This window comes from Sander lucioperca, chromosome 14, assembly GCF_008315115.2.
Source record: "Sander lucioperca isolate FBNREF2018 chromosome 14, SLUC_FBN_1.2, whole genome shotgun sequence".
NCBI classification, from domain to species: Eukaryota; Metazoa; Chordata; class Actinopteri; order Perciformes; family Percidae; genus Sander; species Sander lucioperca.
Genome location: NC_050186.1, coordinates 19,312,708 through 19,456,886, shown reverse-complemented (window position 1 = coordinate 19,456,886; position 144,179 = coordinate 19,312,708). Strand labels below are relative to the sequence as shown.

The 144,179-nt window shown below is 39.9% G+C and overlaps 2 protein-coding genes and 2 long non-coding RNA genes across 9 annotated transcripts; 1 reads left to right on the top strand and 3 right to left on the bottom strand.

Annotated features, from left to right (window-relative positions):
- Positions 1 to 10,644: 10,644 nt before the first annotated feature.
- Positions 10,645 to 26,276, top strand: LOC118493096. The gene is made up of 4 exons (XR_004895048.1): positions 10,645 to 10,656; positions 19,350 to 19,354; positions 26,030 to 26,056; positions 26,094 to 26,276. It is a non-coding gene; the product is annotated as an uncharacterized LOC118493096 (long non-coding RNA).
- Positions 14,260 to 20,605, bottom strand: LOC116047194. Its single transcript, XR_004104351.1, has 3 exons — positions 20,592 to 20,605; positions 16,727 to 16,731; positions 14,260 to 14,336 (listed from the first exon to the last, which is right to left on the bottom strand). It is a non-coding gene; the product is annotated as an uncharacterized LOC116047194 (long non-coding RNA).
- Positions 26,277 to 36,882: 10,606 nt separating the features above from the next.
- edn1 (endothelin 1) lies at positions 36,883 to 40,209 on the bottom strand. Its single transcript, XM_031295802.2, has 5 exons — positions 39,803 to 40,209; positions 39,360 to 39,507; positions 38,810 to 38,959; positions 38,461 to 38,565; positions 36,883 to 37,897 (listed from the first exon to the last, which is right to left on the bottom strand). The coding sequence occupies exons 1-5, from the start codon at positions 39,861 to 39,863 to the stop codon at positions 37,759 to 37,761; spliced, it is 603 nt and encodes a 200-aa protein (XP_031151662.1). The 5' UTR covers positions 39,864 to 40,209; the 3' UTR covers positions 36,883 to 37,758.
- A 16,944-nt stretch (positions 40,210 to 57,153) lies between these two features.
- hivep1 (HIVEP zinc finger 1) lies at positions 57,154 to 117,810 on the bottom strand. Of its 6 annotated transcripts, XM_035991294.1 has the most exons (10): positions 117,685 to 117,810; positions 114,960 to 115,089; positions 71,054 to 71,107; positions 63,236 to 68,113; positions 62,304 to 63,184; positions 62,078 to 62,211; positions 61,785 to 61,960; positions 60,964 to 61,065; positions 59,817 to 60,349; positions 57,154 to 58,862 (listed from the first exon to the last, which is right to left on the bottom strand). In XM_035991294.1, exons 2-10 carry the CDS (start codon positions 114,997 to 114,999, stop codon positions 57,744 to 57,746), a joined length of 7,917 nt encoding a protein of 2,638 aa, XP_035847187.1. In that variant the 5' UTR covers positions 115,000 to 115,089; positions 117,685 to 117,810; the 3' UTR covers positions 57,154 to 57,743. The 6 variants fall into 6 exon arrangements, with proteins under 6 accessions (XP_035847187.1, XP_031151663.1, XP_031151664.1 ...); XM_031295803.2 differs by having other exon boundaries at positions 62,304 to 68,113; XM_031295804.2 differs by having other exon boundaries at positions 62,304 to 68,113; positions 117,706 to 117,788.
- Positions 117,811 to 144,179: the final 26,369 nt, after the last annotated feature.

Genomic DNA, 144,179 nt, shown 5'->3' with positions numbered 1-144,179 from the left:
TGTAATGCTGCCCAGATTGTTTTTTTTGTGAACTAGTGAAGAAGCTTTTTTTACCTAAATGTTTATTATGAACATATTTGCAAAATGCTCACTGGTGACATTTCATTGGTTTTCATTATAATAATAATAATAATAATTATTAGTAACAGGTAAAGCATGATTTACATTTTTTATGGTTAGGTTATAAGAATTATTTGACATTTGGGATCAGATGCGAAGATCGATACTAGGGCTGGGCGATAGGGAGAAAATCAGATATCACGATATTCTTGACCAAATACCTTGATATCGATATTGTGACGATATTCTAGGGTTGACAATTGGTGCTTAAACAAAATATCTTCCCACTTAGAGTTTAGATAAATAATCATCTGTAATGTGGACATAACGTCTAAGTGGGGAAAAGGTAAATAATAGAACAGCGAGAACAGTCTGGTAAGTTCAGAAAAGTACATCACTTTGCTGTAATGCAGCATTTAAAACCAGTAAAAGACAACCCTTATGTCATATCACGATATTATGATATCCAAAATCTAAGACAAAATCTAGTCTCATATCACGATATCGATATAATATTGATATATTGCCCAGCCCTAATGGAGTGTGGATTGCCAGGTCATTTCATAGACATCTCACAGGTTTTATTTTGGTCTAATCCACAAAATTACTGGATTTTCTTTGTAAAAAGGCAAATAACTTCTGTTGCATTAACATATAGACTGGGACCATGGCTCTATTGATAAATGCACATAGTTTACTAACTTAAAAAAGGGAATTCAACCACACACAGGACAACAGGAAGACTGGGAAAAAAGTTGCCAGTAAACCTAATCCAGGGAGCAATTACATATCCTTCAAAATGTATTTTGCAAAACCGTTTGGTAGTGTATAATTGTAATTTCTATGAGAAAGGGTTGTTTAGTCCATCCCCACAATTTTAGCATTTGGGCCACAAATCTCAAATGCAGCTGTAATGATATGTTAATTGATGTTTACATTTCTAGATATACCTGCTGTATCCTCCTTTTTCCGTCATGTTATTTTTGTGCATTGCAATGAGGCTTTTATGCAAGAGCCGGTATCTATATTTAAAATGACTAATCTTTAGCGTGTGATGATTACGAGGCCTTGAAACGCAAGTCGGTGCAACCACATGCTTGTTTATGACAAGTATATTCTTCAAAGGAACATATTCATTTTGCTTCTCATAATCATAGAGTGTGGTGTCTACATTCAACTCTGCAGTTTGTGAGCAGGAGCACGCCCAGAACATACCAACTTGTATTGTGTTGTAAACAAGATATTAAATAAATGCCTGACTTTGTTTTACTGCAAAAAATAGTCTTTATTAATATTACATAACACAATGGAAAGCCCTTTCCTCAGGCTGATGATAAAAGATGATAAGAGTGTTTGTTTTTGAAATACTGGTTCGTATTTTCATAATATTTTTACTTGGAGAAACCAACAGACAGGACATCTGACATTAATTGGAAGTCGTGCTGTTTTCCCGTCCAAAACGGTGGACGCAGCCAAATCAGCGTGGTGTATTTGATCTTTCACCTTTTTACATTCATAACGACTTCCTGTTGAGTTTATGGATTGCGAAGGCGTAGAGGCAAGAGAAGGATTTAAAGTGAAAAGCATTCCAGAAGTCACTTTACGTTTTCCATTGCAGCTGAGCTGTCTGAACATAAAGGGAAAGAAATTGCTGTCATTTAGTGAGACAGATGTGTGTCATTGTAATCATCAGCCCTGGCATTGTCTTTGAAAGAATAAGTAGTAGTTCCATGATGCACACAGGATGGTGGTAGAGGCTGCGTGTTGATGTGTCATGTACTTAACATTTTGGCTTTGTCCTATCAGATGCCAGACAGTACTGTATATTGTCTCAAATAGCTGAATATAATTGGCTTTATTCATTACTGGAACTTTTTTAAGCGGCAGCTTGAACAGCCTGGGGTCCTCATTCAGCGTGGCTCTTATCTGCAGCGCTGCAGGAGCTACTCTGTGGTTCCTGTTATTGCGATCCTGCGGTGTGCAGGCAGATACTTGCACCCACTTTTGGCTGCGGCCAGAGCTCTCGCCTTTTCCACTGCTTGACAATTCAGATTGTATAAACCTCGATGGCAGAAAATAAGGATAGTTTGTTATTACAATGCCAGTCTACAGTGGCTTGAGCGTGCGTTGTTTTGACTCTGAGAACAATCAACTGTTGCAATAAAAGAGCCTCCCTCTCTTGCACAGCTCACCTCCTCCCCTCTAACCCCTCCACACCCCACCCCCGTCCCTTCCCTGTTTATTTACAACAAGGATTCCTCTAAAAATGTTACTTTTACTGGGACAGGGAAAAAAACACCTCCACTCTTAAAATTCTTTGGAATAAAACAAAGAAGGAATTTCCTTTTGACTTGACAGCTGTCAACAGTAGGTCTCAATTAACTTGACTTGAGTTAAAGCCGTGTTAGACTGGAATGAAGGCATAATAAAACCGCAATGCAAGTGTGTTGAATATGAATGTCATGGAACTTTGTTCATTGAGAACTGTGCAGACTGGTTTCTCAACATGATCATATTTTTGCCCACTTTTTAAATCTTCACCACAGGAAACCTCCCGTAGTTGTCCGTTGACTAAGCCCAACGCCTGTCAAGCTTTGTATTTTGCCACAGCACGTATGCAGTTTACAATGAAAATTCATAGTACAGAACCTGATTCAGTGTTGGCTGTATTTGGGGTACTGGGAGAGGACAGTCCACTTGACTCACTTCCACTGTGGCAAGGTTCATAACCCTTTTAGCACGCAGATTAATTCTACTGAACTGGAAACAGGCACAACCTCCAACTATGTTGATCAAAGATGTTATGCAACAATTTGAACTGAAAAATGTCAATTAGGATCCATTGGGATGTTCCATAAGACACACTTCATTGATTATGTAGAGGCTAGGCAATAAATATCCTCTTAACTCTTTGCTCCAATAACTAGGTTACACCTTCTGTGAAATGTCAGTAATCACCATGTAAAGACCTTTTGCACCTTGGTTACGTTACGTTAGAGCTGCAAAGAATAATCGGTGAATCGATTAGTTGTCCACTATTAAATTAATCGGCAACTATTTTGAGAATAAAAATGTCTCTGATTATTAAAGTTTCTTCACTCTAAACTGAATATCTTTGAGTGTTGGCCAAAACAAGACATTTCAGGATGTCGTCTTGGGCTTTGGGAGGCACTGATCGTCATTTTTCACCATTTTCAACATTTTATAGACCAAATAACTAATCCAGTCATCCAGAAAATAAGAGAGCGAGAGCCCCTCGCCGGTAGCAGCAACTCCTCTACCGGCCAGGAGCAAAGCTTTGCCTCTCTTCTCCGCCGGTCTCCACTGATGACGAACTGCCTGGGAGCCGACACCAAGCTGCTTCAGTTTGACGAGTGTGTAATCTTAGATGATTTACATTTCACTCACTGAGAGGCTGGCTGACTAGTTGGCTAACAATAGCTTGCCAATTCCACCAAGCTTCCATGCTAGGCTAGTGCTTAATGAATCAGACGAAGTTGTCCCTCATCTGACGATAGCAACCCTCTCTCCCCCCTCCCCCTGCTCTGCTCTATCAGAGATTCACAGCTCCAAATTTGTTTTGTAACACATTTATCGCAAGAAGTGTTGCAAAAGTCAAGGCGTGGAGATTTGCCACTTTGTGATGCGAGAGAGCACAATTGTAAAGTTGCAGTGACCGATTCGTTAGGTGTAAGCTGCAAAGATTAAACAATTAGTTGTCAACTATTTAATTAATTGCCAACTATTTTGAAAATCGATTAATCGGTTTGTCATTTTTTTTATAAAAAAAAGGTAAAAATTCTGACTACAAATTCTTAAATGTCAATATTTTCTAGTTTCTTCTCTCCTCTGTGACAATAAACTAAATATCTTTGAGTTGTGGACAAAAAAAAAAAACTTAAGGACACCATCTTGGGCTTTGGAAAACACTGATCGACATTTTTACAATATTTTTAACATTTCATCGACTATGAAAATAATCGTTTGTTGCAGCCCTAGTTGTAGTCACTGAGTTATGGTTGTTCTGGAAAATAGACGCAAGTAAAAAAAAAAAAAGTTAATGTGAGTGGATGTTACATTACAAATTTGCAGTTGTCATTGTATTTATGTAAATATCAATGTACACATTGGTCAATATTCTTTCTGTGACTTCGCATTCAGAACACGGTTGTGTGAATATTTTCTTTGAGTGAAAATTTTAACATACAAGTTCAGACTTTTTCTTACGAGCTCTCACATTGTATTATCACGTCAAGTCTACAAGCTCTTGCATTTTGCACCATATTTACCTTCATAGATTTATTGCAGGACTGTATTAGACGGCATCAGTTTTCGCTAGGTGTACCTAATAAACTGGCAAATGAGTGCTTCAACAATCTAAAGTGAATATAGTTTCTTTAACATTTCTAGATAGATGTGGAAGCTCTAAAAATAGATAAAACTGGTTAATGTAACTGCTGGGGTGCACGGTAAGTAAAGATTGATACCATCACCTCACAATGTACTGTACCTTTAAAAACTAGCTGTTTCATTGTTGTTAGTACCACTTGATCTTAGGAAAGTCTGGAGTGAACAACAGGAAGCTGAGCTGCATGTTTATGGAGCAGGTAGCTTACAAATGGTTACACGACACAAAAGCTGTGAATGAAATCGCTCCGCAGAGAAACCGTCTGAAATGGAAAACTACTTACTGATGGAGACTTTGAAAGCTTTTCAGCTTTCTTTTCCTGTGTGTGTGTGTGTGTGTGTGTGTGTGTGTGTGTGTGTGTGATGGAGGGGGGTTGAAGATGGGTGGTGGAAAGGTGGGAGTCTCCCCTTTCAAAAGGACCGAGAACAAAACAGGAAACCATCCCCTTGTTGTGGCTCGTGGTCGCTACAAGTGTTTGGAATTTCGTGGAGGTGAATTCACATGTTATGCTCATGTCTGTGCTCAGGTCAGAGCATGCACACACGCACAAACAAACACATCCACGCATACATGATCACACACAGTGGAGGGAATGTCTGGCATGCCTCAATAAGCAGAGACACGAAGACATTCCCCGTTCCCTTCTCCCGTGGATGTTATGAAGAGCGATCGCTGAACAGACTAAATACTCGCTGAGATGTTAACGCTGACCTTGGTACGAATCTGGACTCATGTTCTTTGCGGGTCAAAATGCTGCTTGCGTCTTTAATGATTTTGGCTAACAAGTTTCAAAATCAGCATTATGACCTCTTTCATGTACTGTAAACTTTACACAGGTCCTGGAGTTTTATCTTTCCCTTTTTCTTTAGGAAATGACACGGAGGACGGCTCCTCGGAAATTATCTTATCAATGCAAAAGTCTTGATCTATGGGAATGAGCTCTGTTTTTGAAAGAAATCATACTGTTGTTGATATTGTTTTGACTTTGAGGAGGCTTTCCTGCACCTCCTCGGGCATCATATTGTTTGGAGTTGGCATCCTGGTGCAGTTTGTGTGCTAATCAGGGACTTTCTACTGCTGAGGTTAGCTGGCGTTCTCCGAACCTTGACAACAGAGCTACTAAACAAAGTGACACCTATTCTTCTCTGCTTATGCGAAGGAACCTCCCTGCAGATGCCTTCCTGTAGCTGTCAGTTTTTATACTCCTACCCTCATGATAAACAATGTCTGAAGAGATGCCTCTCCTGATATTAAAGCTTTTTAATGTTTCCTTTTATTGTGTGGAACAATTCGGTTACATCAAGGTCAAAGCTACAGAGAGAATAAAGAAGGTTGGCCTGTAATTGATATGTTGATTGTTTCAATTCAAGTAAAAAACCCTCAATCAAACTTATTTTCTCTGTCCCAATATTCAAACTGCAAGGCTCTCCTAATGGCAAGTTTCCTGGTTATTTTAAAGGTACCAGACAATTTATTTTATAGTATTATACCTGGCTACTATTATCAATTAATCTGCCTACTCATTGATTGATTAATCAATTACTCACTTTAGTCTATATAGTGTTCAAGAAAACTGACTGTCTGAAACTGAGTGTCTGATCATTTCCCAGAGTCCAAAGTAAGTCTCCTAAGTTTTTTCTTTGTCCAAACAAGACAAAGAAACCAGCAAATATTCACATTTAGGAAGCTGAAACAAGTCATTTGTTTTGCCTGTTTGCTTTAAAAACGCCTTAAGCAATTATTAAATCATAAAAATACTTGCAGATTCGTTTTTTGTTCATTGACAAATCAGTTCATCGGTAACTGATTAATGCTGTATCACTATGCTGCTGTAATTATTACTTTCTTTGTCTTTTTAAAAAATGTCGTTTTAATGCTGTGTGCCGTGTGGTTTGGATATTAACGCTGAAGAGTGATCATCAAACTAAGTAGTTTTCCAAAACTTAATACAAATCAAATCAGAATCACCTTTTGATTATAGAAAATGTTGATACATGAACAGGCATTGGGTAGTAAAACTTAATTAAAAACAACCTCCTCGATATCTGTCATTTATTGTGAATGTATAGAATGAATCAACGTTGTAAAAGACACCGCTTTGTGTTTTAATTTAATTAAAAGTATCTTGGAAAAAACCCAGCAGTCTTAAAGAGTAATTTGGCAAAGAAAGACTACATTTTCCTTTTTCGTTCCTGTGAACCCAACATTTCTCTCATTACACTGTGTTTTTGTTTACGTATAGATGTTGTCACTCAGGTTCGATAGCATTGACCTTTGACCCCGCAGAAGTACTTCCAGGTGGGGCCTCTCTGGTCTCGGCCCGACACCAAGCACAGACCTCCTGCAGCTACACACAGATATTTCAACCCTAAACAAACAGTGATCTGACCGCTCAGAAATGTCACCTGATCTCTGTGAACATGCCAACTCTGTCATGCAAAGACTGACATTCCTGAAAAATAAAAAGAACCCTCTGTAAATGAGGCTTATCATACAAGATTTAATATACTTTTTTTTTTTTTTTTTTTTTTTTTTTTTTATCACCTTAGAAGTCACGACTGATAGGGTTGGTATCGTTTTTTTTTTTTCCGATACCCATGCTAAAACGATACTTTTAAAATGGTGGAGGTGCCTAAACAGTGCCTGAGCCGATACAAATTTTTTTTTTTTTTTTGTAAAGGAGCACAAAACGACTTATTTCACCAGTAAATTGCTGGTAAATGACAAAAACAACCACCAGATGGGAATGGGTATTTTGCAATAACTTTGAATGCACCACGAGGCTGGCGAGGCGAGTTTCAATTGAGTGGTGTTGTTGTTGTTGTTGTTGTTGTTGTATTGTTTTTCCAGTAACGGCAGCAGTAGACTACGTCCCTGTGTTGGAATCCTTTTACAGTGAAATACAGTCACACTTTACACCATTTAACGTTAGCTGTCAGCATTTTAACCGTGTTTAATCCAGCTACTAGCTAACTGTAGGCTAATGTTACCTGCTGCCAAGTGTAATGTTAACTAGCATCACATGCAGCGATGCTTCTGTTGCCTCTAACGTCCGTTTCGGAGCATCAAAGAGCAGCTCAGTCATTTAAATGGGCAACCAAACGAGGCACCGAAATCCGCGGTGCTATTTGGTCCCTTAGATACCGGTCGTTAAGGCACCAGTGCCATAATAGCACCGTTTCTCGGTACCCAAACCTAACAACAAATGACCTACCACCCATTGAGTGTGTATTTTCAACACTCTTCCTGTAATGAAATGTATGAGTATCTGATCATTTATATGGCCAAGATCTGTGATCAGAAAGTAGAGGCAGGGTACAACCTGTAGCTAAAAAACCGACAGACATGGGAGGAAACATCACATGTAACACTGCAACATCCAGGCTTCGATTTTTGGCTGTAGAAGGTTTATTTTCCCGACATTTCCTATTTGTCTTCACTTTCAAATAAGGCAAAAATCACCTCTATAGAAAAAACACAGACATTCACATCTCTGGGCAATATAGATTTTCTTTGTCACCTAACCTGTATGTCTTTGGACTGTTGGATGAAACCCTGTACTTTTTCCATGTCGAAGATCTGCAGTCAGCCAGCTCAGGTTCAAACTCAGGACCTTTTTTGTTGTGACGTAACCGCACCGCCTGGCAGCTCATTTGTCTCTTACATTACAAAGGAGCTGATCAAAGTGAGTCCTGCATGATGATTCAGTTGATTGAATCTCTTTCCATCACAAACTGCGCTGCCTGTGGCTGCAAAATGTTGACAGTGTATCAGCCTCTTCACATGCAACGCTCGCCAGTGCCTCCAAACATCATCAGCTAAAGATCAGCTGTCAGGCCATCGTTCAGCCAAATCTGCTCCATGTGTCAGAGGAATGTGTGCAGGACAAAGGCTGTGGCTTGTTGCATTAGTGAAGCTGGAAAGAAATTATCATTCCTTCCTCCAGTTCCTCAGGAATGCTGGTGTGTGAACTGAGGGGTCACTGTGGAGCACACAGAACATGAATGTGAGGAATTTATTTTTCCAAAATCCTTAGCAGGTGCCTGCAAGCATACTTGCTGTACATGTAATCTTCCCTAAGGGGACCGTGGCGCCCCTGATATCACGCAAGTCTCTGTGCGACTTCTTAGTCATATCATTCTTGGTCTGCTTTACCTGCCTGCTAACCACAGTTGGCAATCAGAATGACTTGTAAAACTCTCTTATAGTCAACTCTCAAGTTGCCCCAACAGCATGGCCATTACGTCCACCTGCTATGTGGAAAATGTTCCAGAGGCGCTTTTGGGACTAAAGTTGAAGCATAAAATGTTCACAATGCTTGTAGTGACTCTTTAAAAGAGTTATGCAAGCGAATCCATCCACGTTTTTCAGCTGATTTCTCTCAACCTGAACGCAGCAGTTCATGGGAAGTTTGCAGAACTGCAGGGAGGTCTGTCGGCTGTAACAGACCAGTGAACAAACAAACTCGGCTGCATTAAGGTGATGCTGAGAGAGGCGGCAGTGCTGAGGAAGGGGATGCTGTTCAGTGTGGTGGTGAATGAATGATGCCAGGTGCCACCTGCACTGGACGGACCCCACAAGTTTCCCCCTCGTTTCTGTCCTCACATTCGGCTTGTTTATGTGACTGAGTTCTAGTCAGTTGGCCAGGCATTACCGCCACGTTTCCTGTTGTTTAATGGCATCTTTGTCATCCTCCTGTTTCTCTTCCTCTTGTTCTTTTGGCTCAGTAATGGGAGGTAGATTTTGTGAAGGTAGACTGTAGTCCTGCTTCTATCAAAATACGTTTCAACTTTTGACCAGGATTGAATGCTGACCATTACGATTTATTTCTGAAGCTGTGTTAATAGTGTTTTCCACAGTAGATTGCTGAGTGCTTGCAGCTGTCATTCTTCTTTTTCTTTTTCAAGGCTTTTACCAGGCCAAAAAGTCCAGTCTCAGAGCAACCAAGTCTAATGGTTCCTCTCCACAGTGCAATAAAAATAATCTTGCAAGTTTATTGCATGCCACACTGTGGGAGATGGGTCAAGCAAAAGTCATTTTGTGTCAGATTATATGACTATGATATCAGACCACATCCAGGACCACCATTTCTACTGTTTTTTACGACTAAAAGATTTCACTAAATGACAGCTGTCAACTTTCATCTAGATGAAAATAGAGAAAAGTAGAAAAGTCACAAAAATGATGACTTGAGACTTGACTAAGTCTCAAGTCCACAGTTGTTGCATAGACACATCCAGCACAGTTGAATATATTAGGGCTTTGTTTTCTTTGTTTGCACAGTGATCATCTTTGTGTTTTAATCACTTTTTCTACAGGTATCACTTTAAAACCCTGCTTTATAAATTAAGACTATGATTATATAAATATTAAAGAAGTCATGTAAAAGGGTAAAACTTGTCAGGAGCTTGGTGGATCCCTGATCCCTCTGGGCATATCTGGTGCCTTTTAACTTCTTTCACCCTAAACCTCCCCCACACGCCCCTCTGCTCATTAACTCCCTCATCTCCCCAAACCCACTGGATTACCCCAGTAAGAAGCTGCCTGTCAACGCCTAGGGCATGTGGCGGCGAGGTAATGGGGCAGTTAAGAGTGATTTTGAGGTGTGTATCTGTCAGACGGCCCGGGGTGCTGCAGGCTCATAGCTCTGGGATTAGCGTGACAGAGGAGAGAAGGGGCTGCGTCCTCATATTTGATTTGACTGGGTGACCTCATTGTCTGCATAAGACTCACTGCATACCGTTAGCCTTTGTAATTGCCTTAGACAGCAACCAAAGACATTATTTCCATGGTATGGCCAGAGAGCAAGAAACTGTAAAGTTTATTGCATTTGTTTGTGTAGCCATTGTTTCTGCTGCATCTTTGACGGCTTTAATTAGCCCACCAGGGGCCTGAACTCTGTGACCTCTGTGTCCAGCTTTGATCTATGGTGTTGCCCGGGATCTCTGAGGGACGGGTCAGGAATTAGGAAAGAGTTAGGCTCCTTCTACAAACAGGCGGTGTCACCAGCACTTTGCCAACATATTTCATGCTTAGCCAGGCTTTCCCTGAAGCTCATTACCTAAGTCAAGTGGGGGGGGGGGGGGGGGAGAGAGTGCTGCCGGTGACACCAGCATCAGGCCAAGATAAAGAATGTGGATAACGCTGTTTGTAAGGATCTGCCTGCATAGAAATTTAAAATAACAACTGTCCAAATGGAGTCGCCTGGAGTTATAAACTCTTTCAGCAGGTGTTAACAGGGACTTGCTGATTTCTTCTGTCATCCAACAATAACAACACACAGACATATCGACGCTGTCAGGTGAAAACATTGTATCTCCAAGCATCAATATTTAATAGACCTGCATGTATTTCTGTTTTTTTTAATTGTTGAAATAACAGAGAATTATGAGGAAACATGGACAAGGATCCTATTTGTTTTAACCATTTCAACTCGAGGTCCATTTAGTAGCTGTTCTGAAGCTTTTATTCGTATCACACAGATTCTGCAGAAGCAGTTTCTGCCCAAATCTCTGTGTGTGTGTGTGTGTGTGTGTGTGTGTGTGTGTGTGTGTGTGTGTGTGTGTGTGTGTGTGTAGGTGTGTGTGTAGGTGTATATGGTTAATTGAAAATGTTCAATGATTATGTATGATACCATGATATTGCACATAAAGAAAAGGGTGTTTATAAAAGGATGCATTAAAAAAAAATCCCAAATTTCACAGCTTTCATATCTGGCTCTGCAGACTCTGCTAAATGCCTGGCAACCTTACGGCGATGACGAGACTCCTTACTGCTCCTTTGCCAAGAAAGAGTCTGGCACAAAACCCCCCATAAACTCCAATGTGTTGTTTTTACACTTTCATTTTTGTACAGATTAAACAAACTAGATACAACATTGTTAACTATTGAACTTTAGGGCTGCTCGACAGACAGATTATGTCACCTTTGGACAGAGCTAGGCTTGCTGTTTCCCCCCGTTTTCAGTCTTTGTGCTAAGCTAATCAACTGCTCGCTGTAGCTTTATGTTTACCAAACAGACTTGAAAGTGGTATCTATCTTGTCCTTTAACTCTCAGCAAGAAAGTGAATAAACATATTTCCCAAAATGCTGAACTATTCCTCTAAATCAGGGCAGAATGTTAAGAATGTTAATGGATGTCTGTTAAGTTAAAACATCCCTGCTATCTAATAAACAAAACATGTCAACAGTGATGTTAGCAACAGAATTGCTCTGAGCATCTACAGGTGAACTGGATTGAACAAACACTGCATTAGCTTCTATTCACTAAATCAAATGAGCTGAAAGAAGTGAAGCTCAGTGAATCAAATATGTGTTGGATTAGTTCTGATTTTATAGTGTTTTTTGAGCGTGTGGCACGCATGGAATGACTGTTGCGTTACTCATCATGTTTATTTTAAATGTGTTTCCCGTAGGTGTGTTTGGATAAAAACAGAATTCAGGATAACGGCTTCATCTGATACTATCGGTATCTTCTCTTCTCTGTCGCCTCTATTTGTCTATTCCTATGATAACGGAAGTATGTTAGTATCTCAAGATCAGGTGAGACCTCACTCTGGTTTTATCGTAAGGAAGCGATAACATCAACATTGTGAAATTATATTATATTTTTTATATATTATATATTTTTTTAACATGTTCAAAATAAACAAACTAACTAAAATGTGTTGAAATCACAACAGGACACTGGTGTGATCTTACCACAGCCAGGGAGAAAGCAGTCCAGGCAATTAGAAAGTGAAGCATGCTGGGGTGTTAACATCGCTCCACAGCACGCTCAATCATTAGTAGCAATATGTAGGTGTTAAGAAGAACGCTGTTCTACTTTGAGCCCATTTGATTCTACATTACCCCATACCTTGCAGTGCACTGCACTGGACAAGTGTTTTTCTTCTTCTCTTCATTCAGCTCTTCCTTTCAGCCTTTTGGCCCAGATACCTTTTGTCTTCCTCTGGCCATTCAGAGGAGCGTGCTCGTTTCAGGTTCAGTGACGAACAAGCATTTAACACAATAGTTTTGAGTCTGAGAAATCGGGTTCAACTTTCCAGTTTGTAAATGACAGAAAATGGAGACATTGTTTTCTTAACAGGGTTAAATGCCATGGTGGCAATCCCTTTGTCTGGTGTGATCCTGCATTGTTTTCATTTTCAACAAATCCCATGAAAATACCACAGGGTTCATATGTTTTGAAAAAACCTGGAAAAGTTATGGAATTTGAAAAATGCAAATTCCAGGCCTGGAAAGGTTTTGGCAACATAAAAAGACCCAGAAAGTTTTGGAAAAGTCATGGAATTTTTTTTTAACACAGCATAATAATATGTGATTAATAAATGTATTTCACGTCGTCCTAACCTCACCGTTCTATTCGGGGCGCGATATTACGAATCCCACTATGAACCACATAAATTGTCATTCATTTTATTGTTAAACCTCTGAGGGTAAACTTTAACACAGATTTGTATTCTTATTGTATAATGTCGACTGACATTTTCAGGAATACATAGTCATTGAAAATCGCCGAAAAGTCATGAAAAAGTCATGGAAAAGTATTGGTTAAAATGCGTATGAACCCTGATACCAAAACAATGGATTGATTCAACCATCTGTATCATCTTATTCCTCTGTGTCAAAGAACTCCATTGTTGTCCAGAAACTATTAAAACATTTACCTTCCACGGCAGCTAGGTTCTCGCAATATCACAAGAGATCACGCTAGAATTGCAAGATCACTTGTCACAGTAAAATCCATCTTGTCAAGTGCCAAGTGGTGTGTTATCTGTACGCTTTTTGAGCTGTCTACGTGTATGTCTACACTGTATACAGCAGACGTAAACATACACGGCACTTTCTAAAGCCAAGTGGCGTGTTATCTGTACACATTTTGAGCATCGTATACAGCGGACAGGTTGGGTTTAATAATAATAATACATTTAATTTATAATGCACTTTTCATCAAAGATCTCAAAGCGCTACAGGTTAGAAACACAACAAACAAAAAATAAATAAATAAATAAGCAGTTTAAAATACAACAAAGAAAAGAAACAAAAAAGAAAAAATTCTAAAGGGGACCAAAAGCTTTGCTAAAAAGAAATGTTTAAGGTTTAGGAAAAGAAGAACCGGTTGGGTTTAGTAAAAGAAGAAAGCAACGGTTGAGTTTAGGAAACGTCACACGTGGGTTGGGCTTAGTAAAAGAACGGGGTTGGGTTTAGTAAAAGAAGAAAGCGACGGTTGAGTGAGTTCCTGGGTGAAAGTCCTGTGTTTGACCCATCCACCACCCTGACCAACCTCCCTACGTGGATTTTCGCCCTTTCATGCTACTCACTACAGCGTAAATTCACACGCAATTGCAAGGTAATGTAAGTCAATGGAGGCCAAACGCCGTTGATAAACACGCTAAAAAGCGAGTATGCGTCTTGATAACACACCAAATTGGCATATTGGCGTGTCATACGTATGCCATTTCATCAGATCAGTCTGGAACAGCAGCGAACCAATCAGCATCCTGCGAGGAGCTACTAGCAGCTACGGCCGTGGTTTTTAGTTGTGTGTGACAGCCACAACTGTTCGTTCAAAACAACAATTGTGGATGTGATAGACAGATGGTTCATTTAATCACCTGCCAGGTATTTATTTATATTTTTTTTGAAAGGGTTCAGATGGTTGTGTGTCAACAAACCATGTGGCGCGTCAGGTTATTGAAACACATCAGTGAGCCATCGCCGCACTGGGTGACGTGTTCCTTCATTAGTTTATTTTGAATCAATCACACATACACTATCTTGCTGCCACCTAATCTGCATCTGAAAATGGTCCCCAACAGACGCACTATTTCTTCTGTTTGAGAAATGTTTGCCAAGAACTACAGTGCTGTTTTAGGAAATGACTGAGCTTTTTTTTTTTTTTTTCAATTGGTTTAAAGGTGCCGTAGGTAGGGTTGGGAAGATCCAGGACTTAGCCAAAAATTTTTAACATCAACAACTTCTCAGTCCCTCCCCCCTTTCTGCTAAAGTCCAAAACGGTCTCCTAAGCCCCTCCCCCCACAAGGGAGAATGAATGCGTGTGCATTAGCCTGATTGACACGCAGTTAGATACCCCCCCTGGCCCTGATTGGTGCATCTGAACAGGGAGCAAATCACACTACAGGCTGTAGGTGATGCCAGAGGAGCCGGATATTTTTTAATTACCTGCTTCATGTAGTTCTACTTGAACATAGGGTCAGTTTCAGCAAATATGACAGAAAGTTAGTTTTATAAGTCTTACCTATTGCACCTTTTTAAAGTATATATTTGTGACCCTCTTTTAAAGATTCAGTCTTCAGTAAGAACACATGGGACTATAAAGTATTGAAAGACAGACTAACTTATTTTTTTATCGACCTGTATAGACCTGCCTGGTTCCAGATTTCTGCGCCCTATTCCAATGATTTGTATGAGATTTGTATGAGATTTAATTAAGTCTGGTGTTGTGCTCCCTGATTGCAGTTTCTTCTGTTAAAATAACAATCGTATAGGGACGTCATCTTCCTTACATCCAGAAAAAAATGGTGACTTACAAACGACAGCAAATGTGGATGAGATCAATGCAGCTGTACTAACAACTATCATATCTGCAGGTTTTTTTTGTGAAAGAAGACAACTGCATGACAACGGGTACCTTCTCGACTAAAATGACGGTGGCACAAATATGTGGCTGGCTACCGATTTGTTTAGGGCAAAACATTACAGAATAATCTCCTTTTGCTACAAGCAATCTTGTAACAAAAAATAGGTCTGGCTGAATGAATTCATTGAAACAAAATATCAGTTTTGCCTGACCATCAGGCTAATATAGACCATGTTTTGAACAGTTCCTCTCTGGGAAGCAGCCACAAGGCAGACAGATATAAAGAGGTTCAGTGACATTAAGGGGCTCAAGCTCTTCCACTTAACCACCAGTCCTCCTTTGCGCCCCAAACTGTCACACCATCAGTCTTCTTTCACTTCCCGCCTTTCCAAAAACAACACAAGTCACTCAGGTGAGGCGAGACGCTGGCGTGCAGCAGCAAATCTACCAGCAGTCACTTTTGAAAAGTGGCTGTTTGGAATCTGGCGGTGAAATGGCTCCTATCTATTTTATTTTTTACTCCATTGTCCCTAAATGCCTTGTTAAGAATAACAAACAAGCTGCCAAGATAAATCATGCCATGTTTTTCACATTCAGTTCTAAAAGCTGCCATTTCATCATGCTGCTGTCATCCTCGCAGTGCCGTTCTGAGGCAGATAAAGGGTCAAAAGACTAAGAGGGTGCAGAAAACACACACACACACACACACATACACACATAGTTTGCATCCTCCTGTCTGTGGCTTTTGGCATGTGTGCATGAAAGGGAAATTTACATTGATTTGTCCGGATGTCTGCATTGCACTGGCCAGAACGTTGATATGAGGTGTTTTTACTAAGGAGATAAAAGAGCCGGACCAGCAGCCACACGGCAGAACACAACAACTGAAGGGGCAGCATCAGACAGGATACACTCAGCTAAACAAATATGACCTGTGCATTGATAGATGTGTCACAATGCTATTATCACTTCCATTCATTCCGACAGACAACACAGCATTTCCCCTTTTTACAATCTTGGAGTGCCAAACTATCTTAAAGGACCATACACAGTGCTATGGTATATACTTTCTATGTCATTATTGAAGCACACCCATTTAAAATTCACTTCAGAAAAATGCCAGTTTTAACAAGTCCTCCAAACTATATAAATGACAAAGAACAACACGTATGAGAGTTTTTGTGATCCGACATCCGGCAGGCAAGACGACCATCGTTTGTCAGAGCATTCCAAAAAAAAAGAAATCCATTTTATGATCTGACAAAGCTGTGGTTAACATTTGGTTGGGTTTAGGCACAAAAACTGTCTTGGTTAAGGTTAGGGAATGACGGTGGTCATGGTTAAAAGAAACTGACTGATTGTCGGTAAGACATGAAAAGCGAACAGCGGTCTTGGGTGTCAAACAAAAATGTTTTGTTGATGATCAAACCAACCCAACCTCCTCCCTCTGTCTCTGATGTAATGTAAACAGAACTAAAACAACTGGTTACATTTAGGTAAATATCGAGGTTACGGTTAATATGTGAACTCCAGCACCTTTTCATGTTTTTGTGCCACAAGTCGTATCATTTATAACTTGTGTGTCACCTGAAACAAACTCATGTCCTTTCACATCCACAAGAGTCTTTTCCTTGACTGGTACAGTAAGCAGTCACCCCACCTCAAAACTTTCTCACACATTCACACCTAGGCTATTGTGTAATGCATAAGGAAGGCTGGAACTGAGTTACAAGTCAGCCTTTGATTAGTGCAAACAAAGGAAAAACATTTTGTCTTTTTTTTTGTCAGGAAACGTAGTGTAAACATCTAGTTTCCACCACATGCAACCAGTAGTCACCAGTGGTGTATCTACATGAGGAGATGCTCCTAGTGTACAAAGGTTTGCATGACTGAATTCTTCAAAAAAGTGGAAATAAGTGTGTGGTTGCTTTGTTTTCTTTACATCAGAATAATAATTATTAGATTTGGATTGTATTATTTTCATTCACGATTACGGTACAGCATGTACCTGCACCTCTTCAAAGCTGGTCAACGGGCTGGGTGTGGCAACTTTAGAATACAACAGCACAATGTTGTGATCGACCCTATTAGTTTTCTATATCACCCACTTCGTTTGGGGAAAAAAACTAATGTGATTGTAGGAAAACAACTACTCTGCCTCAGTTGTTTTCTCACTCCCTCGTTGCTGGTGGTGGTCTTGTGTTACTGGTGATGACCTGTGTGTTCTGAAAAGTAGATGTCGGGGTCAGAGGAAACCATAAAGTCTAAAGGATTTATACAGCCCAGTTAGGAGCCCAGGAGAAACACTCATAGAAGTCAAGCAAAGAGAGAGAAATAGACTGAGAAGGGGACTCAGTGGGTCTCATTGGGAGAAAACAAGTCAGAGTCACTTGTTGAACAACGCAATACAGTTAAATGTGTGATTTGTGGAGCGTGTCTTAATTAAATGATTTGCAGAGCCAAGCAGAGAGAGTAGATGACATTTAGCAAATCATTTAAAACCAGCTAAACAAGTTGGGTAACTTATTTTCTTAAGAAGTGTGTGGACATTGTGCCTAAAGCACATTTTATGTTGGGTGGGGCAAAAGCATCCTCCTCTTAGACTCATTATTTTTCTTATATGTACATGTGCACTACAGAACACAGTTTTAAATGTTTTTCAGTGTCTCACTGAGAGGTGAATATCAGTGTTGATCACCTCTCAACTTATCTGTTGGTGTCACTCACCAAAGTACAGAGGCTGAAAGGAAGATGGAGAGCAGTGCCAGTTGTCTGGGCTGTTATCACTAAATAAACTCTGTCTGACTCGGAGCCAGAAAATCTGCTCAGTGTTCTGCTACACGAACTTGACCGAATTAAATTTGTACCATTTTGCGTCACTTGTTTCTACGGTAGTTATATCTCGTTTTCAAGACAAGAAAAATCCCTCTACTTATGATTGATTATTGGTAGTTTAGGATTTTTTTCTTTTGACCCACCATTGGCGAGTAAGTCCATCTAAGACTTTGGTCCAGAGCAAGATATTGTGACTCATACTGTCACAGTCCCCAGAGGATGATGGTTTTGGTGACCTCTGACCTTTTTGTTTAGTGTCTTAATCAGGTCACAACCCCCCCCACCCACCTTATTTAAAAACACTTTTGTCCATGACATGGCATTATTGACGTAATTTCTGAATGATCATTAAAATTGCCGTGAATAATAATGAATTAAGACTAAGATGAATACTTTTTTCTTTCTCTCTTTTGTCGGGCCAGATTTCGTTCAAGCTCCCCCGGTTTATGGTCTCCTGTATCCTTTACCTTAAATTCAAATGATCTATCTCAGAATCCAGCAACTAGATATCTATGACATTTTATGAGCTCTTGCACGTACCAAAGAAAGTGACAAAGAAATGACAGATGTTTGTGAGACAGCCAAGCAACAACAAAAAAGACATTAAATCCTTGGTAAAACACTTTTCTGGCTCTTTGTGGAGTTCAATGGGCAGCTGCGTTTTCAAAGTTGCAGTTTAACATTCGTTCCACATGTTATGTATCGTTTCCTGTTTGTACAAAATAAAAACATACATTGATTTATTGTATTTTGCATCTTAAAGCGTAACTCTCGCCAAAATGCAATCTAGGTTTTTTTTGTGAATATACATGAGTGAAACTTTCGTTTAAAAGCATAATTAAGACGGAAAGGCCACTTTAAGATTTACCGTATTCTCGTTTTTCGGTCAAATGGCCTTTTGAATGGGAGTGCTAGGGGCACTACTATGATCGCATCAAAATTGCTATTTTTAAAACACTAATAAGGCTCGACACAACATGAAACTTTGCTCGAAGTATCACCAGGGTCTCTACACATGAACTCGAGCTTTGAGAACATTGTTTGTGTACACAGAGTTTACTAAAAAGAAAGGTTTTACCAACTCACTGTAGCTGTTGTTTTTCCGGGCGCCGCCATCTTGCCAGTCAAAAAGTGTCGCTCTCCGAATGCGAATGAACGGACTCCATAGGAGGAAATGTCATTCTTACATGAGGCTCCTTTTTCAACTACAAGGTCAATATTGTTTTTCACTTACGACAAAACAATAAATTATCCGTGCATTATATGGAACTAAGCTTTAGGAGCTTTCCATCTTTACTCTCCTCCGTTATGTTGCATTCGGAGATCGACTCTTTTAGCAACAGCTAAAGTGAGGTGTTCAAAACCTTTCTTTTTAGTAAACTCTGTGTACACAAACAAGTTACGCTTTAAACAACCTGCTTAAACAGCATACTGTTAAATGAGTAATAGTATTTACTGTGTACCACCATGTAGTATTGAATTGGGACAAAGGTTTGTGTTGTGGATTAGAAATAACACTGTGACCTCATGGGGCTGCTATTGGAGCTTTAGACTTTTTCAGTTTTTTTGTCTAGACTTTTACAACTGTAACTGTAAACTTGGTTTGCAATCGATATTGAAGTAGACTGTCTCCATGTGCTTTGTATTATACTGAACACCCATAAGAACCGGTTAAATATTATGGAACATGCTGCTCAGTGTTTACAAGCTGACAAAGAGTGAGTTTAATTTCAAATCTTCATCAAAAAGCGCTGTTTTGGTACAGTGTGTGATATCCAATTGATTACTACAAAGCAGTGTGCGTTTTCCAATATTCATTTTTTAATACAACACCCAAACAAGAGTAAAGTACATCTTCTTTTTTATTCCAGACCAAAACATAAACATCCAGAGTGATAACCAGCTCTAGTTTTCTTATCTGTTTCATGTCACAGAGTCACAGATGTGGCGTTGGGGGTCACACCTGCTAACTTCTACTATTACTGTACCACCTGTGGATGTGCAGGTGGTACAGTAACAGTTTCTATGTGTTGCAGCTGTCTGATACTGTCCCACCTGCAAGATGCTAAGCAGTTTGTATTCAACCTACAATAAGACTTCTAGTGAGAAGTCTAGTTCACCCTGTTAGTTACCATCAGAAGTTGCTTTTGTCTTTTTATATATATATATATATATATATATATATATATATATATAATTATTATTATTATTTTTTTTTTAATTACAGTCATGGGCTGTGATTAATCGCAAGTTTAAAATACTAGGATTTACTTGGCAATAGGGTTGGGTACCGAAACCCGGTGCTAATATAGCACCGGTGCCTTAACAACCGGTATCTACCGGACCGAATAGTAACACAGATTTCGGTGCCTCATTTCGGTGCTACTGAAATGCCAAGGCTGCCCTCTGATGCTCCGAAACGGACGTTAGAGCCAACAGAAGTATTACACTTGGCAGCAGGTAACGTTAGCTTACCAGCTACCAGCTAAAATACCCTTTTTCCATCTAGTGGTTGTTTTTGTCGTTTACCAGCAATTTACTGGTGAAATAAGTTATTGTTATGTTATTATTACATTTTTAATAAATCATTTAATTTTGACCATATGACCTTAGCAATAAACAAGCCGTTCTTAAATGTCGCCAACTGTCGTTTTCTGCTCCTTTTTTTCTTTTTTAAATATATACATATTTTTTTTAAATGTTTTTAAAAGTTTCAGTTCAGGCACCGTTTAGGCACTGGCACCGTTTTTAAAAGCATCGTTTTAACATCGGTATCGGAAAAAACCCAAACGATACCCAACCCTACTTGTAAATGTGCAGTGTTGAAATAAATAAATGCATGAAAAACTGGTTTAAACAACAGATTCTTCAGTTTTATTATCTCAACCATTAACATTCATTAAACAAGTGTACAATCTTGATTTGTTGAGGCATCCGAACTGCAAACATATTTAGAACCAACAAGTTAAGTAATGTCTGCTACAAAGTCACAAATGGCTTACCTGTAATTCTTTTGGATAGTAACATCAACTCAAATGAATGCAACAACAAGTAGGCCTATTAGAATGCCACAATGTATGTCTAACTACGGAAACGGAACAGTCTCTACATTCTTGGTTAAAGATTATAACTTCAGTGTGCATCTGTGCTACATGCCTCCTTTCAACCAATCCAACAGTCTTCTATCAACCAGTTGCTCAGGCAGACTAGCTTGTTCAGATTTTCAGATGATAGAGCTGATCTCTTCTTCTGCAGAATGTTGCCTGCCAAAGAGAACAGTCTCTCACATGGCACTGTTATGGCGATGTGTGCCAAGTACCTTTTTGCAATATGGGCCAGCTTACCATATGCACCTGCTTTTGACGGCCATGTCCAGTGTAGAGGATGGATACCTGACCCAAGCCCGACGGTAGAAATGATGTGTGTGTGTGTGTGTGTGTGTATATATATATATATATATAAAACCAAGAAGCCAGATATGTGGCCTCTAACCCTCTTCTTGCATGGGTCCCTCATGTGTCCGTTCACACTGGGTGGCCAATATATATTTTCTGCAGCCTGTGAAGGTTGGTCAAATGCAGGCCATTCTGAGCTGGAGAGGATTATGTTGACCCTGTTGTTCTCCTGCCACTCCCTCTCTGCCCCCCGAGGCCATGTCCCCTTGGGAAGGTCATCACGGCGTGAATGGCATCCCCAAATAGCCCTCATAAATGCATAGAGGGTGCAAGACATTTGTGGGGATCAGGTAGTGCATCTGGGGTCCCAAAGAAGAAGTAGTGCTCAACACATGAATGGTTGGCAGGAGAGGAGGGTGAGATCTGACCCTCCCAACAGTCACACCCAGTAGGAAACATGATGTCAAGTCAAAACAAATGTGATTGTAGAGAAAAGATGGCTTTTGCTGGCGGGTGAGATAGGATTTCTTCAGATGATTTCTTCCTGTGGAGCCGTCATTAAAAATAGTTTAATTTAGTTAACTTCTGTTGTCTGTCTGTCAGTCACTCAGTCAGCCTGCCTGGCAGACACCTTTAACGGAAAACGGATTCAGTATGGATTGGATGATCACATCAAATAAATTAGACATATCGAAAAATGTATACATATAATTTAAAAGGCCTGGCAATCAACCTTTATCAAGGCTAAGCTGTTACAGTTTCCAGGTGATTTGCCAAACTTGTAGTAGATTTGTGGTGTGCGAGTTTGGCATATCTGGCCCTCTACTTTTTGGGGGTCATCATCGTAGATTTTTAAATGATTCCACATGCTTGACTTTTTTGACATCTTGCATGCTGATAGTTACAACCGAGCTGCTAGCCAGTTCAGTTTCGGGACTGGTAATATTAGATTACCAGCCCCCCCCCCCTGCACACACATACACACACACACACACACACACCAAACAGCGTTGCGTCTGACAATACCTAATTATAATTAATCTTGATTCATAAATGAATAATGTGGGATTACTATTCCTTATTTCGTGGGCTATTCAGGATTTTTCGGGGTAATAATATTGACATAATATTACTGACCAAAACATTCAAATACTGATTTTGATGTTTATTACCATGGTATATGGAAAAAAAACAGTACAGAGCAAAAGATTTAGAGGAGAAGTTACTTTCTGAGGTTAAAACTGTATAACTGGATATAGTCTCGCATTGCCAGACCTTCCTCCACAGTGTTGCGGAGGAGGGTCTGGCTAGTCCACACAGCATTCCGGGATGGGAGAGGAACGTGCTCTGGTTTATTGGCATTTCACAATCGTCAAGCGCCGCACAGAGCCCTGTTGCTGCTGCAGAATAGCCTTGGAAAAGGAACTTGTTTTGGTGGAACGTGTACGTTCAAAAGTTGTTTTTAGTCGTGCAACAGAAAACTTAGATTGGATAGATAGTCTAGCTAGCTGTCTGGATTTACCCTGCAGAGATCTGAGGAGCAGTTAACCATAGTCTTCATAAATCGACACATCAACACAAAGGAAGCGTAAGGTAACGGACATCCGGCCGAAAAGGACATACAGCGAAATTTCCAACGGCAACGGAGCAATCCCGGAAGTGGAAGGTCGTGGATATAGACTGGATGCTACTCAACGGACCATGGTACCAACTCTACTACATGTCTGGAGAATGGTCCTTGTGACCGAAACGTTGACGACCAATAAACCAATGCAGAGGTGGCAAGCCTTTCTTTTTTCTTTGGAAATATCATGGTTTATTACCGTGATATATCGCTTAGATTGCTACCAAGCTTCGAAGCATACGGGTCAGCCCTAGTTGCAATAACAATTATTTCCCAATATGTCAAACTGTTCCTGTAAAGTTGAAGACAAAAGATGTATACATTATCATCCCAGTCACTAATATTCCTCCCTACTATTACTACAAATGTCACATTCATCAGTTTCAGCGGAGGTTTACTCTTGTTTGTGGTAATCTTCCATGTTATTTGGGTTAGCATTGTCTGAGGATGTTGGGTGTCAGCTAGCTCACCCACTGTTGACGGAGTTGGAGTTTTGTTTGGGAACGGCTGCCTCAACATGCTGCAGGTACACACAATCTTGTTTAGCTTCAGGGAGATGGCACCAGCAGTGAGGGAGAGGGTACATTATTTAACTACGGGGCAAAGCGACATGATAAGAGCTGCACATGGACTGTAATAGCTCGGTTATAGAGGAGAGTATGGGGTGATGGAGTGATAGCAGGATGTGTAAACACTTTCCTTTTATGCCTGTGTGAGTTTTTCTGGAATTTGGTTGCTGTTGCTCGGGATGGTAGCTCACCCTGAGATACACACATGAACTAGTATATGCACTGTGAAGAAGTAGATATTTTACAGGAAATGTGCTGTAGAGTGAAGTTGTGGTGCTAAAACAGTCTCATAAGTATTTGCAACTCGTGAAACACAATGCACAAGTGAATGCAGAGTGATTTGTATCTGTAAAGTTGTATCTGTGTCCGTGCCTCTAATTTGTAACTCGTATTTCATCATTTGTAAACGAACGTAGTAGTTTTCAATGTAAATATATTTGTAAATCTCCTTCTATTTGTGTGGATACTTTTGAGACTGTTTTTCCGCGCCGTTGTGGTCACAAACAACTTGTGTTTCAAGTGACGATCCTAGCGCTATCCAGTAGATGGCAGTAATGCAACATTAATGGATGCCAACCGCTGTTAAACTACATGAAGACTATGAAAATGCCTTGTCAAATGTTTCACAGACGGTTGGCCTAGAATCTACTTGACGTTCCTCCGGGTAAGTTGATATTATTAGTACTTTGTCATCATGTACATTTCATTTATGTTTTCAGCATCATTGTTGCAGTGCATTTGCAATTTGCTTTGTGTTGTTATGGCGGCAGTTGAGTTTGTTAGTTTTTGGAGTTTGCTAACCTTACGTTCACGTTCTTGTACAGCTTGAACAGTGATGCTAACTTAGCTCGTTAAAGTCAGCCCTGTAACATAGGCTTTGTCTGGTCTTTGTATGGAATTGGCAGTCTGAAATTGTATTAAGCGCTGCTTTAACCCGTCGGTGATCTTGGCCGATATTACTGTCTTTTAGTGAGCCCACTTGTAAAGCTAGTGGATATATTTGGTATCATATGAAACTAGATGATCTAAGCAATCCATTGATAATGTTGCAAGTTAAACTATAAAGAATTTAAATTTAACATTTGCTCGACATATTGTAACCATGTTTGTTAGAACAGTAATTGCCACACACCGGGTTAAATACATGCTTCTCTTTTATTCAAGACCAAATGTATGTACAGTTGTACACTGTGATTAAAAAAATGATAGTTTAATCTAACACTGAATCTGCCATGTTTTACAGATCTGACTGACCACTGATGAGGTGTACTTGGACCTACTAGACCAGTTTCATATGATACCAAATATATTCACTGGCTTTACAACATTGAAAAATACTAAGTTCATGTACAAATGATGAAATACGAGTTACAAATTAAACGCACGGACACAGATACAACTTTACATGTACAAATCGCTCTGCATTCATTTGTGTATTGTGTTTCATGAGTTGCAAATTAGAAGCACAGATACAACACAGATTTATGGATACGAATCACTCTGCATTAATTTGTGCATTGTGTTTCACGAGTTGCAAATACTTATGAGACTGTAGCGCCATAGAAGGCTACACTACACAGGAAACATGGGCCAGTGCAGACAGACAGCTACATAGTCAAAGTAGTGGACTGTGACTGGGATGTTTACACAAATTAAGGCGAGAAGAACAGCTCGGACCACAAAACTGAAAAAGGTGCAGTGTTTTGCACAACAGCACAAAATTAACACTTTTAATAGTGTTTATGTTTTGTCCGGTGGTTAAGCCCACATCCCAGTGCAACAAGATAGTTTAGCATCTAAGCAGAAAGTACTAACGACAGCAAAGTGTATATAGATCAATTATGAAGATGAATGAATTAATGTAAATGAACAATAAAAACTAGTATGGAGTAGGTTCTGTAGAATGAATTAATGTAATCGTGTAGCATATAAACATTAAGCTACTCTGTACAGTGAACATGAAGCTTTTATGCCCTGTTAAATACATGAAAGTAAAGTTGGTAAGATTATACAAAATAGATTTAATTATATGAGTGCAAATACAGTTAACATTTTAGCATGCCGAAAATTACTTTTAACATTTTTTTTTAACAATTTAATTAGGGCTGCACGATTAATCTAATCGCAATTGTGATGTCACTTACTGTGCGATTACATAACCGCAAAAATTGTGCGATATGATTAAACAAAAAGGTGTGCTGTGTGCTCTGGGGAGCTTATTCCCCGGAGCCCTTATGTTTTCTCGCCCCACAGTTTTCCCTGGATTAGGGTGGCACCTAAAACATGGTTGCAGCTGTCACCGTGGTCCTGCTAGGCGCCCTGCTACACCCTGCTATGCCCTGCAGTGCCCTGCTACGCTGTGCAGTGTCCTGCTATGCCCTGCTACGTTCTGCTGTGCCCTGCTACGCTCTGCAGTGCCCTGCTACGCCATGAACTACTACAACTACTACTATTTCTAGTCATAGTTCCATTATCTTTATTGTAACTACAATTGCCACTATTTATCATACCCCAAACCAGCACCGGCAGACACAGACTACCAAGAGCCTGGATCTGTCCGAGGTTTCTCCCTAAAAGGAAGTTTTCCTCACCACTCAAGGTTTCTGCCTAAAAGGGAGTTTTTCCTTCGCCACTGTCGCACTAAATGCTTGTTCTTGGGGGAATTACTGAAATTGTTAGGTCTTTGTAAGTTATAGAGTGTCGTCTAGACCTACTCTATCTGTGAAGTGTCTTGAGATAACTCTTGTTATGATTTGATACTATAAATAAAATTGAATTGAATTGAATTGAATTGTGTGTGACACTTTGTGTGCACTCCACGTTGTAAAACCCTTCACTTTACCGACGGTATTAACAACAGATGAAGTGCATAGGTAGGCAATTTGAATCTAGTGTGGGAATGGTGGACCCCGACACTAAAAGTAAAAACTACTATATAGAGAGGTAATTACAACATGCATATATATATATATATATATATATATATATATATATATATATATATATATATATATATATATATATAGATATATATATATATATATATATATATATATATGTATATATATATATATATATATATATATGTATATATATATATATATATATATGTATGTGTGTGTGTATATATATATATATATATATATATATATATATTAAATGGCAGACAATAAATTGTATAAAATATGGAAATCTTAATGATTATAACTCTAATTTTAAAAAAAAAAAGGCTGAAAGCACTGTTGCAGCTATGACAGTTCTTACATTTTAGAATATTCTTAAGACTGTGACCAGGGGAAATTCTTGTGCCGTGGATTTCCAACTCCAGAGTCCTTCCATGAAATGTTGATAGTGTGAGTAACCAGACTGAAATGTCTTTTGCATTTATTGAATTGCATTCATTTTGAGATCTTCCCTGTTTCCCTTTAAGTGTTGGCAGCTAGAAATAGACCTGTATGTGTCTGTCTTTGCTGTAATTGGTCCACACTGTACCCTACACACTGTGATTCACTATCTCTCACATGATGGGGCCACAGGGCCTGTCAGATGGCGGTCCTCCAGTGCAGCTGCACTGTCTGCACCAGTGCTGTGAGTGTGGTGTTCAGTGCTGAGTGGGGACATGTGGGGCCTCGGTGCAGACTGACAGACTTTGGGAAAAGGGACAAAGTCTTGCAAAAGATATGTCAGGAATGTGTTACAGAAACAAAGAGGGAAAAAAGAGAAACTTCATAACCAGACATAATGAAGGTTACGGTAACAGTACAGTAATGCCCTGGTTTATCAGTGATGTACAGTAAGTGTTTAACCCCTCGGCCTTGTAGATAATTTTCAAGGCTATTGACCAAGCTGTGGAAACCATTTACTGTACATCAGCATGTGCAGTAATTTAGTTTAGTAATTTACTAAAGGTAACTGATCAAGGTTGGGTCATGTCTTCTACATAATGTAGTTCATTCTCTGGTTTGTGCTACTTTACCTCCTCATATGTGGTAGTTGAGAATTGCAGCATGTGAGCTCAATTACAAAATTGAGTTTTTTTTAAGGAATAAATTGAAGGGCCTGTTTGAAAGTAATTACCATACACCAACAGCTATTTTTGCTTGAGTTGTATTTTGGAAGGTAAAGAGGCTAAGAAGTACTATATTTTGTGTTAATAGTGATTGCAGATGTAGAATTGTGATTTCCAACCTGAATTATCTAACACAATTGTTTATTATTTAGATTATTGTCTAAACTTAATGCTTTTTTCTCATCAAATACTAAAGTATGTTTACCTAATCATGCCTTTTAAAATCATGCATATTAAAGGAATAGTTTGACATTTTGAGAAAAATGTTGATGCCACTTTCATGTCTGTATGGTAAATCTAAAGCTACGGCTAAGAGACAGTTAGCTTAGCTTAGCACAAAGACCGGAAATGCAGAAACAGCGAGCCTGGCTCAGTCTGAAGATACACTTAAGAAGTGTGTCTACCAGCACTTCTAAAGCTAACTAATTAATACATAATATCCTGTTTGTAATTCATACAAAAACAACGTGTTTTTAGCGGTGTTTATGTGTAGGACTATGTCTTGGCCAAGTGCAGTGACTTCCTGTAGTCTTGTCATCCCCATGAGGTGTCCAGAAAGTCACTGCGCCTGGCAAAGAAATAGTTCCCCACACAACCCCCAGGAAAACCACAAATTGTTGTTTTTTCACTTTGTTTCTTGTACGGATTAAACAAATTAAATATAACGTGTTAATTAGTCAAATTTAGTGCTGCTGGAAAAATGTTTTGGCAACTTTGGACAGAGCCAGGCTAGCTGTTTCCCCCTGTTTCCAGTCTTTATGCTAAGCTAAGCTAACTGGTGGCTGACTGTTGCCTTATATTTAACAGAAAGATGTGAGAAGGGTCTCAATTTTTTCATCTAACACTCTCTATGATTTCGTTGCATTAAGGGGGTCACAAGCTAAAAAGGTTTGGAAACCATGGGTGTAGGAGACTTTATGATAACATGACCTTTATCATTTCTAGGAATACTCTTCAACTAGGCCCGGAAACCCACTGTATACAGCCTTGGAAACAACCCAAATTTAAACAAGTTGAGTGTCAGCCATGGCACTTTGCACAGACCTGTTGGCCTCCACTGCTCTGCACTTCAAAGATTTAGGTTTACATCACAGTTAACATCTACGTTGTCTTTGTGCACACATGTCAACAATCTCCTCATTCCTGTGAGCTCCCGTATTTATGGACCACATTCTGCAGCTCGTCCCGTATTGTTGTTCGTCCCTTATTCTCCGACTCAGGATGGGATGAAATCTCTGATCTTCCACTGAACTACATCAATCCAATTTAACACATAAAAAAGTGATACATGTTGAAGGGTGCAGCCAGCAACCAGCTAATTCATTCTGTTAATTCTGATTAAAACATTACAACAAACCTGTGATGGTATAACTAAGTGACTACCTGTTGCAAAAAAGGCTTGGAGAAACGTCAGACTCTTTTAAACATTAATTAAAAGCAAAAATGTCAGCATGTGATTTAATCTGATTGGCCTAGTCACTCCTTCAAAATTAATGATTATTTTAATTTGAAATGATTTTCATGAGACTGTATAAACAAACATTTGAAAAAAATGCAGCTGAATTTATTGAGGCTGTACAAATATCTCCAGAGATATTAGTAATATGAGTGCAGAGTTGAATCACAGTGAGCAGCAGCTTGCGTTATTGTTTTGGCTGAGACTGCTGTCTGATCAAACTACTTTTTTTTTCTTCTGGTTGACAATGGAGGGGAATGCAAAATTCCAGGCACCGACATGAACAATCATCTTGGCACGACCGTATACAATGAAAGGCTGAGCTGAAGAGGACGACGATGGAGCATATAAAAAGACTTGACACAATGAGTCGAACCCAGAAGTTTATCACTTGGCAGCCATCCTGTCAAAACAACAACCCGGACTATTGGAGCTGGTGTCGAGGCCCAGGTTGGCTTTTGCTGGCAGCTGGATGGCAGAGAGGCTCTGAACTCTCGCTCAGGTCACTCATCTCTGGGTGTTCAGGGGGTTGTGGCTAGAAGGGATACACACAGCTACGGCGCTTAGCCGAGAAAAAGTGGCAAAGTTTAGGCACCAAAACTAGTTAAGTTTACGAAAACACTTCCGAAGAACGAACATGCATTTCCTTGGGGAAAGTATTAAACTTATAACATTAGATTAGATGTTGCGAGATGTTTTTGAGCATAATTTACGGCCGTAGCTGAATCCCTTCTAGCTACAACCTGTTTAGGGTCAGTGCGAGCCATATTGGCAGTGCAAGCTGTTGTTAAACAAATAGTTCCAACTCAATCTCATGTCTGTGCCCTACATGTAGAGGTGTAATCAGGATGTGTTTAGTCTAACCTTGCATTAGACTGAATGCAGGAGGAAACAGCCCGGTATATATACAGTTATATTTTATGCGTTGGTTTGAAACTATTGCATAATGATTAATGAGCCATCAAGCAAAAAATGTTGGAAACTAAAGCTATTTACTGCATAGTAACCTATACATTTTTTTAAGAATGTAAGTTTTGGCTGTATGGATGTGTTATAAAACTGTTTGAGTAAGAATGGATAAGTGGCTCCAGAAAAAAAGAAAAACGCTTGAATAACACGCACAAACGTTGTTGTTCTTTAAAACTCACATTCTAAAGACTTATGTATGGCTTTGATCTTTTACATGCATTAACAAATGAAAACTGAGATAATGGCAATGATCCCTGATGAAATGTCTATTTTTGAAATGATTTACACACAAAGGAAAAGGCTTCACCACTTCGTACACACCATCAATGTCTATCAACGTTTACCTTGTGCATCCTTCAGAAGGGATTTTCATCATGTGTTGAGAGCGACTGAGCAAGAAAAAAAGAGTGACAGAATAAAAGCTTCATCTCCTAGCAATGTAAACAAACAGTGATAAAGGAGAGCAAAACAAACGAACACTCTTCACAACATGTGTTACCTTGCTTGCTGATGTAAGTGAGTGTACCCATTTCTTTGTGTTTTTCTTTGAAATTATCTTTGGAAGACCAAAGTAAATTGATATCTGTCTGATGGCTCAGTACAGCATTTTCTCAGATAGTGTAATGTTTATTCTCGGTCTAATATATCAGCACTTACTGTTGACAATTTTAGCGGTAGGAAAATTATGGGTCAAAAACCGAAAGGTGCATTCCTATTTGTGGTGCATTATCTTTGGGCCATAATAACAGTGCAACAGTTTTATTCCATATAAAATCAAGCCTCAGGCTCTGCAACGCTGTACTTAGACACAGTGGTGCTCTGAGCTAAATACTAATGTCAGCATGCTGAAATGCTCACAATAACAATGCCAACACGTTGATGTTTAGCAGGTGTAATGTTTACCATCTTCAACATCTTAGTTTATCGTGTTAGCATGCTAACATTAGCTTATCAGCACTAAACACAAAGTAAGAGGTTCAACAACATCATTATGGTTCATCCTCTGGGGACCTTTAATATCTATAGCAAATCAAATGTCCATCTCATGGTGGTGCTGAAAGAGATGTCTGGATCACCAAAGTTATTCTCTGGGAACCATGAATGTCTGCACAAGATTTTTTGGCAATCTATCCCGTCGTTAAGATTAGACCTACATTGCCATCCCTAGAGCAACGCTGCTAGCATGACTAAAAATATCTGGAACTGTGACTCTTTGAAGTTAATGATGCTGCTTTATAGCTTCGACTGAGGTTAAACTATAATTCTACATAGCACACCCGCAGGCCTTTTCTCGTCAGACATTGATAAATGTCCGACAGGGTGAATTACTCCATCTGGAATGCTCTAAGTCTAACAGCTGTTAGCCACTTCAACAAAAATGCAAATAATTACTTAAAGTGCCAAATAAATGTGTATTCCACTATGCATTTATTATCTGCGTACATCAAGTGTATATATTTGTTGTCTAATGTGTATATATTTGGAATCTGTGGTATATAAGTTTCCCATTATCCCTGACTTTGAGTTAATTTTGGACTACAGAGTTTAAACTTGGTGTATAATTCTTTGCATTCTGAACATTCATATTCACATTCGTATGTGCATATGAGCAATGGGTGACAGGGCCCCCCACTCTGTTTGATTTAAAACTACAGTAAAGTTGAATAAAGCCAGGGAAGAGCAAAAACATTTAACTGCAGACACGACTTATCCAGACGTTAATGTCTACCAGCAAAGCATTTTTTTGAATATCCAAGGGATATATCCTGTAATGCTTTTCAGTATTTATTGTGCTCCTGGCAGGCAGGGAAGGAGTAACTGGGTTGGGTTGGACTGCAATCAGGATTACAGGCAGACAAAGTGCTGATAGATACCTACAGTTTCCTATAATCAGCCTTTCGAGAAGTGTGTCATCCCCTCTTGTCCAGATGTGATGACAAATGAAATTCAACCACAAGGGAGAGTCACTCACGTTGCCAGTCTTGACTTTCTCTTGCAAAGCTAGACACTGAACATCTTCCCCACCCTCCACACTCCTCAAGTAAACCTCCCTGACAGATTTCTTGCGGTGCTCAGCTGACTCCTGGTGACTTCCTGGTGATTTTTTACTTCTCAGCCAAATCCTAAATTTGACTCAGTCTGTCACAGTAATTAATCCCCTCTGGTCATGCTGCGAAAAGGTTTCGTGAGATGCTTTGGCTCAGCTAGGAGTGTTAGTTGAAAAACAGGGCGTGTGGAGGTAGAGTCAGGCGTTGAGCAGACGTCAGAAGTTGAGGCCAGTCTGCCCCGCCCAGACGTTCCTCGCGGAGTCCTATTGTTCGGCTTCTGAGCTCGAGAATTCCTGTCGAGTCGAGGAGATTCCTTGCTGTGTAATGGGGTATTATGTTTAGTGCTCGCTCTATTCAATAGACTAATGAGTTATGCCAGAACCTAATGTCTCAGGGGAGTTCCTTGCATAGAGCTGCATAGTTCAGAGGGTAAGTGCCATTGTGCTTGTTCCCGGGCCCGTCCGCATGCTGTTAACCTCTTCAGTGTGCAGGTACTGTACATGAAGCAGTGTTTCCCATACATATAGGTTCTACTTGGGCGCACCGTCCATGTAAATTGAGACCCGCCCAGGTAGATAAAATCTGAATAAAATTAACTTTAGATAGCCCTAGTCATATGTGATTTAACAGGAGTTAGGAGGAAACAGTGTTGAGATTTATAATAACATGTAACTTTCTGTATGGGTCATAGTACAGTAATATGGGTATTTTATCTGCTGAACTGTTAATATTTGGCAAAAACAAACCTGATTTAATTGAAAAATCACATCATGGCTACGCTTTCCTGTCATTTGTTTTAAATTCAAAGAGCAATTTGTTGTATTTTAGCATTTAGCATACTAAGCAGCAGAAATGAGTAGATTTTAATCTGTTTATCGCAAGTCATTTTTATCGTTATCGGTATATTCAACAACAGTAGGGCATTATGCATATTTTCCTCATATTGTTCAGCCCTAATAAATACCCTTGAGTCAGATGCAGCATAGTCCAACAATATTTTCATCTGTATCATCTTTTAGTCTAATATGTTTAATATGTAAATAGTTATTTATCTTCTAAATTATCTGATAATGTTATCAAGTCACTTTTTTCACCTTCGTTCGACTAGTCTATTACTGAACCCAGCCATCACGCGCCGCACCGTCACATCCTGCGCCACCCACCACCACAAGTAAATTCTCAACCTGTGGGAAACACTGTGAAGGCATCTCCTTTTCAGCAATACCCCTGCAGAACTGAAAGGTTAATAAAGCCATGGCTGGCTCGTGTCGTAAAGGGCATGTGATCATTCTGAGGATAAGGAGTGAAAGAGCCAAGTCGTAGAAGCAAACATGCAGCAGTCGTTTTGATAAAGGTGATCTGATAAACTGTGGAGTCAGTGTGTTAAAAGGGCTGCAGTGATATGGATTTCAATTGCCGTGTGGTAGAATAATATTGTCAGTGGTGAAAGTAGTACCAAAGTACATTAAGTACAATTCTGAGGTACTTGTACTTCAATATTTCCATTTCATGCCACTTTATACTTCTACTCCACTACATTTCAGAGCAAGATATTTCCTCTACAGTTATTTGACAGTTTTAGTTACTTTTCAGATTCATATTTGAGCTTATAGAACATGATTTCTTTGGTTATTTGTATATCAATATGTAAAATACTTCCAGTTAGCTCCATTTCGAATAACTACAAAATTAAATTGCTGCTTCAGTGACAATAATTCAATATATAAGATAATATAACAATGCAATGGACCATTGTGCTGCATAATGAGTACCTTTTTGATAATTTAAGTACATTTAGCTGGGAAACTTGCATTTTTTAATGCAGTACTTTTGCTTGTACAGGAGTATTTACTGTGCCATTGTCACTTCTACTTAAATAAAAAATCCAAATACTTCTGGTCTAAAACATGCTGTTTAACACCTTTACATCAGGCATCATATGAATAAACCTGAGAGAGACTACTTCCATGAGCAGGAGGTTTGTTTGGCTGCAAAGAATTATTGTACACTGCACTTGTATCGTGGGATTAAGTCCAGTTGAACACATTCTTGCGTGTCATCTAAACTGTCTCTTCAGTCCCGACTGTCTCCTGCAGCAGGAAAGTCTAAAAATTGTTGTGCAAACAAAAAGTAGGTCTTCCATGGAACACAGGAGGACACAACAAGAGTTTCTTTCAAAAAGCCTGAGGCACAGAATCCACCATGGATTTGTTTGCTAAATGGGCTGGATACAGTAGATAAGACTTTTCAACCAATTTGTATTAGATTGTTCTCCACTGCCAGATCAAGCAGCTCTGTGATGAGTGATGGGAGCGAGTTCTAGGCGCACCAATGTTTGAACTGAACCGAAGAACAATTTGTATGACATTCTTCATAATTACAGCTGAGATATGGAGGAATAATATGACAGATTGATGCAACACATTCACGCTGCTTTAATCTCTGCTTTGCAAAGTTCTTAAAAAGTGCGTGTGATGGTACACATAACTTTAAAGAACAAACTACTTCAATTGTAACTCAAAGAGTTTAAGGTGATTCTTATTTTCTAAACCATGCTTACCGGGTGAGTTTTATTCAGGGATTTGTTTGGTAGAAATGGTTTTGCTATCCACTGATGTCCATGTTTGCTCGTGATCTTTACATTTTCACATAAATTATAGGATTAATGTACATGACATGTTCATCTATGGGCTATTTAAAAACTAATTTTACTATCTCAGAAATGCCCTTCTTAGCTCCTGCAAATTGGGCATATTTATGATGCAGGGTTTTCTTATCGAGCAGCAAAATTACCTGGATGAGTGATTTACTCATATGAAATTAAGATGATTTATGAGCCGAGATTAAATTTAAGATATCTGAAGAAGTTCCAGGAGGTTTGGTTTAATTTAAAGAGAAAAACAGACGCAAAGGTCCCTGGAGGACGATGGGTAAAGGGTAGTCTATGTCCACGACGTTCCACTTTCGGGTTTGCTCCGGTGCAGCTGGAAATTCCACCGGATGTCACTTTTTTTGGCCGGATGTCCGTTACCTTCTGCTTTTTTTTGTCTTTTTCTCCGGTGGATTTATGAGGACTATGGTTAACTGCTCCTCAGATCTCTGCGGTATATCCAGACAGCTAACTAGACTATCTGGTCAATCTGAGTTTTCTGTTGCACGACTAAAACAACTTTTGAACGTACACACGTTCCACCAAAACAAGTTCCTTCCTGAGGCTATTTTGCAGAGGCACCGGGGCTCCGTCCCGCGCTTAGCAATGCCCAAGACGATTGTAATTGGTTTAACGAAATGCCAATAAACCAGAGCACGTTTTTCGCCCATCTCGGAATGCTGTGTGGACTAGCAAGACCCTCTTCCTTAGCGCTGTGGAGGAAGGTCTGGCAAGGCGAGACTATAGGTAAAGGGTGACCCAGCAGCTGTAAATGATGGCCTATCTGCAATAATCATCAGAGTTGAATGGAGAGGTAAAGGCAGGTAGTTGTAAGGCTTTGTTGAATTTAGCTGAGTCACAAAAGTTGGAAAAGCTCAGGTTGTAAGGTGGTAGATATCTAAAAAACGAAGGAGATCATTACAGAGCTGAAAACAAACAACGTGCTGGATGAGTCTTTGAAATCTAAGCTGCTGAAAAAAAACCTACTTTCAGCTGATTTTGAAATTGCAGTGTATACTCTGGTTTGGCACGTAGATGAAAGGGCAGGGTTAGTGTATTTTTTTTATTGCTCTTTGCCTCGTAGTCTTCCACATCAACACTATCTTGTTAACACATCAGAGTCTGTCTCTCTATCCTGTCTCTTTTCCTTTGTCTCATGCGTTGCTCTTTCACTTTTGCTTTTTGCACTTTACCAACTTAAAATTGTCTAACGCTGAACCCAGACTACCTTTGTTACACCTCACACACCCACAGCAGTAAGCAGTAATTGCCTGCAGGCCAGGTAGCCCATACGGCTGAAAGACTATAATGTACAATAGTGATGGCTATTTTGCTTATATGTTAATATAATTGTCGCATTCAACAGTTGTTTATTCATGTAGCTATAGACTGAAAGAGCTAAGAGGAACTTGCAAAACGTAGCAAACTTGCCACTCACACAGGGTGAACGACACTGACGCTATGCGCTCTAATGTTAGTAGTAAGTAACATCCAGGGTTTTCCCTATTAGGCCGTTTGGGCACCACTTAAGCCGAATGAATGTAAAATCAGTGTGAGCATCAAAACAAACTAAATTACTTTTCTCAGATCTAATGATTGTAGTTGGTCCCCAGTGGACTTCTTTAGCAAGTTTTGTTTTTAAGCTTTTTGAATGTTATTTATTTATGGTCTCTTCTGGCTTTTCCAACATTTTAGATACAGATATGGAAAAAATAATGGTTTAAATTATGTGAAATTGCATTTTTCTTTTGTGAAAAATGTAACATTTTCTTAAGGGAGGACCCCCTAAACTCCCGCAGAATATATGTATGCACCTAAGTCTTCCAAACCGAGGAAAAACACTGATATTGTTTTTATATAGTAGGGGGAGGGGTTATGTCAGGATGACTCCAGTGCATCATTGTACCATAATTTTAGCCCATCCAAATAATCCTGGACACATAAATGGTGAAAAACAGTTTAACAGTCTTAACTCCACAATTCAGTACTACACAGTTTACAGTCTTCTCGCATGTTTTCAACAAGTGTTTTCTAACATGTATAATGTGAAATAAATCACTGCTTTTGCACTAGCCGGACTTTAAGACATTGCTTTTCTCAGGTCAGTAATCTATTTTTTAGCTTTAAAGATCTAATTCATTGCACATACAATACAGCACAGCATATGAAACAATAATGATGAAAGAGTTGTTTTTTAAAAAGTGTCAAAATTTATTTGTTTGGCCAAAATTTGGCACCTTGGTGACAAAACATTTCATAGAAATGACAAACCCAAACATGCGAGGGACCAATATGGCCATCAATTTACAATGTGTAAAAATAATAAATAAATAGAACACATACATAACGCATTCAGTGAAATATAATTAAATTATTACAAATAAAAAGAAATCCACGATAACTTCAGCATGACAAATTCCCAGCAGCTCCTGTACTGCATAGCTACAATAACCTGACATACAGGAGACGATCTGTTACGTAACGTGCAGTAAATAGTTTCAGTCAGTGAAAAAGTGTCCTGCGTAAAGCAATGACTCAAGGCACACATCCCTTCTATGTAGGCATAACAGTCTGTTTTTGCAACGGAATAATGGCATTTTGAAATATAATAAGCAGAACTGCCTTCATCTATATACGACAGTGATTTTATTTTCTGTAACGAGAGGATTTATGTGAAATCCTTCCAGTAATGTCCAGTTTTTGAAATGCTATTTGGTGTCTGTTTTCTTTTAGACCAAACGGTCTGACCGTGACATCTACAAGATCAATGAATGTCCTTGATTTTGCAGACCGAGGCCAAGTCCTCTGTTCAGCTTATCTTCTTTCATCTGTACTCCCTGTATTGTCTCTGACCTCGTTCATCTGTCTCATGATGCTCAACTGTTGAGTCGAGTTGTAAATGCTCTCTGCTCTGACACTGCAGCCACAAAGTCAACATAGAGTACGTTTGCCGGACCCAATCAGGCTCTCTGTTGCTTTCCAAAGGGCTCCCCACTGGCTTTAGAGAAAGGCTTACAGTATCAAACCCTTTCCTCCTCTGTTTTGACAAGGTGCGGAGGTTATCTGTCGTCTTTAGGAGGCTGGTCTCTCGCCCTCCCATGCTCTCGCCCTGTGGCGCTGTCTCACCCTCCACTTCTCAAGCAGCAGACGGGTTTTTAAGGCAGCCCTTATAGCTAGAGGTGACACCCGTTTCTTGTTGCTGTTCCTCATCCTGCACACAAAGACAGTAAACAATCAGACATCAGAACCATTGATCGCTCAGGTTATGTAAAAGGTCACTCCCATTTAAACCCATAAGCACGCCAAGGGTCATGCATATTTAGCAGAATGAAGTTTACTTTTCCAATTATTAATGTGTCAGCAAGTGCAGACGTATGGCGCCACAAACTTTAAGAGGTGTTTGAGTTTGAAAAATGATGGCACAGAAGTGTAGCTGTGGCAGAGAGGAACTCTTATTACCCATAGGCCTATTACTCTCACGGTTAAAGTGATGCATTGAATTCCATAAAATCTTACAGGTTTTATGGAATTCATTATGGTGCTCATTTATCATGATATATGGGGAATTCCTTGCTTGAGGGTTAATCTCGAAATTCCACATGCCGACTGTTTTTATCTCTCAGGCTCACCATACAAAATAATATAGCCTACTCTGAGATATTTTGCCCTATACAAAACACATCGGCTTTGTCTGTGGTTATAATTACAACGTTCATTTATTTTGCAAATACACTGAGGTATTCAGCCTCCTTCAGAGTGAGCGCGTTGTCTTACCTCTTAATCGTGCCCGTGTCGGCTGCCAGCTTTTGTTTGCACTGCGCCTCAGCACAAGCATCGCCCTCGGCAGAGGGGATCACCGTGTCTGGCGATGGTTCATACCTGCGAGCACAGAAAAACACACGATGAGAAGCCGGATCACATTTCATTTATTCATCTCACAGTTTCGACGCATTCAGACTGCATTCAAGACTCGAAACTTGTTCTCACATGCGGTGGAAACACGCACAAAAACGATGGACTTAGGCGGTTTCTAGTAGGCAAATATGATAAATGTTTGTCTTATTGTTGTCATTGCCTGTTCACGAGATGTTTTGGAAGCTGTATGAAATGAAAATTGACATACCTGAGGTGGTTTTCCAGCCGGCAGAAGTTTCTACATGTGTTGTCGTTTTGGCGGAAACACTGGCAGCGATGTCCGTTGCTGGTTGCCATGGAGTCCGCGACCGCGCGCCTAGTTCTGGGAGCGTTGCCCAGTCCGTATGAGACCAAGCGCCTGGAATGAACACAGACACAGTTCCAATCAATCAGCTGAAATAATGGTCAGAACATTTCACGTTAAACACTTAATAACGTAACGTTATGCATGACGGTTTAAGCGTTTAAGTCTGAGTGTTTAACTTTTGAAAGTAAAAGTATCTTGAAAGTAGCCTACCCCAGGCGAAATGTAGCCTACTTTATTTTCAGTTACGTTACACCCGCCACAAAAACAGCAAGAGTCCAATTCCTCTAAATTGCTATGTTAGCCTACTGTTTGTTCATTCGTAAAAAAAAAAAACTGAAAAATTGTCTATCCAATATTTCGAATAAACTTTTTAGCAGAAAATAAAATGTTCCATTCTCTACTCGGGCTGCTGGAGAAAAGTAAGCTATTTATTCTTGTAATGTTGACTTACTCAGGTGTGTTGACCCAAATGATGTCCAGGTGGCAGAAGTAGACGCACTCCTTGTCCATGAAAGTGTTGCAGGAGCAGCGTTTGGTCCGCACATGGAGCCGCTGGGTGTCGATGGAGGCAGTTGTCTCTCCGGCTGGCGCTGATAGCACTGGAAATAAATCATCATTATCAAAACAGTGCATATTAACCTGAAGTTATATGTCAGGAGAATGCATAAAACAAAGGACGTGTTATCAGCACAATTGCAGGCAGCAAAAGTTTGCTCAATAGACCTATGGTTCACATTTTAGACAATACACATCACAATAATTAAAGTAGCCTAATTCAGATATAACTTATATTATGTAGCCTAACTAAAATGTAGGCCTATTAGTGTTAATGCACAGGTTATAACGTTCAAATGAGTAGTTTGTCTTTTGGAGAAAAAATACGCAAAAAGTTACCTGTGCACAAAATCCAGGAGTGCATCACTGACAACACGGAAATCAAAATGTACATGTCCATTTCTCCGAGCTCTTCTAAAACAAAATATCGCTCAAGAAAATTAATAATCCTCCCGAAGTGGGAAAAAAATAAGCATCCAATGTATCACTCCTTTGCAAAATGTTTCGGTGGTCGTCCTCAGAGATTGAAGCAGGAGTGCAGATGCGTCAAACTGGACTCTCTCTGTCAATGTGGCCCCACAAGTGCAGCCCTTTGACTTTATACAAGTGCTTCCCACCTCCCCTCCTCCTCCTGCAGTGCCGTACAGTTTTGTCCTTTGGCTTGTACCCAAACAATGCTGTTTGTTAGTAGTCGGCCGCTGATAAGCAGCCGTGCAGACCAAGCTGAGGATTTTGAGATGGCTTGTTTCCGAGTTGGTGGATGGGGGAGCCGCCGACTGATTATGCGACCTGCGCCTTGCTCTTGTTGGACTCTGCGGATGAGTTGCACTTCTGAGTCAGCAGGTGGCAGTCAATCGACAGGACTAATGTCTCCGTTTTTTATGGAGAGCACTAAAGCACTGCTGAGGCAACACACTGGCTGAGGTATAATGTAGCCTAAGATTCATGGGCATTATTTTATATCATGTAGCCTGTATTATAAAGCATAAGTCTAGAAACTATAGATAATAAGTATAGTGTAACTTGACATAAGTATGACTCAGAAGTGAAATTACTTATTTTTCTTGCTGAAAACTCAAGTAAAATTGAGTGAAGTAGCTTACATGGAGGACTTTATTAATCACAATTTCGAAATCACAGTGATACAGCAGTCCAGCAGTCATATGCTTTTTAAATTTATTTTTTGAATCCTGTTAAGGTTGGAAACTTATTTTGCATCTTGGATTAGTCCAGGGATACCAAACTCCTCCATTTAAAATAACAACGGAGATTAGTGAGGAGGTAGGTAAAAAATAAACAATTGAAAGCCATACATGAGAATTAAATACAACATGAGCATAGAGACAGAACTAAAACAATGGGCTATATTATAAGTACAAAATCTATTGAATACATTAAACAATTATAGTGCCCACTCAGTAATAAATTGTGCATTCTTTATGTAAGACAAATAAAAAGCAGAGTCCACTCAATAATAGGGACAGTGTGAAACCCTGATTGTAAGTGTTCAAACATCAAAATACCGTGTCCACTAATCATTCTCAAATTTAGAGATGCTGTCCAACATGCCGACAAGTTTTCATTATAAAGCTTACTCACAGTTAGTTTTCGTCAGTTGTGGTAGAAGTACTCAGATAAACAATACAATACAACTAAAAGCATTACTCATATGATGACATAATCATCTGCTCTGGGTTTATTTAATTCTATTTTTCGTTTTTACAACAATAGCACTACTTCTAATTAGACATTTCAGCCCATTCTAAAGCAGCTATCTTGTCACATATTGAAGTTTTTCACTTTGAGAGCCAGTCAACTCTGTATACTGCTGCAGACAAAGCAGTTGCCTGGTAGAGGGGGATTTTGGCCTTTGCATGAAAAATCTAATTTTAATACACCTTATTCTCTGTCCCTAAGAATATATTATTATAGGGTTTAAACTTCCATTAGACACTGCTAGAGATTAAACATTTCAGTAGGTGGATACAGTGTATTATTAATTCTATCATCAATATTGCTTGAAATGCAGATTTCTTTATATATAAAAATCAATATTTATAGTCTAGGCTATAATCTTTTGTCCTGATTGTGTGTAGTATTACATCCTCCCATTGCAGCGAATCTAAGGTCCTGTTGGCGCTGCACCTTGTGCTCCACCGTGTTTTGTTTTTTAAATTGATGAATGATTACCCAAAGTACAAACTACTCTCCAAACTGGCTGTTTATCTAATAGTTTCCCTCCACCACCAAATGTAATCAACTGTGGAAACCGAGGGGTACTTCATTTCCCTAAATCACACTTTGCTGTGTGTGTGTGTGTGTGTGTGTGTGTGTGTGTGTGTGTGTGTGTGTGTGTGTGTGTGTGTGTGTGTGTGTGTGTGTGTGTGTGTGTGTGTGTGTGTGTGCGCGTGCGTGCGTGCTCAAGTGGGAAAATCTTAGGTAAAGTTTCCTGACATGCTGCAGCTCTGAGGCCTCTAATCAGAGGCTGTTGTTAGAGTTTCCACTGGCCAGGGGAACAGCTTGTGCTAATGGCAGGAGGAGACAGAAACAACCCAGCAGAGTAGCATTAGCAGGACACTCAAGTGTAGCTTGAATCATGCAGCTGCTGTGATGTTGTGTAACATTAGATTTTTGTGTTGTTGATCTTGTGGGCTCTTCTTCACATCAGCCTTTATTTAGTTTTCTCAGCAATGGCAGATAATGACCTCTAGAGGTCTCTGTTTGCTTTGCTATAGCTTCCACCGGCTGGTTTCAGTCAGCCATGCTGGAGGAGGGGTTAAAATGATCAGTACTGTGGATGGATGAGTCACCTTCTGAATGGGGTGGATCACGGAGGATATCATTGTAAAGCCTCTTTGAGATGAGCGATAAGACTGTTTTAGCCAGGTGTACATAATTAACTGGCGTGTGTGTGTGTGTGTGTGTGTGTGTGTGTGTGTGTGTGTGTGTGTGTGTGTGTGTGTTTGTTAAGGGCTGCAACTAACGATTATTTTCATAGTTGACTAATGGGTTGATTATTTTATTATTTATCTTATTATTATTTATATTATTTTATATTAATCAATCGGTTGTTTGGTCTTAAAAAAAAGTCAGAAAATGGGGGAAAATGTCGATCAGTGTTTTCTAAAGCCCGGGATGACGTTGTCAAATGGCTTGTTTTATCCACAACTAAAGATATTTAGTTTACTGTCACAGAGGAGTGAAGAAACTATTAAAAAATATTCACAATTAAAAAAGCTGGATGAGAGAATTGTTACTTTTTTTCTTCATTAATAATGTCTCAAACCGATTAATCGATTATCAACAAGTTGGCGATTAATTTAATAGTTGACAACTAGTCAATTATTGGATTCATGTTTGCAGCTCTAGTGTGTGTTTGATGCCAGTAGCAGCATGTAGGTTGGCCATGCCCTGCAGCAGGGAGAGACTCAAAGATCACATAGTGCTGAGGTTTTAGATTTACTGTCTAAGAACTCTCTCTCTCTCTCTCTCTCTCTCTCTCTCTCTCTCTCTCTCTCTCTCTCTGCAGCTTGTATTTACGTTCACAAAAGTGCTCGTTTTGCCACTGACAGGCTCAGATTAATATTCTAAGTGTCTGACAACATTATGGAAAGGACTTCTAAGGAGGTCGACCTTTCTGTCAAAAAGTAAGCATTCGCTAAAGCCACCAGACTCCATGTAAATAAACAGTAATTTTAGCAACGTAAAATACACTTCCTTCAAAGTCGACAGAATCAAAATAAAACTGTGAAAAGCCCTTTTGGGTCGTCTTTCCACTTCACCAACCATCACAACTCTAGTGTTGGTTGAAATAAACATAGTTTACCGATTTACATGTGAAAATATGTTGGCTCTATACACGCTAAAAGTATTGTTTTTTAAATGGAGTCTGGTGGGTTTAGCACTTGCGATCTCTGGTTAAACAAAAAGCTCTTAAAGAGGTTTTAAAAAGGCCTTTCTCTGTAGGTATCCTTTCCATAATGTTGTCAGACATTTAGAATAATAAGCCTCTGTGGAAAAAAAAAAACACTTTTAGTTGACCAAATTTAGTTGACCAAATTGACGATTGACTTCAGCAGCGCTTTTAACACAATCCAACCCCACCTTCTGGTGAGAAAATTGGTGCATTTGGGAGTAAATCCCCAATTGATCTCATGGATTTATGACTTCTTGATAAACCGCAGTCAGCAAGTCAGATTTAACTCATGTATATCATCCTCAAAAACTATAAACACAGGGGCACCACAAGGGTGCGTTCTGTCACCTATTTTATATACATTGTACACCAATAACTGTCAAGCATCCTCTTCAGCCCACACTTATTTTAAATACGCTGACGACACAGCACTGGTTGGCTTTTTAAAATCTGAAAATTCTTCTGTGAATGAATTCCAGAGGGAATTACAGGGTTTTACTCAGTGGTGTTCTGATAATTTCCTTGAAATAAATGTGAAGAAAACAAAAGAGATGGTCATAGATTTTAACAAAAATAGAATTACAGCCCCCCCCTCTAAGATCAATGGTGAACTAGTAGAGAGAGTCTCAACCTACAAATATCTGGGAGTTGAAATTGACTCTAAATTAACTTTTAATGTATGTGCACTGAATAAAACTAAGAAAATGCACCAGCGGATGTTTTTCCTTAGGAAACTAAACACTTTTAGATTAGACAGACACATCCTTGTAATGTTTTACAAAAGTATCCTCCAGAGTGTTCTGTCTTTTGGCCTTATCTGTGTGTTTGGTAACATGCATGTTAAGGACCAAAAGAGATTGCAGCGATTGATCAAGATGGCCAGTAGGATCATCGGAATTGACCAGGTGTCGGCAGCTCAGTTGTACAATGAGCTTATCTTAAAAAAGACTGACCAAATCCTTAATGACCCTACTCACCCTCTTCACCATAAATTTATGAGAAGCACTAGGTCAACTGGTAGAATTTTACAACAGAGAATTAGAACAGAAAGGTACAATAAATCATTTGTGCCTACAGCGATCAGACTGTATAATGACCAAGGACATCACAGGCACTTTAATTCCGCACTGGCACTTTAACTGGATGGCAGATCTTAATTTTTCTTATTATTTTTAAAATGTTTAGCTACCTGATGATAATTTTATAGTTTTTTTTTTCTTTTCGTATCGTAAATGTCAGGCGTCGGATTGTCTTTGTCTTTTTTGTAGTATTGTTTATTTTTTTTTGTATTGTTATTGTTGATTTCTGTCATTGTCATTTCTGTAGTATTATACATGCTTATTGGCTTGTCTGTGGTGTCTATATGTTTAGAGAATATGTTGTAACAAGGACGCGTAATAAATGACCACATGAATTTCCCCTTGTGGGATAATAAAGTTTACCTTGACCTTGACCTTGATGCATTTGCTCCATAGGGTTGATTGCAGCACAGTCTGTGTCCCTAACACTAATGTATCGATTTACTATTCTGGGTCATGACTAACTTTAATGCGGATGCAAATGGTTTTCACATGAAAAAACAATTTTACTAATACTTTACTATACAAATGTGAACTGAGTCAGCATAACTTAAGTTTGAGTTGAATATTTACAGTTCTTATAGTAAATGATGAGAGAGATAAACAGAAATTAACTTTTCAATTTTATTGACTCAGGTATCAGATGTTTATATGCACTGAATGTGGGTGAACCGGAGCACCCGGAGGAAACCCTGAGAGCTCCAGTCCTACCTCCTATCCAGGTAACCTCCTGCTTCACTGGCCCCTGTCCCTCCATCACGAAGGGCGGAGGCCAGTGGACGAGGTGGAGACATGGATATAAGGCAGGACTGGAGCTCTTTATGGCATTAATTTTGAAGGAAAAAAAACACTTCTTTCCTTCAAGGTGAATACTATGTTTAAGATGATGTTTTTTTATATTAATTAAATGTGGGAAAAACACTCGGAGCGCCCGGAGAAAACCCTAACATAGCATACACAATATATTTTACCTACATAACACCATCCCTATTTCCACATTTGCAGATATTGGCGATGGCTTTACCCACGGATGAGAAGAACCTGCTGATTCTGCTACACTCTTTTGATGACTTCATCAGGTGATCTTTGACAAAGGAGGCGATACAGTTATCCAGTGCTGGCTCACCTGTATTCATGGAGACCAGGATGTTTTCTGTATAGCCCCACTTCTTACGCAGGTCTTGGAAAATGGCCTTATCAAGGGTTTTCAAAGTTTTTGTGGTGATCTCAAAATCGACACCCTCGACTTCTGCCCATGTTTTTTCAATCAGACGGTTAACGATGTCCTCGCTTTTTGCAACGGTGCAGTCCAATTTTGCCTTCTTGAATGTCCGTGAAACCAGCTTATGCACGATTATCGCGATGGACACTTTCTTTGCTGTTGCATCCTCACCTGCCTCTGGTGACTGTGTTGGTGTGATGTGTGTTGGTGACAGCGACCCATTTTCAAATCGGTCTAGAGCTTGTTGACTGTGGCCACTGACCCTAGTGTTCAGCCACCATCTCAGCAGTCCCATGAAACTCCACATTTTGTTCTGTATGTCAGCATCAATGTCTGGACGTAACTGAGGAACTGGCCTGCGAAATGCCTTTTTGTTAATTGGTCTTAAGATAGTCTTGCGCACTATCCCAGGTGAGAAGTGAGTGGAGAGAAGGTCATGAAGTGCCTGTATGAATATCCAATCTTTACCAGTGGAAAACTTCTTGATCCGCTGTAACAGTTTATCTTCTTTTCCAGCCTGTGTTTTTTTACCTTGCGGTGGCTGAAGCAGAGAGTCAATATCCTCTAGGACTGACGGCATTGACTGCCCGCTTCCAACTTTGGAATCCTGGTGGAATTTGGCCTTCAGTTGCACCAGCATACGATATATCCACATTTTGACAAAGTTCTTTGCAAAAAAGGTGTTGATCTGGATCCTTATTTCTTCCATAGACGGTTCACGCTTCTCCTTCTCTTCTGCAGCATCTGTCTTGTCCAAACTCTTGGCAATTGACTGAGCAATGTATTTTGCAAAACTTGAAATCTCCTGAGAGCTTTCAGATTTCAGTTGCTCATACTCTAGGTCTGGCACTTCATCCAAGAGAGGTTCCATTATCTTACACATCTCCTCACTAAGTATAGCTTCGACAGCTGTAGCTATTGCGGTCTCAGAGCTGTCCTTTGATGAGACTTCCGGGGTTTCTAGTTCAATAGTTGTAACTGGTGACTGAGCGCTGTCATCATCCGTCTCCACATCTTCCAAAATTATGCCGCGGTAGGAGGCGGTCAGATTTTGTCTCTGCCTACGTGGTCGAGGTGTGCACAAGATTTTTATCTTGGATGTAAATGACTTCAACATTTTGCAGGCATGACTAACCATAGCATTTAGTCTGTGTGGAGGAGTGACATGCTGCATTATTTCAGGCTCTCCAGTGCGCTCAGTAGAGGAGAGGGCAGAATTGACATTTTCGGCAACCTCTTTAGCGACCAAGTTTGTCAAGCCTTTTGAGCTGACGCACGGAGTGTCTAAAACCTTGCCAAAACACTGAGAGAGCATGTTGCCCATACTGAACCGAACACTCTTTTCAGTCACGACTACATTTGTGCTCTTAGCCTTCAACAAGGCTGCTGACACCGATCTTATTATTTCCAAAATTAGTTCTGCCAACAATATTTCAGTGGCAATGTCAGGGGTGCCTAATTTCAACAAGCTCCATTGTTCCATTGTAATCCTTCCAAAAAAGGATTCAATTGCTGGAAGAACAGTATCTACGTTAAGCTCCGGCATTTCCTCAGCTCGTGGTTTTTCAGGTGTAGACATGATGATTCTTGCTGTATTTTTAATCTTTTATTTTCGATGCGATGTATTGGTCCGTAATATGCTAGCACGCTGCTCGGGTCTCGCTCACGTAGTGTTTCCAGTAGGAATTCCCTGTAAGAATGAAGACAAGTTGAATGATCCTTGTATGATAAAGAGAATAGTGCCAAAGCCATCAAAGACATTCTAGAATCTGATGTCACATCAAAGGATTCAGATACAGGATCAAGGGAACTGATTGTTCCATAAGCCCCACCCACCCAAACAATGCCTGCTGCTTAGCCACCGTTGCTAGGCACTGGCAGAACCCTCTGGCAGGTTTCAATAATAATAATAATAATAATAATAATAATAATAATAATAATAATATTTTTTTTTGGATTTAAAACGTAAGACAGTAGTGAAAAATGTCCATTCAAGTTTTTCAGAGTTCAAGTAACATCTTGTTTTGTTGGACCAACAGTCCAAAACCTAAAAGTTTTCAGTTCACAATACAGTTTTTCTCAATTGTATGTATACACACAAAAAATGAAATTATGCACACAACTCTGAAAATTAGAAGCTTTCTTTAAATCCTAAAATTTAAAGAAGAAAAAGGAAACAATTTATACAAAATTTTATACATTTGAATAATGTAACCAGATGTGTTGAGTGATGAGGCCACTTTGCACCCCCTCACCAACAAGGACAGTTCATACCCCTGCACGGTTTCCTGCCTACAGCCTCAACACTGACTTACTTGCTTTGTCGGTGTAAAGAATTTGTGGTATTCCTCGTGGTATTAAATTGGTTGGGAAATGATTTATTTGTGTTGGGATTTATGGTCTTAATTTCATGCTTTAGCTATAGGTGGTAATTGCTGTTATCGTTGACATATTTCAGGATTCGCTGTTTTTTTTATTCCGCTCTGCCCTGCCTTGTAAGGATTTAATAAATGAAACTTGAAACAAAATTTTAAAGAAAATGATTTGTAAAATCGTATTGTTGCGTAAGAAGAAACTTAAAATGTGAATAAGAAGCATGCAATAATAATTCTATGAGATCACAGTGGATATACAAATGCACAATGAAATACCATTCTTTTGTTGCGGAAAGTTGTATAAAGAGGACTATGGAATATATTTCTGGAATATTTTATTCGTAATATGTCAAATCAATAAAAATGTGAACATGAAATATATGTTTTTGATATTTGTGAGACATGACGTCATGGAATTGCAATGAACAAGCAATGCCAAAGTAAAGTAGGCTGGGGAAATCAGATGAGTATAAATGTTACTCCAGGTTTTCCCAAATGGGTTTTCCTGACTGTAATCACAGAATGTCACATGTTAAATTCTGAAATAAGTGTATAAGAAATAAAAAATAAATAAATATAAAACACAAGGTAAATAAAAAAGGGATTGGTAGATTATGTAATAACAAAAATCATCCCAACTTAATATGCTTTTATATTTTTTATAATAACTCCATATAAATGTTTAAATCTTTTATATATCTTATTATAAGCTTTAAAGACACTAGGCCTGTATTTTTCCTCTATGGAGAATGTATGAAGGGACTCGAAGGTTCTTTCTGTCTAGCTGGAGCAAGGCCAGAAAGATGGTTTTGTTAATACTGTTTTTCAGTAGCAATCATGGCATGATATATGGCTGTGAGAGTGACGTACTGTATGTATGTTGGCTACACAATCTGTGCCTGCTTTTCTCTCTGGTTACACCATTTTCATCTTATGCCTGTCCAATGCATTGTATTAAAGTTGCTTATAAGATTGACATTGTTGCCTGATTGACATATTTTTCATCTGATGGAATATCCCTTTCACTATTCTATGACTTTTTAAATTGCTTTTTCTTATGACATACTATATTAGGACTTTTTCTATTACAGTTGATATACCATGACTTTTTATGACGTACTATAATATGACTTTTTATGACATACTTTACTATGACTTTTTATGACATACTATACTATGACTTTTTGCGAGATACTATACCATGACTTTTTATGATATACTATACTACTGACTGACTTTTCTTGACGTACTATATGATGACTTTTTTCGACATACTATACTATGACTTTTTTATGACCTTTTTCGACATACTATACTATGACTTTTTTATGACTTTTTTCGACATACTACACTAGGACTTTTTTTGAGATACTATACTTTATTACGAATTTTTTTTAAATGCTATGACTTTTTTCGACATACTATACTTTGACTTTTTTTGATATACTATAATATGACTTTTTTCAACATGCTAAACTATGACTTTTTCATCACTTTTATTGACATACTATACTATTACTTTTTATGACCTTTTTCGACATACTATACTATGACTTTTTTATGACTTTTTTCGACATACTATACTATGACAATTATCAACTTTTTTCGACATACTATACTATGACTTATTTCGACATACTATACTATGACCTTTTTCGACATACTATACTATGACTTTTTTTGACATACTATACTATGACTTGTTACGTCTGCCGGCAACACCCTCATGTGTGTGGTATAATGGAGTATGATATGAGATGCAAAGCAGGCTGTGCCATCCCGAGCTGCTGATTGGATGGACCAGGAAAGCCCCACCCAGTGCCTGGAGAAGGGAGCTGCTGATTGGTGCGGCAGGCCACCACCTGACTTGCCAATCGAGAGGAGTCAATCAACTCTGCCTCCAGCTTAAAGAGCCTAATTGTTTGCAGCTGAGGGCAGCTGCCAGACCAGACTTTGTGGAGAAACTGTTTGAGAGTGTGAGGACGTGGGCCTAGGAGTAAGCTCTAAAAACTGATATCCTTCCTGCATTTAGTCAATTTGTGTTGTATTAGTCACACTAGGTTCAGGGGTGTTGTGAGTACTGTTTTGTGTTTAACCAAGTATTTAAGTTAGAGAGGTATTTTGTTTAATCTTTTGTTTTCATTTAGATTTGGAAATAGTCTTCCTTTTGAAGATCTCCTTTTGTTATATTCTGTTTTTGTTTTCCGCAGCACCCATCGGCCCACTTGTCCTTTTGTTTAGCACTGTTTGTTGTCATTTGCCCTATTCAAAATAAATTTCCTTTCAAATACCAATTACATCTGGTTTTATGTTTATGTCCTGATACCCCTAGCTTAAGGACGTAACAGACTTTTTTTTTACATACTATACTATGACAATTTTCGACTTTTTTCGACATGATATACTATGACAATTATCGACATACTATACTATGACTTTTCATGACTTTTTTCGACATACCATACTATGACTTTTTTATGACTTTTTTCGACAAGCTATACTATGACATTTTATGATTTTTTTTGACATACTATACTATGACAACTTCCTACACACTATACTATGACTTTTTTATGACCATTTTTGACACACTATACTATGACATTTTTTTGACTTTTTTCAACATGCTATACTATGACTTTTTCATCACTTTTTTCGACATACTATTCCATGGCTTTTTTATGAACTTTTTTGACGTACTATCGTATGACTGTTTTCAACTCTCCGCATTTCGGTGTACGGTGGGGGAGGGGTTACCTATGCTTCCACCAGAAAATAGGTACTGTAGACTCTAGTTCAATACCCAGTTAAGGCTGTGAAGTTGACATACTATACATTGAGTTTTTGTGACATTTCGACATACTATACTTTGAATTCTTCATCACGTTTTTCGACATACTATACCCTGACTTTTTTAGACATACTATAATATGACAATTTTCGACTTTTTTCGACATGCTATACTAGGACTTTTTCATCACTTTTTTCAACATACTATACTAAGACATTTTTTATGACTTTTTTCAACATACTTAAACTATAACAATTTTTTACTTTTTTCGACATAGTATACTATGACAATTATCGACTTTTTTCGACATACTATACTATGACCTTTTTTTGACATACTATCGTATGAATTTATACAACATACTACATTAAGGTGTACGGTGGCGAAGGGGTTACCTACGCTCCAAACCGCAGAAAGAACACCAGAAAGTAGACATGGCAGATTGAAGTTTGATACCCAGTCCATGCTGTGAAGTTTGCATGTTCTACCAGACTTTCTTTGACATACTATACATTGAGTTTTTGTGACTTTTCAATATACTATACTTTGAATCCTTCATCACGTTTTTCGACGTACTATACTATGACTTTTCTATGACTTTTTTTTGACATATGACAGTTTTTGACTTTTTCCGACACACTATACTATGACGATTTTTGACTTTTTTCGACATACTATACTATGAAATTTTTTGACTTATTTCGACATACTATACTCTTTTAGGATTTTTTTTGAAATGCTATGAGTTTTTTCAACATACTATACTGTGACTTTTTTTTAACATAGTATCGTATGGCTTTATTCAACATACTACATTTGGGTATGTGGTGGCGAAGGTTAACAATGCTCCACACAGAACCAGCAAGTAAGCACTGCAGACTCTAGTTCAATACCCACTTCATTCTGTGAAATTTGCATGTTCTTCCAGATATTTTTCGACATACTATATCATTATTTTTTCATGACTTTTTTTGGACATACTATAGTATGACTTTTTTATAACTTTTTTCGACATGCTATACTATGACTTTTTCATCACTTTTATTGACATTCTATACTATTACTTTTTATGACCTTTTTCAACATACTACACTATGGCTTTTTCATGATTTTTTTGGATATACTATACTATGACTTTTGTTGACATACTATTCTATGACATTTTTTGACTTTTTTCGACATGCTATACTATGACTTTTTCATCACTTTTTTCAACATACTATACTATGACTTTTTTATGACTTTTTTCGACATACTATACTATGATGATTTTCAACTTTTTTCGACATGCTATACTATGACTTTTTATGACTTTTTTCGACATACTATACTATGACTTTTTTATGACATTTTTTGATATACTATACTATGACATTTTTATGACTTTTTCTGACATACTATACCATGACTTTTTTCAACATACTATACTATGACTTTTTTTGCCATACTATACTATGACTTTATCATGACTTTTTTTCGACATACTATACTGTGACCTTTTTATGACTTTTTTCGACATACTATACTATGACAACTTTCGACATACTATACTATGACCTTTTTTGACGTACTATCGTATGACTGTTTTCAACTCTCTGCATTTCGGTGTACGGTGGCGAAGGGGTTACCTATGCTTCCACCAGCAAATAGGCAGTGTAGACTCTAGTTCAATACCCAGTTAAGGCTGTGACGTTGGCATGTTCTTTCTGACTTTCTTTGACATACTATACATTGAGTTTTTGTGACTTTTCGACATACTATACTTTGAATTCTTCATCACGTTTTTCGACATACTATACCCTGACTTTTTTCGACATACTTTGACTTTTTTCGACATACTATATTATGACTTTGTCATGACTCTTTGACTGTACTATGACTTTTTCGATTTCATTTCGACGTACTAAACTATGATTTTTTTATGACTTTTGTCGACACATTATACTATGACGTTTTGACATACTTGAACTATGACTTTTGTATGACTTTTTGACATATTACACTATGACTTTTTATGATTTTTTTCATCATACTATACTTTGACTTTATTATGACTTTTTTGGACATACTATACTATGACTTTTGTGGACATACTATAATATGACGTTTTTCGACATACTATACTATGACGTTTTTCGACATACTATACTATGACTTTTTTATGACTTTTTTTCGAGAAACTGTACCTTTTTAGGATTTTTTTTGAAATGCTATGACTATTTTCAACATACTATACTGTGACTTTTTTTTAACATAGTATCGTATGGCTTTATTCAACATGCTATTTTTGGGTATATGGTGGCAAAGGGGTTAACAATGCTCCACACAGAACCAGCCCGTAAGCACTGCAGACTCTAGTTCAATACCCGCTTCATGCTGTGAAATTTGCATGTTCTTCCAGATATTTTTCGACATACTATATCATTATTTTTTCATGACTTTTTTTCGACATACTATAGTATGACTTTTTTATAACTTTTTTCGACATACTATACTATGACTTTTTGACATACTATACTATGACTATTTTTGACTTTTTTCGACATGCTACACTATGACTTTTTCATCACTTTTATTGACATTCTATACTATTACTTTTTATGACCTTTTTCAACATACTATACTATGACAACTTCCGACACACTATACTATGACTTTTTCATCACTTTTTTCGACATACTATACTATGGCTTTTTTATGACTTTTTTGGATATACTATACTATAACTTGTTTTGACATACTATTCTATGACATTTTTTTACTTTTTTCAACATACTATACTATGACTTTATCAAGACTTTTTTTCAACATACTATACTATGACTTTTTATGACTTTTTTCGACAAACTATAACGTGACAATTATCGACTTTTTTCGACATATTATATTATGACACCTTTTGACATCCTATACTATGACTTTTTTCGACATACTATACTATAACATTTTTATGACTTTTTTCAACATGCTATATTATACTATGACTTTTTCATGACTTTTTTCAACATGCTATACTATGACTTTTTCATCACTTTTTTCGACATACTATACAATGACTTTTTTATGACTTTTTTCGACATACTATACTATGACATTTTATGACTTTTTAAAAAAATATTTTGACATGGTATACTGTGACAATTTTCGACTTTTTTTGACACGCTATACAATGACGATTTTTGACTTTTTTCGACATACTATACTATGACAATTTTTGACTTTTTTCGACATACTATACTATGACAATTTTTGACTTTTTTCGACATACTATACTATGACTTTTTAAGAATTTCTTCGACATACTATACTATGACAATTTTCGACTTTTTTCGACATACTTTACTATTACTTTTTATGACCTTTTTCGACAAACTAGCGTATGACTTTTTTTGACATACTATCGTATGACTTTATTCAACCTACTATATTAGGGTGTATGGTGGCAAAGGGGTTAACTATGCTCCAAACAGCACCAGCAAGTAAGCACTGCAGACTCTAGTTAAATACCCAGTCCATGCTGTGAAGTTTGCATTTTCTTCCAGACTTTCTTTGACATACTATACACTGAGTTTTTGTGACTTTTTCGACATACTATACTTTGAATTCTTCATCACGTTTTTCGACATACTATACTATGACTTTTTCATCACTTTTATCGACATACTATACGAGGACTTTTTATGACTTTTTTCGACATACTATGACGTTATTAAGACTTTTTTGACATACTACACTTTGACTTTTTATGATTTTTTTCATCATACTATACTTTGACTTTATTATGACTTTTTTGGACATACTATACTATGACGTTTTTTTCGACATACTATAGACTTTTTTATGACTTTTTTTCGAGAAACTGTACTTTTTTAGGATTTTTTTTGAAATGCTATGACTATTTTCAACATACTATACTGTGACTTTTTTTAACATAGTATCGTATGGCTTTATTCAACATACTACATTTGGGTATGTGGTCATACTATACTATGACTTTTTGACATACTATACTATGACTATTTTTGACTTTTTTCGACATGCTACACTATGACTTTTTCATCACTTTTATTGACATTCTATACTATTACTTTTTATGACCTTTTTCAACATACTCTACTATGACAACTTCCGACACACTATACTATGACATTTTTTGACTTTTTTGGACATGCTATACTACGACTTTTTTGGACATACTATACTATGACTTTTTATGACTTTTTTCGCCATACTATACCATGACTTTTTTCAACATACTATACTATGACTTTTTTTGCCATACTATACTATGACTTTATCAAGACTTTTTTTCGATATACTATACTATGACTTTATTATGACTTTTTTCGACATACTATATTATGACTTTGTCATGACTCTTTTACTGTACTATGACTTTTTCGATTTCATTTCGACGTACTAAACTATGATTTTTTTATGACTTTTGTCGACACTTTATACTATGACGTTTTGACATACTTGAACTATGACTTTTGTGTGACTTTTTTGACATATTACACTATGACGTTTTATGATTTTTTTCATCATACTATACTTTGACTTTATTATGACTTTTTTGGACATGCTATACTATGATTTTTTTATGAGTCTATGATATACTATGACTTTTTTGGACATACTATACTATGATGTTTTTCAACATACTATACTATGACTTTTTTATGACTTTTTTCGACATACTATATTATGACTTTTTATGAGTTTTTTCGACATACTATACTGTGACTTTTTTGCCATAATATGACTTTTTTATGACTGTTTTCGACATACTACACTATGACTTTTTTCGACATACTATACTATGACTTTTTTCAACATAATATACTATGACTTTTTATGACTTTTTTCGTCATACCATACTATGACTTTTTATGAATTTTTTCGACATACTATACTATGACTTTTTCTGCAGAATATACTATGACTTTTTTTATGAGATTTTTCGATATACTATACTATGACTTTGTATGACTTTTTCTGACATACTATACCATGACTTTTTTCAACATACTATACTATGACTTTTTTTGCCATACTATACTATGACTTTATCAAGACTTTTTTTCGACATACTATACTATGACTTTATATGACTTTTTTTTGACATACTATACTGACTTTTTTGACTTTTTTTGACATACTACACTATGACTTTTTTTATGACTTTTTTCGACATACTACACTATGACTTTATTATGACTTTTTTCGACATAATTTGACTTTTTTCGACATACTATATTATGACTTTGTCATGACTCTTTTTCGACATACTATACTATGACTTTTTATGAGTTTTTTCGACATACTATACTGTGACTTTTTCTGCAGAATATACTATGACTTTTTTCGACATACTACACCAGTGGTTCCCAACCTTTTTTCCTTGGCGCCCCCCCCTACTTATGTCTAAGAAAAGCTGAGCCCCCCCTTCAAAACCGAAGTTGAGGTAACTCTCGAGATAGAGCCTTACTTTCTCTTTTGATACAGAGGCGTTATCAGCACTTTTACGTTTCTCCGCCATGTTTCATTCATTAAAATAGTGATGCCGTGGCAGCAGGAAAAACAAGGATGATATCAGCTAGCAGCTAGCAGCTAACAGCTGACCTGATGACAGCAAGGGCCACAGGTTAAGAGGTCCCGGAGGTTTGGCCTACTAAGTAGCTTGCCTACAATTTTAAGCCAGAACAAAAATATATAGTTTTTATACAGACTTTTGTATACATTATATATTGTGCAAATATTTTTTTTTTACCTCAACCTCAAACCAGATAAAGACTTGCACCCCCCCCTGTGATCTTTGCCGCCCCCCTGAGGGGTCCCCGGACCCCAGGTTGGGAACCACTGTACTACACTATGACTTTTTCTGCAGAATATACTATGACTTTTTTCGACATACTATACTATTACGTTTAATGACTTTTTTCGACATAGTATACTGAGTTTTTTCCGACATACTATACTATGACTTTTTTGACATTGTTATGACATACTATACTATGACTTTTTGTGACATACTGGTTTTTTTTTTATGACAAATTATACTATGATATGAAATACAATACAATGAAATTTTGAGACATACTATACTGTGATTTTTTTTTTGACTTTTCACGACACACTATACTATGACTTTGTATGACATACTATACTAACTTTGATCGACATACTAAAGCACTGTATGACTTTAACCCTAATACCTGCCATCTAATCAATGTTCAGCCCACCTTTAAAATATGTAGTGAGATATGTGTTTTGTATTTAATGTAGAAAAGAAAATCAACACCACTTTAATGTTTGTAAACAAAGTTTTACTGATACAGTTAAGAATATTGATACAGCAATGTAAAGCTACCATAATGCACATACCTATGGACTTATGAATCATAATGGGCACTAGATGGATTATAATAAATAGTTGAACACAATATCTGTACACAGAAACATTGCCCCATAATCCATAGAAATGTACATATACCAGTACAACATTTATAATTCCATAAATTTATGAATGACAAATCCTCCAAAATAAAATTGATATCCTCCATTTGTATGCCTCTCTTTACTTCTATTTTTTGAAATAAACACAAGCAACCACTGAATTTATAAGGAATTATGTACAGGTTCCTAAACAAGAAACTCCATAAAGGCACAATTGTCTATACAACATGTACAAAAAGGAAATTGTCTGGAGCTGACAAAAAAGAAAGAAAATGATTGGTCATTATTATAATTATGATTGCACATACAATATGAATGTCAGCATCTGTGCTTTGAAAGGTGATTTGCAAGGAAACAAACCCCTAAAAAGTGTTTTCAGTCTTACAAAGTGACAAGAATTACAAAAAGGGAACAAGAAGAGCTTTTCATGTGGGGTTTTTAGGTGGCAATGACCAGTCTGTCTTCATCATCACTGGATACCTCATTATAGTCATCAATTACCTTCTGCCAACTGGTCACTGGCGGTGGTCTTGGAGGTGCAGGATCACTGGCTCCTTCAACTGATGACTCTTTAGCACTGTCCGCTCGTCTCTCAGGAGCTGGTGACCGATGCTGCTTGGGGAATTTATCCTTTTCTTGCCTCTCAACAGTCAGTGCGTGTTCTGCTCTGCTGCTGCCTCCGGGACTAGGCCTGCTGCCTGAGGTCACTTCTGGGCAGCTGCTGACCTTAAAAGGGGCAGGCGGTGAAGCAGGCAGCATGCAACTCCGTAAAGAACCCAGCCAATGTTCACTTTGAGATGGCTGTACTCCCGGAGCTTCAGGGCTGCCCTGTCTCTCTGAGAACCCAGGGACAGGACTGAGGGTGGACAGAGGGCTGAGAGAAGGAATGATGGCAGGCAGGGCGATGTTAACTATCTGCAGACCTGGGACGTGTGTCTGGGGGCCGGTGCTGCTTTGCGAGGTGGGGTTGGCAGCTAAAACCTGCAGGGTGGCATTGAGGGTAAGCCCTTGCTGAGACAGCAGCTGGGTGGATGCCAGGCCTGTGTTAGTCAGCCCCATGAGGTTAAGTGTCTCCAGACCTACTGGCTGTATTGTTGGAGCCTGCAGGCCAGTGACCTGCCCTAAGGGAAAGCAGGGCACAACACTACTGATTGGTTCCTGGACCACAAGAGGCTGGGTTTGCAAACCCTCTGGATGTGGTGGAGTGTTGGAAGCTGGTAACGGGCTTGTGTTCCTGTGAATGACGCTCACTGCTGGGATGGTGAGCTGCACGGGGCCAGCCTGGATTGGTACAAAGGTTGAGTAAGCTGCCAGACCAGCAGGCACCAGCTGGATCCCCCCAACTGGGACCATGCTGTAAGAGGAACGAGAGGGCTGCTGGGAGTGCAGGGGCAGGTGACTGAACAGGTGGGTCTGGGTGTCTGTTCCTGGTGTTTGGGTCAGACCCTGTGGGGGAAAGTGCATGAGACCTTGAGAGGCATAAGAGGACGTCTGAGTGCTGCGGTCTACTGGTATGCCCAATTCACTGACTGCCACAGCAGGAGGTGCAGAGGTGTCCTGTGAAAAGGGAGAAAAATTCAATAATCAGTCTTATTTCTTGACTTAATTGTAGCAAAATCCTAGAAGATTGAAAGAGGTTAATGATATGATATTATATTTTATTTACGTGTCATTCCAGTCTAATGTCCACACACAACATACACTACTTTGTACAAAATAAAGAATAAGGAAAACATATTACAGCAGCCACAACACACAACAACATATTGTAACCCATAAATTGTCAAACTAGAACTAAACATTTTATACATAAAACAAAACACAAACTAAATAAATAAGAATGTCACTTCCAGACAGAGAATCATTGATACAAAGCAGTCTTCCTTTTAGCCCATGCTTGTTCTAAAAAGTTTGCAAATAAAAATGTTTTATGTTCAAACAACCAAACTAACAGATCTGTATGCTGCATCATCTCTTTTACTTCAACTTTGTTAAATAACTGCAATCTTAAATCAAAGCTTCAAAGCTAAATGAACTTCAATTTTAATTTCATTGAGATCACATGAATAACACAGTCTGTCTTCCTCACTAGTGCCCGACCAACGTCCTATTTCAATATGGAGAGGGAGTATACCAGACCTGAACTGAGCACACATACATTTTTTCACCTTGGACAGATTATATTTTACATATTTCTCAATACCAAACTCATACCAAGGGCATCAATCTATAAATTCTAAGTTTTGGTTTGTACAAAATCTTAACAGTCCACTGCTGAAAAACAGTGTGTTTTATCACATCAATATCTACCTTTTCTCGCATAAAATATAGTTCTTCAAATCCTGTCCTCTGAAATAACATGTGGATATGCTCAGCCCAAGGCCCACTCATCTGCATGTCCCATATTAACATTTTCTTACATAATCTACTGTCACTCATATGCAAAACTCTATTCCATAATAAATAAAGGGAGGGGTGGATAGAGACATAATGAGAATACATGGGTCTCACCTGGGCTAGCTTGGAGCTCTTGCTTGGCAATGGGGGACTAGGGGGCACATCAAAGTCAGGGTAGTCGATGGACATCTGCCTGCATGGGGACACTGGGCTCATCATGTGCACTGACTCTGTGTCTGAGGTGTAGGAGTCTGATGGGATGGCAACAGGCGGAGGAGAGTAAGGGAGGGGTATTGAGCTGTAGCAGGACCCAGAGATGGACATCTGCTTGCTCAGGGACACAGGACTCATCATGGGGACAGATTCAGAATCTGATGTGTGGGATTCGGGAGCTGGAGGCTGGGAGAGAGTAAGGGCGACTGTGCTGATTGACATCTGGGCTAGGAGGGCGCTAGGAGGGACTTCAGCCTCTTTGGAAGGGATATGCTGAGGGCTGGCAGAGACAGAAGGGTTGGTAGACAGGCCAGACTCTGCCTGGCTATCCTCCTCTTCCTCCTCGTTGTCATCATTCTCCTCATCATCAGGGCCATCGGAGTCGTCACCATCTGAATCTTGACGGTCAACGCTGCTCACCTGACTCCGGTCTCCTGTAGATGAGAGAATATGTAAGAAGGAAGTCTATTCTTGGTATTCTGCAGAACATATTAGTCATCAGAGCTGGTATAAAAATATATAAGCTCTTTGGTAGTATTGAACATTTTTTTATTCATTAAAGATCTATGATCATGTAGGTTTATTTCACATTCAGTGATGTTTTCTGCTCCTGCTACAGTGTTTCACACCCTAGACCACCCTACAGCCCTTTGCTCCATCACAGGCAGAGGAGGAAAAACAAATATGGTCTTAAGAGACTGGGACCATAGAATGCTTTCAGGCAGCTTCTCTCTCTCTTTTTTTTTTCTTTCTAAAATTAGACGCAGCAATTTCCTCTTTCTAAACGCTGTGCATGCCGCCCACATGCGCTTTGAGTTAACAGAGGAAGAAGCTGCATTTAGAATTTCTAATTAGACCATGGCAAAGCTATTGATTGACATAGCAACAGAGCACAAGCGGGGAACAATCTGTGTTTTATATCTCATGTCATTAACAGAACTATTAAAAGAAGGGCAATCCTGTTGTTTAGAACGAAAGCAAATTTTGAGCACATAAGTATAGTTCTGTATTCCCCTCTAGGCTAAGGCTGCGCAGTGAAGCAATGTACCTGAGTCCTCTGCATCCTGATCCTCAATGAGACCCGCAGGAACCCCCATCTCCATGCATTTCTTACTGTGGGCCTTGGATTTCATGTGCTTGGTCAGATTTCCTGCAAGAAGAGAGGCAGTGAGGTCTTGCGGGTGGGTGGAGCTCAAACAATTGCACAGAAGGAGTTTATATAAGAAATGCGGTCTTTGGGCAAGCTGTATGTAAAGGGTGAGTAACTGATAAAGACATTTTTAAATGAACGTGGGTTGCTCTGACACCGAGTACTGTTCTGCAGTGTGGCGTGGGTAGGCAAGTTCGATAAAGAATGGTGAATCATACTGTCTTGGTTTAGGAGATGGTGAAAAAACATCTTTAATTTTATAAAAGGAAGATGTTGAACTGTAGTAGTTGAAGGTTATTAAACATATATCATCTCTGATGTAAAGTATGTGTTAAAACTAATTTTGTTCAGTTGTAAGATCAGTGTAACAAAATTGTATTACAATTTTTGGTACCATATTCATCATGGTGTATATGTTTCCAGTAATTTCAAACCACATATTTAAAATATTAGACTAGATTTTGAGGAATCACATAGATGGGTAACATCTGGATCATTACATGTACTATATTTACGTGACCTGAGATCAATCCAAATTATTTTGTATAATGGTTTTTATGTATTTATTTGATTTTGTATAATTGATTATTGTGAAAGTTTCGAGACTCTTACACTTCTCTATACCTCTATCATATCATGACATATGTAAAATAAACAAGTAAAGGAGCAGTGGCTTTAGATTTGTAGCTTTGAAAACTGATCAACTACTGAGCTCTAACCTTTTGTCTTGAAAGAGAAGTTGCAGTGGACACAGTGGTACGGCCGGACGTCAGAGTGGGTGCGGATGTGTTTGCGTAGCATGCTTGGCTTCTTGCAACGGATCCCACATTCCTCACAGATGTATTTACCGCGTCCACGCCCACGGACGTAAATATACTCTTCATTAGATTTGTATCTGTGGGGTTGCAATAGAACCATGACACACACGTAAGATAGGAAGACAAACACATAAAACCAAATAAATACAATTTCAAATTGTATTATACAATTAATTAATCGTTTTCAATCATACCCGCCATCGAATATTTTGACCCGTCTTGGTTCTGTTTTAGATGCCACGTCCTTGTCTGACTCATTGCTGGCCTGAGTTTCTGGTTGCACTTTATTTCTGGTTTCAACTGATATAGACTTCTGGGTTATTGGCACCTGCAGAAAGAAAAAGTGATTGATTTATTTATTGATTTGATTTAAGAAACAAGGCAGCAATATAAGAGAAAAAACTTTGCATTTGTTCTTACCCTGGGCATGATGTCTTTTAGCTTGCCTGAGTAAGACAAGATGTCAGATTTCCCGCTCGTTCTTATGGCCGAGGTGTAGTGTATTTTCTTGGAGCTCTGCTTGGAGTCAAACAGAGACATGACCACCTTGGTGGGCAACCCAAGAGGGTTATGGTTGTTGGGGCTGACAGTCCAGACAGCATATGCTGAAGTCTTCAGGTCAGTCTGTGGAACATGAAGAGGTTTCCTCTTCATCAAGAAACACCATGTAAAAGTAGTGGCAGTCTTCAGGCTGGGAAAAGATAGGCGATGACTGTCTTTTGTGTTAACCACAGACACAGATGTGGTCAGTTTCACCTGGCCACCTTGGAAACTGGATGGTCTAATAGGAGATTTGGCAGGAGTCCATCTCTGTTCTTCAGCTTTCTCTTGGGGCTTTAAAGTGTTATTAGCTGACATGGAGGTGCCCTGGCTACCAAGTGTAGTATTCCGTGCAGGGCCTGCTTCCTCATGAATAACAGTGCTTGTGTCTTTCTTTAGTCCAGCGCTGTCAGGTGACATAGGCTTAACATCATCAGTAGCCTGTGAGTCCTTCTCCCCATCTGTTGTAACTTGCGGCAGAGGTGGGGCTTCAGTCTCAATAGGACTGTCAACCGGTTCAGTTGTGCAAACCTGCCTAACAAGTGTTAGCTTCCGCTGCCTGGTAACCTCTGACATCTTGCAATTAAGATAATTGACTGACCTGCCATCAGTTAGACAGGCCACACCATGCTCATCCTTAGCTCGTTTTTGGTGCTTTTCCATGTAGATGTCTAAGCTGTTGGCAGGTGACAGCATTCGTTTACTTGAGGCAGTGGGTTCCTGCTGTGGGCATAGAGTCACGGATGCCAGTTTCTTTGTGCAATGTAAAGATCCAGTAGAAGGTGCTCTTTCTCCGGTATGGTTATGAGTGCTAACTGTTTGAATTTGAGTCCCATCCTTCTTTGCAGTTGGTACAGCATGATTATCACTCTCTACACTGTGAGTGGATGATAAGCTATTTTTTTTGGACACAGAGGGTGCAGAGTGCATCTGCTCATGAGTTATGAGGATTTGTGGCAATGGTATAGCACCTGCTTGGATCTGACCAAATGGGTCCCTTTGCTGTACACCTGACAAAACAACAGTCTGCGTCTTAATCTCTGAGGCCTGCTGATTGTGTTGACCAACATATACATTTTGGAGTACATCTGACGATTTTGAAATGCTCAAAACTGGATTGGTAATAGGTATTGTTAAAACTGGCAAGGCTATCTGAGTTCCCTGTGTGCTAGAGAATGAAAATGTTTGGCTTGCTCTCAGAGCAGGACACTGCAGTTGGTATTTGGGCACAAAACTTTTCTTTTCTTCAGAATCGGCTGATTTGTTTTGGACATTCTCGCGACAAACTAAGATCTGGTTCAGCGGTTGTTGTAGCTTTTGGCATATTTGAACCCTTGATGTTTGATGCCACGGGTGTGGAAGGCCATGGACTTGAGGCTGCTGAGTTAGGCTACCCAAATGAATGCTTTGCACAATTTGCTCATTCTTTTTCAAGGGTGCTTCTCCAGTATGCAGAATAAAAGGCTGAGCCATGGTGCGCCTATTGGCAATGTGAATCTGCTGGGATCTATTCTGCGTCAAAGAGCTAACATTTGTAATGGGGGGTTTATCTAGAGGTATGACAGCCTTACGAACCGGTTGCTGACTCTCGGGGCCTATCTTTAAAGACATTTGGCGAACTAATGGCCCCCGCCTCCTTTCAATAAGTGGCACCTGGGCAACTTGGAAGATTTGTCCACTTTTTGGCTGGCCAGGTGACAGAGATCTGCTGGGAGATACATTGCCACAGTCAAAGGACTTGCTACGATAGTCACATGAAATCTCCACAGAGGGTTGAGTGCAGGTGATCTGTTCAGATGCGGCACGCCTCATCATTCCAGGCACACCGAGGGTGTTGAAGGCTGTTGGCAAACCTTGAGGCTCTGGAACTTTGCTGACACACTCCCCTCTAGAAGGACTCTCTGACCTAGATGTCTCATCTCTGTCAAAAGAGGCTGAGATGCTGGAACAACGAGAAAGACTACTGTCCCTGCTGAGGCTTCGCGAGAGGCTGGACTCAAAACTGGATTCAGCTGAGGAGTTGTCCATTTGAGCTAGACGAATTCTTTTCTTTTTTGGCGGAAGTTTCTCTGCTGGTAACTTCGACAAACTCTCACTTCTTGGAGGCCAGCTGAACTGATCTGCAGGCTTATCTGCTGTCTCAGTAGTCTGGGTTTCATGTTCTCTGTCAGGCTCCTCTGTGACCAGAATCTCAGGAACTTGGATGTTATTTTGACGAACCAAACGAGACTGATGCACGGGAGTAGAGTTTTCACCAGCTGCTGCTATGGAGCTATCAGTGCATTGTTCCTTACTTTGATTTCCATAGTCAGCACTCTTGGGTTTGGAAATGTTTTCATGGTAGCGGTCGGCTGAGACATTTACTATTGCATCCGTTTTGAGTTTGGTGAGGGGATCCTTCTCCAAAATATCAACAGGAGAGGCCCTGTCAATCGATTCCGTCTCAAATGAATTGGGTCTGCTGAGAGAGTTTGTGTGTCTAATGACTGAAGTACCACTGCCTTGCCTTTGCAAGTCTCCTTTAGGAGAGGTGCTGATCTGGGTCTCTCGTATTGGTGACAGTCTAGAATCTGAAGTATTATTTCCTCTTGCTACAAGCTGAATCTGAGTTAGCTTTGACTGGTTGTTTTTGGGCTGTATGTCTACTATTACAGCATGCTGAGAAAAAGTCTGTCTGTCCAGAGCTGTTGGTACCTCAAAACTAACTGAACAAGGTGGAATGGTGTCAGTGGGAGATTGATCATCCTCATCGCCAACACTTTTCATTTTCCTTCTCTTCCTAATTGATGTCTGTTGATCAAGTATTCCTGAGCCACTAGTTGATCTAGGGACTATGGGCTGCATTATGTTAACGTGAAAAACATCTTGATCAGTTTCTTTAGCCGTAATCGGCTTGTTTTTTGGACCATGAAGCTCAGAGCAATAGAATTTCTTGTGAGTTTCAAAATTCTCTAACTTTCTGTAGCGATTACGACACGTTTCACACTCATACATTGTGCCTTTATTCTGCTGAGGCTTTCTGTTTCTGTCCTGACTGTGCTCAAAAGATCTGCTTCTTTGCATCAGCTCTGTGGAACTGCTTGGACCATGATAGCCCTCATCCATGGAGCGTACAGTAGGGAGGCCAGGCCCCTCATTTGTGGTAAAGTCCTCCACTGCTGCTTGTCTGACTAAGGTACGAGAATGTATTGCTGGATTTGGGGTTGATGGGGCTGATGAAAATACATCATCATTAACCAAACTTATTTTGTCATCAAATGATTGACAAATTCGCAGAGGATGGGGGAGGGGGGCAACATTAAGGGGAAGAGCAGAGTGTCCAGGTGTAGTAGGCATAGAGTTACTTCTTGTTATTGGCAAACAATCCATTGGTGGGTATTGAGAAGGTACAGAGAGAAGAAATACTGGCTTTGATTTATCTGTAGGAGTGAATGGGGACTTGGGGATGTCTGAGCTGGAACTTGACCTTCTTCCCATTGGTTTAAGATCAAACTGAAAAGAGTCTTTAAATATGTATGATTTAGGCGAGTCTATGCTACCTCTCCTTGAGAGAGATGTCCTCCTTGGCTTTACACTGTCCAGCTGCTTGTTGTCAACAACTGCCTCATTATCAGATATCAACTTTGAAATGCGTTCTTCCAGAGAGAGTGCTTTGACTTCTAATGGTGGACGCATCTGTCCTTCTGTGGCTTGTGACGTTTGCTCAGCTGCTACATGCATTACTGTGGCAACTGCATGATGGACATGGGGAAGAGTATTCTTGGCAATGTCAATGTCCACTGGTGGAGTTATCTTAACAAATGGGCTGGGTGGACTCATTGCCTGGTCAGCGCTTTCAGAACGTGAGAAGTAGCCAGAATCTGTACTTCCCAAACTGCGAGGACTTAGTAGACACTTAACCTGCTGCTGTTGAGAGAAGTCTGTTGCTTGTTGCCTTTGAAGCTGAGCATGTCCACCCAACAGTGGAGACTTGCACTGTTGGTCTTCATCTTCGCTTACAGTATCAAGTGAGGGATTTGTACCATCCACCTCTTTTAGAGATGACAAGACTGTCAAGCTTGATCTCATGTTGGCAGTCTGGAACTCTCGTTGCCGTTGTGCAGCTGCTTGCTCAGGTGCTGCACATGTAACTCTTGGGCTATCTGCCCTCAGAGGGGAGACATTTACTGGGTATACAACAACTTTTGGAAGTGCAGCTGTCCCTTTGGGCTCGTGCGTCCTCTGATCTGGGGCTGGTTTCATTCTGAATGACTCTAACACAGCTGATGATTCTGCTTCCTCGTGGCTTGCTTGAGTTATACCTGCACTCCGTAAACTATTTTCAGATAAAGCTGCGACACTGCTCTGTGATGAGTCAGGGTCCAAGTCTGCAGTGCTACCATCTTCATCACTGTCACCGCTCTCCTCCGCCTCTGAATGTGTTCCTAGGGCTTTGTCAGATTCTTGAGAAAGCGATCCACCTCCAGATTCAGAGCGTGCAATGAGACCCAGTTTTATAGCATGGGCATGTGATTTCTTGTGCTTGTACAAGTTGCTCTTGGTTTTGAATGAGAAGCCACAAGTAACACAGGGATATGGTCTTTCTCCTGTGTGAGACCTGATGTGTTTGAGCAGCACGCTGGGTTTTGCACATGCCCGACTGCAGTATTCGCAAACATACTTTCCGGGCTTCTTAGGCTTTTGGTCCTTAAAAACCTGATCACCACCAAAATTCATTACAGTGGTCATCTGAACTTGGTTGCTGCCAGGTGTAACTGGGACCTGAATGGTGCTGGGAACACTTGCTGAGAGGGACTGGCATGTGTGCACAACTGGCGGCTGGCTTTGTGGCAAAGCATTGGAGCCTGAGGGAACAGGTGCATGGGTTATAGTGGATGGTCCGGTATTAAAGCTCATGTGCAAGCTGGGCTTTTCTGGATTTGAAGCAACACGCATAAAATGTGGTGTAGCGAGCGGAGAGGACTGCATGGGAGTACCCTGTGTAGATGTCTGCACGTTTCCCTGTAGTGGTGCTGAAATGCCAATAAAGTTGCCTTGCTTGTCAATATAATAAGTCTGCATACGGGAAGGTTGGTTCTGGAGACCAACATTGACAGCTGGCATCGTTGTTAATTCACCACTTGATTGAGCATTAAGGGCGGATGCTGATTTTCCAATAGCTGTGACCTGCAAGGAGTTTTTCCTTTCAGCCAGTGTACTAAAGTCAGGCTCCATGGCCTTAAGTAGAACATCAAGTGAAGCACTGCTGTGGTAAGGATCTCCCTCAAAGCTTGGATTTCGACTCTTGCTGTCTTTGGGCTGAGACGCTTTAATCAACGAGTCCTCCTCACCATCAGTGGGCTCAAGTGATGGTGGTCTAGAAGACGTTTCTTCCTGCTTTAGCCTTTCAGTGTCGGTGGAAGATGACCCCTTGTGTGGGGATGCTGCAACTGGTTGGGCATATTGTGGGTCTCTTTTCTCACTGGGTGATGTTGAAGGATTGTGGGAAGGACTGTTGGCAAAGGAGCAGCAAGAAGAAGGTGTAGATTCCTTGGACGATGTTCCGTGGAGCACAGTTTCAGATGTTTTCAACTGCAGGGGCTTCTTCACCGGAGATTTGGGAATTTTCTCTAGAGGATTCTCTACAACAACCTTTTTCCTCTTCAGGCCTTTTATGTTATCTGCATTTCTCTGACTGCTTTCAGATATCCCTGTGGGAGAAAGAGACAGAAATGCACAGTTGGTACAACAACACCATCTGTCTCCAAACTTCTCCCAACACTTTACTATATGGGCAGATTAAGCTCAAAAGTCCCCTCTGAGAAAATAAATTCCAGTGCTGAATTGTTAAAATGTTCTTATTGGCTTATTAAACTAATAGCATTTAATTTAAAACTAGAGACTGCAGATAATTCTAGCATGTTGTATTTGATTTAGGGGTCAGATAGTGCCCATTTCCAAATTAGTACGATAGTGGAGAATAGAGAGGCCCCCAACTCGGTCTTGGCACTTGGTCTTGTTTTTTTTGACTAGTCATTTATATAACTGTCAATTAAACATTAGTAATGTTTAATTTGATTTGTATTACTAATTTGCATCAACATGAAAGAAAACAATGGGTGCAATTTATCTCCTCAACAATAAACTAATTGATTTTAATCTGACATTTAGCATCAATTGGTAAGCATCAACTGATCAAATTACTATACTTGTCATTTATTGGTCACAGATGCTTTTTAAACTTTTCTGCAGACATTATATTTATTTCTTAGACCAAAAAGCAAATAAGTACTGTTTAAATTAATAGTGTATTTTTAATGATTATATAGTGCCTTCTAATTAGACTACCTTTGTTTTACTCATCACTATTGTGACAACTTGACTATGTTTAATATTAATTCTATGCCGTACAAACTGTGCAAACTCTAGTGACCATTAGGGTTTACACTGCTGAACTTCAGACTAAATCAAAACTAATATTCTAGTTTGCTTCACTTTAGAGTTATACAGTCATTGTTGAAACCAGCAATTTAATGCTGATAAAGATACAGAATAATAACAGTGCAAAATAATAATATTATCGATGTTGCTGTTACATAAGAAAAAAATCTTGTACTCACCTATTTTAAGTGTTATAAATTAAAATTTATAAATTTATTTTAAAATTTCTGAAAAGCTTTCACTAAAGGTGAATGCTTTTACTCTGTATTTTAATTGGTTTTATTAATAATTTCTTTTGTTAAAATTGGATGAGCATATATTCTCTAATTTAGACACATCACCCTTACCTTTTTTTTGCTGTGTGACTAATACCATAGAGGCCTACGCTTCATTACAAAGTAAAGAATATTTTTGTTCCTTTTTTCCTTGATGCACGGAGGCTCAGCTGATCAGAAAATGTAAGTGCATTAAAAATTGCATTTCAATAATAAAGCAGCACTGTTTTTAAAAAGGTGCAGCCACACCATGGTGTCCCATAATTTGTTGAGTTGGCCCTGCAATAGTGATTCAGGCATATGTTTTTTTAAGGGCATGTTGCATAAGATTAGAAATGCCCTGTCACAGTTTCCTGGCTTGGTAGGTATTTCCCAAGATGAGGTCAGGGTTTCTTCAAGGTCTCCACTATAATTAGATTGAGGAACACCTTGTCTTTACATAAGTTAATCCATTCTCCACACAAACATGCAGCCATTTTAAAGCAGCACACAACCAATGTAACACGCTCTCAAAGCCAAACCCTGTGATTTTTAATAACTCGCCTTACAGAGAAACACATTTCTTTCAACTGCAGCTGAAAGACGTGGGAGAAGGATTAGTTCTTCTTACCCACAACTAGGACTAAGTCTGCAAAAGAGATTCCATGACTTCGCCACAACTTTTCCATCATAAAATAGTACTTTATAAACAAACAACATCTGTCACTGTCTGTCTTCAGCTGCAACTTTTATTGTTAGAAATACTGTTTAGGCTATCGTCGGAGGAAAGATTTTAATTATCAAATCAGCAAATTCTGTTCCGATATAATTTTCCTCCCCTACATTACAGTATGAAGCTTGTGATTTTTAATGTAGAATAAAGACTCAAGTGTGAAAGTGCTACTGACAGAATTATTGTCTTTTTAAAGGCGGTTGTCAGAGGGATTAACCTTCGACCTGCAGGCACGGACATCAGTACCTGCTTTACTTTGAGAGGGGGATTGAGATATTCTTATTTGTGCTCTTTCTATTTAGTGTCTCCACCCAATCTTGACTACAGTGGCTAATTCAATCAAAGCTTACATGTCCTGCAAATAAGCTGGGTGTTTCAAAAAGGACAATGTTGCAGTATCGAGTTAAGCTCAGCTTAAACAGAGACAATGAAGCTGCTTCAGCTCAAACAAACTGGACGTAGTTACATAACAACCCACTCAACAAATGAAAATGTTACTCATGTGTGTTATGATGGCGTTGCTGTAGTGTTACTAAAATACAGTGTTCTCTATATGCAAAGATCACTGTGTGTATATATCACATTTATAAAATTAAAAGTGATAAAACATTTTCTGGATGAAGATTGCTTTCTGTGCAGCAAAATATTTAACTGCAGCGTAATCATTTAACTTTCTGCAGAATGTGAATTTAAAATTATAATTATGACAGGTCTGCTAAAAACAAGAGCACAATCGGGCCAAAGATATTAAAAACAAAGTCTGTGCCACCAAAAACCTCAAACACTGCTTAAAAATTCACTCAGGAATTTACTCGCCGAATAAAACTTTTATATTGCAAATACTTTTACTGAAGCAGAAAAAATAACTGTGATGGCTGCTGCAAAGATCCAGATGCTGCACAGAAACTAGTAACTAAATAGTATTTTTACTCCACTTACATGTGAATATATCATCTTTAAAGGACATCATAAATAAACCAATAATGGAGTTTAATTAAATCATAACTAAATAAAGGACAATTCTGACAAACCAATACTACAATATAATAAATATTCTTTGCACCACTAACAAAAAACACTTTACATTCCAGACCAGTGAATTACATTTATTTTGTGCTTTCCGTAAAAAAAACCTAATTCAAGCATTTTATTCCTATTCTACCAACCTCCATTCAAATGAAAGAGAAAGAAATTCACCCAAGTCTTGATAAAACATCTATTACCTTTCTGTGAGCCTTTGGGGTCTTTGAGCTCTTTCTGTGCCTCTTCGATTTTATCTGTAAGACAAGAACAGAAACCATTTTCAGCACAGATGCACACACTCTTGCTCCACAGCGAAGGCAGTGCAGAATGTAACTAACGATACTGGGGATGCTTCCCCCACGGCTGCAGCAGGATGAAGGTCTTTCAAATGGAAAACAGATATTCTTCCATAGCTGGGAGAGAGTGAGCTATTACATTATGGAAACTGCTGTAATTATGAAGGGGGCAAGCCTTGTGTGCACACACAATAACACAACCATGCAAGCACACCCACTTATATAAAATTAATAGCGTGACTATGTCTGATATACAGGTTAAGTTTGCAAACAAGTCAATATGGTGGGTTCATTCTCATTATCACAGAGCAAGCACTAACCCACAGGTCAATTTGCATATTTAAATTGCATTTACACCCCTCGGAGAAGTTCTATTATACGTCACAAACAACACCCACAATCCAGCAGGTGAAGAACCTGTTTATGTGTAAACCATATGCATGTGTGGGAGGTGACGCAGTATTCAATGTGTGTTACTGTAATCAATATTAATTATATATGCGGGCTCATTGTGGCGGGAATTTATTTAATTGTTATACACAGTGGAAAAGAGGCTCCTGCAGGGTCACTACCACAGGCTGTGGGAGTATGTACACACATACATACACACATGTACAAGGCTTTTAGTTTTTAATTAAAAAAATGTAGTTTAGACAACAGGCTAAATTGTGAATAATATAAATGGCAAGATATAAAACAAATATGTACAGTGCAAACTCTAATAGTTTGTATTTCTTATTACTTTGAGGAAATCTAGTGCACCATCAACAGATTTTTGTTATTTCCTCCATATTTTTCTCTTCACTCTTTTATGTGAAACATATTCTGAGCTGTGCTCACCACAAGGCAGTTTTGTTTACTGTGAAGTGCAGTAATCCGTTTCTTCTAGCAGATAAAAGAGCAACTTCTGGACGTGAAAAGCATAAAATCTCCATGAACATTAGTTTTAACCGATCAGTTTTTTTGTTGTGTAAATCAGTAAAAACAAAAGCAATGAGCCTTCTACCTGTTTAAGTGCAAGTGTGCATGCAACACACTCACAAATAACCAGAGAAAAATAGGCGATTACTAGAGAAACTCTATTTCTGCCTCCCATGACCATGAAAACTAGATGGAAAAATAAACCCTCTGTGGCTTCTGTGCCCTGCACATGACATTACAGTGCAAGACTAGTCCTCGAGGACCAATGGTAACAATTTTGTCCTAGATTGCACAAACGTTAATGGAGGGTGAAAGAGGATGTTCTTCTGCGGTTCCCAAAAATCACAGTGCGATGCCAGGAGGAGGGGGGAGGGGGTGGACACGAGCGGGCCACAGAAGAGGTCAGTAGATTATTTCATCGTGTGTGTGTCACTATAGTCACACCCTTCTCCATGTCTCTCTGTATCCCAGGCACACACCACAGATTGCATAATGCATCCCCACCCCTCCCTGTGCCGCCGTGGAGCAAAACAAAGGCACCCTGCCAGCAGGAACACAGCAACCGAGGCTCATGAGGAGAGGGCAGAGTGTTTATTTATGTCTTTGACAGAAAGGTAGGACATATAAATGAACATCATCCTATAAAAGGAATCAGGTAGGTTTTGTTTTCCTGGCAGCGACACACACACAAAAAGGAAACTTCCCTCATGGTTACCACGGGTCGCCCTTACAGCTTCCTCAAGTAAATGTCTGTTATTGCAAAACCAATTTGAGATAATAAATGCTTATTTTAGTGGTTAGGAGGTTTGGAGGTAGATTTTTGCGAGCATATGCTTCATTGCACAGCTTGATACATATGTCTTGTGTTAGACCGCACTGGCAAACCGATGCATAAGTGATTACTGCCCAACAAAAATCTTATTAGTGGTTGTGTATGGTAGGAGACCAGAGTGTAAGCCGTTATAGATCAGATTGCATTTCTTACATAACAAGCCACAAAGAAGACCCCTTATGCTGAATGACAACCATGAAGTGAAGCTCTGGAGCATGGAAAAGAACAGGATACACCCAAATCAGTAGAAAGGGACCAGGCAGCGTTAGCCTCAAAAAAGGCCAAAGAAATATTCCATGCACAGTGCCCGAGTTATTAAAACAGCAGGCAATGATTATAGGGTCGTTCATATTTCCCTCATTATGGCTGTTGGGGTTGCTGAGGTGGTCTGGGTGATATTACACTACACATTTCACTATGGATGCTTCAAGACTTTCGACATGCCATCTGAAATCTGTGTAATTGTCCTGTAACCACAGGAAAACAGTAACAGGAATCTACACAAATGTTGCATGTTGCCGGGAATGAAAACCAGAGCACATTGATGACTAAAACATGACCACAAAATTTGAGGAAAAACACAGTTTGAGGGTACTAAACATAAAAGGACACACTTATAACTAAACTGTGTTTAGACACACTAAAGTGTAGTCTTAAACAAAACAGAAAAACTTTAGAATACTGTACATACTGCAGACAAGTCACACTGTGATTCTTTTTTGGTAAAGCTCCTTTCAACCAATAAATGACACAAAAATGACCAATAATCTGCAAAGCACATTGAACCACTTTTCACCAGAGGGGTTTAGTATGCTTAAGTAGGCTGTAAGCAAAAAGCATGTGAAGCATCTGACTGTCTTTAATAATTTAGTAGAATATGAGTCGATACAGTCTTCTGATGCAACCTAAACATGTGGCTGTGGTATTGCATCTTACTTAAATCACAAAAGAGATTGATCTACATCTGACACGTTTTGTTTAGTTATCTTTCCCTCCTTTATCTGCCTGATGCTCCTGATAACTCTCCCAGTGCAGCGCTGTTTGACAGTACTACAAATGCGGGGACAAAATCTGAAATGCAGATCGAGGTTCAGTCTCAAGGTGGCCGACTCGTGATCTTTGATCTGGGCAACGTGACAACTAATGATATGCGAGGATTATTCTGGGAGGGGCCGGAGTGGATGGGTACATGTCAATTAAGCAAGGGCTTGTGGGCGAGGGAGTCGGATTCTTCACTGGTCGCTGTCATGACAACCACAAATCTTGTATGCAGCCCCCACCCCCCCTCCCCTCCATCTTCCAGCCCACTCCTCTCTCTGCGCTGTCGAGGATGAGTGGGAAATTTGCACCCCGAGGGCCAAAGTGACGTCACCACACAGAAAACGTGCATGCTTTTGAATCCCACCTGATGTGAATTTACAATCCATCAGCTTTGGCCAGGGGGTTGCTCAGTGGGAGGGGAAGCCCCTCTCATTTCCATTAAGGCATCTGACAGACAATTATCAGTGAAGATTTAGCCGCAGATACAAACACATGCTAATGAGTTGGAGCGTCAACTCGCCTCTGGACCTAATAAACCAAACTTCTGTGTGGAACTAGACCCCCACCTGTCTAATGAATACCAATATTACATTACAGCAAAGTGGCAACTTCAACCCACATGCAACAGCACAACTGCATCTCCCTGGCACCAGATTCCCCCAGAGAGGCCCCTTCTGCCTGTGGGCCGACAAATAACTAGGCTCTACACACTCTCCTGCCCTCGCTGCCAGCCTGTAACACATTCATATTTTGCACGACAATCTGCCCTGCTGGGCCTCAACATGCCAAATGGTGGCCATCAACGACAGCTTTTCACTGAGTCCATATGCACGGCGTTCACGTGTTTCAGATGGCCCTGACGGCTCAGCTCCAGCTTTTCCTGCTCGCATCAAAGATATGTGTTTCAGGGGGGAAAGGAAGAACAAGTTGTTTTGCAAAAACAGCATCTGTGAGGGTTGAGGTGTCATCAGTATGCGCGACACTACACCAGTATACCAGCAACAAGCCTGAACAATGCCAGTGAGTGTCTGGGCAGATGGGCGTCCACCAGCCATCATTGTGCAAATGCTGCAGCAAATCACTTTATCTCACTCAACATATTTAATGTTTTAGTACAAACGGCATTATATGTATTAAAGGTTGAAGTGCCTGTTAGTGCGGAGCAAGCTGTCGATATAACACACTAACATACAGTGATAGCAGTTTGATGTCTAGGTACACTGCCAGCTGGATGTGGACTGCACATGTAGCACACCAAACAAACGCAATGATTGGAGAGGAAGAGGAGGAATAGATGCCTCAGCAGGATGAAGATGACAAGATGGGAGTCGGCAGCTGCCCCCTTCTTCTCCGTCACTGTGCGGGAGGGTGATGGAGATTATGTAACTCGAGAGCACCTCCACCAGCCTGCTGTACACAGCGATCACTAACAAGGACATTTTCCACTAAACAAAAACAGACGGAAACCTAAATGTAGATATAAATGATAAGTTGATTAATTAGCAACTATTTTGATATTTCATCAATTATTTAAGTCATGTTTAAGAAAAAAAGGCAATATCCTTTCTCATGACTGTTTTCTGACATATCTCAGCAGATCAATCAATTATGAAAATAATAGTTAATTGTAGCCCTCTACATTTGAGCTGAAACTATCTGTCAGTTAAATGGTTACTTAATGGACAGAAAATTAATCTGTAACAGTTTTAATGTTGATTAATCAAAAATCAACTGGCTCCAGCCTTTCAAATGTGAAGATTCCCTGCTGTACTTTGTCTTATATGACATGAAATTAAACCTATTAATATTCTGCAGATTCATCCTGAGCTGTTCTTTTTTTTTTTTTTTTACAGTTTATTGCAGTTTTACATAACAGATGTAAAAGCAACAACCTTTCCTTTTCTTTAACTGTGTATCAACATCAGTATCACTCACTCTAAAAAATGCAATCAGGCTTCATATGAGAATAACTATTATTAACCGAGGACGTCTCCTCCTATAATAGTCACAACAACAGCTGGGAGTTGCATGAGCTTTGCAGAATTCCCGGTTACCTTTAAAAGTGTGTTGATGTTATCTTAGCTTTTTCTTCCTGTGGCCTGCGGAGGAGACACAGCATTTCTGCAGCCCTCAGCAGCTGACCCACGCAATAAGTGGCCATAAGGGTTACTGTCAGCATCTGACACATTCTTTATCTTAACGGACACACCCATACAAAGAGACGGCCTTGAGGGTCTGAAAGCTGAGACTGCAAGAATAAAAAGTGATACAGGAAGTGCTCTCGTGGACAGATGATGCAGAGCAGAGGAATCCCCTCCGCCCTACCATTGTCCCATTAATCTGCAGTCTATGATGAGGGGAGTGCAAAGTGACTTCCCTCCGTCTCGTTCCACACATTAGCTGGACTGAGAGCTGGAGTGGCTCGCTCTATCAAATCTAACTGACCTAAAAAGGGTAGAGATAGAGAAGATGCAGGATGGAGACCGAGGAGAATTGTAGAGGACATTTTGATAGTCGAATAATTGTTTAACTCTGTGTTCATGTTATATCATTCAGATCCTATTGACGAGCAAATTGAGTAAAAAAAACTGTTCACATCAGCCTACTAGTTTTAGTACTTTTCTAACAGCAGCACTATCTCCCACAACAAACTAGCTCAACACAGTTTGTTTGTTTGGTTTCACTTGTTTATGAACAGCTTCCAGATACATAACCCAACAAAGGTAGCCAATGTAGGCTATTTAAATGGTGTGACTACAAGTTCAAGTTATTTATTATCAAATATACAACAATTACAGACGCTAATCAGGGTTAGGAAAGTCTGTATCTACACAATCAAATGATTTAAAGCAATACCTGTCCTTCAATACAGATAAAGAGCAACAAGCAGAGCAAAAAGAAAGAGGTGCTTTTGGTGTATCTAAAAACAAACTTAAAACTAAGTATTCAATCAAAGTCCTGCTCTCTCTGCAGCCTGGAGATCAGCTGCTGACTGCTCAGCATCAAGGTGGAGGGAGGCAGGCAGCAGTCCAGATTGTTTACAGTATGTGCACAATGTTGAATGGAAATGACATAGCCAGGGTGGGTATGAGTTAAATAAATAAAAAACCCTGCCTTAACTAGAGCTTCGGGCGGGCAACCTTCAATAATGTATGTCTATAAAATGGGGAAAAGATGCCAATCTTGTACACAAACACACAGGATCAACAATCATAAGCAGAAATGTGGATTAACTTGTTTGAGGTACCCATTTTCTATAAATATTATAACAATAATTGGAGGACATGTTTGGAGGTGAAGTCATTACTCCTTCCCTCGTAACAGTTCGTGATGAAGCTGCAAACCCTCAGTCAACGAATGAAATATTGATCACACACAGACAAAGACAGTGGTTTGGTATCTGTGTAGTACTGCTGCCCCCGCAGGAAACTGTAGGTGGAAGAAGCAGCAGACTGGAGGCCACTGATTATTGGGACTGCGTGGGCACCCTTGTGAAAAATTGATATAACGAGAACTTTACCGGGTGGGTAGAAAAGTGTGCGTGTGTGTACATGTGTGTAGGGGGGTTTAATGGTGCAGGCGGGAATGAACCTGAATGTGAATATTACATCTTCAACCTTTTCAGACCACACACCGATTATCCTTCCTCCCCAAAAAAACTGCCTGCACCGAAATAGACAAGAACGAGCCAGACTCCAAACACAATACAGGGAGAAGCAGCAGCCAAGAAACACTAAATGATGATTTCCTTCCCTCGCAGTCACAAATCAGGGAAGGTGTGAAGCCTGCAAAGCTTGTTTTATTTAGTATGTAGGCAAATAAATCATAAACTGCCCAGAAGAATCTGCAACTTAAATTATTTTTTTTTTATCGATTAATATCTTGATCAATTCAGTCTGAGGGGCCTTAACAGGATATTAAAGCAGAAAAAGCATTTCTACTACACAGACTTCTGCTTTTTAACTTAGACTTTCCTCCAATCTTTGCTTTTTTCTTACAAATTACTGGGTGGTTTCAGCACGTCTAGCCTTTTTAAAATTATTCAAACTAAACAAGGAGATAAAAAAAAATCACTTTTACGTTAAACTTGTTGTCGCAATTGGTTGAAATATGAAACCAATTATAGGATTATAGGATTATAGGAGGATCACAAGCCAAAACGGTTGGGTAACACTGATTTTAGTCAAAGTGTCAGAAAAAAATATAATAAAATAATAATATATAATAAAAATAATGGCAAAACATTTTTTTTGCAGAATCCAAGGTGACATCTTCAAAGTGTGTGTTTTATCTGACTAAACAGTCCAAAACCCAAAGATATTCTGTTTACAATCGTATAAAACAGAGAAAAGCAGTATCCAGGATCCTTTACTTAAAGGATGACTTTACTTCTTGTTGACGTTCGAAGTGTTGTCAAAGGTTATTGGCTGGAACGCTGTTTGTTATGTTTCGTGGTGCAGGTTGGCGCAGTTTGTTTTTGTTGCCGTTTGTGGAGCCTGGGCTGTCTACAGAGACCGCGTTTTTTTACAGTGTGTTCAGGGGACAGGCAGCTTGCGGATAGTGAGGAGATGTTTGCTGTATGTGACAAAAAATGTTGTAGTGTAAAAAATGTGACATCGATTAGAGCACCTTTAAGTACAAGTATCAATACCACGTTGGAAAAATACTCCATTAAATGTTTTTCTGCAATAAAGATGTTATGTAATCAAAAGTTTGTATGTGTTATCAGTAAAATGTACTTAACGTATCAAAAGTAAAAGTACTAAAGACAAAGAAAAAATGGTCCTGGTGAGCGTTAGGCTATTATATATTATTAGATTATTATTACTGCTGCATTCATGTGTGAGCAGCATTTTACTGTTACATTTTTAATTATTTGATATAGGGCTGTAACCACTGAGTATTTTCATTATGGATTAATCTAAATATCATTTCCTTGATCAAATCATCGATTGTTTGATTTGTAAAACATCAGAAACTTGTTAGAAATGTCCAAAAGTATTCAATTTACTGTAATTGAAGACAAAGAAAAGCCGTAAATCGCTCATTTGAGTAGCTTAAACTAACAGTTATCGAAAGAGTTGCAGATGAAATGTGGCAAAGTAGAAGTATAAAGGAGAGGAAAAGTACTACTGATCCTCACATTTGAGAAACTGAAACTTTGGACTTTTGTTTGAAAAATTACTATTAATAATAAATTTTCAACTCATCGCTTTAGCTCTAACACACCTACTGCTCTATAAAAAAGTACTAACTGAACATTGAGCAACTTCTTACTTTAGATTCCTGTCAGTGTTTGAGCCTAACTGTTTCAGATAGGATGTGAAAACAGTCTTTGAAATTCAGCAGTGAGTCCTCGACTGTACACAAACACACACTTTTTTCTTTCTTTTTTTGCGAAGGCTAAAAAGTGGAAGTAAAACAAGCTGCACGTCAAACTTCATCCAGTCAGCGTCTCGAGTTCCGGGTTGTGAGGTGCTGTGACACAGAACTAACTGAGCTCAGCGACTGACGGCCGGTGTGTCGGCGGGTCTTGTGGGACAGGAAGCACGATTCATTTGTTTCAGTGCAAAAAAACTAATTTTGCACACATACAGTGAGCTTTGTGTGTCAGCCGTAGAAGAAGAAAAGGGAGGGGGGGGGGGGGTCACATGCAGCTCAGACTTTATTTAATAATAATGTTAATTAGAGCTGAAATGATTATTTGTTTAAAGGTTGAGTGACATAAAATGTATTAATTCATTGTTTTATTCTAAACTTTCCAATAAAAATTACAAAAACTCTAAAATGTCAAACTTGCTGCTTTTCTTTGTTTTTGTTATGACAGTTAACTGAATATTAGTTGACAAAAACAATGTCACCACAAAAAAAACTTTCTGTTTTGTTTTCCAATTTTAAACAACTGTTTCCAAGGTCAAGACTGAATATCTTTCGGGTCCAACAAAACAAGCCATCGAATTTAAAGGAATAGTTTGTGGAAAATATACATATTTGCTTTCTCGTGAGAGATAAGAAGATTGACATCACTGTACTGTACGGTAAACATGAAGCTAGAGCCAGCAACCAGTTAGCTTAGCTTAGCATAAAGACTGGAAACAGGGGAAAACAGCTAGTCTGCCTCCATACAGAACAAATTCCAGCTAGCAGCACCTCTAAAGCTCAATCATTAACACTTTATATCTCAATTGATTGTAGGACTATTTCTTGGTCTTAAACTGTTTGCCTGATGTATGCCATACTTCTGTCCACAAAAGTTAAGCACGTAACATATAACCACACAGTCTTTGAGAAAGCTTTACTGTAACAGATAATAATACAAATTAAAATTAAAACCAGGGCTTACACATGAGTCTACGGAGAGCGGCCTGGCATCCTGCAGATCGTGTCAAATCAAAATTGAAAGCAGTGCTGGCTTCAGCTGAAGGAACTGTACTGAACAACTTTGAAAACACTTTCAGGCTCAACTGCCCCTCTGCCTACTTGTTGTTGGTTACTGTGGCGCCACGGTTGAGTGACAGCACACTGCTTCCAGTCTGTGTCGTTCACTGAGAGCTGTCTCATTCAGTTTAACAAGAGCAGAGGTGTTTTGCTGTGGACTTTTAGAAGTCAAAAAACACCACAAATAAACAGAAGTGCAGCTGCACACATATCTGACCTCAATCTGCTACTAACATCCCATTTAGCAGAGAGCAAACAGCTACTTTATAACAGTAAATAATGCAGGTTATCTCTGAGTTTTTCACAACGGTCTATAGGACAAAATGTTCACTTCTTACCCTGCTGATGTTTCATGAAACAAACACTCAGAAGCTTCTTTTGTTCAGGAACAAAAGGCGACTGGAGAACACAAGTGCACACGCACACACACACACACACACACACACACACACACACACACACACACACACACACACATACACTCCAGTGTCAACACAAGCAGTCACAAGTCTGTGTTTCCGCCCTATCAGCTGTGGCTATGCAATGGTGCAGGGCGGTTTTCTCTGAATAAAGTGACGAGGAGGGGAATTCCTGTAAGGCCCAGGAAGAGAGAGGGGGGAGGAGGGGTGAGGAGGACAGGAGGGCCTGCCCAAACAGAGCAGGCCAGGGTGACGTCACTTAAACCGGCTTTGGCACCCTCCAGGGGATCCTTCTCCCTCACTCTCCCTCCCTCTTTCTGTTTGTGTCGGAGGGGGAGGAATTTAATGAGCCCTTCCAACTGCTGGTTGCCCAACAGCTCACTCCCCGGATGGGGAAGACTTCCAACTCTCGTCCTACGGCTTCTCTTTCTGTTCCTTCTCAATAATGAGGTTGCATCTTAACAGTATAGTTTTGTTTTGCTTTTAGTGTGCTTGATATGACCAAGGCTCTCTTCAGACATGTTTTAAAATACTTTGTGTGCCATTGAATGTCTGATCAGATTCATGCTCTTGTTTACTTTACTCCGATATGTTGCCAATTTTAGACCGTTTTATTCAGACAAAGTTTAGCACGTAAGCATTTTTATATTTATATATATGTTTAATTTACTACCTGTTTAAAAGCTGTTTATTCATCGCAGTATATTTATTTATGTGCATACCGTACCTGTCTTCAACCGGTTCTCATTACTTATATACATTTACTACATTTATTTAATCTTTTACAAATAGTTGTTGTTGTAGTTGTTCCTATATTTTAACTGCTGCTTTGTAGATAAAAAATGTACTTACCTAATTTTCTTGCTCAAACATCCAAGTTATAAGAAACAAAATACAGGTTTGACTGGAGGGGGACTTTTTAACTGTAACATGCATTTTTCTCATTTTTCTTGTTGCTTGTATTGTTTTATTTCCTTCTTTGGTTAATAAAGTTACATTTAAATAATGTAAGTCTAATGTAAAGCACATGACATGCCCTATATGAATGGAGTTTCCCCTGTCATGCCTTAAAAACAGCAAACCACTGATGTTTTTTTTTTAATCTTAACTGAACAGAGACACCCAGCAGCCATATTGTTCTTTTTTAAGAAGATTGTGTGTGGGTGCAAAAACAAGAGTCTGGAAGTGGCCGTGAAAACTGCAGGATTTTTAAAGTCAACATTAAATTGTGTATCAGACAGTTGAAGCTCTGGCAAACACTGACTGACAGAGAGATGTTGACACTGACAGGCTGAGATAACGCTGCAGGGTTTCAGTCAGACACAGCCTGCAGGTCACGGTTTTAAAAGGGCCGGGGTTGATATTTAAAGGAGGGGATTCACCCCGCTCAGGGCAGACAGGCTGACAACCGAAAAGTGTTACATAAACACGACTAGCTGGGCACCAAATGACAGAAGCATCTCCCTGAGTGATGCTCGCCTGTACGTTTAACCTCACTGTACTGGAAAAAATAGGAAGCTCCCTCTGCTTTATTTCTGGATTAGTCATTACGGGGAATTCTGAGGGTTTTACAGTTCGGCCGCAAAAGAGGTTCAGAAAATCAGATAAATATTGTCCCCGGACCAGAGACAACAAACAGGGTGACCAAGCCGTTTCTGCACCGTCATTGCCAGGGTACAGAAGATAAATACTTCACATGCAAAGACTCCAGAATCAACATCATGCTCTGTAATTAGGCCGGCCAAAGCAACAGCATAAAGTTAGTGTTGGTGAAAAATAAGCACTGAGTCACTGACAAAGCCTCTACTGTTCTTAAAAAATGACCTAAGGAGGGATCACTCTGCAAACACTGCCCCTGTAAGTGTTTGTGTTAGTGTGGAGAGCAGTGGAGGACACACCGCCTCATCCCTGTGGGAACATCTGTGTTAATAACAGCTGAGCTGGTGATAATGCAACACAGCCTGAATGAAGTAATCCAGCTAGTAACCTCTAATACGCTGCCCTTTGTGTGTGCTGGGTGTCCATTAGGTTAAAGATGTCGGCAAACACACACATAATCACACACATCCTCACAGTCAGTCTCTGTTGCCAAAAAAAAAATCCTATCCTCTCTGCATACAACCAGATGCCCATGCTGACCCCTTCATATTCTGAATACCAAACTGAAACCAATCCAAAACCACGCAGGGAGGAACGATGAATAACAAAGCTCAATCGCAGAGAAAGCTCCCATCATAACCTTCCTTTCACTTGGCTTCATGTCAAAACTTTAATGCGTACAGTCGCGATCAGAACCACATTCAGTCGCACACAAAGGCCACATTCAGATGTTCTTTTGCTCATCTTAAATGAGCAGATTTTTTGGCAAAAGGCTTAAACTTTTATCAGAAGCAAAAGGTCAAACTGCAGTCTGAAACCAGTGTGGTCACTAAGTACATATAGTCATGTATAATTTTGAGATGCTTGTACTTTACTTGAGTATTTCCATTCTTAAAACCTCTACATTTATCTGATTTACAAAGAAAAACTTACAATAAGCTTATAAAAACAATGTCTTCTCTTATAAAGTAGTGTCTAGTTTAAACATATAAACAATAAGCAAAGATCACAGAAAAGTCCAAAAATGTTTGTGTGGCAGAACTTCTTACCTCTCCTATTAATCAATATTGTCATACATAATAATATAGCAGTCCCAGGTGTACTGATATATTTACTTTTGATACTTTAAGTACATTTCACTGATAATACTTCTGTACTTTTACTTCAACAAAAAGGATCTGAATACTTCTTCCACCAGTGCTAAAATTCCAGAGAAGCCTGAACACGACCACTTACCATCAGAGACACATTTATAATGAAGAGTACAATCAGAGGAATCTAACACAATTCTGGCCAATAAGTTTCATCCGGTTGACAGATGTTGCTCTCGTATCTCCGAATCTAATCACAGCGCCATCCTCGCTACGGGAGGGGAGACTATTACAGCTGCCGAGCATTCAAGGAAAAGAGACAACTCTTAATTAGATCTGGAGCTTATGAGGCTGAGTGCAGCGAGAGGCAGCGGGTGTAACAAAAGGCAGGGAGCCTATACAGGAAATAAGGATCTGAAAAGTACGTGAGGTCACTGATCATGTTACAAAACAACAGTGGGATCCTGCTCAGAATTGGCTTCTGTATCTTGGCTGCCTCTCGCTATTCTCTTTCTCCGTCCTCCTTTCTGCAGTTTCGAATGCAAAACAACCATCAGCCTCTCCTCCACCCGCTGCCTCCCACCCCTCAGGGGAGGAGCTGCGGTACATGGAAACATGTGAGACATGTTCACAGCATGAAATCCATTATGACTTCATTTAAACAAATGTTCTTTTTCTGTCTTGTCTTCAATGGAGACACAATTCTTATTTCAGGCTGTACCCAGTTTAGAGCCCAAATTATTATTTAATTAGTCGAGCAGCAGCTATTGCTTACAGTGTTATTACAGTGTGTTTTTACAGTGTGTTTTTACAGTGTGTTGTTAGTGTGTGTGTTACAGTGTGTTGTTACCCGGACTGGGTATTCACTGATTTCCTGAATCGTTTTTTTATTGCGATTTACAAAGTATCGATTCAATTTCCGATTTGATTCAATTACAATTCGCTTCGGGATATTTCAGTTGCAAAAACAATTTTGCTTGGATATGAAAGAGGTTCTACAATTGTACAAGGTTCCCTCTAACCTGCTGCGTTATTAAAAGTATAAATGTTTACATTAAGAATTGAACCCCAAGGCAGTTGCATAGATGTACTTTTTATTTCACATGAACACACTACAACAGTCAAAACAATAAAGTGCAGCTCTACAGTCAGTGAGTATATTTCGCTCAGATATATTGAGGTGAGAGTCCAAGGGACCCCTTTTAAAATGTCCATGCCAATTTTTACCTTGCCAAAATGTAGCCTGAGTGTTTTTTAACCATCTTTCCGACAAGCTAGCATGACATAGGTCTTCTAGTTTCATACGAAACAGACAGAGAGTGATTCTGGATTTTATAAATTGATATTGGATCATTCAAATAAAAATGGATTAGAATCGAAAAATTTATTTTTTTAAAGCCAGCCCTAGTGGTTACAGTGTGTTGTTACTTTGTACAGTCGGCTTGCCTGCAGAGACCGGTGGCCGGCTCTGCAGACTCCCACCGGGCTTTCCTGCAGCTGCTCTGAGGCTCTCTCTGGTTTCTCTCTCTGTAGATGCCGCCAGACAACCATCTGCTTTTATAGCTCATTTAGCACATACACGGTCTCGTACATACATGGCTGGTACTGCATGTAAACATATAGGGACATGTCTCGACAGTGACCGCAACAGACAGCCATGTGTATGTCAACCAGTGACGCGTTAGCACCAGAGTCAGAAATTAACCTTTTGAGGGATTCAAAATCTCAAGTGAAGGTCTCCAAATAACTTGTTTTATCTATTCAACAGTCCAAAACCCTCCAAATTTACAATTTTACGACCACCTAGAACTGAAGAAAACAACACCGATCATCTTTAGCAGGTTGCATTCTGGGAATTACAGGCAGGTTAAAGCAGCTTTTGACCTTTGATATGGTTCTGATGGCTACTGCTGCTGCTTCTTCCTCTGTGGTGTTTATTGTTGCCACCCACCTCCACGACATTGACTGCTGTTACTCTGCGCTTTCCTCTGCCATCAGCAGTAGGCAGAAGGTAACATTACATAACCACACCGAGCATGAGAGACATGGCGCCCCCCTCCCTTTTTGTTCATTCTCCTCCTACTCTAAATCCTCAATTTCCCCACCTTGTCTTCCCGTTCTCCTCCCTCCTTTCTGCCTCTTCTCATCATCGTCACCCTCTTTTATTACCATTTTCTCCATCTCTGTCTCTTTCCAGCCTCCACCGCACACTCCCCTCTGCTCTGTTTCTATCACATCAGAGTTTAAAAACAGTATAAGGACATGTCTGTCCTATAAAACCTAAATGCTCTATTCACATGTTCACCCATCTATCTTAGCACAAAATAACAATGCCAGTCCCAATTAGGGCTGCAACTAACGATCATTTTCCATTATTTATTAATCATTTAGCTGATAAAACACACATCACAACCTCCTAGAGCCCAAAATGATCTCTTCGAATGGCTTGTTTTGTTTGACCAACAGTCCAAAACCCAAAAGATATTCAATTCACTGCAATGTAAGACAATAAAATGCAGCTAATTCTCACATTTAAGAAGCCAAAACCATCACAAATGAGAATGTATGCCCCCTTTCCACTACTGTTTATTATGTGAACATTGGGAGTGGGTTCATTGAGATAAACACCTGGTGGCGCTAATTCTCCAATCGGGTGCCATTGAACTGATGCAGGATGTAACGTGATGATGTAATTAAATGAGCGGCAGTCAAACCTAAACGATGGAAAACGATGTGGAAAATGTGATGGAAATATGCTGTTTATGATTGTTTTGTGTATTCATTTGAGATCAGATGTTCATGTCTTTGTTTCCATTTCATTTGTGTTTTGTTTTTTTTCCTCCTCAGCCAAGCGTACAAACTTGTGGCTTTTCTACTCAATTAAAAAAATGTCCATACAAACAGGTGAATGGAAACTTAGTGAGTAAATGCTCAACTCGGTAAGGAAGGAAATCCTGCAACACCGGAGGATTAACGGAGGCCACTGCTGAGGTGGAAGTTTCCAGGAAAGCTAACAAGATGACGCATTTAAAAGAGCGTAATGAAATTACAGCAGAATTTAACAAAGGAAAAGCAATTAACAAAAGGATGTTTACATATAAATATAGTCAGGAGTGCATGCAACAGCGCTCATTACTGACCTCACTGTGTTTCTTCTCTATAATAGCTACATCTATTCTTACATCAAGCCGCCCAGCATGGGGGAGAGGGAAGCTAAGTGAGTCTGATGATCTCATGGTGGTTGAAGAAGAAGTCAGAAGTGTCTAAGTTCAGCTCTGCTCTATCTCTGGACCGAGCAGTTGCATAACAACGGCAGCTCATCCACAGGCTTATCCTGTCCTCATGTTGTTAGTCAGCTGCTGCAGCCTGGACGAGGAGGACGGACACGACGCCGCAGGCCAGCGCTTGTTAGTGGTGTGGAGTTAGAGAGCCCCATGACTGACACTTTTAGAAGAATACATAAATAAGAAAGGAGACCAACAGGCAGCAGGAAATGTTTTGGCAGGTGTGGAAAGTAACAATCATATTTTAATGACGAAAAACTTCAGAAACTTGTTTTCTTCGTGACATTGTGATTATTTTCTGTTGAATTCAAACTGTAAAATAAGTACAGCTGGAACAATTAGTTGATTCATTGATTAGTCGACTACTGCAACTATTTTGATAATCGTTTGAAGCAAGAAATGCTAAACATTTCATGGTTCCAGCTTCTCAAATGTGAAGATTATATGCTTTTTGACCGTCTTACATTTTAGTAAACTGAATAAGTAAGTGTACATGTGTGTTTTTGATATCGTCTTGTGTGAACAAGCAAACTGAATATTTTTGGTGTGGATGGTTGTGGACAAAAACAAAACTCTGAAGACCTGTAGGAGACTGGAATGGATAGACTTTTTAGACCATAATTTATATGAATCAAGATAATAAATTGGCAGATTAATTGACAATGAAAGCAATTGTTAGTTTCAGCCCTAAAAATAAGTGAAAAATTGTGAATCCTGATCAATTTATATGGATTTTTTCCCATCACAGCAGGGTCAACCCCTCATGAAACAACACAAAAAACAGAGAGGCAGGAAGGGGAACAATTATAAACTTAAGGAGAAATGAAATGATGTAATGACAGAGAGAAAGAGAAAATGAGGAGGAAGATATCATCAAACACTGAACCCACATTCAAACAAAAAGCCTGCATCGAGGAATAAAACACAAACTGATCAGCACAAAGACGAGCTCTCGCAGCACAATACCTGTTAGAAGGCAGACGTGAACCAAAGAAGGTCGACACTTTCTCAGAGAGTAGCTGCTGCTGGTTTTCCCTCCCGGAGTCAGTTGTGCTTAGGGGGGAACACCTGACATTCCTGAACCAGAGAGACAGACACTTTCCCAACCAATAACCGCTGACATTCCTTTGCCTCTCTGTCTCCCGGAGAAAAAAGAAAAAAACTAAAATGCCACTGCAGAGCGGAAAGCCGAGCGTCTGGCCGCCGTCTGTCCTCACACACTAACACACAGCTGTGCCACTGTGCTTTCACTTCTCATTTCTGCCTGGTTTCTCCTCTGTCAGTGTAGCAACCACGCTTCCTCCTCCCTGCCTGCCTTTGTGTTCCTTCTCCCCCTTCTCTCCTCTCCTCCCTCCTCGTCTTCCTTCTAAAAAAAAAAAAAAAAAAACTACTCTAAATCAGGGAAAGCCCTCCCTGCCTGCCTGCATGAGCGCTGACTTCCCCGAGCCGAGCAGCAGTGCTCTTTCCTATAAAGAAGCAAAAAAGAAAAAAGCAGGATGGAGGCTCTAAAAGCAGCACTAATTCCTCTTCAACACACGCGCTGTCAACATCAGATTAGCAGCTAACCTACTTGTTGCGTACAACCTCCCATGCCCCCACAGATGCTATTAATACTCATCTATCCGTTCTGTGCATTGATCCTATCTGTGTGGAGTGAGCAGGCGGGACTAATGTAGACACTGATAGGAAGAAGGTGTGTGACGTACAGGGTCAACCTGCACCTGAACGCACCACCGCTTCAACATCAACACACAGGGAAAAGACTGCTGAGTATGGGTGCAAGTCATGACTATGTTGAGATTTTTTACTTTTATTAGAGCTTAATCTGCAGATACTTTTTCCTTAATTAATCCATTCATCTTTAGTCTTGTTTTGTCTTGTTTTGTCTGACCAATAGGCCAAAACACAACGACACATACGACAAAGAAATGCATCAAATCCTCATGATTGAGAAGCTGGAACGAGGAAATATTTGGCATTTTGCTTGAAAACTTACGTTTATCAATTATTCAACCCATGTACAATCTACTTCGACGTTTTGGCATAAAACACGACTATGGTATAAACGACCTCACAAATTTTCTGCCAGTCACCACATCGTGTGGGCTTATATAAAAAAAACAATCCCGGAGTTTTGACGCCATCTGTGTGTGTTGCCTTCAAGGGTTAAGTCTATAAAATGTGAAAAACGGCCATTAAAATGTCCAGTGACTGTTCGTTTTGTCCAACAAACTTCAAAAAAAATGAAATGATATCAAACACTGAGAAAGCTGCAAATCCTCACATTTGAGACACCTGAAACAGCAAACATTAGTCATTTGTGATCATTAAAATTACTTAAAAATAGTTACTTTCTGTCTTCCCGATAGTGAGAAGAGAAGATCGATACCAATCTCATGGCTGTGTGTTATAAATATGGAGCTGGAGTCAGGATGTGGTTAAACTCATTGTGACAACTCAAACAACACAAATTATACGTTTTTACGTATAAATAAAACAAAACAGATACATCTTAATTAGTGAGCTGTACAGTGCTGGTGAAGGCAGATTTCTCAACTTTGGCCAGAGCCAGTCTAGCAACGGTTTCCAGTCTTTATGCTAGGCTAAGCTAAGCTAATCACCCTGTGGCTGTAGCGATACATTTAACAGACAGAGATGAGTGTTTTTGATCTTCTCATCCAACTCTCAGAAAGAAAACAACATGTTGGAAGAGTCCATCGAGCCAAACAATTGCTTTCGATGAATCAACTGTTCATATCAGCAATACAGGTGATAGAGGATACATGTTTTCTTCATCACTCACTTACTGGACTGATGATAACACACACACACACACACACACACACACACACACACACACACACACAACTGAGACTAACTGTTAGTCATGCCATACACACACAAAAAAAAATGTGGTTATAAACAATGCCTGGATTTCATTTTTACAAGGCACACCTGAACCAGAGCCTGAGTCACCCATCGACGCCCTGCAGGTTCCCACACACAAAACCTATGACGCTCACGCACAGGTTCAAAAGGGGGCAGCTTCTTTATTTTTTTATTTTAAATGTGTTTGGGAGTAGCCGGCAGCTTTGCTTAATGTTTTGACTGAAATCATTCAGAATGAGGATTTATAAATCACTCTTCTTCTCTGTTCGAGGAGGGAAGTCTCAGCTCAGAATTCCCTAGAGTCTCTCCCACCCATGAGGCATCGGGAGCTCAGAAACCCCCACACCCCCAGCCCTCCCAACATCTCTCCCAATGGCAACAGTGGCTAAAGGAAGATACAGCCCATGTTACGTAAGAGGATGAAGCATTGCCAGTAGGCAGGAACCCCTTCCTCCTCCTCCTCCTCCTCCTCCTCCTCCTCCTCCTCCTCCTACTCCTCCTACTCCTCCTACTCCTCACACATATTTTCACAGCCTCACTATTAACCCTCTACATTTGGCCCTATCGCTCTCTTAACTTGACATCATTCCCCCTCTTTCACGCTTTCTTTCACACCCTTAACTCTGGCGCTCTGCCATCTTTCCCTTCCCCATCCTCGACTGCTGCTTCGCCCCCTTTTCATTTTCCCCTTTCACACTCTCCTCCAGTCTTTTTCGGAGGCATTTATCTTTGTCCGTGGCTGCAGAAACACTGCGATGCTGCTGCTTCATGGCTGAGCGGCTTTACATAAAAAAAGAAGAAAAAAAAGAAGAAGAAGCTTTTTCTACAGTCAACTGACCCAATCGTTTGATGGAGGCTCGATGTGACCGCCTGATCCTGCTGAGGGGAGCGGAGCACGAGTTTCCCACCGTAAAGCCTGCGTCACATAATCAGGGTTTCTACAGGGTTCACCAAGACACCAAGAGATCTTTTAATTCCACACACACAATGACCTGTAGTCACGATCACATTGGTTGAAACATCAAAGTATGATGGACGGTATGACCTACAATTATTTATCATCTTATCACTTATCATTTTTTCAGTACTTTCCAGCAGTGTATAACAATATTTGCTTATGATAGGATTTCATTATTGCAACATGGATAAGAGGCAAAAAAATGGATGGATGGATCAATTAAAAAAGGGTCATTTAAGTTTTGATATTTCTTTAACAAACATCTAAATGAAGATTTAGATGGTTGCTGGTCCACATTAATCCTGGAACTCAATGTTACTTATTTCTTCCAATTACATCCACATCACCTGATACAGTAACATTAGTGTGGCTTACATTTCTCTAAATGTTTGGCGTGCTGGCTGCATGTTTTTGTAGTTTGTCCCAGCTTTTTTGTTGCTGCTTCTTATTGAACTCTCAGTGAGTTGTTGATGAATTTAGCCCATAAATCCGTTTTTTTTTTTTTTTTTCAAGACCGTCAGATAACATTCCTGACAGAGACACACAAATGCAAGGTGCTTCTTATTAACAGTAGTGCAACAGGCCAAGCAGTTAAATCAACTTCAAAACAAGATATAATATATCAGGGCAGCAGAGAATACTGTTTTACTAAACAGGAGCCAGGAGGCTTCTGGGGGTTGTTCTGCAGGTCGTCGATTAAGGCTAATTAAAACTACTTATTTAATTTGCCCGTATGTCCGTCTTTTACAATTATCGTTTAGTTTTTATTGTTTTACCAATACATTGTTTCAATATTTCCGAGACTTACCAGATACTTTAATTAACAACACTTCCTGTTGATGGTAATAGAAAATGTTTCCTTCAAAGCGTATTTTTGCCATTGCAATCTTGTAGCGCATAAACGTAATTTCCAGGAGACCAGGGAGTTCAGGGTCGGCTGGATGATTCATCAACGTGTGTCAATTCTGACTGCCACCTGTCACTGCTGTCTCCATGACGACCCACAACTTGACCTCGCTCTAAATATACTACAAGTAAGCGCCCTTTGTGCACAGTTTTTTCCCTGACCCTCACCTGCGTCCTGAGACTTTTGCCCCTGTACCCAAGAATTCTCCATTGCGCCCCGCCCCCCAAACTCTCCTGATCCCCCTTGACCCCTTTGGCCCGGATCCCCTAAAAATATCATGTGCAAACTCCAAGCAGTATTAATGGTGAATGTGGAAGGGATGTGTCGAAAGGAGCATGACACAGATCTGAAAAAGCACACACAACTCTCACATTATAGTGCAGTAATTATATAACGCCTTTATTGTCATTGAACATTATACAACTACAATTGCTGTGCATCTCCTGAGAAGGTTACATGTCATGCACACATGACCGTACGCTTAAACACCACATACACATACCTGTCATGCAGAACACCACATTGTTTTGTGGCGTTCAGTTCAGTGATGGCTCCGGTGTAGAAGCTGTAATATTATGGTATATTTGTAATTGTTTTACATTTTCTACATACTTAGATGGAAGGTTTAATAGAAATGGAGAAATGACCTGTAACCTCAGACGGCTTTAATGGCCTAGTCTGTGTCAATCGTTGCCATCTGTCCTCACGGCACTCATCTGAAAAAGACTGTTAATCAGCCATACGTTAATGTTCATTTGTACATTTTAAAAGAAAGGTCAAACAAAAGAAAATAAAGAGTAACAAAATACATTTGCAGCTGGAAAGAGTTAAAAGGAAATCATGAGTATTTACCTGTAGCTCCAGGCAGCTCCAGTTGTCCTCACGGCGCTTAGCTGAAAAGTCAGATAGTTGTGTGACATGAAACAACCAGGGGTGCATCACCAAGTGTGTGAGGCTACCTCGACCGCTGCGGCTTCCACGTGTGTGGTGTCCACACAGACAGCGGTGCTAAGATAGACTTTATTAATCACACACTGGGGAAATTCCTTTAGTTGCCAGCTAAATCAAGTTTTCCTTTGACAATGACCATCAACGATAGAATGTTTCATTTATTTTCTTTATAAATGTCATTGTTTTAGACAAAAACGTTAGGAAGCGTGTGCTCAGTTGTAAATAACAACAACGCCAGAGGGCTTTCGGTTTTGAAACAGAACAGAAAGTGTTAAGTTAAAAATCAACATTTATATTCATGTCTGTGACATATTCTACAGATATCAACATTGAAGCTGTCTATGGTGTTAACATGTCTGCCGATGCACCAGCGCTGCTCAGGCAGGCGCTGTAGACAGGCTTTAGGCTTACGTGCATAATCATAGTTTGGGTTTAAATAGCAATAAAGCCCTGAAGGTTAACTTCTAGCTTGTGTGCCAACCACAAGAAGCATGAAAGGCGAACGCTGAGCTAACGATAGCTAGCTAGGACAAACAGCCAATCTACAATATACTTCAGAAATCTTACCTGCCATTTTTGGAGATTCGCTACCGGGAGCCAATCTGCTCCGTTTGGCATGACAGTGCTGATTTGCGCTTAGGAATGACACAAACGTTAATGTAAAACTGAAAATTATTCCTTCTTCTTCTTCTTCTTCTTCTGTTACATTTCCAGTAGATTAAACGCTTTGTGTGTTACAGAGGAAAATGTATTTCCGGTCAGTAGTAGTTCTCCTCCTCCTCCAAAACAAAAAAGGAAATGTAATGTTTTAGGATAATAATTTGACATGACTCTTCCTTGGGTCTCCAGCAATAAACCGGCAAAGTGTGAAGTGGATCGGTCGAACGGTCCTTGTGATATGCGCGTTCACACAAATGAACACAACGTTCTCTGATTATATTAGTAGGGTGTGTGTGTGTATGTATGTCTTTAAAATATTGACCTGACCTCGCTGACCCCACACAACCTTCCCGATGACTCGCACTGTTTGGGGGCTTTCAATCTTTCACCATCGACCCGCTGGAGTCCGCAGGGTCCTGGGCAGTCAAGGACGAACTCCTCACCCCTGTGCTCCCCTTCCCCTGACACTGACAGACTCTTCAGGGCACACAACACTCACTTCCTCCAACTCCTCCGAATCCTCGCTCAGTCAATACCTTACAAACACACAAACCGCAAAGATGAAACAACACATTTCCTGCTGATGGCAAGCAGCAAGAAAACCAAACAAAGAGTTTATGAATGAACAGGCTTCTTGATATGAGGCGGGGCCCGTGGCTTTCTTTAAGAGGCTCTACAGAGGGAAGTGATTTGCGGACATGCAAAGGGTCCACTGATTCCTGTAAAACGCCCACAGTCTGGAGTTAAATAGCTTTCAGCTCCATTATTCAGCATCCTGCTTTATGCTGACAGACTACAGAAGCCTGTGTGAGTCCTCAGACTGAGTGAACATTAACATGAATGTTATGAATGCTTATTCTTTGACCAGATACTTCAAGATTCCATTTAAAATGTTCACATTTTAGGCCGTATTTTATAAGTGTTAAGACAACATTTTAAGAAACATTTGAGAGATTGGAGCTTTTTTGTTAAATATTTATTTTATATATATATATATATATATTTATTTTTCTCAAACAATGCTGCTCAAACTATTAATCAATAAATTAGTCTATTTTGGTAATTGTTTACTTATGAAGTCATTTATCAAGCATAGAAAGTCAAACATTAACTTTTTTAATGTGAGAGAAACTTCCAGCTTCTGAAATGTGACGTTTTGTGGCTTTTCTCGGTTTTAAAACTTTGTAAATTGATTATATTTGAATTTGGGCCTGTTGGTCGTACAAAATCAAACATTTGAAACTATGATGGTTATTTTTACATTTTAGAGACAAAACAATTAACTGATTAATGAAAAATTGCATTAAAATAATATAAATCGGCACAGCTGTAAGTTGTCGAATGAGATATTTTTATGTAAAAAGCAGGCTTACTTATTGAGTATAAGCAAGATTTGGCGTTAACGAGGTAACTTCAGGTTCAACCCAGGGTTTTGGGTATCACGACGGTGGATCACTTGTTACCGGGTTAAATCGCCATGGTAACTTATGCTGAACACCTAACCTGGTCGGGAGCAGGTTATGTTGGAGATTAGAGATCAACCGGTGTTAAAGCACCGCCTACTGGCCAATCAATACTCGATTGATAACAGCGTCACCGTTCTTAGAAGATCCGGTGGAGCTCGGTGTGCGGAGAGAGAGAGAGAGAGAGAGAGATGCGCTCATAAAAGTTAAAACATTTAGAGACTGACAACCCCGTTAACATTCCCTGATGGGTATTTTTATGAAATATATAGATTTTCAGAAGATGGAATTACGTTTAGGCTATTTGTCGGCTTCTTGAGCCGTGTGTTGCCAATGCGCACATCAGTTTGAATTATGTTTTTATATTTTTATTTGATCTCACGATCGCTTACCACTGCCAGGGTTGCAACTCAAATAATAGGCTAAAGCAACGACAGTTTATGGAAAGCACAAGTGTAATTATGGTCAGATCTCGTGCCTGACTGATGGGGAAGTGATATTAATAAACGTTGTGATTTACGCATAACAGCGTTGGCTATTTCTTTGCCAGCGTTTCTTCCTGTTTTAGGAAGCAGCGACTGTATTGCGTTTTGCATGTAAAACTGTGTCTGTGTTCTTCATATTTATGTAGTATTATAGTTTGCTCTTCTTATTTAAAATATGCGGCTCTGGTTGTTAGGTTAGGTGAAGCCGGGTAACAAATAAATCCAGGGCATGTTGATCTTGATTCGTAGTACAGGCCTCTGGAGTCACAGACAGACTGAAGGTTAGCTTTGCTTAGCATAAAGACTGGGAGCAGGGGGAAAAGCTAGCCTTGTGTCCAAAGTGAAAAACAAGCAATGTTTCCGTAGCACTACCATCCGAAACTATTGTCTCAGCAGTGTTGTGTCAACAAACAGAATATCCTTCACTGCACACCACAAAAGGCTTGCTGCAATTTTCTCTAATCAATTCAAATTGCTTGTTTTGCTGCTAAATGAACAGCACTTTTTCCAATTTTCCCATCTGAGCTTCTCCACAGATCACACAGGGGAAGAGGACAAAAAGAAAAGAAAAGTCAACGCTTGAAACACGCAGTGAGGCGACGGGATGATCTCTACTGGTGCAGAGAAGTGCTGTGTGGAGATTTTTAAGAAAGCAAATTAACACGTCTCCTGACAGTGAAGTGTTATGGAGGGGTATGCTTCAGTTTGTCGCCTGTAAGCAAAGAAACAGTTTCTATTCACACGAGGCATGATGTTTACAAGATAGTCATTCCCCCGCCTGATGCATGTGACCCCACACAGCCGTGCTCTGATTGGCTGCTGCGCTGCAGCGATGATGGCAGATGTCCCACGCAGCAGAGAAACAGCAAGTGTCACTGTTGATAAATACAGCCCACGGCCTGACCTTAAAGGAAACCACACAGCTAACCTCTGCCTTCTCACCCATCTGCCCACCTGCCCTCAACATCTGCTGGGCATAGCTGCAGAGGACTCTCCCCCTGAAGGTCCCCTGAAGGCTGACTAGACTCACAAACTGAAACTTAAATGTAATTTATGATCTTAAATTCAGCATAACGTGTGTTATCTCTGAAGTAAATACATCAGGGTTAATGTCCCAGACGCCGTGAGCAGAATTAAGACACTGACATTGAATTAATTATGAGCTATCATGTCGCTGCAGCAAACTGCTCCCATTAATGCTAATAGCAGAGCAGCTTCATAAACGTATGTAAGGGAAATCGGAGAGTCAGCAGCTCTCCTAACGGCCTTATGAATCAATGCATGATGTGAGCGCAGCCTGACTGGACCAGACAGACACGGACTGGAAAAAGGATGACGAGCAGAGAGCAGAGAGGGGGATTCACAGAGGAGTTTTTGAACCAGCTAGGAATGTCTGAATGTACCTCCGGGCTTGTCAGTCAGAGGACAGGAGGGAGAACACCAGATTTAACTGACATCCACACATTCCGCCATTTCATCCCTCAAACCTCACTGCCCCGCTCTCTGCCAGGTACTTGGGTTGAATTGACAGTATTGTTGCCCTGCTCTCCTCTTAGAGCAACCTCTTCTTTTTCCTTCAAACCCTCTCTGAGAGCATGACTGGTTACTATCCTCAACTTAAGCCCCTTTTCCAGCCATGGAATACGCAACATCAAGGTGATGCAGTGCTGGCGTTTTGTCATTCTGACATACGTGTCTTTTTCGTTTAATGAAACGTTTTTAACCTTGGTTGAGGTGGAAAAGTAAATGTATTGATAAAAGCAAAATGCAACAGAGCAATGGAAACAGACTGAGTGAATAGATCATGTTGTACATAAAGCATTAGGCTGAAATATCCACCAAAGAGAAAAATGACGGCAGATGAAAACTTAAAATCTGTGGCGCGATGATCAAAATAGGACATAAAATTTACATAAATGCCATATTTCCATCATGTTTTCCACAACATTGTCATTCCTTTGAGGTTTGACTGCTGCTCTTTTAATTACATCATCTCTCTGCGCCCTCTTCTAGCGGCTTTATCTCAGTACTCTAAATCAACATACATTTTTATAAACAACATGCACAAGCACTTAAATAATGTTTATTTCAGGTTTATTTATCAGGGACAATGCACACTAATAATACATAAAAGTAAAATGTGCCAGAATTCGCCTGGAGGCTATTTTACATCTTCTGTCCCTGAAATTGGGACTTTCTTTTCATTTCTATTAGCTCACATGTCATATGCTAAGAGTTCTGCTAGATAAAGAGAGGGAATGCTGGTCAGATTATTACTGTGGTAGAACGAGGTTTTTATATGTGAAAAAGTTCCCATCAAAAGCCCAAGGTGACTTCCTCAAATGTCTTTTTATTCAAGCAAAAGTTCAAAACACAAATATATTCATCTTACAACGTAAAATGAAAAATAAGAGTAGCAAATCCTCACATTTGAGAAGCTGAAAACTGAGAATATTTGGCACTTTTTCCACTATTATTGCTTGAAAAACGACTAAAACGATGAATTGATTATCAAAACAGTTGCACTTTTTGGCCGCTGTTGATGGACTAACTGTTTCTGCTCGAGGGGAAAAAAATAGTTTTTCTAGACCGATCTGATAAAAGAACAATCTTCTCAGCAAACTTAAAATTGGCTCCAAGTTTATTAAACAGATGTTTTCTTTGTGCCTAAGGATATAACACATACAGTGATCTTGAACAGTGGCACATATTTCTTTCTGTGCACTTTTAACCTTGTGATGCTGCGACTTTCCGTCGGCAACGGAGCAATCCCGGAAGTGGAACATCAAGGATATAGACTAGGTCCGACCTTATAATAATCCTAACTTTCCCTGCTTTTTTACTATTTGCTGTGTATCTGTATCAGCTATTTTTCTACCAGTTTTCTGAGCTTTTCTCCCCCCAGAATGTTTTTCTGCCCTCCTCCGTCTTGTTACCCCTCCCTGCACATTCGTAGGAGGTTCCAGCATGAGGACACAAGGAACAGCACCTGCAGACCGAGACTCATGCTGCTCTGTTTCCCTGGCAACCCCTACATTGGGCTTTGCGTGTGCAAACCATTAAGCAATGCCAGCCACACACACACACACACACACACACACACACACAATCCCTTTTAAGGGTTTCCGGCTTGCGTTCACTTCTTTTCTTTTTTTTTCTCCAAATTTGAGTTTTTCCAAAGGTTTTTTTATTTTATTTTTTTAAACTCCTGCAGCTTAACTGGCGTCACATTTTCCCCACAATCATAAAAATAACCCCCTGGGAATCAGCAGCCCCCGTCTAACAGAGGCAGGTTTTGTTGGGGCATTTCTCTGCAGATGACATACATCTTCAGTGCGTACAGGAGCTCTCCACCCCCTCAATGTGTCCTCAGCACATCTCCAAATAATGTGACATCCAGCCTCTGCATCGCTCCTGCTTCACCACCGCCGGGAGAATTTCTTCCACTGTTCTGGGTCTCTGTGCTGACGTGAGCAGAAGCAAATCCTGCCGGCCCCCACCCTGTTTTTTTTCCGTCATTCCCGCTCAGACGCTCACCTTTATGAGTTGCCAACATCAATGTGCTCAACAAAGTTTCCAGGAAGTGGCTCCGCGGGCCACAAAAGCTCACCTGTGGAGGGAAAAGGTACTAACAAGTACGAGAAGGTCACTGTTCGTTAGCTCCAATTTAACTCGGCCTGCCTGAGCCCTTCACTAATGCTTCAGTTTGAAAAGTTTAAGCCCAATAATATGACTGATTGGGCAGCAGTCCTTGTTACTGACACAAGATGAAGACACACACACACAAAGCTGTAAACAGTCAGGTCATCTGTCTTCAGGGGGCCGTACGTAAATGGCTGAGTGGGTGGCGAGATACTAACGCACACACACACACACCTGGCTCATCTGTGGACGTCTAAGCAGCAACAGGTAAACAGGCTTTGGCAGGCTGTTAATGAAGGATGCCTTGATCATTTGTAGAACATTTTGTGCATCTCTGCCTCCACAGAGATGACGCTTGCAGCACAAAATGAGAAGGTGCACGCCTTAAACGAATGAACACACAAACATGCACACAGTTGAAACACACACACAAGCACACACGCACAACCTTTTCTACACAAGCAGGCGGGTGGTGTTAGCTGTGGTATTAGTCACCAACGTCTCATAAACAGGCAGAGTTTGACATACATTCAAACAGAGTCTGCACACAGCAAATGGTTTTAGGTGAGGTGGGAGGAAAAACCGCTAAAGTGGGAGAGAATTTAAATATTTTTTTTTTGTTTTGTGGGTTAGTGAACTAAAGATCTTTGGTCTATAAAAAGGTGAAAATGTTTTTTTGTCCAACCGACGTTCTAAAACCTAAACGATTAATCACGAAAATACTCAGCAGAATAATTGATAATGAAAATAATAGTTAGTTTAAGGTTTGAACAACATACATTTTAGCATTTTTGGTTCACTGCAAAGCAGCATGTTGTCGCCTCACAGGAGCTATAATGTAAAGACACATTACTTAGATGGCTATAAGTGAATTTAGATGTTATATTTGATTATAAATTGTTTAAATTGAACATTTATTCAGTTAGTCATATAGGATTTACTGGTTGACCGATGCAGTGCAGTAATTAACAGGGCTGCCCCCCCCCACCCAATACTGTAGAATAACAGAATCATAAATTATTGCCTTTAATTTAATCGAAAGACATGCTGCAGCGCAGTGTTTCCATTTCAGCTCAGTTCATGGTGAGTCTTTATTGCAGTCTGCTGTCTTTCTCTTCTCTCCTTTGATCTTCGTGTTTCACTGAGAGCAGGGCGTCACACACACACACACACACACACACACACACGTTGATTTCGGTGGGGACGGCGCGTACCTACCAGATTTCTAAGTAATTTTGTACCCACCACTTTTTTTTAAAACCTTGAGCTCAATTTAGTTAAAAAAAAAAAAAAAAGGTCCATAACACATATAATTCTTCAGGGCAGATACACACACAGCCGCTCTGCTGCTGTGCTGGCTGCACGCTTCTCTGTTCACTACACTGCCTGTCGGGACATTCTGCTTAACGTGAAAAAAAGCTTAACGTGGTTTAATGTACCTAAACAACGATCAATGATCACCAAATTTCTCATGGCCATATCTTGTAATGAACACTTAACTGACAGAAGAAAACTGTCAAAAAAATCTAACCAGAAATGTGGTGATGATTGATTGTTGTTAAGGTAAATTAAACCACGTTAAGCTTTTTCACATTAGGACCATAGACTGTTAATATACAGTCTATGGTCAAGGACTTATAAAGCCCGTGAGAACCGTGGGGAGTCAACCCACAGTCGCTCCGCTGCCCTGCTGAAAATGTGAAGCAGAAACGCTTAATGTCAGATAACGTCCATAATAATTTGACTTTGGGTTAGATTTTTTAACAGTTTTCAGTGGTTATGAGGAGCAATATGAGAGAGAAATTTGGTAATCATTGATCATTGTTTACGTACATTAAACCACGTTTTTATTCATTAGTAAGCTACAGGACAGCGCCTTTCAAAACATGACCTGCGTGAAAGAGAGAAAAACTAAATGAATGCGTCATTCTACCCAGCACTTCTGGAAATGTACTTCCGAATGCGTCTCTGTCCCCAGCACATTTCAAACCAAACTGACGCCCATGCACGCACACACACACACACACACACACACACACACACACACACACACACACACACACACACACACACACACACACACACATGTGTGCAGCAGGGAAAGGTGCAGTAGCGGCCGTCTGCTAACTTGTTGCTCTTGCTGTCAATATTAGCTGCTTTGTTTCAACAATATTAAAAACGTGTATGCAGGCTGAAATCACAGGGATTAAGGTGAGCTGAGGAAAATATACTGTTAGCCGAGGCTAATGTATAAACACTGCAGCAGCAGTCTGATGTGTAGAGAACGGGCTGCACAACCTGTGAGCTGTAATTGGCAGGGGATTACACACCAACATGGGGCCCAAAGGCTTTCTGTTGACGCCCCAAAACATCCCGACTGACCAAAAGAAAAAGAAAAGAGAAAACCCAGGCAGAGAGCAGGATCTCTGCAGATACCGACACCACCACACACTTCTAGTGGGTCATAAGTGATGATGTAGAGGATTACTTTTGTATTAGTCTATACATTGTTTGTTAGGAAAATCTGTTACATATTAAAGTACCAAAAGTAAAAGTACTCAGCACCATCAACTTTTATGTTTTGCCCAACTCATAGTCCAAAACACAAAGTTATAATTTTTTTGTAAGGCTTTGAGAACATGGAACATTTTTCTTGAAAAATTACTTAAATCGATTATGAAAATAGTTCCTGATTAATTTTAATGAATTTTCTATCGATCAAATGAATTAAATGACTAATTGTTGTAGCTCTTATAATTCATTAAAAAAAAAAACTTCTTAATTTATTTCTACTTCATTTATAATACTTTCTGAATTTACAGAGAGAACATTGTAAACATTTGACTGGCTGTTACATACATCAACAAGCTGCCGTCTGAAATCCATTACAAATTAGCCAACTCAAATTGCTTTCTCGTAAACCAGATGTTGCCAGGTGTTGGGGAGGTTCCTCTCTTTTACCACCACAGTGTACTTGTTACCTTGAGGGCAGATTAGTCAGGGAGCAACCACCCTCCACTTAGCAAATGACCCGAGGTGATAAAAACATCGCCATTTTTTTAGATACACCTCCCATTTAAGAGTTCACACAAAATGGACAAAGGGCACAAGTCCCTGATAATCACATTTTCTATCATTAAAAATGTATTCTCCAGAATGTCTGAACCATTAAAACCAGCACACATTGAAAAAATATTCAAGTATATGCTTTTATTCCTCCATTAATAAGAAGGAATAGATATTTCAGGATGGCATAGTGAGTTTCTTTTCACCATATTCAATTTCATTCACACAAAATATGGTGATAAAGATTCCTCCCTGCCTAGCCCAGCGCTGCCTCTCTGTTAAAGTGAAAGCTTCTCCGGTGTTACCACTAATTCAAACAGACATCCCCAAACTAGTTTCAGCCCGTCTGTTGTAGTTACTGTTGCTAAAACCCTGGTTTATTCCTGCCTCAGGGAGAGAAGTTCCCTTTGTGTGAATCTCACTGTATTCGAACACACTGTAATTTGAAGGGACCGTACGGAAACACTGGTTTGGCTGCCTGAGCATGACACAACATGTAAAAATCCATTTGCTTGGGCCAAGATGTTAACTCTTTCTCTGCACCCCTGAGGCATTTACTAGTTTTAAAATCCTAAAACGTAATTGCAATTACAGTACAGTAAAAGTAGAGTCATGCAAGTAAAGTAAATCTAAAATCAAAAGACAATATAATCATTTTTGGACATATTTTTTTATTTTAACTTTCACGGTCAATTGACATTTGAGGGCCAGTGTTGCTAGGAGACGCATAAGCTAGCAAGCTAGGCTAACTAGCTTACACTCAGAAAGTGGTGGAAGAAGTACTCAGACTTTTATTTGAAAAAGTAGCAATTCCACAGCGCATTTAAATTAAGTAAAAGTGCACTAAAAGTATTAGCATCAAAATATACATAAAGTATCAAAAGTACTCATTATGCAGAATGACACTGTTCAGAATAATATATATTATTGGATTATGATTGTTGATGCATTAATGTGTTCATCACTAATGTTGCAGCTGGTAAATGTGGAGCTAATTTGTATTTATTTATATAGGCTATGTTTTATATAAAAAAAAAATTCTTTATATTCTGCTGGGTAACTTGTGAATGTACCCATGGGGATCATTAAAGTTTGATCTTAACCTATAATAATAATAAATCATAATTTATTGGTTGATTATATTTTGTATTATTTTTGTGTCCACTAGAATTAAAGTGGCACTACGCATAACTTTCAGTGATTGCAGAAACAGATAGTACACTAATTACACTCATTTAATAACGAGAAGAGAAACTTTAGGGCACATTGTGTCTCTTCTTTTTGATAAAAGTGTTGACCAAATAAGTACAGAAGTCATAACAGACACCATTAATATATACAGTATATGCCAATATCTTGGCGTAAAGCATTTTATAGAGGACTCATGATGTACAGTCTTTTTTCTACAAAGCTGGTTGCTGAAGCAGTGGTGTGCTATGCAGGAGACCCTGATCGTGGATCTGACAAGGAGATTCAAAGGGATTGGAAAGGAACTTTATAGCAGGTTAAAGACAAAGCACAAGGCTGGGGCAAATAGTTTACAGAAGAGCCTCACAAACCTCTCTGACCTTTATTTTGAGACACTTCTGAGGGTTAAATTAAGCTCAAAATGAGGGCCGGAGAAGCCCGACTCACCAACAAAACGGGGTCTGGACGTCTCTGGGTTAGTGTATAACTCCGATCAGTGCAGTTTATTTGGACCATGGATATTTAGCCGCAGTCAGCGCTGAGGTCAGAAGCACGGTTGATCATTAACAGGAAACTGTTGTCAGTTTGTTGCAAACTACTGAGGCGGTGAAAAACACCATGGAAATCTGAACTGTGTTTATCCTTTTACATTTTGGCTCGTGAAGGCAATTTTGCGCCTGCTTAAAGCAAAATAAATCCACCAAACATTAATCAGCCATCAGCATTAATGTAATAAAACACAAACTTTATTTCTTTTCATAAACATCCTTGTCAGCACAGTGATGTTGGAGGGATGAAAAACTCCATCTCCATGTCCCTGCATCTGCTTTACAGGGTAAACATTTTCCACCTTGTTAAATGTACCCCGTTCATTGCAGTTCACCATTTATCACGCAGCATGTTCTCCACTAAAGACCTGTAGGGCTCTGGGGCGAGGAGCCTTTTTTATAAGACAAGAGGAATGCAAGAGTCAGTTCTATAAACACTGGTATTGCTAACAAGTCTGGGCATTTTCAGGGGCACTTTGAAAAAAAACAAACGTCACACATACCGCTGACAAACTCCACGTAGCCACTGAAGGCACCGTCTGGACGAACACACCAGTGGGGGAGAAAGTAGCATGCAAACAAAATACTAAAGTACGAAAAATTTACACTACAGATAGTACAATACAGATTTACTCACTGAGAAACACTGATACAAAAAGATCTTGTAGTTGGAACGACACAGTTCAGTCTGAATAAACTAACTTTTTGATTGGTTTTGGTTTCTACTGTACACATTAAGAAAACATATTATATTACAGAGAGAGAGCGAGTCTGTCTGAAGGGGAAACCACTATGTATTCCTGCTTAGAGACCAGGGGTCTCATTTATAAAACTGTGCGTAGGATCCTTACTAAAAGTGTACGTACGCAGAAAAGCCAAAAATGACATACGGCAAAAAAAAAATTCTGATTTATAAAACCGTGCATACGCACATCTGTAAGCAATGTTCCCTTTATAAATCACAGATTACCCACAAGTGTGCGTACGTGAATCAACCTCTTATCCTGCCCTGTACACGCCCAATTTTAACCATAAATAGTCAATGCAAAGCACCTCATGAATGCTGATCAGTATGTTAATGGCCTGACAGTTGTTCTTTACGCCGAATCATGACAACTGGCGGGGAAAAAGCTAAAAACTTCTCAGACCTTCGGGAATTGCTGCAAACTGAATATTAATTTTGGCCTGTTCTTGCACAGTGTAGGTAAGGGGTGCCCATTACGTCGATCGCGATCTACCGGTCGATCGCAAAAGGTAGTGTGGGTAGATCGCATGGCATTAAAAAAAAATTAAAAATAGACGTCAGCCTATCATCCATCCTCACTATGACATTTGTCACTTCAATGACACACAGGACAACTAGTCTAATGTCTCATCTTTTCTGACACACGGGTCAGCACAACAGCAGCAAACTTCCAGCAAGCTATCGAGTTGCCCAGTTAATAGCCTAAGTTATTTCTACTAAACTTAAGAAAGGGTATAAAAATGAGTGGGGGAGCTGGACCAGGTAAGAAGCCAAAAACCTACCACATCCATACAGAATGGGAGGAGGTTATTTTTCACAATGTCCTATTTGAAGTGCGTTTGCCTCATCTGCAAATCTACCATTGCTATTCCGAAGAAGGGAAATGTGGAGCAGCATTTTCGGACTGTTCATAAAAGCTACGACACTGACTTCCCTCCGAAAAACGAACTGAGAAGGAGAAAGGTGAAAGAACTAAAATCCCAGTTGTCCGGACAGCAGGCTTTTTTCTCACAGCTTACCACAAAAGCAAAGACCGCCACCGAAGCATCGTTCCGGGTGAGTCACGTCATCGTTAAACACAAGAAACCCTTCCAAGACGGAGAGATAATAAAAGAGGCCATCGTTGAAGCGGCTGAATCGTTTCAAGACTTTAAAAACAAACCAGATAGTATCAACTCTCCAGCTGTCAAGAAGTACAGTTACACGGCGCTGTGAAGCAATGGCCTAGGATGTGACCGAGAAACTTCGGAGGTATAATGCGGACTACGAGTGTTTCTCACTGCAATTGGACGAGTCTACAGACATGAGTGACACAGCCCAGTTGTGCATTTTTATTCGTATGGTGTTTACCGTTATGACTGCAAAGGAATAGCTAACAGTAGTTAACAGTACTGCCCATGAAAGAACACACACAGGGAGAGGACATTTTTCAGTCTTTCAAAAATGTTATTGAGATAACTCAGCGTGCAAATTGGTGTCCATCACGGACGGTGCGCCCGCGATGGTTGGCCGCTCGAATGGATTTATTGCCAAGTGCAGGGAGGATGATGCCTTTGCCGACTTCCTCAATTACCACTGCATAATACACCAACAAGCGTTATGCGTAAAAATGCTCAACATGAAAGAGATAATGGATGTGGCAATGAAGATCGCCTGTTCTATTTGCGCCAGATCTCTTCAAAGACGGCTGTTCCTTGTGCATCTGGAGAAGGCGGACTGCGACCACACTGAATTGTTGCTACACACTGACGTAAGATGGCTTAGTCGAGGGAAATTCCTGCAAAGATTTCCAGAGCTCTGTCCGGAGATTAAAGAGTTTTTCCTTGTATCTAAACATGCAGAATACAACCAACTAACGGACGATCAGTGGCTACTAGACTTAGTATTTTGAACCGATCTGACCAACATGTTGAATGACCTTAATGTTGAGCTGCAAAGAAAAGACAAAACAGTGGTCAATATGATCAGCTCAGTTAATGCGTTCAAACGAAAAATGCAACATCTGTGCTCAAAGCTGCAGCGCCATGATTTGCCAAACTTCCACAACCTTGTATCAAAACTGGAGACGCAAGGGAAGGCATGTGCGCAACTTGACAGTGGACGCTACACAGAGCAGATTGAAAACTGTCTGTCAGACTTTAACAAACGGTTTCAAGACTTTATTGGAGCCAGTCGCTACATTCATGTGCTACCCTTTTCGGAAAGATGCTGAGGTTGATTTACTTGCATCAAAAATTGCAACACTGTTTCACCTGAACTCGTCTGGCGTGGAGGAGGAGATCCTGACACTACAAGCTGACATTGAGCTCAAGTCCAAGGCTCATGGACAGTTTTGGAACTTACTCACAGAGGAAAAGTACCCCAACATGAGGAAATGTGCTACCTCCTTGACTGCATTATTCGGCTCCACTTCTTTATGTGAGTCAGCCTTTCCCCACATGAAGATTATTAAGTCCAAATACCGTTCCACCATGACTGATGATCATTTGGAAATGTGCTTGAGGCTGGCTATCAGCAGCTACTGTCCAGATTATGCATCCCTGGCTGATTCCATTCGGTGCAAGTCATCAGAGTGAGGTGATGACAAAAAAATGTACAGTTGTATTGTGCAATATGGGTTCATGCAGTTATGCAAGGTACACCAACTTATATTGTACATATAAAGAATTTAATATATTTATAAATAAATATATGTATAAATAAATATATGTTTTGCATTTTTATAGTAGGTAGATCATTTTGACTTGGTCATTTTAAAAGTAGTTCACAAGATGAAAAAGTGTGGTCACCCCTGGTGTAGGTAAACCTGATGTATAGACTACCTATATTAATAATACCTTCCAAAAAGGCTGGCATTCAGGGACAGCTTTGATATACCAGACCTATATGATAACAGAACTATATATTATATCCAAACAAACCTTAGCGATAAAGTTGAAGATTATATATAATATTTATATAAAACACAGCTGTCTGCCATTTACGTCTGGAAACAGCCAGTTGCCCCCAGAGTGGCGAGGACCTGTATTTGGACCGGGATGGCACTGTTCCGGTGCGTTGCCCTGTCTACTGGACCCAATTCAGTACATAGATCCAAGAGCACAGCTTTAGGGAATTTAAATCAGCATATTAGCCAGTCATCGTCGTGGTCCCTGAAGCTTCTTTCTCTCCTGTTTCTTCCATTGCCGTAGTCCTCCTGCAGGGCCAGCAATGCCATCATGCAGCATTACGCACGGAGGTCACCGCAGTATTTATGTTTAGAACAATTTGTAATTGTAGACACCTTGCCAAAATCACAGTATCAACTAGTGGTATCCCCCACCCCGAGATACAATTTGAAGATGAAAGTGTAATAGGCAAACACACTTTTCTTCATGCAGGTTTTGTCACGAACAGTATTAAAGTTCGGACCGATAACGAGGACATTAAGTGTAACGATTGCGCGAGAGCTTAAAGGCTATATTTCCAGACTTTGACATTTGATGATATATGCACAGTATTAAAGACAGATATTTAGTTATCACTGTGTTCTGCAGTTATCTAATGGTAGGGTATTTGATGCTATCCTGTATTCCATGCAGTCGGGCCATCTTCTCCTCCTGTGCTCTGTAGCGGACAATGTGACGGTGAGACGATTAAATATTAAGAACGAATTTTGATTTAAGATTTGAGTTGGATTTTACAAGGTGTTTATGGAACAAGTATCACTCAGTACAAGCACAAATAACACTGCTGGATTTAATCATCATGACAACGTGGATGATATGGAGTGAAGAAATGTGTGTGAGACATCAATACTTGAAAATGTTACGAGTAATCGTTATTCTTACATTTACTTTCTGCAGTCTAACTTTAGTTCACCACCTCACCATCTGCGTCGCCAATTCCCATTGTCTCCAAAATGTGCGTACGCACGGGTCAGAGTTTGCATGACAACCGCACATTCTGCCATCAAGTTTGTTTTTTATAAATCACAACCTTTGCGTGGGAAGTGGCGCACGGACATTTTCAGCCCCGTTTCGTGCGTACGCCACGTTTAAAAGTGAAACCTCAGCTGTTTGAGAAAAGTAAACAAAGACTAAAGGAGGGGGACAGGAGTTCCTCACTTCCTTCTTTGTTGCCCACAAACTGCGTCATAAGACTCAAACACAGGAGCACATACTGACTTACTGTTTAGAAATCAGAGCACTTGCTGCAAAAAAATGTCATTAAAAAAGGTTCATAACACATTTGTAAAATTAAGATTTAAGTGAGTGAAACCGTCACCGTTTATGCATTTCATCCTGTTCAACATTCCTTTGTTAAGCTGTCAAGTTTTATGAATGAATACATGAATGACATGAGAGGACCCTCGAGGGTAAATTATTTATTGAGCGTCTCTATGTGTTTTTCTTTCTTTCTTTACAAAGAGGATCAGAAGATAACCGAGTATGCAGCCTAAAACAGCGGACAATTCCTTTAGTTACTCTGTTTACAGTGTGTGATGGTTTATTATGATTCAGATAAAAACACAGGCAGGAATGCTCTCCCGAAGATTCGTCACAACAGACTCACAGTTCCTTCCTCTCTGACGTTTGTATTGATCTGTTCATGTTTTGTTCATTTCTGCATTTAAACACAGAGTCACCAGTTTACACAGAAGGCATTTTTTATGAATGTCGGTAATAAACCAAAATTATAATTTATCAACTTTCAGCAGAATCATATCGTCATTTACTGTATAGTCATCTTAGCTTGTCTATGCTTTTCTCAATGTGAGTTTGCATAATCATTATGTTTTTAAATATCCGTTCCCTTTAAATAATTTAGTCCAATACAACAGCAACTGAAATATAACTTAGAAAAGTAATGAAGAATATTTAGTACTAGTATTAATTAACAACACTGTCCCACAACGCCAACAGAAACAGTAAGCTTCTTACAGGACAGATTTTTTGCAGGGCTGTTGAATTGCACAGTATTAGATTATAACTATACTGATACTTGGATTCAATAAAGTTAACACTTACTAAAATAATGCAAAATTGCATTCAATAAGTCACAAAATATTCGCACTAAACAAAAGTGAAGGTAATATCTTATCATGGCTCATATCAAGTTTTGATGAGAGCTCAGACTGCAGCTTTACTGACAACAAGCTTGTACTCGTACCATCATACAAGAAGGCCGTGCCGCCTTGAATTCACCTGATAGATGTCAGCTGTGCAGCCCCGTCGGGAAGCTGTCAATAAAACAATTAATTCTTTGTGTCCCACGACAGGACAAGGTGCGTCAGGTCAGATTTCAGTTGACCGAGAGCGAAATTTTCTTTAATATAGTCAGACTGCTGCCAAGCCTCTGAGGCAGAAATGACCCGAGAAGAGCCGAGGCTTCCCATCATCCAGCCAAAACTCTGAAGTAAATACCATGTTTGCATCGGTGCTGAGATTAATTACTGCTATGTTGTGAAGCAATTGAAATACAGTGTTAAAAGGCTCATTTAGCTTCAAGCACAGAGTTTTAAAAGCAAGTCTTAGGCATTACGAATCACTGCGTGATGGCTTCAGGGCAGTATGAGGAGAGTTCCCAGGAAAAGACATTCTCTACGGCAGAGTTTAAGCATGTGATAGCATGCCATGCAATTATCATTTCCTGTCTGATGAAGGGAAAGCCTTGAGTGCAGGCCCGGGAGGAGAGGTGATGAACTTAGTCAGAAGGCAAAACAAGAAGCCAAACAAAGGTCTCAACAAGTTATCAGATGATGAGGAAGTGAACTGGGTACTCCCTACAACATGTTGAGTCATTTCACCAGAACCAGAGACGGCAAGTTACATCGAGTTCAAGATCACACCTCTAAGACACTGTACTGTATTTAAATGAGAGACTGTTGCTGCTTCAACTGCCTTTAAATGTAATTCTTTAGCCGATAAATCACAATTAAGGCCGGGGGCGGGACCAGAGGGAAGGCTGCAAAGGGACACAAAATGACTACAAAGAGACACAAAACAAGCACAACAAGATCAAAAAGCAACCACAAAGAGCAACAAAACGACTACAAAATGATGCAAAACAAACACACACACACAAAACGAGTACAGAGAGCCTACGATACAAAGAACCTCTTTGTTTCTGGGGGTCTTGCTCCTATGTAGGAAGGGTGGGGGGCCTTGCACAGGTCTGTGTCTGTGGCCAGGGGCCTGTTGTCTCATAATATGTCCATGGCTGTAGAATATTTGGATTTTCAAATATCAGCTATTTATTGATTTTATTTCATATTAGAATAGGTTGGGGCACCCGGATAGCTCAGTTGGTAGAGCGGGCGCCCATATACAGAGGTTTACTCCTCGAGCAGCGGGCCCTGGTTCGACTCCGACCTGCGGCCCTTTGCTGCGTGTCGTTCCCCCTCTCTCTCCCCTTTCATTTCTTCAGCTGTCCTGTCAATAAAGGCCTAAAAATGCCCAAAAAATTATCTTAAAAAAAAAAAAAAGAAAGAATAGTTTGTTACTCATTTGGAATTCATTTATTACCCTGAATAAACAATGTAACTCTTAATAATGTGCAGTTTATTATTGCTGAGAAAAAGTCTCTAAACCCGCCCCTGAATTAAGGGCCTTCAATACCAATCAAACTACTGTCAATTATACTCTTTTCACATCCAGATCTTTTACCCTCAAGTACAACAAAATCCCAAAACACTGCAGCAGCTGCAGCTCTATTGTCTGCACCACGGGCAGCGAGGGAACAGTCACCATTAAAAATAGAATCAAGTATTGGCTGCCGCTCCTATCGTCCTCTGTTGGGCGATGTAATGTACTGTTCTAAAACTTAATTATTTATGTTGTTTGGCCAAGTAATCTGAATGAAACGGAAAGCACAGGAAGTGTTTATATGATAAATAAACAGAGGGACTCTGGCTTGCTGCTCACAGACATGAGGAAATCTGCTGTGTGGATCTGCTGCTGGGGAATGGCAGAGATGCACATTTTCACACCCAGCATGTAACGCTGCAAATTCGTAGATCTGTGAACTGCAAACGTCTGTTGACACATAAATCTGTCAATACTCAACATAACACGAAATCCTTCAAGCCAATTGGTGTTCTGTGTTAGCAGGGGAAGATGCAGTATCTTCACTATGTCAACTCTGTTCTCTTCAATATGTACTTTTGCTGCATTCTGTTGGATTCTTGTCAGATTATATCCAAGTGTTTTCTGCTGCTCGAGGATCCGTCTCATCTCACAAAGTGTCCATTTTCTCACTCACAGCGACACATTCATTCACAACAAATACTGTTTGAATAAATGCGTCTTCGTTTAACATGTTGGTCTCATCAGATATGAGAGGATATGATCGCCACTGAAGGAAATCAAACACACACAATGCAGCCACAGACTCAACAACATGTTGAGAGATGCAGATATGACAAGAGTAGACGTGTACCACATCACATTGTTCACAATAATGCCACATTAGTTATAATGTTGTTGATTTATTTTGGCTCCAGTGTTGCCAGATTTGACCCACAGAGAAAAAGCAGCCGGATTAGAACCTTACACACCCAATTTTTTTTTCTTCGGACTGGAGGATTATGTTCGTCCAACAAATGTATGTACTGTATGAATTTTTTTTTTGATGAAATGTGTTATGATGAAATTCTATTATAATAACACACAAAACCGCCCCTACTGTATCAAAGATCCCTGTCCATATTTACTTAGAATTATAATTTGTGTCCAATATTTTTCCACAAAAGAAACTTTTTTAGTAATTAGATCGACTCCTTCTCCCTCATTGATAAAATCTATTATCTATGAAAATGTAAATAATGTTCAAAAGGTTTAACTGCTGGACACAATATGTCTCTTACTTCACTGAAAAGTGTAGAATAATGAACCATGATTGGCTTCTAAACCACATGCACACATTCACCTGTTAAACTCAGATTTAAGTACGGGGAACCTTCTTCCCTTCAGTAGACTGATGTGAAAACAGCCTTCTAACTCCACATATATCATTCTGCACAGTGAATGGCAAACATCAAAGTGAAGTAACAACAAGGAAAGCACGTTTTCAAGCCGGGAAAAAAGCATCTCCACCAAGTCTCTGAATAATGTTGTCATTTGCCCAGTTAATGTTCCTGTTCTTCATATGCTGCACTCATGTGGTGTCAAAAAATTTGTTCCCGACTGCGAACAACAACAACTTGGAAAATCAAGACATTTTTGGTACACAACTTGCAGAGTTAGCGTCATATTACCCAGATACATAACAGACGAAAGTAAATGTTAGATTGATGGTAAGAAACTTTTTATTAACTGACGTATTGCATATATTTTTTGCTCAAGTCATTTGTAATATGGTATTAGGTTGTAACCGTTGCTGTCCACGTAGAGTGACCTAGATCAGTTAGAAAAGTTATTAATTTGCATTAACCCTGATAAGTCAGGTAAAGCAATGTTTTAGTGGTTAGGGAATGTACTGGTGCAGCAACCAGTCTGGGACACTCAACCAGCTTTGTAGCGTCTGTAGCATCTTGTAGCGTTTTTTTACATAACAACTTAATGAACACCAAAGTCGGAAGAATGATTTCCCAAATCGGGGAAATGGGACAATCTGAGGAGCACATGAATTGCCGAATTGGGAGGGAAAGGACCAATCGGGTGACGCTGGTTGACTCCAACAAAGGGAGCAACTTCAGTGGTGTGAAAATAGTTTGGTTACACTGTAAAAAGGTCAGATCAACAACAAGGCATAGCAACATGCAGGCAGTGTAAAAACACTCCATAAGAAGTCCATCTGAAGCAGAAGCAACCGATTGAGTACAAAGAAAGCCAAAGATCACACAAGTATCACTGTCCTGTGAAAACCATGCATCTCCAAAAGAAGAACAGCCCTGCCGTTAGCTACGCCTTGATGCATTTTTTTAGATAATCTAGGCAAGGCAGGTTTATTTATATAGCACATTTCAGACACAAAGGCAACTCAAATGCTGCGTTCCATTTACCTCGGAAGTTGGAGGTCGGAACTGGGAATGACAACGTTTCACGACGAGTTCACCTCGCTCCAGTAACAAGTCGGAAAACCATTATATTTGGCAAGGGGCTCCAGCCAGGTTAGCCATTGTTAGCAATACCAGTTGATAACAATGCATTATGCTTTATTTTGTGTGTGCAAATGTATTAACATGTCCACAGATAGAAGACAGACAATACTGTGTGTACGACGATTTAATGAAGCACAAATAGGACAGAAGTGTTAATTAAAAGGTGCTCTAAGCGATGTCACATTTTTTTTAGGCTACAACATTTTTTGTCACATACAGCAAACATCTCCTCACTATCCGCGAGCTTCCTGTCCCCTGAACACACTGTAAAAAAACGCGGTCTCTGTAGACAGCCCAGGCTCCACAAACGGCAACAAAAACAAACTATGCCAACCTGCACCACGAAACATAAACTCTTCCAGCGTTCCAGCCAATAACCGACAAGAAGTATTCGGGGAAGTTGGGGGGTTGGGAGGAGTTAGTGCGCAGAAGCACGGAAGGGAGGGAGAGGGGTTGGGATGAGGAGGGAGGGGCGAGCTAGCCTTGTTTTGTTTGAAAATACTTCGAACATCAACAAGAAGTGCTGTCACCCAACATCGCTTAGAGCACCTTTAATAGTATATACATACAGCTTTCACTGCTGTTGATGCTTGGAGCAACCATGTTGAGTTGTGATGCTGAGGTTGGTGAGGTTCTAACATTTCAAGTTGGAAATCCGACTACAAGGGGCAACATTTCCAACTGGGAATCGAAATTTCCGAGTTCCCAGTCGGAACGCACCAAAAGTGCTTTACATAAGCATAAACATACAAAACAAATAAAAAACAGTAAGAAAGACAATTCATACAAATAAAAAACACGGTAGATTTAAAGAATTTAAAAAGGCATAGGAGTATAAAAATGTATTACAACCAAAAAAGCAGTGGCAAACCAATACGTTTTAAGCCTCGGTTTAAAAATACAAAAGGTTTGGGGCAGGCCTCAAGTGTTCTGGAAATTTATACCAGATCTGTGGTGCATAGAAACTAAATGCTTGGTGTGCATGTTTGGTTCTGACCCTGGGGACCGTGGACAAACCTGTTCCAGATGATCTTAAAGCTCTGCATGGCTCGTAACAGAGCAGCATCTATTTGATCTATAATTCTTTTAGGATTAGGGTTTTTCTCTCAATTCATATAACAGTTAATGTGAAAAATTAAACAATCACCAAATTTGGAGATGCATGGTTTTCACTGGACAATCGAAACTACACTGGCAGGGTCAAGCATCGCCACACAAACGGCAACTTGTTTCAACAAAAGTCAATGAAGTATTTCTCAGTATTTCATCATATTGACATTCATAGATCCTTCAATGTCATGGCATCCCTTTAAGGCAATCTCACCCACCACTATGACAGAGACAGAAGACCACCTGCTCTTACCAAAACTCTATCTACTGTAGTCCTTTCCTCAAGTCTTTCTGTAATCGTATTTCAGGACACATAGGAATGAAATAATCACACTATTTTAAGCCAAACATCTCAGACCAACAATATAAAGTGATCCAATTACTTTGTGGTCAGAAGAGACAACTGAGCAGTTCCTCTTTTAGGCCTTAAAATCCATATCAACAAATCTACCAGCTGACAGGAAACGCAGAACACAGCAGGGTGAACTTACCTTTTAAATTTTTCGGGTTGTGCTGTTTGGTGCGCGGCATCTTTTCCGCCCTCTGTTCACAGGTGCATCTTGGGGAAACTAACTGTGGACCTTGAGAAGAGTTGACTCCTGAGCCACAGTCTGGTTACATCTACAGAAAACACACACACATACATATATACATATATACATATATATATATATATATATATATATATATATATATATATATATATATATATATATATACATATACATATACATATATATATATATATATATACATACATACACACACACATATACATATATATACATATATATATATATACATACACACACACATATATATATATACACACACACATATATATATATATATATATATACACATATATACACACATACACATACATACATACATACATACATACAAACATACATATATATATATATATATTAAGTCAGAATCAGCTAAACATGACCTCCCACAGACCAATAAAGCACTATGCTGGCCTTACAGTGGGTAGAGTCCTCTGCTCTCACTTGGCAGCTGTCTGGGAGTCCAGGACAGAGTCGCTGATTGAGTTTATTCCTCAAACAGGTGCCCCAAACAAGGCTGGACTTTTCATTTCAGGCCTCTCCACTCTGAACTACTGTGTAATAATGTGCAGTGCAGCTCGGGCTACTGTCTGCTGTCAGTGGGAGGAGGTGTGAATGTGTTCCCCCATATCAATACAACCTCTGCAGCAGCTGCTATCTGCCACTCTGATCTCGAACAAAAGACAGAGAGGTGGAGGAACAGGGGTTGTTTATGGGGAAACGTCTGATTGACATGTCAGTGGCTGATACAGGGTGCCCGCTCTTCACTTTGACGAATGTCAGCGCAGATGACGAATGATGCAAACAATAAGGTCCTGTGTGTGCCGGTGATGAACGCTCGGGGCAGCTGGGCAGCCACACAGAGGTTACTATCTGAGAAATCTCCCTGTTGAAGTTCGATAACTGTAGAAAGGCAGATCATCAAAAGACTGAACACACCTTTCACAGGGGAATTGTTTTCACTCGGATGCCCTTTTGCAAAATGAAGGATCACAAGCTTAATAAAGGTTTCATGCAAATTAGGTGAGGAAAAAAGGTGGGTGTAGAAGTTAACGTTACCAAGATGTCAAACCAACAGAGCTGCAAACGCTTTTGTGAGCTCCCTGATGTGCATAAACGACCGCAGAAGAAAAGCTCACCTCTGCATAGACAGAAAATCACAACATCATGAATAAATATCTAATTTAATCATATTTTATAAGCTTTCTTGCCCTTGCATCATCTCCACCATGTCACCCACAACACCTCTACCTTCTGCTGGAGCACTGCGCTGCAGAGAGCAGCAGTGCTTCAGGAATCAGCCTTTGTTTCCCCTCTTACCAATATTACATAACACTTACTACAACTGGGTGATAATTTTGCTCCATACAGTTGTTACATGTGGCGCTAGTGCAATGACATCATCTCACGGTGGATGTAGGTATAGAGTGTGCACGACGGATGCAGCAGGTCGCTTAAAAACATATCCAGGTCGGGTTGAAGTCACACGATGGAAACATGTAGAGCGTCTCACCTGTGATGCATTTTTTTTTTTCAGTTCAGGATCTACGGCGCGGACGATGAGGCGGAGAAGAGAGACGTGCACATCTTCTCTGGCGTGTCTGTCAGTCCGTCTGCCAGCCTCTCTGCGTGACTCTGTGTATGTGCGTTCGCGCGTGCGTGTGTGCACAGATATTTAAGGAAACACCCTGATACTGCACGAGGAAAAAACTAAACCTACCGGTGATTAAGCCAAAGCTGCGCTGTAACGCTATGTCCTAACACAAGCAGGCTGGAATGCGCTTGCAGGTGACTAATGATGATTTCCGTTCACACCTGAGGATCAACCAGAAGCATTATGTAAAAAGCGGGACAGCAGCGGCGTTAATGTACACAAAGTCACGCATTGGTGGTGTCTGAGAGTTTTGATATAGCATAATTAATACGATTATGAGAACATATAAATATAGAGTGATGCACATGCTTTTTTTGCGAGGAGAGATGATGAGCGCCTGGTTCATCGGGTGCACTTATGACAAACACAGCAGGAGGAAAAAAAATATTGGGATTTTAACGGCATGCAATGAAGTCAGCAAAAACAGTGCGTGGGAATTAGCGTATTTTGTGCCTGTTGCAACACGTGAGCGCCCTGTAAGTGAGGGAGGAGCCTGGGAAAACCCCTCGCTGTCCCTGCAACAGCGCTCGAATGGGACACTTCCCCCTTATCCAACAAAACCCCGCCGCGGCCAAAAATCTTCCGCCGTCACACATGCACATTTATCGCAACATTGACGATGCCGGAATAGCTTGTGGTTTACCCACAGTGCAAAAAGAGCAACAAAGAGCGCTGCGTAGAGAAGCACAGGGAGCTTAAGTTGCCTCCTCCGAGCACGGTTTGCTGCAGAAGTCCAAAACAATACTGCGCAAAAAAACCTGCTTCTACCTAAACAAACTAGACTTAACGGACCATTTGAAGTTCACAACATGCTAAACCCGGACGAGACACACAGCGTACACTGATAAAAGCATGTCCGACTCTCTCAGGCTGCAGCTACCGAGAGCGACCTATATCACATTGACAGAACCCCGCTCCAGCATCAGCTCCAGCTCCGAAAACACACAGAAACACAAATCAAGCGCACTCAAACTGACTTTTAATACTCACAGGTGCAGGGTTGTAACACACCTTTAAGTGTAAGGAGAAGCAGGGGGGGTACAGCTCTGTATTTTCTCCTTTCACCTTCTCTCTCACTTTCTATTGCAGGAAACAGACAGGCCCACTGACGTCAACGGGGGTCCCGTCTCCGCCTCCTAGCCACAGGGTGTCCTCTGCGGGCAGCGGGAGGCTCGCGACGGCTGCTCCACCACTGTAAGGCCGATGACACCGATGCCAAAATTTCACCCGTGTGTTGCTCCGTATGCGTAAAGCTACACCTGCTGTTCCTTCCGCGATGATTTTGTATTATTCGTTGCTAGACGCTTCTAATGGAGCCGCAGGTCGTGTCGTTTGTCGTAAGTCCCCCTGGCGGATCCCCATCCACCCTCGCTTCTGCACATACTTTAGAACTGACGGTTTTCCCGGAGGTTCCTTGTTGTCAGGTCACGTTGTGCCCCTCCGCCACTACCGACCGGGCTTTCCCATGCACAAACCCGCAGCAGGCTCATAACATTGGGGTCCTCTTGCACCAGGTGCCGGTGGGGGTAATTAATAATAGAAAACATGGATAAAATGTGGCCTGGTGCAAACAGCCACTCAAATAACTGTAGTTCAATAGTATTCCAATGGAAATGTTAATTTGTGGGATTCGTCATCCCAAATAATCATGCCCTTGACCTGTAAATTACACCAGCTTGGCCTTATTTGCTATAATGGTGGTTAATAAAGATAGGTTAACTCAGGGGGATTTGAGTTTCCCAGGTAGGCTTAGAATCCAAGTAGCTTACTTTTATTAACATAGATTAATTCACAAGGGGACTACTTAAAGTAAAATTAAAGTATGGGAGTTTGTGCATTTCAAGTTCAGGTTTATCTTGTAATTTTTGTATAAAATATAGCTAATTATTTTGTTTCTCACAGGACCAACAATGAACATCATTGAGGCAATGAAATATCTGAGTTTAAATTCAAATAAAGTGCATATATCCCATTGTATTTGAGGTAAGTTTTTTACATGATAAATACACTTTTATTGACACTTTTATTGACAAATACATTTGATAAAATAATATAGCCTAGATGCTTAAAGCTTTAGTGCGTAACTATTTTATATGAATGAACGTCCGTTACATTCAAGCCATTGCCAAATGAGTTGCTACAAAGCTAATTAAGACTATCAGCTCCACACAACTCTCTCTGTATTTCTCAGTGTGGCTATGTTCAGAAGATTGTTTCATCAGGTGACTTTCACGCACAGAAACTCAAGTGAAGATAATTACCTCGTCTGAAGAGTCCATCATGTTTTTTTAATCCTCCGTGTCCTCCTCGGCTACTAGCAACTGTGTGGAGGAGGGATGGGGGCGCGATCACGGAAGGCTTGTATCATGTGGATGCGGCAACGGTTTTGTTGTCATTACTTAGAATTCCTCATGGGGGAGACAGAAACTACGCACAATAGCTTTAAAATGCCCATTCCATTTCTAACCAATGTCTTATCTTCAAACATCTATATTGCATAAAATGTTTGTCCCACAGACTGCATGGTTTGTCCCCCTGACTTGTTGAACAAACTAGCAATATCAATAATACATCCATGACTAGCAAACAAATATCATTTGTGGCTGTGAACAGCCTGAAAACATACCTACAAGTGTTAAGATCAGCTGTTAGATGATGGAAAGTGTTAAACATGTTCTTCAGTATCACTACTAACATTATATGAAAGTTAGCAAACAGTTAGCAAAGTCTGTTAATTCAACTGTCAGTCAAACAAGTAGCAGCCTGCGTCTGCAGAGGTTAGGAGGCTTAAGGAGCTAGCTATATATTTCCAAAGCAAATACATATTTTCTTTCTTCTATAAGTAAAATATTAGTTAGCAGTTAACAAAAGGAAAATTCAAATTTGCCTAAAATTACTTTCTCATCCTTTTTTGACAGCAGAAATGGATGAGTTTTGTAAAGTTTGCCACAAACATCTACAACACAGATGATCAATATTTCAGCTATTGTTTCCTAATTATGCTAAGGCTAACCAGTAATATGTTGTTAAACAGGCCAATATTTTTGTATGTTGATCTGTTAAGGACTACACACCATTCACAAATCTTCAGATCAAACTGTATTTCAGTAGCCTACATACTGTATAGAGTCAAACGAGTTAGTTTCAAATGACCTTTGTGAATTCACACTCACTTTTACACTTGTGTTTCCCCTGCGTTACTTTCCACAGTAGCTTTAGCTCAGCGAGCCGCTTATGCTGTTAAAGCTAGTGAAGAGAAGCATACCAGCAATAAGGGAAATTTTACTTCTTGCTCAGCTTCACCTTTCTTCCAATAAGCATGTGAAAAAAACATGAAACATGGCCGACCCACAATGCAACATGTTCTGACAGCCCACACAGTCAAAGAAAGGTCCTTAAAATAAGATGATTTCCTGATTATGATTTTATATTTTGTCATATTTGATGGATTTTTTTCCTTGTTAGACTTGTTGCCTGGTGAACTGGTGTGTCTAGTGTCAAGAAGGCACTGTGTTGTTATTTTTATCCTGTGTCCGTGGTCCTCTAATTATGGCCACCGTTGAGTGTGAGTTGGTCCAGCTATGAAACGGAGATGAAAAAGGTCATGATATTTTTTGCCACATAGTCAGAAATAGCTCTCAAACATACTTAAATAAATTGAAAGTTTTCACCCAGAGCAACAACATGTGATGTGTATGAGAAAGCATCACAGTATAATTAGCACATAATTGACAGGCTAATTAAAAATAGACTCATTTGTATTGAATGTAATGCTTTAGTGTAAGAAGAGATGACCCAGGTTACTGAACTGAATCCCAGTTTTCATTTAAAATTGTTCATATATATGTCTCTGAGAAACATACAGTCACACAAAGAAACATTGCTGCAGTGAGGCAAATCATTAATAAGTGATCGTGTGACAGCCGCCCACCTTCATATCACAGGCTTCCTGCAGACTGCAGAGTGGGACTACTGGCTCAGACGAGCTTTATGACTCACCTGTTTCAACTGCTTCCACTTAAAATGGCACATTTGAATAGTAGAACTTTTTTCCCTGTTAAGTATAGGAACGGGGTGTTGTCTTTTCATACCCAACGATCGGAACATTGATGCAGCGTTTCTGTCCGTTTGGCGATTGATTTTGTATGAATCAATGAGGGGTGCTGATGCCTTCATGCAAAAGTGTTTCAATTTCTCTCAAATATAATAAAGCTTAAAAGAATCTAAAATGGCAACAGAGGCTTCTAATTTTTTAGAATGAGACATCTCTCTTTTTTTGCATTCACTGCTGTCTGTACGCCCACATAACAATTGAGATGTTTTTGGTTTTTCAGTGCATGATGAAAAAGGCAAGGAGGGGGAGGGAGTGTGTGTGATGTAAAAACCTTTTTACATAACCACATTTTTCCTTAGAAGACAGCTTGTTTGGTTTAAGCAAATGCAATGCCAAGAGTAAAACAATTGTTTATTAATTGAGCCCTTAGCTTCCACTCTGTTGGCCAAACTCAATGCGAACAACCATTAAATCAGAGTTTTTTTGTGGTTGGAGTTGGACTAGATCCATTTATATATGTCTTTAAGGTTCAGCAGAAATGCGGTTTTGCTTTGAGGTGTTTGTAGATTTAGAATAATGAAGGGAGGGAGAGGTGCTGCTCTTCTCTCCTAATAATTCACCCTAGGACCATCCATGAATCTTTGTTACTTTTAATCCTATCCTCTTTTTTGACCTGCACATCAACAACCACTCTTTTCTACCTGTGCAACATCTGTATGTATGTATGTATGGCTGATGTGGAGAGCCCTTTGTTTCTTCCAGAATTGACTACTTTAACGTTTGGTTTTCAGGCTTAAGATTAGATAAGATAGACTTTTATTGTCCCAATTCAAAATTTGCCTTGGACATCACAGTGGCCCTCATTTATCAACCTAATGTAGAAACCAGCGCAGATATGAGTGCAGAAATCATCTTACGACAGGCTTCACGTGTGATTCATGAAACGTTCGTATCACACCAATCACAGCGTAAGAATGGTCGTACATTGATAAATGCAGTGGCTGGAAACGATCGTAATTTAAATATCACGCCCCAATGTATTCTGGGTTTTGAGGCCTCGCCCCTACAAGTTACAACATGGCGAGACGTAATCCGGATGAGAAGCGGCACTTTTCAGAGGTGGAGATTGAAACCCTGATATCTCAGGTTCATTCGCACTAACGTGTACTATTTGGCAGCCTGATAACTGGTATTAAAGGCTGTAGAAAGAATGCAGAATGGAAAGACATCACTGATGCTGTCAACAGCGTTGCCGTGGTAAATCGGACTCCAGCTGAAGTAGCAGAGTTTATGCATTTTACTTTTACTGTTTTTTTTCATGAGTCAGAGCCAGGCAACAGCTGTGAGAGAGAGCACGTGTCATCCGCCCCTCCCCCGTGCAGGACCACCACCCCGACCCTGTCTCCTGACAGCAGAGGGGCTGGAAAAACAAGCCGAAATATGTCGGTCAGTGGCAGAAATAAATCGTCCACTTGTGGCCATCAACACTTTAAAAGAGAAACGAACGCCTGGAGAATAAATAAAAATGTTGTGCATTGTCATGTTTCCTGTATTGAATATAATTGCCAAACATAACACTATACCTTTTTAAAGCGAGGAATAATATCCTGTCTCCTTCGTATAGCCCCAGTTGGGGCTGTGCTGGACACTGCTCTCTGTGCATCGGGTCATCTGGCTCCATCACTACATTTATGGCACCCTGTTTTCCTGCAAGATGTTGTGCAGAACCCCACAGGCTAAACAATGTTGCAGACTAGGGTCCCCCCGCTGATGCCAGACAGAGCCATCTGCCCTTAATCAATCCGATGGAGCGCTCCACCGTGGCCCGTGCACGTATGTGTGCACTGTTGTACCGGCGCATAGAGGTCCTCTACAAGAGCCAGATCAGCCATTGCTGATAAGTGATCAACTGATGACTTCTCCTTCTCCTGTTAAACTGATTATATGTACACGAATTCAGACCAGAAGTTAGATTTTATCGCAGCCTACGCTCACGTTCAAATTGATAAATGCCTTGCTGTGCGTAGGAATTGGCGTACGCCTGTCCTACGCCTATTTTAGGTCGTACGCACGTTTCATAGGCCTAAATGGCCAGTGTCTGCAGCATAAAATCAAAAAGTAACAGTAAAAAAGGATTACAAATACATTCATCAATCAATTGCACGTGCATCAGAAAATGTGCTAGTTTTCCATGTGTCCGTATTAAAAGCCTTCTAATGTTTCAGAATGCTGAAACAAAAATGGACCTTTTTTTTTCTTTTTTTTTTTTACCAAATCCTGATGATCCTGGTGTAATAAAAGTTTAGCTCAGCTCCCATCAGTGTTAATCAGGGATCATCAGTGTGCAGTATCAGGAAGTTCCTCAAAATCTTTGCAGATCCATTATTTTTCTCCACAGTTTATTGTTACCACTGTTGTTTCTGTCTATTCTGAACATATGACATATGTTGCTTTTCCTGAGGTTTCCTCCTTTTTTCATCCCTGTTAAAGGATATTTTGGGGAGTTTTTCCTTACCTGAATCAAGGGGCTCTGGATAGAGTGTCATATGCTGTACGATTTGTGATTCGTGATTTTTGGCTGTATAAATAAAATGTATTAGACTTGACCCCTCACACGTTTACAGATAAAATCTATGTGTCAACATAGGTCAACAGTAGGTCCTCTCTGTTTGAATTCCTTGACATTCCCAAACTCTGCCTTGTCAGTTAAACTTTGGTCAGTGAAGCAATGTAATCACAGTCATATTCAAAAGGGGACTTCCTCAACTGCTCCCACAGCAGTGTTAGTGAATGGCAGTGGGGGCTATTAATATCCTGAAGTGGTTACAGAAAATAAGCACAGCTGCCCAGCAGAACTGTCCTCCTGAACAATAGCCTCTTATGTGAAGGGAAGGCACTGCTGTTTGTGTCCTTCTTTAACTGATGGTTATGGGGGTTCTTGTGCTGTTTGTCTATCTTTGTTTTCCTTCGTGTTAATTATAGATATTTATTGGACGCGACCTTCCAAAGAGAGACAGTATTCATAAGGGAATGTCTGAGTGTCCTATTTCACATGGCACACAGTGAGGCCATTGAATAAAGATTGATGTTGCTGAAATATTTATAGGGTGGTGTCCTTTCATCCTTTTTTTTTTTCCCTCCGTACACTTCCTATTGCTGCAGATTTCCAAGGAAGTGGCCTTAAACACCCTATATAAATATGGTACAATGGTTTTGACACCCAAGCTGTCCAGTGGAGATAAGCTCTACCTTATACACATATCACACCGGACAGCTTTCCCTTTAAACACCACTACAGAATCCAGAAGCAGAGCACAAACAGCCGCTCGCCTCCATAACAAACTATATCAGGATTTTTAATTAGACGTACCATGCATGGTTGTAAAAGGTAAATCATGAGGATATAATGTCCACTGCTCTCAGTGTAATTTGTATCCATAAAGGGTGTTTTTAATGCATCAAAAGGGTTTAGTGAGATAGATTTTATAATTTAACTGCTTTGATTTGGGCAAAATGTCTGTTTCCTTATATTCTCCACAGAACTGATAAAAGACATTGCTGGACGCTTTGTTTACACCGCACCATATGATGTTACATAACTGAGGTTGTTGCCGTGGAAACACCAAGACTCCACCCCTCACCCAATCACCCTTAGACACTCATACATATAAACACACAGACACACACTCACGCCCTGCTCAGGCAACAGGACATTCTGCGACCATTTAACAATCACTGGTGCTCTCTGTTAACGAAATGGCCTCTCTCTGGTGTCCGGAAATGTTGTTCCTAAGAGATATTTTACAGTCACCAGAAGGAGAAACATTTCCAATATGATGATCCACCCCGGTGTTGTGTGATAAACAAATTGAACATTCACCACATTTTATTACCTGCAATCAAACATCTTGTTATTCATGGCTGTGCATCAAAGCACAGCCCACAACAAAATGTAATGTAAGCTCTCCAGCCAGTTTGCACAGTACAATGTACATGTTGTCAGCGGCTGAATGGCAAGAGTTTTCATTACTTTGTGTGAGCAATCAGCTACATTAGTTGAATTCAAGGTCAGGGAGGCACTCCTGCCTTCCTGAGCCACACAATTACAACACCAGGCATCCCCGCACAAGAGCTGTCTCTTTGTGATGGAGGGTACAGCACCGCTGAGCACTCTCTCAGCTCTCGACGCCGTCTCAAAGCTCCATTCACACACCATCTGACAGTCCATTGAACCAGCTTCTTGTTCAGAAGGCAGAATTAGAAACTCTGGGCCTTCCCCCGCCACTGTATCTGTCAGCAAACTGATCAATTGAAAGCCATTTTTGTCCCCCTGGACAGTTATCTTACCCATCTTCTGTTTCTAAGAAAGTAGTCCAAAAAGTATTAAGGTGACGCCTCCTTTACATCTTTTATATAATGACATGCCATTCACATTATTCACTCACTAGCTTATAGAAAGTACACTCCTAGAGGGGTAGAAATCCAAATCTGTTATTTGTCTTGTTGCTTTAGTCCAGAATGAAATGTCTCAACAACTATTTAATGGATTGTCTTCTACGTTTAGGTGATTCCTTGACTTTTCATCTAGCGCAACCAGCAGGTCAAACTTTTCACATATTCAGTTGTCAATTTCTCAACATCTACTGGATGGATTTCTATAAAACTTTGTAGGGACATTCATGATCCCCAGAGGATAAACCCTAATGACTTTCATGATACCCTGATGTTTCCTCTACGGCCACCATAAGGTTGACATCTGTGGTTTTAAGTGAAATGTCTCAATTGGATAGATTGCCATGAAATATCTAATAACTTTGGTGGGTCAAAGTTTATAGTTGTCCAATGCTACTACCAAATACCTGCAAAACTAATCAGTTGTACTTTTAGTGTTAATCATCAAATGTTAGCATGCTAATATGCCAAACTAAGATGGCAAACATGGATAACATTATACCTGCTAAACATTAGTGTGTTAGCATTGCCTTTTTAAATGTGGCAGCAACCAGTGGTAGCATTTAGAGCAAAGCATCATTGTGCCTAAGTGCAGCCAAGTTTTCTCTTTTTTGATAACTGGTTCCAGTAGTGTTTCCAATCAGCAAGGTTCAACTGAATTTTTTTCTCAGGAAATTAAATCAGGTGTGGAAAAGGTATGTGTGTATATTGCATGTTTCAGTGCTAGAAGGAGCATTTTCACACACAAAGATGCTTATCAATCTAAAAGGAAAGCAGGGAAGGACAGTGTGTGTGTGTGTGTGTGTGTGTGTGTGTGTGTGTGTGTGTGTGTGTGTGTGTGTGTGTATATGATTGTTGGCCCTTAGAGGGATATATATACACATTCATTGTGTGTATGTGTGGGGAAAAAGCTGACATTTAGACATTACATTTTTGTTTGTGTAAATCTTCTTGGTTTAAGCTGGAATCCACTCAAGCTAAAGCCACTTTAAGGCCCGACTTTAAGCATCGTACAGTATGTGAATTTAATGTTTATCAGTGAAGCAGAAGTGGAAAGATGTTACGCTGACACTAATCACTGGTAAGAAAATCACTTTGCCTAATGCCAGCTTTAAACGCAACACTTTTTCTCGGAAAAGTATTGCTGAGGAAAATGCCATTTCTGTGCTCCGATCAACCCCAGCGGCTCCATCCAGCACTCAGTGCCCTGCAAAATGAGAACTTGCGAAAAATAAATTCCCTCTTTTTTCACTGTTCCCATGTGACCCACATGTTGTTGATTGAAAGAAAAAAAATCCACTCTTTAAAGCATAGCCATCATCCTGGCCCTGCGTTGAGTCATTGCCACAGACTTGGTGCCAGTAAATTTTACTACAGTGCAGCTGAGTTTCCATTTAGCTGCAGACACTAACCAGCAGACCAGGGTACGACACTGAGCCGGAGATGTGACGACATCTCCACAGCATTGCTAAGACTAGGATGTGGGTTGAGGGAGGCCAGACTTAAAATCCTGGATCCTAAAGGAGTGTTTTCAGGGAGAAGCCTGGTGTTATGTCAACATTTCCAGTGACGTTACCACAGAGGGAAAAATCCCTGCTGTTGGGAAAGCCAGGCTGCACTAATAAGGGAAAATGCTTTGAGTGTCTGCTTATATGACAGTAAATGCTTTATTATGAGAGGAGAAATTCAATAATTCTATTCCAGGGCGGAGTAGAAATATCAAAGAGAGCTGTATTCTGTATTACTGTAGCTAAAAATATATTTATACCAGTGCTCAAAAACCATGCCATGGCTACCATTGAGGATTTGGGAGGTTTTAACCATATGGGCAGGGTTGTATAGGATTAATTTGTGTAACGTCCTTACTTAGTTAATAACTAGCTAGTTTCAAACTAATGATTTACTGAATCAATCAGTAAAGCACAACAATTGAAATCTCCTAGCTAAATGCATTAACTGCAATCGTTTGTAAATGTAGGTGTTACTTTGTTTTCTTCATAGGAAATACATATATACAAAGACATTCATATATATATATATATATATATATATATATATATATATATATATATATATATATATAATATATATATATATATATATATATATATATATATATATATATAAAGAGAAATATGTGTTTTATAATTAGTAGTATTCATAGGCTACAGGGCTGGACTGGGGTAAAAAATCAGCTCTGACTTTTGAGACCCAGACCAGCCTACCACAATCGGCCAGATACCAACCGTCCTTGCAATTCCCTTCAACACATGTACATACCAGCAGGGTTCAACATTAGCATCATTTACCAGCCAAAATACAGGTAAATGATGCAAGTGGCTGGTAGATTTGCTTGACTCACCAGCCAAAAATTTAAAATTAAAATTTTTAGATTCACTAGCCATTTGGCTGGTGGACAAAAAGTTGCAACCCTGCATTCCAGCCCCAAATACTCTCACTTAGCTGAATGGTAAGTAAGATAGTATGATAATGTACTCACTGATTCAAAAAGGCTGCCTGGCTCCTGATGGCAAGGTGGCTAAAGGTTAAGGGTGATGGCTGTCATCAAGATGTCTTGTATAGTAAACAAATGACAAGTCTGTAAGTTAAACTAAACCTGCATTTTGTACACAGTATGCAGCTTGTGTTACAGTAGAATGTGGATAAATCAGAACGTTATAGTAAACTACTATGTTTGCAAGTGCCTTAGCTTGCTAATACATAACTAACATTAGCTTACTAAGAGCTAACTTCTCCTCTCTGGTAGACAAAGGGTGCTAAAATAATCGTTTGACATGCTTAAGGCCACGTCCACACGTACCAAAACAATCTTTTTTTCCCTCGTCTTCCCTGGCATTGTTTCAAGAATAATTGCGTCCAAACGGATCCATTTGTAAATGACTCAACATGCTACTTCATATTCCAGGCCTATAGGTGGCGCTGTTTCTGCTACAGAAATTCACCAAAAACGGAGAAGAAGAGGCGGAGCATGCACATAAAGCTTGCGTGCTGTATACAAACAGACAGTAGAATAAGAAACCAAACACAAGAAGAAGACGACGAAAATAGCTAGTGCAAGGAAACCAGAATCGTTTGTGTGGACCGATAGTGAATTGTTGTTGTTGTTGTTGTTATGAGACGTCATTGCGGCATAAGAGGTCGAAGGCTAGAGGTCGATGATGTCATCGCCGTTTTCGAATTTTTTCACCCTGGGACCAAGTTTGAAAAAAGTGCGTCTTCAGGCAGTGCATTTACAGGATTCGTTTGGACGATCAGCCAAAACGATGCAAAACATGTGCGTTTATACCAAAAAGTGTTTCCGTCTGGATGGCCCCTTAATCTTATGTTTTTAGCTAGCTAATGGGCACTTTGTGGACTATTTTCCCCACCGGTGGGGGCGGGATGTAAATGTGCTCCCTCTCTAATGGTAGGATGGAAGTGGGTCATAGTGGGATGTGATTGGCCAATGTTCAGATGAGAGACAAACCATCTGATCATGTGATCTCTTTCCTTTCTGTGGGCCGGTCTGTCAAAGACCAAGGATGTGAATGGCCAGTGTTTATATTAAAGGACAAATCTGACGCAAAATGAACCTAGGGGTTAATTACATATGTGTACCGAGTCGACTGTTCTCTGGGATCTGTTTTCATGCTAATCGAATGTGACCAGTTTTATCGCAAACCGCTAAGTAGCTAATAACGCTAGTCGTCGGGGCAGAGGGTAAAGTAAAAAGAAATCGCTATTTCTATAACACTAACAAGGCTCAAAATAGCACCACACTTCCACGGTAGTATAATGAGGGTCCTTACATGTAAACCGAAGCATTGAGAACTTTGTAAGTGTACAGACAGTTTATTAAATAGATAGTTTAGAAAGACAGTACCGTTCATGTATACATGCGGGCGCCATCTTGGGAAAGCAGTCACGACCAGTCGAACGACGAATGCCGTGCAACCAGTAACCAGTAGCAACATAGCTCAAGCACGGCGTTCATCGGTCGACTGGTCGTGACTGCTTTCCCAAGATGGCGCCCGCATGTATACATGAATCGACCGGAGTGCAGCAGTGGTCTTAATACATCCATGAGTGCAGTCCATTCAGCCCACACAAATACACCGGCCCACCGGCAAATCTCCCGGTACTCCCGATGGCCAATCCATGCCTGGGCTACAGTTTAGATTGAGTGTGGAGTATTTTATTAGGCTAACAGAATCAGTGCCATTTAGCTAGTCATTTAGTCTGGCCTTATTGTAATTCAGATTTAGCTATATTGTGTTATTTTTTGTGAAATATCATATTTTCACAGTTTCCATCATTATTAAGCAGCAATTTTATGAAGTTTTACATCAGATATATTGACTATATTCAATATTTTCTCTTTTCTCTTCTTTGTCTAAACGGGTCATATTTTAGTATGCTAACAGTAGCTTTGTCAGTTGTTTCAGTTTCTCTAACCATGCAACTGTGACACACAGTGTTACCAACTCTTTTCCAATGAAAGTAGCTAGCACTAGCTCTAAAAGTCGCTAAATGGCGGAAGAGAGAGACCCCGTGCTGTTGCAAGAAGAGCCGTAGACTGTGATTATTCTGAACAGCATGCATGGAAATCAATTATAATATAACATATCTTGCTTTTTTCCTGATGGTCTGAAGTCATTCAATTTGTTGCTAGTTACTTTTTAGAAATAAAGTCAAAATGTCAACTAAAGAACTAAAATGTGAACAAAATTGAAATACTTGGAAACATTGAAACTTTTGTAGATTGCGAGTCATACATTTCCTAAAGGTGGAGTGGCATAACGTTGCACTGAGCTCACTATTTCTTCAAAAAGAGATTGCAGATACTTCTGGGAATACTGAAGTGAAAGTGAAAAAGGCCATTTAAAAACTGATATGCATCCTACTCCTTTTTTTCAAAACAGAGCATGAGAAAAGTATATGACTGCGTCTCTAACACCAGGGAAACACCAAAAAATCATAAGCAAGAAGTTATAATCCCTTGCAGAAATCTACACCATTAGAATATGGACGAAAAAATACACAACATTTTCATGACTCCTCTCACTGTGAAACACTTCCTCCATTCTTTTAAAGACTGAAAAGGTTTAGAACCAGAACAACCAGGTTTTGCAACAGCCGTTCGTGCATGACCTTAACTCTTGTTGCTGTTAGTGCTGCTATTATTCCTGTCTGTAAGACACTGTAAGGGTATGTTTACTGACAGTGGTATGAAATGGTATACATCATAGCTGCTGGTACTGATAGCATCCTAATAAGATTGCTTGCTTTAATTATTTATTATTTCTTAATTTATGTCCTAAGTGGTCACTGCTATGCGAGTGGGTTGTACGTGTTGTTTTTGTTGAGCTCACCAAACCAAATTCCTATCATGTTGAAATGGCAATTAAGTATTGAATCTTGAAATTTATATCTCAAGTACGACACTGCACCTAAAAGTTGGCAAAACCTATCAATGATGTTTGTCTTATCTTTTAAATAAAAGTCTTCTTGGTTTGTTTCCACTTGTTTGCACTCTGAATGCGTGGAAAACATTTACGGGAAGAAGAGGGGAAAGAATCATGTCAGCTGTGTTGTTGCAACCCGTTCTCACTTCGAACTCGTAAAATACGGACGCTTGGGCAGTGGCTGTCAGCATCAGATACGACGCAAAAAGCACCTTTCATCGTGTGTGTAGAACGCACCGGGGAGAGCAGCAGCTACACGGCGCTTGAAGATGACGTAGCATTAAGAGCGACAACGGTAGCGAGTAGTATGAAAACCTGAAAATCCACATAGAGAGGTTGATTGGGGTGGTGGATGGGTCAAACAACACAGGACTTTCACCCAGGAGACCGGGGTTGGTGTCCCGCATGTCACGTTTCTATAAACCCAACTGTTGCTTTCTTCTTTTCCTAAACCCAACTGTCCCGTTCTTCTTTTCCTAAACCCAACTGTCCCGTTCTTGTCTCACATGTCATGGAAACGTACCTTTTTATAAGCCAACCCACGACCTTTTCCTTAACCTAACTGCGTCAAAAGTGACGCTAGTAGTCCCGACCAAGCGCGTTTGGATAAAGCGTGTTTAGATATGACGCTAAAGGAGACTTTTAGTGTCAATAAAAACCCCAAAGGCACCTGACCAAGCGTCTCTATTTTACACAATGGGATTGAGAATGTGTTGGTTGTTGCTACATTTAGATCCTTCACTGGAAAAGAAAAGAGGGCAGGAAACAAAGAAACACACTGAGTTTGCTTGGGAAAATGCTGCATAAGCCGGAGAGGGGAGAAGGAGCCGGATGACGTTCCCCTGGTACTTCATACATCAGCTGATTTATGGGTTAGTACACACAGCACTTAATACCCTCTACTGTCCCTGTGAGCGGTGGGCCCTGGGAACCGTCAAAGTAGTCCAACCCCTGAAGCAGAGAGCATAGAAACCCAGGGGTCAGTGTGTTGGGGAACCTCCAATTTAATGATCTATCAATTGTTCTGAGTGCTGCAAAGCTAATATTTTGTCCTTGACTTGGAGATCTACCTTGTGTGATGTTTTTAACCTCAGATCCACACTGATGAGCATTTAAGGTTTGTGTCACATTCAAATTCTGCTTTATTACAACAATAACACAATGACAATGCTAAAAGATGTCTGAAACATCTGCAATCATAATATTGCACTGTTTGTAAACAAGTAAAATCTAAACCATTTTATTTGGAGGTAACATTCAAAGTGAACGCACCCAGATGGTAAGTATGGTAGGTCAAAGACAGACCATGGAAATCTGAAACGGTTATTGACAAACAAACAATTTAGGTAATAATTCTGCCGTTTTGCCTTTATTTTATTTTCCAAATAGACTTACCAGTGGATTTGTTTACAACCAGGAATGCACTTATTTGTCTTCTTTCCAAGATTTACATGAGAAGATTGATCCCACTTTCAAAATACAAAGCTACAGAGCCAGGAGACAGTTAGCTTAGCTTAGCATAAAGACTGGAAACAGGGGGAAACCGCTAGCCTGGATCTGTCTAAATGTAACAAAATCTGCCTACTAGGCCCTCTAAAGCTCACCAATTAACACATTATACTTTGTTTGCTTAATCCGTATAAAAAGTGTAAAACTACAAGATGTGGTTTTACAAGGTTTACGTCCCAAACTATTTTTTGGTCAGGAGCCGAATTCCTGCAGTCTCGTCAGAAAACCATCGGACACTTGGTTTGTGCACGGATAACATATGAAGTGTTAATGCTTTAGAGGTGAGGATTGATGGATGTTGTTACCTCTGGACATATTCAGGTCAGCTGCCCCCCTCTGTTTACAGTCTTTATGCTAAGATAAGCTAGCTGTCACCTAGCTTCAGCTTTATATCTAGTATACAAAGTTGTATCAATCTTCTCATTTCACTCTCAGCAAGACGGCAAATAAGCATATTTCCCAAAATTTCAAATTATACCTTTAAGATGGGAGATCAAGGCTCTTGTGATTTAAATGCTAGTTCCTGCATTTTTTTATTGTTAGCTTGATTAGTTTATTTTTTAATTGATTGGTTAAAACTGATGTGTTGTTTTGGTCTAGTTTCATCCTTTAACCGTTATCTGACATGGAGGAGGAGAGTATCTTGGTTACTTCTTGTTGGCATATAGTGTTTCCCCAAAGAGACCTGAGTGGGTGAAAATGGGTTACTTCGTACTGTCAGGGTCACGCAGAATGCTTGAAGTACTTCCCTGTGGATATGAAACTATACAAGCTATATTCTTAAAAATATTTTTTTTCTTCTAATCAACCTCAGATATTTTCAAAATGTATCATATTGTGTCTCAGTTGTGGGAAGTGTTAAAATTATTTTTTTCTAGGCTTTCAACACTTCTTTCACTTCTTCAGTTGAATCTGACCGCAGTAGACTGGAAACATGTGATTAGTTTCTTTATAGTATCTTATATTAGCTGTAATCAAAATCAAATGCAGGCTTTCCCCATGCTGCTCTCTCACATCTTTACTGCTCTCTTTATACCACTGCTGGCAGCAGCTCTGGCTTTCATTTTCTTTTTCTCTCTGATAGTTAGACATGCAGGTTTCAAAAAACTAAAAAAACAAAGTCTTCTTATAAGAAAATGAAATTGTTTAAGGATAATGCAGCATTCGTACAGGATCATGTTAATGGTAAAGTAGGAGGTCTTTAGTTTACTGTTAAGGAGTTGATTGCAGTGGGGAATCATACAGTTGTTACTGTTTAAAGCTCTCTTACACCCCCTGTGGACAAAACAGAAACACACTTCAGCCAGCACTTCCCACACTTGGATAGTAATCTGCACCTTGAATGAATATTAAAATAAAAATAATTGAATATCTGATCCCAAACACTTTTGTTGTAATATTATAAATAAATGAGTCTCAGTTCTTTACCTGATAAAAACTAATTTTATTTACAAAGACTTGAAAAATCTTTTTTTTTGTGGTGGCAGTTTTGCAGCATGCACAAAACGTATATTATTTATTTTTTATTTCATTCTATGTAATTGCTCTGTATGTATGTGTGCAACGGTGTAAAGTAAGTATTTGCTAGTATTTTGTAATATAAGTATAAGTATTTTGCTCAAGTAGGCTACAGTAAAATTAAACCTTAAATTCTAAGAGAGTTGTAGTGCTTTGAGTATTTTAATTCCATGCTACTTTATACTTCTACTCCACTATTTTTATATATTAGGTAAATATGGTATTCTACACTACATTTATTTGACAGCTGTAGTTACAAGTTAGTTTGCAGATTTGGATCTTAAAAATCCTATATAATACAATGCTTTGTTATACAGTAAATTCGGCCACCTGACAGTTTATAAAATGAGTGAAATCAGCTCGATGTGTGAAATGTTATCTTTTTTTTCAACTGCGGACCTTTAAATAAAGTAAAGCAGCTATAACCCTAATTTTTATACCAACAATGGGTTAAATAACTAGTTGTATCTGAGGCTCACAGAGAATAATTACCCAACTCTGCAGTTCCCCTCAGCTCAGAGCATTTTTGCATCTTTCCGCTCATTGTTTTGGTTTTCCACCTCCCAACTTTATTGATTTGGTTCACTCTCACTGCTCTCATTTTGGCTGCAGCTGTTTTAAGCAAAAATACTCTCAAATCTGATGGTACACCACTTGCTTAGCACTAAACTACACAGAAAAAACACAGTTAGAGACTAGATTTGTGAACATAGTGGAGCATTTACAGCTAAAGAGACTGGTATTTCCCTATGGAATTGGAGGAGACCAAAACAGAGTTAAAAGAGAGAATATTGTGGCCGGGTTGGCTCAGTGGGTAGCAGGCGCATGTATACCGAGAGGTTTATGCCTCGACGCAGAGGTCCAAGGTTCGAATCCGACCTGTGACGATTTCCTGCATGTCTTCCCCCTCTCTCTCTCCCCTTTCTCACCTAGCTGTCCTACCAAATAAATGCGGAAAAGCCCAAAAAAAGACAGACAGAATATTGACTCCAAACCAAACATGACTCCAAATGAATGATAATGTTGCTTCGTAACTGCTGGATGTGCAAATGACGGCGATTATACAGTATGTCAGCATTGTGTTTTACAGCTGTGGCCAAAACATTGCAGGTTTAAAATGAATTAAAATGTAATTGACGATTTTTCAGTACATCCTCGTGTCTCCACTTCTGCTCCACCACTGTGACAATCTGATCTTTCGCTTCCCTTCCTGTCATATTAGATGATAAGCGCTCTTTGCTGCAGCCTCTGGGCCGTCTGTCAGTTTACACTCACCACTGCAACTGACTGATTTCACACTCAAGTCTTGATTCTCGGGTTCATCCACGCAGAATCGAGCATCAAACTCAACCCAGAAACATTGGTGATGTTTTCGGGGGCTTGCTTGGGTATAAGAGCTACCCCTCAGTTGAGTCCCACATTGTTGAATTATACATGCCTCGCATCACACCTCCCACGCTCCATCTTATGTAATGTCAGCCACTCGTGGAGAAGCGTATGTGTATACGTGTGCCTATGTGGATGTATTTATATCCAGACTGGGATTGAGGGAACGGTGACTCATTCTCTTTGCTCTTTATTTTTACCCCACAATCTGCCCACCCACCCATTGCCTATTTCTAAGAAGAAGAAGAAAAGAAAGAGTATTAGTTTAGACATTTCCCAACTGTACAATGCTGTTATAATATCACTGCATCTTCCTCACCAAAACCAACAACATTTCTTTCCCAGAATGATGTTCAAAATAAATATAACAAGGTTGATCAGCCTCCTGTCTGATCATATTCCCCCAAATGCTGCAGGGTGAAATAGTATGAGTTAAAGGATCATTAGACATCTTTTCCAGGCACTTCCTCTACAATCTTTGTTCCTCTCCAGAATCATCAAAGTATTGACTATGTATGTCAATCTTCCAAGTGCTGTTTTCGTCAATCACAGGCTTTGGAATGTAAAAGAAATCACAAAACCTCGCACACAAAAGGCAAGCAGGCCTTGGAGCAGTCAAAACGTCTTTGGCATTTTTTTAAGGGGCATTTTGAGTCATTGGGTATTCACTAAGCCAGATAATTTCAGTAGTTAATACAGTTTTAGAAGTAGAACCCAAAGCTACTTCCCATAGCAGCTTAAACACCTTCTAATGTGCCTTGTAGAGCCTTGAACTAATGCATTATTTTGTTTTGTCACCTGCCATTATTCTTATTTGTCTGCTTTTTGTAATTGTAAATCAGTTTGAGTAGAATTTCTTTTATAAAAAGTATAAAATAAAAGGCTTAGCTGATTAAATTATACAATAAAAACATCACATGCGTCTACTTCCAGGCAAGATATCATTGTGATTACATGATGGAGATAAAGATTGCAACACAGTAAACACAGTAAAGTATACTCCATCCCATCTTTACACTGCCTCTGACAAGAACTGATCAGATTTGGTGCATAGTCATTATTTTAGGAGACTGCAGTCTGCACAAATCCAGCATTATGTTTCATTAAATAACACTACACCTGCCTGAAACTCTCCCATCTGGTGCTCAGCAACCTGCAGGCTCAGTTCACACCTGCCAGCACATCACTGTCACATTCCTGCTCAGTACAACTGTGCTAATCAGCATTTACCGCCAAACCAACACTGATGAAAAGGTCAGCGTCCCAGCAAGTGGACTGAGAGTAATGGCCGGGATAAAACTGCTCCTATCCCTCCCATCGCTGAGGTAAAGTCACAGGATGGCAGACAAAGCCCAAATCATCAGCGACATCTCAGCGGTTGCTTGTTACCGCCACAGACCTCGTGTGCTCAGTCAAAATGTCAGGGCTGGGGCCTGGCAGGAAGGCCGAGGTGCGGGCAGGCAGGCCTGGGGGGCCTGATAGGGGTCCAACCATTGTCCCCTCCATCTTAAAGAATGCCATCCACCCTGCCCGTGGCATTTTACTTGTCAGCCATGTGCTACACAAAGCCAGGGCCCCGAACAGAGTCACATAGTTTTGGGTAGTTGGCTTGTTAGCATCATGGTTGGATTACTGAGCTGGCCTTCCGTGTTCAGGCCCAGGGGCCCCAAAGAGACAAAAAACAACCACAAAGAGACACAAAATGACCACAGAGACTTCAAACGATTTCAAAGAGATGCAAAACAACCACAAAGAGACACAAAACTGACACAGAAAGAGAGAAAAAATGACCTTAAAGAGATGCAAAAGAGGACCACAAAGAGATACAGAACGACCACAAAGAGAGACACAAAACGACCACAAAGAGACAAAGAGACACAGAATGACCACAAAGAGACAAACAGACACAGAACGACCACAAAGAGACAGAACAAAGAGACAAGTAACGACCACAAAGAGACTGACCACAAACAGATGCAAGACAACTACAAAGAGACGCAAAATGTCTCTAATGACCTCTAATTATTTATTGCCACACATTTTTACTCATTTTACAGATGTGCCTACCGTCTTTAAAACTGAGCCCAAGTCCTCCTTCCCAGGTTTCTAACCCCGCCCCTGGTGTTACATAACTGTTCTGGTAGGATGTCGTTAGACGAAGCGGTCCTGAAGAGTAGGGACGACAAACGTTGTTACAGTTGGAATCCATTATTGATGAGGATGAAGAAGCTTGTTTTTAGCACAACTAATTTGGATCAAGAAACCACCAGACACTTTGCAGTTATAACTGAACACATTACATAACCATGAGTTGAAGTGGATAAAGGAGAAAATCTATTAGTCTTGTGTCTGAAAAGCATCCGACATGCTCGCTGTGCAGCGTGATGCTATCTCGGTGGTGAGACATATTCTGTCTTATCATCACACTGTGTAAAACTTGCCATCCTCAAACAGACACATCGCATCTGATAGAGTCTTATCACGACAAATCAGTTTTGCCCATCTGGATGGATGGAATTTGTGCAGATGTGAACGTGTTTGCCAAAAGGTTTTAGATGCAGAGTGACCAGAGGAATCCCAGTAAAAAACAACACAATTACATACACATTTTATATTTCATATCCTGTTCCTCCTGGACGATACTGTTAATTTCAGATGTCTTCTGCCTGATGTTCTTTTCAAACTTCTGTTTCATGACCTCATACAACTATACATTATATTGCCGTATCTTTCCAAGAGAAAAGCCAAGAATGCACCATTACGAGGCTCAAACATGATTAGACAAAGTGTCGGTTTGATGGTGGCGCAAGAGGAAAGTTAACCGGGTCACCAACATCATGAGAAAGAGAGAAAGGATCTCTGTCAAAACATTATCAGAATAATCAACTATATTAACAATTGTTCTGTGATGAATGTTCATGTCTTTTAAGGAAACGTCAGAGTTTTTGAAAATATATCATTGTTAAAATAGTTGCTGATTATTTTTCTGTCGATCGACCAATCAATTAGTCGACTAATCGTTGCAGCTCTGTTGCCTTTGTAAGTTTCCTTCAGGTTCTCCAATGTCCTCCTACAATACAAAGACATGCTGGCTGGGAGATTTAGAGACTAAACTGCCTGTAGGTGTGAATGTAAGGTTTAACGCTGTCTGTATCAGCCCTGTGATTGACTGATAAACTGTCCAGGAGGACCCTGGATCTCACCCAATGTGAGCTTTGATGGACTGCAGCCTTCCCCCACCCCAGCCCTCAGGACCCTGCACAGGATAAGTGGATATATTTGTAGATAATGGAAGGACAGATAGATGGATAATTACCTGTCAGTCAACTGTAACATCCACTTTACATGGATGTACTTAGGTTTTTCTTTGCAAATATACCTTGTGGTGGTTGTCAGAGCTGAAAGAGGTGTACTCCATTAAAAATCTTACTTAAGTAAAAGTATTCATCATAATATACTTAAAGTACCAAAAGTAAAAAAAGTACTCATTATGCAGAATGGCCCATTTCAGAATAATGTATATTACATTATTGGATTTTATTTGTTGATGCATCACTTTAATGTTGCAGCTGGTAAAGGTGGAGCTAATTTTAACCATTTTATGTACTACATGGTAGTTTAATTTGCTGTAAAAAAAAAAAAAAAATCATCATTTATTAGTTGATTTATATGTTCTATTATTAATCTGAATCGTCGAAGTAACTGCAACTACTGTCAGTGCAGTAAAAAGTCTTATTTGCCTCTGAAATGTAGTGCAGTAGAAGTATAAAGTAGCACAACATGGAAATACCCAAGTAAAGTGCAACCTCAAAATTGTACTTAACTACAGTACTTGAGTAAATTTCTTCTCTGGATATGTAATCAAATAAAAACAGTAAAACCAGTACACCTCCTGCAGATGGTTCATTTTTCCATTCTTTCCTCCAGTTGGTGCCACAGCTCTGTGAGAAGCTTCAGAGCAGGCCATCACTCCTGCCGGGCCTCAGGTGAATATAAGGTTAATGCCACGATTTATGGGGGATCATCACTGCTTGGATCGGATATTGACCAGCTAAATGAGCGATGGGCTCCCAGCGGCTCGGAGGCTGAATCATTGTGGGGATCCCAGTGGGTGATGTCTGGACAGCCGGCAGCCACAGAGTGAGGAATGTGATGCTGCTCTCTTGTGGCTTTTATAGAGAATAACAATTGATGTGAAGCTTTGAAAGACTGCAGCTGTCCATTCGTTATTCTAGAAACCTGCTACACAGATAGTACTGTAACATCTCACAGCTGGTCGTAACAGATCGTTTATAATCTCTACCGTATTCTGCTGTCAAGATCTTGTTTGACTAAGAATCTGCAGCCATGCATGCTAAAGCTAGTAAAGAAAAACAAACTTGTCAGCTAAAAGTTGAGCTCCAGATGTGGTGAAGCAGATGTAATAATTGAACTAACACGCAAATAATTGCAATGACAGAAAATGTTTGTGCTTCAGTCTTCAAAGATATAACCCTTTTTACCCTCAACACAATTTATTTTGAGTGTAAAATAACAGCATATCTCTTTACAAAAAAAAGAATAAAAGAAAAGATAATATACTGTATATTTTTAAATGCATGCACTACATACAGTCCTTGGTTTTAATATGGACTCCTTATTAACTTTCAGTTAAAGTTTTGTTATTGCTTGTGTATTATTATCAAATTGTGTATATCATGTTGGCATGTTAGCAAGTTTGATATTGGCAAACATGCAGACAGGGGCGTAGCACAAAATTCTGGGCCCTGTAGGAAGACATTTTCTATGGGCCCCTACCCACATCAACAGCTATTCATTCTAGCATATTTTTGGGCCCTCCTCACATGAGGGCCCTGGGTAGTCAGTCTCCTTTTTCCCCCTCAGTCCGACGCCCCTGCATGCAGAGTAGCACTAAACCGGAGTACAGCTGAGGCTGATGGGAATGTCAATAACTCTGAAGGTAGTTGGCTATAAACTGAAGTTTTTCGAGAAATCTGATGGTAGCACTGGATGAAAAGTCAGGAGAACACCAAAGTTATAAAGACATGCATGTATCTTCTAGGGAACATGAATGTATGTAGAAAATGTCATGACAATCCATATAAAAGTTGTTGATATATTTCAGTCTGGAAAGTGTTGGACAGATGGACCTTACCATCCCTGGAACAATGCTTCTAGTATACGGCTAAAGATATGCATGAATGAAATGGATAATATAATAATATCAGAGAAGAATTTGGGAATGTTAAAAGGTCCAGCGCTCATTTTTTGAAGTTTATCAGGCCCCATATTAAGGATTGTCAAGGCTTCCTGGATTCTCTCTCTTTCATCAAAGTGGATGGTCCTTCCTGTCTGGAGGCCGAACCAGAGAATCAGGGGTGTCTGCTGATGTTTGTCACACTGTCCCTCGCATGCGACCACTGTTGGTCGAGACAATAGTGCCTCATCAGAAAGTAATCATCAACGAGGGAGGAAGTCAGCAGGGGATCCCACATTGTTCTTATCGGGGAGTGTCGAGCTGACATTCTACAGAACAATGGAGGCGAAGAAAAAGGCTATTTTTCATCATCAATCTAATAATCTAATAACAAAACCTGCCCCAGAGACGGGAAGAGGAGGTGACTTGCAATTATTTTTTTTATTAACTGTAACCACATTTCCTATAATCTCATTACTTTGTTACCTATTTGATGGGAAGACATTTATTCTAATATCACCTGTAATTAGAAAACCTCCAGCTGCGGTTTTTTTTTTTTTTTTTTTTTTTTTTTAATCTACATAAACAGATATAAAGTCATCATCCATCCATTATCTGTAACCGTTTATCTTTTTCAGGGTCAGAGAGAGGCAGGGTCATTTCAACTTCTTTCAGTGTACTTTAACTAACCCCTCAAAACCTTTCAGGGTGTCAGGTCTTCACCTTTGAACAAGATGAAAAGAAGCCTCAGCTCTTTAAATTCCCAAAACGTCCACTGTTCATACACAATTAGCCAACTGCTTAGTCAGTGCTTACTCTTCACTCAACACCTCAACTGACAACATTTTTTGGTTCATACAAATTGAACTGGCACCAATTTCTTTCAGGACTTCAACTGAAACCTGCAGCTCAATTTAACCACTAACACTTCAGACATTTCATTTTCTTTCAGTGCTTGAACTTAATATTCAACTACATTCATCAGTTTTTCCTTTAACTGATGTTTCAACTCCTTCAAATGCTGACACAGGCTGGTACTTCAAAGTCTTTATTGTCTCAAGTCCCCTTTGAACACCAACAAGTAAACGTCTCCAGCTTTTCACGCTCCCCAAATTTCCACTGTTCATACACAATTATCCAACTGCTTTGAGTGCTTACATTCCAATCAACACTTCAGCTGAGATCTTTTGCTTATACACTTGAACTGGCACTCATTTCTTTCAGGGCTTACACTTCAATTAATGGAAATCTGCAGCTCAATTGATCCCCTGCACTTTGACGGACATGTCAACTCTTTTCAAAGCTTACAGTTCAACTCATACTCAGTTGCTTACGCTTAAATTGACACCTCAACTCCTTTCAGCACTTTTTTTTCAGCACCCATTTTATCTGCCATTTCAACGTCTTTCAGTATTTGTATTTTAACTGCCACTTCAACTACATCTTCAACCGTGGAAGTATTTTGGCTATTACAAATGTTTCAACAGCAAATGTATTTTGTAGTTATAATTACAAAACCTTTATCACCCTCAAATTCTGCAACCAGCTGCTGTTTTTCTTCCGATTAATCCATCAAAAGAATCATTATCAGGCCACAAACTGAACGAAAATTTGATAAATAAAGACATTCTTTCGAATGTAAACACACCACAGTCTTACACAGATGTCATTGTGTTGACACTGTAGGAGAATATGTTCCATGGTTAGGACATTACAGGAATCGGAGGAAACCAAGACAGAGATCACAGCTTCATCCAGACGGCAGGCGCTGTTTGTTGTCTGTGCTTTATATACTGTACATTATGAGCAACTGGAGTCAAGTCAACGAGCACAAAGGTAAGGTCAATAATGTGAAGTGATCCGGCGGGTCAAAAGACTTGGCCCAGTTCCAGTCATTGTTAAAGGGGTGTTTTTTTTTTCAAAGTAAGCATGCAATCCCCTTGTTTGCACTCACGCTAAACTCTTTGAGTATTTCCTGTGGAGGAATCAATAAGACAATAGCAGCGAGTGGCTCAGCGGTCAGCATGAAGAGGAGTCAGGGGCTCTTTACTGCATGATTGAATGTTTGGATATGCAAAGTGGCAGTAAACAAACTGTAAACAATCGCTGCAAACAATATAAATTTCCAGAGCACCAAAGAAGTTTTTTCAGGAAGTCTGTAACCTGTCCTGCAGTTGGAAACACAATGACAAAAACTTTCTTTTATGACAAATCGCAGAACCATCCATTTCTGGAAGATTCATTAACTGATATTGGATTTATATACTTAAAGCTATAGTGCGCAACTATTTTATTTTAATGAATGTACATTCAAGCCATTGCCAAATGATTTGATAGGAAGCTAATTAAGTCTATCAGCTCCACAAAACTTACTATGTATTTCTCAGTATTGCTATGTTTACAACATGGTGCCGCCCGGTGACTTTCACGCGTAGCAGCTTGAGTGATGCGTTTTACGCCACCGCTGAGAAAGGACAACAGCAGCATTAGGCTTTGGAGACGAAGAGGACATCAAAATTACAAGATAATTATATCTTCTGAAGAGTCCATGTTTTTTAATCCTCCGTGTGCTCCTTGAGTTATTAGCAACTGCGTGGAGGAAGGGTGGGGGGCGGTGCGCGTTCATCGAAGGCTTGCGTCATGTGGATGCACCGACAGTGTGGTTGTCATCACTTAGAATTCCTCATGGGGGCGACAGAAACTACACACTATAGCTTTAACCTTTCAGCCCCTGACAAATGATTGCATATCTGTACTACTTACATTTTTCTGCCTGTCAGTGTCAGGTAGGTGAATGTGAGGTAGCAAACACAGATAGCCCAGGCAGACAAGAAGAGTTCAGCACCAGGACCAGGGCTCCAAATGGCTGGAACGCAACAAAGCCACACTGACAATGTAGCAAGGAATGACTGGAAAAGGGCTGGTTATATATTACATGGAGCTAATGAGGGAAAGTGGAAACAGGTGAGCAGGTGTATGAGAGAGTCAGGTAACTGGAAGAGGTGGGAGAGTCTGAGGGCATCTGGTGGATGGATGGAGAATGGCAACGCAGAGGGCTGGGGAAGTGAGACTATGGCTGCAGGGAGGGACAGAGAGGCAGAGGTTGTGACACGATGGGTACATCTCAAGTTAGCATGACCTATAGTCAGGCTGTAAACAAACTCTTTTTGGGAAAATGAAGCATAAAATCTGCAAGAACACACGCAATAATGCATAGATAAATGATTCCCATGTTGCAGTGATTCAAGGTGATTTAGAGTCAGTTAAGAGTATAAACATTATTGTCTCTGCTGTAGGCCTACAGTTCATTTTTCCCAGTTTACCAAACACTCGTAAATAAAAAGCCACATTCCCTGGCCTCTTTTAAAAACACGTCCTGCCCTCAGAGCAGCGACTGACCTCTTATCAGCTCTGCTCAGCCTTTTCTCTTCTATTGGTTATAAAACGGCCGTCCACATAGCTGCTGCTGCTGATGAGTGGAAACAAGGAGCACAGTCACAGGCTCTGTGCCATCAAAGAATAAAATAACAAAAAACAAGGTAATAACAACTCAAGACCTTTGTCCCTTCAAATCCACAAGCATGCTGATTAAATTCCATCACAGTTATTCATAGCCCCCTTCCCTCCTCTCAGCATTATAAACATATCACATTAGACAACTGGCTCGACTGAGGCATGGCTATGTTAGCCTTAAAAAGTAGCCAGCGGTCAAATCCTTTCAAGCCAATGAGGAAAGCACATCACACGGCTGGAATAGCAACAAAATGTCAAATCAGATATAAGAATTAAGTCTGGGTCTGAATTGTGTATTGTTCATTCATGGAGTCTTTGGTACAATCAAAATGTTTTAGGAGGTCCTGCCCCTGTCATTACAATCATGAGGCATCACGTACTGGAAGCTTTT

Bases quoted from the DNA above. Each gene is read 5' to 3' on its own strand.
- hivep1 (XM_031295803.2), bottom strand. From the start codon at position 114,999: ATGCCGCGCACCAAACAGCACAACCCGAAAAATTTAAAAG. The intron at 62,212-62,303 runs GTAAGAACAAAT...TTCTTTCTGCAG, and splicing joins TAAAAGACATCATGCCCAGG to GTGCCAATAACCCAGAAGTC. The intron at 60,350-60,963 runs GTACATTGCTTC...TCTCATCTACAG, and splicing joins TCAGGATGCAGAGGACTCAG to GAGACCGGAGTCAGGTGAGC.
- edn1 (XM_031295802.2), bottom strand. From the start codon at position 39,863: ATGGACATGTACATTTTGATTTCCGTGTTGTCAGTGATGCACTCCTGG. The intron at 38,566-38,809 runs GTATGTCAATTT...CTGTGCTCGCAG, and splicing joins CGGCTGGAAAACCACCTCAG to GTATGAACCATCGCCAGACA. The intron at 37,898-38,460 runs GTAAGACAACGC...CTTTGTGTGCAG, and splicing joins GACACGGGCACGATTAAGAG to GATGAGGAACAGCAACAAGA.